Source organism: Diuraphis noxia, unplaced genomic scaffold (genome assembly GCF_037042655.1).
Source record: "Diuraphis noxia isolate RWA-SAM2 unplaced genomic scaffold, SU_Dnox_SAM2 contig0002, whole genome shotgun sequence".
Taxonomy (NCBI): Eukaryota; Metazoa; Arthropoda; class Insecta; order Hemiptera; family Aphididae; genus Diuraphis; species Diuraphis noxia.
In genome coordinates this window covers 47,826,090-47,958,092 of record NW_028301712.1, presented here as the reverse complement: position 1 = coordinate 47,958,092, position 132,003 = coordinate 47,826,090, and the positions used below count along the sequence as shown (strand labels likewise).

Below are 132,003 nucleotides of genomic sequence, written 5' to 3'. Positions count from 1 at the left end.
AATATATTTTAAGGATGGGGGTGGGGTCTTAGGGGTCAGTTGCTCTGGGTGCCAAATTCTTAGTCCAATCACAGGGCGCCGACGCTTCGAGGTTTTAAGTACATAATACCGCGCGAGTTACTGAGTATAATAATATCAGTGATGAATTTTTACTTTTACTGTATTAATCATTTTACAATTAAACATGACGTACCACCTATTGATAAAATATTTATGAATATCAAATAAAATGTGAATAGTGAATGTCAAAAGTAAAATGTTGGCTCCATGCGCTATATTAGCGTCCCTAAGACAACTACAAAAAAAGGTAAACATATTAACGTATCACAGTATAATATTATATCAATGTATTATTGTTCATCGCATAACAATATGTCTAACATATTATGTAATTATCGTTGATAACAATGACAGATATAAATTAATAAAAGAATGGACTTTTAAAAGAGAGGACTTTAAATCTTATTTTAAGATAAATATAAAGAATGAGACTTAATATGTAGAAATGTTGTTTCCTCTTGTAATCATACTGTACAATAAATTATAAAATATTACAGATATCTGGTAGCGGCAGTATAAACATGACTTAGATGATCTTTATATAACATATTATAAGATTTTTAAATAGTAATAATAATAATATACATAAGATATGCGATGTTTGGCTACAACTCGTTTGCGCACATTTACCTTTTTACAACTCGTTTGCGCAAAAATACACAACTCGATTGCGCACATATATTTTGGCTACCTGTGACAAAAATCCCTATTATCAGAACTCGTTTGCGCACACATTTTCCTTCTCACTTTAACAGGCTTAAGACTGTCTGTTTCAAACTTTTAAGCAGGCGTGATTAAAAATGTATGTGTGTGCGTGTGTATGATGTGTGTTATATAAATCGTTATAACATCATTAGTCAATATAAAAATATAAATAAATAATAATAAATAATATAAAATATAAATACAAAAATATACTACAATTAATATGAATAAGTATCGTTGTAATTATTATTATTTCAAATTAAATTTGTATGATGGAATTTATTTCCAATATTTTTGATATAAGTTAAGCGGTCGATAGTTTTATTTTTATATTTATTCCACATATCTTGTAAGTATTCTTCTTTATGTACAGTTTCCTTTCTTTTATAATTCATTACATTGTTTTTTATTGAGTTAATTTTTAAATCTGTTTCACTTTGAATTTCCATGAGTATATCTATGACTTGATGTATGTGTGGATGTGGTGTATAAAATTGGCTATTATAATGTTTATGGAAACTTTCTGCGTTATTCGTCGTTAAACGTATTGCGCAAACGAGTGATCTATTTTCAGGTAAACGACTGATTTCGTCGTGCGCAAGCGAGTCGTCGATTTTCAGGTAAAAAATTTTGAATGTGCGCAAACGAATTGCAGTGGCGATGTTTATACTATAAAACTACCTACTTACTGAAATAAACATTTTGAAATATAAGATATGTTTCTTTCGAAATAATTTTATACTTTTTTAATACACCACAACTCATAAAATACAAATTTATGTCGTATACATTATAACAAGTTATTAGACTAACTATTTACAAGTTTCGTAAACATTTTAAAATTTAAAACAATAAATATGACATGTTGCATTTTAAAAGTATCTAGAATTTCGTGAGTGGTAAAGTAGTTTTGGGGTGTACTTTTTTATCATTAAGTATAGGCACTTGAATGTAGGTACTTTATTTGAATTCGCGAGAATACTTCCAGTTTATCCATGTTTTTTGTAATGTTTGTAAACATTGTGATTTTTACCTTCCAGAGTGCAAATAAGATTCAATTAGACAACCGCCGGAAACCTCTATCAATATTTAAAATTAAGTCAAATTATTTTCTACAGTAAAAACTAAAGTGTTTTCAGACACAAAAAATAATTCACTCGCCGTTGTGACTAAACATAATCACTTCACTTAGAATTAAAAATTTACGAAAAATATAATTTATTTTAATCAATGATATTATTATAATAGGCAGCTAATATCAAATTGTATAGTTTTATAAGTTTATTCATCACATGAGAAACTAGTGGAAATACACAGTAATAAATTATTTCATTACTACAATAAAAATGAAAAACTTTATGCCTATAATGTATAATACTACATATTAAACCTAACTTTTTAAGCTCTGAACGCGAATTATATTAAATATACCTACCTATACTTATATTACATACTTGGATGTAAAATATATGACGTACCTATTCTATTATACAACATTTTTAAGCCAGTTTACATCAATCGAATTACTACTAAATATTTAAATACGTAAGACTGATGTGCTAAAAATGTGTATTGTCTATTATATGACGTTTAAAACAGCTTTCACCAAAAATAACCAGTATCTACATTTTGTTCAATAATTCTTAAGCAATTGTTTACATTGCACTTTTGTAGCGACACAATAACGGGTAGATTTTCTATATAATTTTATTCGATTTAATTAACTTATTGGTCAACCATTTGAAATAAATAACCTAAACCAATCATAATTTGAAATGCTATGTAAAGTTGCGGGAAACGTAGTAATAAGAGCCTTGATGTTTATCTACAAAACGTGTCCAATCAACGCACACGATCAACTTCGAAATAACGATTCGTATGTAAAGCCGTATTTCAAGTTTGGCCAGGCATTACATAATAATAGGACAACGATTTCATTTGACGCAAAATAAGAATACTACCCACCTGGAAAATCTCGTTGAATTGAATAGGTATAATAATACAATTATTGTACGATACTATAATAATTATAAATTATATCGTCATTAAATAACGAGTCGATCAAGTGGCGGGTTCACGGGGATGTATAGGGTATACCACTCTCACCAGAGACGCTTTTCTATTCGAAACTTAGCCATGATAGTAATTACTTATAATTATATAATAATTTTACGATACCAACATGTTACATTAATAGTTTTAATAATATCAAGCCGGTGATGACCATTGTTTCAAATATATTATGACATATTTTGCAACAAAATTGAAAAATGTGTGTACAATTTATCTTTAATATCACTCAAATGCATATAATAATGCATTTTTTTAAAATAAATGTGTATCCATAATCTTCATTTTGGTTACACAAATTGCGTACCAAGTAGGTAAACGAACCTGTTTGAACGAAATGCCATTCGATGCAATACGTATTACTTTTCACTAAACATTTTTTTTTGTATTGTTGCCTATTGGTATCTAAATTGATTTTTAACTTTATAAATGTTTTTTTATTTTGTAACAAAATAAAATAAATAATAAATTAAATATAGTTATCAATTATTATTATATGGCAACTAGTTTTTAATGGTTTGTACTTCAATAAATATTTTCGATCAAAAATATAATAGACTATACAACTATCCCAATCGATAAGTAACTATGGATTGCAAATAAGACACTTTATTATAAGATATCTAGCATGATCTAATCATGCGTTAAGACATTGGAATTGTTATAATTTTTTTTTAAATGTAATCAAACACTTAGGCATTTAAAGAAATCGATCACGAAAAAACTAAAATAGGTATATGTCATTTCCTTCATTAATAATTTACGAGGATCTTGAAAAGGCAATACACAATGCTGTTAATAGAATATGACAAAAAAATGAAATATTTTTTTCTAGACTCACTCGATGTTGGAGATTTTTTTAAATACAACATACAATTACAAAGTTCAAAATTTAATATTTCCTACAATGTTAGTTAAAGTTCAAGCTCAGAAAGTACCACTAACGCTTGCTAATATTTTCATTAGAATTTTTTTTTTTTTTTTCGATTCTTAGAATCTTGTATAATAATATACAATTGTATAAAACTTGCTTTTAGATATTGTTTTTTATAATCTTGAATTATAGTTGGTACCTAATAATAACCTAAAGGTAGTATACTATGTTTTATGTTTTGTTTTGTGTGAAAATATGTTAATCAAAATTAAGTGGAGGTATCACGACATAATATTGAAATATCTTAGCCTTTAAATGATCATTGACAAAATATTTTGTTACTTTAGTGAAAAACTCAGTCGTCTACACTGCAGATTATAATATTATAATGTATTATTTAATATTATCTAACTTCCACAGCTCAAGGACGTACAATCAAAAATCCACATTATAAGGTATTTTATTTCTACTGTTTAGTCGTAAATGTTTTATATACTAATAATTATGATGTAATTGCGTACTTCCATGACGAATATATCAATATCAGCCAGGTATAAAAAACTTGGGAGACTTTATCTGTGTGAAAGTTACCCAATAGAAGAGGCTTAACTGCAGATTAATTAGCTAATTAACACATTTTTTTAAATTGACTAATAAATAATTTTGAGTTGGCTTACTTATGAAATTAGGTATACACTTATAATAATTAAGAATAATATTCGCTGCCTCAGCCATCCATCTTAAATCATCATAATTCCTCATACAATTATTGTTATATTAATTTTCTACTTAAAATAATGAAACAATTCGGCACCTATAAACTATAGCGACAAATTTGTGTATTACAATAAATTGCTGAATATTTAAAATAAAATAACGTACATAAAATATAGAAAATCAATTACTCACAATACCTATATATTCAAAGTAGTCGAAGTGGCTCAATTAAGTGGAGAATGCTCTTGATTTATATAAAGCTACCATATTTGGCCTAATAATAGCTTCACCTTGGGGGGAAGTGCAGGTGTGCTAAAATCCTGTATAACTTTATTTGTAATACAATTTTGTATATTTTTGATTTTTAGTTTGGTGTCTTATTTGTTATTTAGTTATATTTTTGCATATATAACTATATGTTTATATAGTATATAACTTCCTAAGTACATATATATATTTAAATATATTTTGAATTTAAATCATAACAAATATTAAACATATAGTGTATAAATGTTATAATATACATGACGTATATTATGCTTAAAAGTATTTATGTAGATGTAGGTAACTTATAAATACTAACAGTATATGCTTTATACGATTATGCCGATTATGGTATCACCCATATAAAAAGTATGAACAAAAAAATAGAAAAACTGAACCTTTTTGAATACAAATTACATTTATCATATTTATTAACTTTTGTAAAATTAATCAAAAAAGTTATAAAGTTAAACTCTACAACCAACAAGAGAATGTATTATATTATTTTACCTTCATATAATAAAATTAAGAAATTGCGTTTAGATTTATTAGATAAAATTGTCATATTATGGGCCAATTTAAACGAGCAAACAAATATAATGTTTCATACCAAAAAAGTAATAATATTTGTTATATTAACAAATAACAAGTATCATTGTTCGTCTTATTATTGTAAAACTAATTAACGATAAAACAACATTTTTATAAAAAAAAACACCAATATAAATCATATTATTTGTATATAATTATAAGGAGGATGTATTATTTGCGAAAAAAAATGTAGAGATATGCCACCCCATCTCATCGCCCTCTCCCCATCAAAACTTTAAGCACACGCTATACTGTATTTGAATAAAGTGACACACTTGGTAAAAAATATGATAAATGCGATAAATGTGTGTATTATGATTGCTTAATTTCTATGAATAAATTAAAATAAAATAACCTACATGAATAATGGCTTATTAGAAAAATCAATTATGCATATTACCTATAAAGTAATGTATTGGAACGAATTGGCAAACATGATCAAAACAATTTATGGGTTGTATATATATAATAAATTTCAAACTACTTGTAAGTTTATACTCGTATTTCGTATACTCTTTCACACAATATATAGTAATTTAACCGGTTTTGGTTATTGCCGAAAACCAAAATATATGGTAACAGATTAATAGTGAACGGTTATTTGAATGATAGTTTCCAAATTACTTACATTAAAGTATTAAATCATTCAAACGGGAATAAGTCCAGAAGAATTTTTACAAGTACTTACTTAGTTTGCTACCCGAACGGTTTTAAATTGTATGCTATTATAATTCAACTACTTTTCTATGATAAAATATTTAGTTTAGCCCTTTAGGAAATATAATAATCTTATTTTAGATGGCATTAGATTAACCTACCTATGGAACATTGAAATATGTATGGATTTTGGTATTTTTCGTCTGAAATCTAAATAAGTTCGTAAACATAATACTGGCTACACTACACAAGGCGCGTAAATAAGGAATGTCAAATTTTCTGTTTGGAAAAAAATAGGTTTACACTGATACTAATAACTAATCCAAACAACCCATATACTATACCAAATAATTAGTAAATATAAAAGTCAAATTTGGTATATATTACTGTGATCAATATTTAAAATAAAATGTATTTTTATAATATATGATAGGAGTTTTTCTTTTGCTTCAATATCTTTGTTTCTGCAAGATGTTTCTATACGTATTATTAATATTAATATTTAATAATCGGTATAGAATATATAACATCGGCGGTCTATCCACGGTCTTACACGACGATCGCCGACTGGGCCCGCTTCAAATTGATAAAAAAACATGTTCAAGGCTCAACTTCTTCTTAATTGTACCTAAATAGAGTGGCCCTTTTTATTTAGCCGACCGAGTAATCTGTTGTAACCAAGCCCTGAATACTAAATCATATAATAGATTATACACTACTTTTGCTTATAACTAATATGGTAATAACAAATCATTGATAAATGAGAAGTACCTATATATTGATTAAGTATTCATTTATATCTAGATAAAACATTAAATTGTGGATATTATATTATATTGAGATTTAATATTGCAAAGATAGTTTCACTTTTTTCGTATTATTTTTTAACTAAAACATTTGGTATAATTCAATCAAGTCATTAGATTCAATAAAACTATAGAATCTATTTGGTTGAAAATGAATGTCTTATAAATAACAGAATTTTCGGTATTAATAGGTACATTTCTACGTATTTATAACTGTACTGTAAGCTAGACAAAGTTAATGGTTTATAAATATCAAGTTATAATAATGAAATTTAGAATCTATTTTCATAATTTACCATAGATACAGATAGTGTGCACTGCACATGATAACAACAACAATTAAGTAAGCAAAAAACAATTTTATTTTCATAACGATGCTATGTTCATTAGTTTTTAGCAAAACATTCCACATAATTTTAGTCAGAACTTAAATAATATTACGAAGAATTAAATAATTCAAATAATAGTTAAATAGAAAAAAAATCACCTATTCACCTAGGTATTTTTTAAATTCTATTTCTTGTATAGATATTCCCAGTAGTTCAACAAAATTCGTTTTTAGGAGTTGTAATGGGAGATGGTTAGGTGGGGGCTACAATATAGTTACAACTTTTCTGGTCTCTTAGTTGAACCACTGGTTACCCCTACGTGCTAGGATTCTATTTATTGCATTCGTGATAATGTCAAATATGAAATATTAATTTCTAATATTGCGTATTTTCTTTTATTAAAAAAAAAAAAAAATACACAGTTATAGGTACGAGATTGTTATTATTTGAACTATAAAAAATTTTAATAGGTATAATACGTCGATATATATCATAAGATAAGTATAGTAAAATTATCTTCACATTTAAATTAGAAAAACTTAAATAAATGTATCATTTTGTCTATCTGCAAATATCAATATGAATACAAAATACATTGTTACATTCATACATATCTAAATATACAATGCTACATTGATACCTGTATATAGTAAACCTAGTTAAGACTAACATGATCCTGCTTATCATACCTTTTACTCACCTATGTAAATGCGTATTGAAATAATAATCGTAATCATAATTATTCTAAAAAGGGGTACAAAGAGAAAAACATTACATTTAAGATTTCACTTCTTTGTAACACATAACACATTTATAGCTTACTCTATTCTGTATGTTTTTGAGTTTTATAGTATATATTATATATGTATACATTTATATTATATTTTAAAGGTAGGCAGCCAGACAGGTAACATAGCTAAAGATATGCATACGATATAAGTTGTATAGGTACCTAGCTATACGTCTATACTATAGTCAGGCACATAATATATACTCTATGCCCTCTGGCCTCTTGGTAGGTATATAAAATATGTTAAGCAAATAAAATTATTACATTACATAATATGATTATGAATTATGATGTATCATATTATCATAAATAATAATATGATATATTTATATCTACATAAGTATACCTTTATATAAATTTTAAAATGTATTATTATTTTTGTATAGGAATCAGATGTTTTATACCAATAGAATTAACTCATTATAGGTATATTAAACTCAAATCAACGTGACGAACTATACACTCGCCACTCACACGAGTACTTTGCATTGGCACAGATATATACACATATATGAATATTTAGCTAAAATTCTATTAAAGTACTAGTTCTATTTAGGCTCGTTACTAAAAGATAATAAGTTTATTAAGAGGACGTGATACCCGCATGTGTTGTCGCTGTCTTACAAATGCGTAACATGGTACATTTTTCGCTCAGCAGAACACGTGTAGCTCCGTTTGCTTAAAAATTAGAGTGAATTGACCTCTTATAAAATTTAAAGATAAGATTATTATCTAGATAACCTCATATGCTTTTTATTTTATATTAAATTTAAAGCGAGTTATGAGTATTTTAAAATTGTACATTTTTTGTGCATCTTAAAATGCTCATAACTTCCTTTAAAATTTAAATAAAATAAAAAGCATATGAGGTTGTCTAGATAACAATCATACCTTTAAATTTTATAAGAGGTCAATTCACTCTAGTTTTTAAGCAAACGGAGCTACACGTGTTCTGCTTAACGTAAAATTTACCATATAATGCACTTGTAAGACAGAGACAACACATGCGGGTATCACGTCCTCTTAATGAAATGTCACTACAAGCTGTAGGTAGCTTTTTTAAACTTGATATCTATATACGATAATATACCTACCAATACTTCTTAAACATTAATCTCCTCATAATTCAGGATTTAAAAACTGCGAAATACTGTGTACCTATAATGGACACGTTCAACAGGTTTCAAGAAAAAGTGCCATAGCTGGTAAGTAATGTATAAGGACTAAGTAATGAGAAAAGAAATGAAAAAGATGCATCGACCTTGACCAAATAAAAATTCAAAGCCAACAAAAAAATTTCCAATTTTATTTAAAGTGGATTTTGGTTGAATATCATAATCCTATATTGAGAGAAAACTCTTATATTCTATATATAGAATATAAAGGAACAAGCTAGAGCTCTATAAGCATTTACAACAATATAAGTTCAAAATCTGACTATAAATTCAAAATTTTTTCATATACTATTTTTATAACAAGAATGAATAAATTCTATGTATTCATGACAATTGACAATATGAAATATTATTTCAATAAAGTTGTTGACTATTTTGGACTGCATATTATGTAGATAGGTAGTTACCAAAATGTTTAGACTGCTAGTGTTGATTATATTGTATTATGTTTAAAGTTTAAGCGATATATGAAGTGTATTTATACTTTATTAAAACTTAATAACTCATACAATATACAAAGATACAATTTGGTTTCACTTTAGAGTGTAAAGTACATCATAGGTAGTAAAAAGTAGGTTATACTGGTATAGGTAAGTAAAGAGCGGTAGACACCGACTTATAAGCCATTCGAAATGGTATATAATATGTTAAGTAGACATTTTTATAATTTATGTATCGCACGATCACTAAAATAAATGTAATTTCGTGTTTCCTAATTGCTTACAAAATATTATATTTGAATTGGGTACAGGATCATATTAACAAATATTGCCGCCAGTGGCAACATGAAAAAAATTTTTTACTTTATTGATATTACACAACTTTAGTAGTAAATAGTTTTTATAAAATAAAACTCAGTATAATAACCAACATATAATATTATTTAAAACATTTTTTTAAATGACAAAACAACTTGAAAGATAAAAATGTTCAATTAATTTATAACTTCATAACTTTACATTTTAAATTTTTGACCATTTAAATATTTTGTTACCCCTAAACCTAATTCTTATATTGCCCCTTTGAGCCCTTCCTTAATATGGACCTAATTGAGTATATCCATTCAGTGACACCACGAACATACTTTTTGGGGAAATTGTCCTAAACAATTTAAGGTTGGTGGATAATTAATAATTTTATAAAATATTTTAATATTTTACTGTTATTATTGAATAATTATTATGTTGGTTTATTTTACAGGTTTACTCCAGGATTCAGAAAATTTAATATGTAACAAAACGTTGCTGTATCATTTATTGATTAAAAATACTTCTATGATGGTTGTCTTACCTATACTTATTTAATAAGGGAACTAGGAAGATAATATAATATAATATTATATACGTAGGGTATTTATATTATTAGAAGTTGAAGGTTAACCAATAAAATACCAAAACATTGTAAATTGTTGCATTTATATGTGTTTATATTGTAAAATAATATTATTTTTTATTTTATAATAAAAAAATTGATAAATTACAGGTGACTATTTAGGTAGGTACCTACTTCACGATGGTTAGTGATGGCTAAATACATTATTAGTACCTACCTAGTTGAGAATTTACTTGGATATAATCACAGATCAGTTGTGAAATAGAAAACAATTTTGCTATTTTTGTGAGTGCTAGCCGCTAGCACTATACGACAGTGTCGACAGTACGACACAATTTATACACAACGAAATCTCGAAAATAAACTACGAAAAATAAAATGTGCATCTTCCACCCAAGATTTTTTATAGATTAGGTAAGGTTACCGTATTGTATAATATATGGCTGAAAATCCTATGTCGAAAAAAATTTAAGCTTCAAATAATCATTAAAAATCAGTTCTACTTTTTGGTAATTTTTTTTGTTAAATAAAGGGAAACTTAAGAGGAATATTGTGTTAAATTTACAAATCTTAGATATAAAAAGAAACATTTTTATGAATTTTCAATTCAAAATATTTTGAAAAAAATGTTCGTGGTTTTGACAAATTTTATAAAAATTCTAATTTTAGACGCTCACAAAAAACTACTGTGGATTTATGCTAATTTTTTTTTGTTTGAATTTCCATTATCAATTTATGAGGATCTTTTTACTAAATTTACAAGTATTTTGATTGAGCAAAACATTTTTTTCCGGATAATAAGTAAAAAAATCAAATATTTTCTATATCTACCTATATCTACCTATATAAAAAGCTCAAATAGAATCAAAATATTTTTAAAATTTTATGGTGTATATAAAATTATAATATAAACATCGGAAACATCCGGTGAAATTTGATGTACCTTAATATCAATATTAGGTCAATGGTTTTTTAGTTACGCCAAAAACTAGTATTGCGTACAAATCGTCGTTTTCCTTTTTTTGTTTTTTCCGAGGATTTTGAAAACTACTGTGAATTTTGCCTCTCAAAAAGTCAAAAGTATACCAACTAGATTCACTTTCCTACCAGAAAAAGATTTAGAAATTGTTTACATACAAAAAAATAAAATGCGTATGATCAATATAATATATGTATTGCTCTTCTTACGATTAAAATGAACATTTTTAAGCGTTTTGTAATACACATAATGTAACTTGTAAGAATATTAATATACGATATTGTGTAAAATGTTACATTAGCATTCTCAACCTCTACGCTCTATCTTCGCAATCATTATTAATCAAATACAAGACTACCATCAGGGCCGTCCTGAGGGGGGGGGGGTGTATGGGGTGGGCCACCCCCCACGACAGTAATAGTTGGGCCCAGTTGGCACAATGGCTCATCGATAGGTCATTGAGTCGGCAATTTAATAATATTTTAAGTATTTTATTATAATATTTAACTATAAATTGTATTTATATTATACAATAAAATTCATTTTCCTATGAAAAAAAAAATATCTCTACTTTATTTATAATATTGTAGATATAAGAATAACTATGGGTAATATTAATATTATAACTGATAAGTAAAAATAATAATAAAACGACAATGAATACTGACGTTCCGCGAAAGTGTTTACTGCTCGATCTTTATTTCCACCAGATGGTACAGATTCCAATCTAAAAGATCTAGATTAAGTCCAGGCTCAATTAGAGATATTTAAATTAGAGATAGTTACCAAATGATTCAAAAAATTTTAAATGTTTAATGGAAAAATCTGAAGAGTCAAACATATTTTACCATGTGCTAATTTATTATGTCGTTTGGCTTTAACTTCTCCAGTGGCTGTAGCATCGAATGAAAGGACATTCAGTAAATTGAAATTAGCTAAGAAATTTATCAGATCGGCAATGAAGGATGACTGATTAAATTCCTTAGTAATATTAGGAATAGAAAAAGATATTGTGGACCAATTGGAAATTAATAAATTAGCACAACAGAAACAGTGGTCAAAATTGAAAGAACGCAGAATAAAAATTTAACTGTTAATATTTTACAAGTTTAATTTTTAATTTAAAAAAAAATTGTTTATGTTTTTATATTTTTTTATACATATTTATTTGTATGTTTGATATGTATTAAAATATTTTTATTTGAATACCTGTTCATCAAAATTATATTCTATTGTTTTATAATAAAATGTAGATTTATTATTTTGTACTCTATAGTATATTAATATATATTATACAATATACCTACTAATAGTAGGCTACTATATAATGATTTATAATATCAACATAATAAAAAATAATATTTTGGTGTCTATACTACTCTTTGTATTTGATACCAAAGAGAATAATAACAAAATTTTCTTTTATTTAAATTTATAAAACTAAAAAAGTATGTTTTTTTAAACACAATGCAAATAAAAATGGTAAATTATTTATTATAAGATAATATTCTTCGAGCGAAGCGAGAACATTTTTTTGACTCCACGAGTTGGTGATTAGTCTACACCCCCCCCCCCCCCCATAATTTTTTTTTTCGGGTCGGCCCTGACTACCATAAGAGTATATTCCGGAAAATCAGAAGAATAGCTACCGGGAGCTATAAATTATTCTATAGTTAAATGTATGCTTAGTTTGTAGGTACCTAATATCGTATATATATCGTCAGAAAATCGATAGTCATTACTGAACTATACATTATTTTCTTTTTGTTGTTATAGCTTATACTTATTCGCATCATTAACCTACTAACTGATTAGGCAAATTAAAAGTATTATATTTAAATCTCTATTATATATTCATACTTCATAGGTATATACGATATTACGATGTGGCTATGAACTATATGACCTACCTTTTGCGTACGACATTGGGCATTTTCGTTCGCAAGTTTCAATAGTATGGTGTTAGTTTTGATACATTGAAGTGAATTGAATTAGGTAGGTAAGAAACTATGAACATTATAATATTATGTATTTAGGCATCGGAAATGTTTTCGATGTTTTAATTTTCAATAAGCAAGGTAATAACTAGGTAGCTAGGTACCTATTTGAAAATGTGAAATATCACAAATTACAATGATAATATCTCCAGCCCTTGAGTCCAAGAAAATTAAAATACCGAATAAATCCGACGCTTGAATACAAATAATGTTCTTATCTAAAAACTTGATAGCAAGTGCATTAGGTTAAATATAAAAATTAACAGCACACAAATAAAACTATAGATAGTGTTCGAAAATGTGTCATGTCGTACTTTCGTAACTCAGAAACTACAAACCACGGTAGCGTCCTCTTATTGTAATAGTAAGAATGTAAACGTATAAGCATAATATAGCACAAGCCACAAACACATATTAATTACGTATCTACCTATATCATGTTGTCTAGTCATACTTATCCAATTATAGTATACCAACTATGTGTAATATTTGTTTATTTCTGAGTAGGTACCTACCTATCTGACTATTCAATATATCCATATCATATCCCATATTATGTAGCTTAGTTATATCGTAGTTAGCCAATAACCATTACAACTTATAATAACTAATAGGTAAGTATTATTAGTTATTTATTTATTGCTCATGGGCTATGGCTATAAATTATGATTCGTGTGTGACACATGATCTTAATTTGATTATTAATAAAAATCGTTTTATTAACAACAACTTCTAATTAGAAAAAAAAAAAATTTCTAAACCCGGCCGAGTTACCGGATTTGATGATGAATTGATGATTACTAATTGATGGGCACTGTCAAACTCAAGAATTGAAGAATGGCAATAAAAAATAATGAAAATATGAAATCGTCAGTTTTAAGTGGGAATCGATATTATTTTCCATGTCATTTTTGATAATGTATTATAAACGTAAATATTGATTAGACTTTATGATCAATGGCTCTTTAAAGGCAATGTGATGATAAACTATGAAAGGTCAATTACTTTTTATTAAAATAAAAATCATACATTTAACCAATCAATAATAAGTAGTAACTATTCTACTTATTGTTATAGTGGCATAGTGCAATCAGCAACCTGCAGTTGTCAGTTGTTTAAAATTAAATCTGTTTTCTACCACTCATCAGTACATATTGTATCACAATTCATAATATTAAATGTGACAGGTTTAATGAATATATTAATATTATCAGACAATAGTTAGATCTTAGATAATCCTACTATTGTCTTTCAAGCCTCCAAACGGTCATTGCAAAATGAACAGAATTTTTTGTAGTATAATAGAGCCCCTCATATTTTGTAAGCTTAAATCGTACTTGCGTAGAACCTTAACATAATAAATGCAGCGATGCAGTGAAATGAGCTGCAGAGTTTCCACATAAGGTAACTTTTTAGCTTGCCTATAATCTAACAAAAAAATGATTGTGTTATGTACATATTTTATCACTTAAATATATTGTACTAAATATGTTTTATAATAACCATGTATTTACCATTTATATCAATTGTTTTATTAATTACTTAACACATTATTTTATTAAATTCTAAGCAAAAAAAATTAATTGTAGTATATCATGGGTCATTTGAACTTAAAATGGGTCAAAATAATAATAATAATAATAATAACATAAATGTGTTGCAAGTCTCATAAGTCCATAACCACTGTAATGCACAGCTTAACTTGTGACTTGACATTTTTATAATTTCACTTTAAGAGTTTTTAATATATTAATATATTATCAATACATAAAATATTTTTGCGAATTCTTCAAAAGCATATTAATTGACTACACATGTTAATAATTACAAATATGAACATATTATTAAAGAATACACAAATTAAATTATATTTTATAGGTATAATTACAAAATGTTATATTGTCATATAAAAAAAAAAAACAATTTCAGTTATAACAAAAATAAAATTTAATTTAAAAAATAATTAAGCTCAATTTATTAACTAAAATTATTAAAATCGTACATTTTGCTGTCTTTTTTTTCTCCTTTCTAGTTTCTTTTGTTTTTTTTCGTTTATTTCTGGGGAATTATTATCTTCTGGCGCTTTTTGCATAAAATAGGGTCCTAAAAAGTTTTTCCATAATATCCAAAATGCTTGACCCGGTGCCTAAAAGTTTAAAATATAATTCATGAAATAATATATACACAATCATTCAAAATTATTTTTTTAAACTTACTAGGAGCCATAGAAGCCAAAAGTAATTAGAAATAAGTGATAATAATTGACAACCTGATGTCAATATAATCAAATCTTTTGTATACCTAAAATAAAAAACCATATTATTATGAATATTAAATAATATATATTCAAATAGTAAATATACAAAAAATTTTTTCATAACAATAATATTATATAATTACTCGGCTAAACCTCCTTCCATGTTAAGATCTGTGCCGGCATCTAGTAACTGACCATTTTCAGTAAATTTAGCAACTGACATGTATGCCATAAATTTATAACTACCACCATGTGATGCAATAACAAGAGCATATAGAAACTGTAAAAATAAATAAATTATAGAATAATATTATTACAAAGATAATACCTACTCAAAAAAATTCAATGCTTATGAAACACAAAATGAATTTTTATAAAAGGCTTTATTTTAAAACTAATTTAATAGTGTACAGTAATAATTTAATCTACAATTAATTCTAGCTGAACTTCAATTAGAGTAGAAAAAATGGGAATTATATCCTGGTAAACTTATTGAAGCTATTTAACACAATACTATGATTATTCCCAGATAGAACCACATTTAGGAATTAAAGCAACACAAATTATCATATTATAAGACAATACTAATTGTTTTTGCATCATAAAAAATTATTAAGAGAATAGTTTTAAGTTAAAACCTAATAAAATAATAAAATAATTCAACTTAAATAGAAATTTACACATAACACTAGGTCATATTAAACTGTGACCAAGATAATAGAAATATTTTAGTTTATTTAATTTTCATTATATAATTTAAGACTGAATGAACATATGTATAATTGTTAGAGATTTTCAAGTGGGTAAATATCTGCTAGAAATTATCTTGTATCATATAGTGGGATGTTTTTGAAAGTCAACTATATTAGAAAGAATTATTTGATTTTATTGGTCATACAAAAACATAATTTGAAATAATTTAGTACAATGATAAATATAGAATATAACAATTAAAAGAATTTATTTTCATCATAATACTTAATATAATTTAATGTTTTTTTTTTCATCATTGTAATTTATAAGACCCTAACCATTCTACTTACCTAATATTTCTAATGTTTACCTACATAAAAATCTTTGACTGCTAAGAAAAGCAGAAGTTTACTTTAATTTTATTAAATCATTAACTGTAAGTAATATAGGATAAAAAATTGATATTAAATAATATTTTACTTACAATGTTTGTAAGAGAAAAAACATTTCCAACAGCCAAATGAACTAATATGTATACAGCACTAACTGCTCCGATCATATACCTATAAAACTTCAATGTGGCCTCATTTTCCTCAAGTATTTGTTTTTGGCCTTTAGTGCCAGTTTTACCTTTTTGGGGCTGTTGGAGAAAAATCAAATTTATATTACATTAGTCCAATTAACTACTTATTTAAAATTTAAATTAATGTCTCTACTATTGATATATTTACATACCGCCATTACTCGAAGTTCTATGATTAATTCCTAAATAAATACAATTGTCTCTATACAACAATTGTCACTAACTTTTTTTTTAAATGAAAAACTAGATTAGCTTACTTTTCCTTTCTATTTTAAATTTTAATTTGTATGTTGATAACACAGCAAACTGACTATCAATGATGTGATAACTCAGTCGGTTGTAAACACATGAATTTGTGAGTTGTAACGCGTGTAGACACGTTTGTGTGTTGTGCCCAGTTGTTTGTTGCGTTACCAACTGCAAATGTGATATCAAATTTATTAAGAAATTTCACTCAAATTTTTACGTATTTTATCAAATTCGAATTTTCAATGCTTATTTGAAAAAAATTGTGTTTATGTATTTTTAATATTTTTAACTTCCATTGTGAGAGTGGCGGCTCGTGGGTGCTGATGGTGGGGGTACGACTTCTAATAGTATAATACCGCTAATGGCGCTAATCATAGGGGTATAATTAATTGTAAATTATATTTTTTATATTATTATATAAAATAATTAATATATATTATATTATAATAAAATTAAACACAATACACGTATTATTATTTTATAATTTTATTATTACTTTATTCATAAAATTGTCATGATATATTTTATTAATTTGAAAATAATTAATTTATGGAGTTATTTTATGAATAAAATCCATCCGCCTGTTTTTTGTTGATGAGAAATGTTCGATTACTTTTTTGTTGAATTCTATATCTTATGCAATCATTTCGCTTTCAATACTTAGAATAGACTAAGCGTTTAGTCTGTCTTCTCCTCAGGGGTTAAAGTGGGGGGGACGCAGGAGGACTCAGTCCCCTTACCTCTGACGATGGTTAAAAAGCGTCCCCTTTAACAAATTAGGATTTTATACATTAGACATTATACATAAAATTATATATGGAACGCTTAAAACTTTATGGAGACATTAGTCCCCTCTGGAATTTTTTCCCACTTTAACCTCTGCTTCTCCTATGGTGCTTCGCAAACAAGTTGTAATTCTTTTTAACGTTGAAAATCCACGTTCAGCTTCTGACGATGTCATCGGAATGACAGCCAACAGTTTAAGTAATTTAAGTACTTCCTTAAATAAATCGTTTATAATATTTGATATTATATAGTTAATTGTAGGAATAATTCCTTTTAATAACCGAAATTCATCACGGCTATAAATAACCTCAAATTCAGTTCTTAAACGTTCTTTTATAAAGAAAGGATAGCATTATAGCAATGTATAGTTTTTTGTAAATAATAATTTGGGAATTTGTTGTTAAATTTTGCGTAATATTCGATTTGAAAAAGCAACGATGTAGTTAGATGTTCGTTGAAACTAAAACGACTTTTTGCTTGACTTATTAAAACATCTATCATACTTCTAAAACAATAATTCTTTTCGTAATATTTGGGTCTTCCCTAGTTTTTTACTTAAATGCGGTAAGTCCGATTGGTTTAAAACTGTTGTACAAATTGATGACATATTTTCACGAATTTTATTTATTTCACTTGTAATAATTTTACCGAGTTATTTACTTGAACAGGGTCTGTTTTTCTAGCTTGGACAGAACTATACAAACAATCAACATGTGGCATAATTTTATGAAATATATTCAACCAAAATATAAAATCGGTATCTTCTAGAAGCCTTTTAATACCAGTGGCTTGATTAATTGTTTTAGCTTGTAAAGATATTTCAATTATTTTATCCATACAAATTATTAAGTCTTCTCTGTGTTCAAAAACAGTATTAACGGTTCTTACTTTAAAATTCCATCTAGTCTGTACTGCTCTTGGCAAACGAACACCGACTACTTCGTCTAACACTGATACCCCCCCTTTGTGGTGAATGAGAAAAAAACACTGGTATTTCCGATAAATTGGAAAAAAATATACGAACTTGCTTATTTTTTGAAATTGATTGTATCATTATGGATTTAATTGGTGAGCATAGCAGTGAATAAAAAAGGCGAATGGATACTTTTCTTTTATCTTCACATTAGCACCAGCTTTTTGGCCACTCATAACGCTGCACCATTGTATGACTGAGCTATCAATTTATTAGGTAAATTTTTATAGAAGTGGATCAATTAAGCCAAAGATAGTTTGTGATAACGCTTCGGTATTATGTCCATTCGGATTCTCAAAACCCCAAAACCGCTCAAAAGGTCGACCTTGTACTTCGTATCTAAGTATAAGAACCAACTGAAAGATATTTGAAATATCAGTTGTTTCATCAACAATTATGGAAATAAATTCTGACTGTTAAATTTCATTTACTATTTTATTTTGACATACTGATAGAATAGAATCCAACAAATCATTTTGAATTGTTTTTGAAGTTCCTCTAAAAACAGTAGATTTTTCAAAATGATCACGCAATCTAGTCTAAATCAGTACAAAGGTCAAGAATTCCGCGAAAAACGCTCTGATTTTTTGAAGATGTTTTTTCATCATGACCTCCAAGTGGTAATTCGTGTATACCACAACATTTAATACAATTTAGAATTTTATCTAGAACATAGCGATTTTTGTTTACTAACTCGTTATGGCGTTGGATACCTACCTATTTTATAACCAATATCAATTTGATGTCTTATATTACCTAACTTTACCTAACAAATTCAAGTTTGTCGCATTGTGAATATGTTTGAATGAATTTTCATGTTTAACAATTTTTGCATTTAGATGTTGCAAATCAGTGACTCCTATTTTAGTCCAAGCTGTTTAGCCACCAAAAATTATACAAGGAAAACAGAAAAGAGCTTGTTTTATTTCACATCCACATAATGCTGGATTAAAATTCCGAAAACATTCACTTTTTCCTTTTTTATATTTAGTCTTTAAATCTTTTAATTCTGGTAAAGGCCTTCCATCATTTTTTATTGTTATTTTTTGTTCAAACGATAATGAAGAAAATTTAATATTTATTAAATTATGAATAGAATTTGACATGTTGAACTAATTAAAATTAAAAACAATATATTTTATACTCACAATACGTATGACTCGTATGAGTGTATGACAACAATATACATCCGACTAGTCGCAGCCTCGCAGGTCGCAGTAGAAAATAGAAATGAATAGGATTAATATTTCGATAATAGCGATATGTTCCTGGTATCTGAGAGAAACAAATTTTATGTTCAAACACGATAAATGTATTATAATTTATAACTATTTTATAATAATTTAGAATTAAGAATATACAATTCATTTTCTTCATTTAATTAATTTTGGTAGGGAGTGCGATCGTCCCGTCGTCCAAACCACGAGCCCGCCACTGCAGTCAATTTGTGACAATATATTAGAAGCCTTGTATTAAATTTTGAAACTTTATACCAATATCTAAAATCGATTTTCTTAAAAACTGATTTTGCGTAAAAATTCATGTTTTTCCCGGTTCATTTGAAAACTACTGGGAATTTCAAAATTTGACCTCACTGTAGTGATACTAACTGCACCTATATTTTAAGTTCGTCGACGTTGGATGACGATCAGGTTTTTCAAAGAAGGTTGCAGATTTTAATAGGGCACAACGATACAAGTTATTATTAAATTTTTATTAAGTTACAATAAAATTATATAATTTTAAGACAGAACGAAAAGTATCTGCCCGAGAAGTTAGTAATCTATTCACTAACATAAATGAGAGGATCTTAGTATGGCGGCTGTGTGGAGTGCGTGGACTCTACGACCAGATAAGTTCTACATGTGTGGGAGATTGAACTAATTCTAAATCTGCTATGGCGAAGTTCTGTATTTAATATTTATGCAGAAATTGCGTGGCCAAAGGTTAAGACACATAAGAGATTAGGAGGTGGAACGTGGATCAAAAGGTACCGACGTTGTTATTGACTGTTGTTATTGCCAAAATTAGTTGGAAGTCGTTCCTATTCTAAGTTTTCTTATAAATTCTACGAATTGTAACGAGTCCGAATCAATAGTAAATTAAGTAGTTGTTGGAAAATTTGAAAGGCTAATTGTATTATTGAATATTGATAATTTATAGCCAACTGATTTTTGGTTATTCGTTCACATCGATTTATATATATATCGCAACATTGTTGTCGTATAATTATAGATATAATATAATATTAGAAATAGTAAATTGACTCCGTCGGTTTACTTAACGTGATCATACGTGATACGTCCCGCTTTCGAGATAAATGTCCCGCTGTCCGGCTGCCCCAAAGAACCTAAAAATGTCCCGCTTTAAGAAAAGTTGACATGTAGACATGTAGTAGGTATTTATTGATCACATATTATATATTATATATATAATATATATTATATATTTTCTGAATATTCATTAAACATAACCACATAACCACAGTTACGTTAACCTAACCTTACCGGCTTTGAAAGAATTGATACCACAAATTATATTATCATTTACCTTTTTATTTATCTGTGTTGATCATAGATAATAATATATACATGGATAGGACATCCCTATACCTATTGTTAGAGAGCCTAGATAATATTATCTAGGCTCTCTACCTATTGTACACGGTATACTGTGAGCGAAGAGTCTACTAGTTACCATAATGGTTATATGCGGTTACAGATACTGGTTAGGTTAGGTTACGTTTAGAAGTCATCCAGTCAGCACTAATTATAAACAACATTCTACATTTCTATGGAATAAAATTAAAAATAGTATATTTAAATATAGAATACTATTTGATACTGATAGTTGCGAGGAAAATTATTCAGTTATAAATACTCATAGAGACCAATTAACAAATTTAATAATATATAAATACTTGGACATTAGAATGTTTCACGAAATCAAAAAAATGAATGAACAATTAAAAATAAGATCGAAGTACACCAATAAGAAATCACGTACCTATTTTGACTTTTGACTATTTTGTATTGGAAATATCTGTATTCTGTAACCATTATTATTATAATGAATTATTTTTAGTTATTACTTATTACCTAATATTATTATACCAAAACATTATTTTATATTTATATAACTAATATACCGAACTATTTATACTATTGTTTTCGTTATCATTTCTGGTTGATATCACACCTAAATTATGTATAACCACTTTGGTAACTAGTATGCTCTTCGGTCACAGTAGAATACACGGTATGTCCCATCCATGTATATATTATCTATGGTGTTGATACCACAGAATAACTTGATACCACATTGGATGGTTGATAAACTCATTTTGTGAGTTGTGTTGATAATTGTCATTAATGTTTCTTTTGCTCACGTGCTTTCATCTGGTGTACTCTGTCTCTGTGCTCTTGTACTCCGTCATTATATAATTCGTTTAATCGTATTTCATAGTTCTGACTCTTGTCAGAGATTATTACCATAAATACCATACTATTTATTTGTCGTCGACCTAATTATAATGGCCAAGAGTATAAGGAGTAAGTGGCGGCGGAAGATGAGGGCTATTAAGCGAATCAGATATGGCGCTAAGGAATTAGATAGGTTGAAGAAGATGCTGGTGAACGCCGGAGAAATAGAAGTCAAGGAAGGCGGTGAAATTGAACACATTTGTTTAGGTAATTTATTTTTTTTCATTATGTCGCTTGTAGGTTATACTTAATTTATGTACAAATAAATACTCTTGTAATATAGGCATTTGAGAATTGAGATGGTCCCGATTTTTATGTTTTTCAATTATGCCGTTCAGTTGTCTATAGGTACATGAAACTATGAAAGTATATTCATAAATCATATTTCATATCTTATTAGTTATTACCCCTCCAAAGTCATTATCATTATTTTCTCTAAAGAAATATTTTAGATTTGATAGATATCAGTTTCATTTTATCAACAAATTACTAATATTGTTATTGCTAAATGGAAGGTGTAGTCAGGTACTACTACCCATAAAAACTGGTATATTAATACCAAAAAGCATATTTATTTACTTTATGGAGGCATTTGCTGTTATAGACCTAAATTTCTGTTTCATTTTTTTTCATTTTGAACCAATAACAAGGATCTATTTACCATAAATATGGATGTCTCACTCATATTATATTAACAAGTTATAATGCCTATCATTTACAGTTTATTTTTATTTAAGATGATTTGTACTTAAAGCATTGACCTTTAGTATGTAATCTAATCTAATAATTAATATAAATGTTAAAACATGTTGACATGACAAATGCACGTAAAATATTAAATAGTAATCTAATTATTATGCCTACCTATATATACAAGCAATTCAGTGTTATACACTAAAACATTTTAATTAACATAGACTACATACCAATATATGAATATCTTAAGTAAAAATAAACTGTAAATGTTTAACATTTTAACTTGTTAAGATGAAATCCATGTTAAATGTAATGTTCACAACTCTAAAGTTGTTTCATAACTGTACATATAAAATATTTAACCAATAATAATTTTTTTTTTTATTATTATTAGCTTTTAGTCGGAAACTATAATAATAAATTTAATATATAACACTTAAATCTGTAATCAAATTTTACAGTTAAGGCTAAAAATGAAGAAGCAGAAAAAATTCAACTAGAGAAGGAGGAAAAAAGTAAAGTGGATAAAATTGCAGAACCATTAAAGGAAACAACAAAAAAAGTTCAACATCCCACTTGGTTAAGGAAAAAAGAATACAAAAAATACATAAGGAGCTATAGAAAACAACAATCAATTAATGCTAAAAGAATAAAGGGATCTATTAAAAAAAAAGTATCAGTGTAAAAAAATTGTAATTTTTACCATTTTAAAAATAAAATACTTCTGTTTAAAGTTTATCATTGACTTTAAAATTTTTAATTTTAAAAAGTTTAGCTCATCTTCCAAATTTCAAACGTAATTATTATATTCTGTAAGCTCTGTAATAAACATCTGTGATTCGTTGAACTATAATAATTATGGATTATTATTTTTATAATAAATTAAAGTTTTTTCTCAAAATGTTTATATTTATTCATATAAACAAAATCAAATAAATATATTTTTTATTTATCCTTTATTAATATAATTCACATTATAATAACAAATGAAAATTTAAGAAAATGATAATTGAATTACTTAATACAGTAGAACCTCGATTATCCGAACTTCCGTTATACGAACCCTCTATTATCCGAACTATAATTAGCGTATACGAACGTTCTGTTATCCGAACATGAAAAGTAAGAGTACGCCAAAAAGACCAACATCTGCTGAAGCATTTGCTGCATTTGAAACTGGTCTTGAGTGGTTTGAAAAACAAGCTGAATGTTGTCCAACACAATTACTTTTCCTTAAACGTTTGCGAGACTTGGCTGCAGTAATAATAGTATAAAATTGATTATTATATAAAAATGTGTGTATGTAATTCTAATAAAATATTAATAACAAATAATAAATATTTAATGATAAAAACAATAAATAATTAATACATATGTAATTTTCTAAATTTTTTTTTTTTAAATTTCCAATATCCGAACTTTTGCGTATCCGAACTAGGTGCGGTCCCAATCAGTTCAGATAATCGAGGTTCTACTGTATAATGATTTAATTAATTTAATGGAATAACAATTTTCGATTTTAATAATTTTAATAGTTTCTAATACAGACAGTGATGTTGAACATTTTGATAAATTATGATAGGTATACTAATATACGGAGCCTGATTTACCAAATATATATAGCCCAGGGCAAAATAAAAAAATTGGACCATATGTAATATATTACATTTGAGTATATAACATAGTCAATGTTAGTCACCTGTGGGTCCAGGACAAATGTCTATTTGGCCATGCTTTAAGCATGATGCTTAAATATGTCCCTGCTAATATATTCAAACAAACATTTATGCAATAAAAGTTATATAATTACAAGTTACAACTATTTCATTGTATTTCTATGATACAATATATAAAGATTTTGCTACAAATATAAAACTTGGTTTAAAGATTTGATGAGGTGATTGATACGAATAAATTTAATTTGACACTAATCGTGTGGTTTTTGATGAGACATTCACTGGTGAGGACAGAGGGAAAAACTTTTACTTCATTGTTTTTTTATACAAAAATATATATCTTAAAATATACACCCACATGTTAAGGTTTAAAAAACACAATTATGGTTAATTTTATATGTTAATTTCAAGTTTGTCTAGATGAATATTTACATCACATTAGTGGTAACAGTGACCTGATACGGAGTGCCGCCTCTGGGTGACTTCTCCCTCCTGTCGATTAAATAACAAATTCACCCCAAAATTCACTTATTGTATAGCATACAGATTTAGATGTATAAACTTATTTTCAATAAAAAAATAACAACCATAATGTGTTAAGATATTGATGTACCATTTCTACTTGCCGATCAAACTTATATGGTGTAAAGCAATAGATTGTATATGTTATTGACAATGAAAAATAGTACCGTTGATCATAGAATAGTCGATTCTTTAATCAATGGTAGTACTATAAATAATAATACTGCTCTGAAAATAATTTTCATTCTCAATTCAAATAATACCTATTAGTGGTTGAGTACTTGAATTTAAAATGTAAAATAAATTATAAACAGCAGCAGTATCAAAAAAATAAAATCACTCCTTAAGTATTAGAGGAACTCAGGACTTTTAACAGTGAAACTGTTTAATATTGTGTGGTTAATATATTTATATACATCAGGATTAAAAGTTAACTAGGGTATAATAACAAAATTGCTTGTTTTTGTTGAAGATATATTCTTTCAGTGTAATTTAAATAAATCAATAATTTCTTAAATTAAATCACTGACCAATTTTCATTCTATTTATTATTTTGAATAAGCATTTCAACACATGGCAACAACTGGAACAATATTATAGTATAACTTTTTTCATATTACTAAACCACACATTTATTTTAGTATTTTCCTGTAAGTCTTTGAAAGCCATACAACCTTCAATACTTGAAAGAGTACCATACACGGCTAGATCAGCTAAGTTTGGTTTATTACCACCCATGAAAGTTCCGCCATTTTTTTCCACTGCTTTCACCCATGTATTACATTCATCATATAACGATTGACGTACATTATCTTTTAGCATGTACCTATTAATATTAAACATTGTAAAAATAAGTTTTTTTAAATTATTTAATATTTTATTATTATTACTTTTTCTTCAATTTTTTACTGATAAGCCACATCATGAAAGCACCACCATATATCATAAGACTTGTTTCCCAAAAAGGGAAATTTTTTTCCCATTCGCCTGCTATTGAAAACCATTTAAAAGAGTCAATAGCTTCTGATAGGGTACGGTAAGCATTTGGAGAGAGGGTATGCACCAAAGTGTCATCAGACCATTTTCGCCATTGTCTTTCATTACTAAAAAAAAAATATCATATTATGTTAATTAGATTACTTCCCAATAAAATAACTTACTCAAAATCCAAACGTTTTAATCTTTCAGATTCATCTTCATTCATAATAAAATATTTGTTCATAATGTCTATCTTTCTCTTTCCATCTACATCAATATAGGATATTGATGGATAAAAATTTGCAATATCTTCAATGTTAAATGTTTTATCTTTGAAATAAGTAGCTAGAGCAGATATGATCATTGTGCTATCGGTAAGAGGTTGGTAACCATTACTTGATTTTACCAACAGAATGGGAACTTTTTTATAATCTGACCAACTTATTTGCTGTTTTAGCATAGGGTCTACTTCAACGATATCATATGGAACCTTAACATAATCAAGAAATGCTCGTACCTTACAACAAAATGGACAAGTTGGGTATTGAAATAAAATAAAATCAGCTTTTTCATCATCATTGTGTCGTACCTAAAATAATTGTAAATTATAAATACAATAAATTTAAATGTCCCTATAAGTTGACAGCAATGACATACTTTGCGGGTGACCTTCAGATCTGTAGGTAATGTCTTCAAGATTGGTATTTGTGTTGGAGTATTTACTATCGCACCAGGTAATTTTCGCTCTGAATCCGAGAAATATGAATATGCTGCTCCAACTACGACACCAATGGCCAAACCACTGCCTATTAAACGTACTGTGCTAGTACGTTTTTTAGCATGTTTAGCTAATGGTGACTCACTATTGAAATGTTTCAAACGACTAAATGTATGGTTTATACGTAACAAAGATGGTCCTCCAGCAACTGTATTAAAACGAGCAACTGCCACTCGCAGTGCCATTTTTGTTATGCTGTAATTCTACTTAGATATATACAAAAAATATATCATATAAGTATCTTCACTTATTTTTTCAATAAATTTAATTAAAAACGGACGACTTTAATAAGGTTAATAACTTAAACTTTTAAACCAACAAATAAAATGATTAACAAAACTAGAAAAAACTAAAATTTAAAAGTAAAATTATATATCAACACAGTAGAATTCAATAATACAAATAATCTATCGACAAATTTAAAATCAAAATAAGTTTAATATCAGGTATTCATGTCTGTGAAGTTAGCCTCCTAGCTCCCGGACGTTGAGCGCTTATCAACTCTGATAAGGTAGGTAACCGCATTCCTGCATACTCTATTGCCTATTCATGTCTTATAAGGAGTTATAATAAAAATATTTATTTTTCAGATAGAATTCAGAATTCAAGGTGGTCGATGGATCATAATTATTATTACATTAAAACAATAAAATTTATAATGCACATTATGTACCTACCTAATTTTAAAAATAGTTATCATAATTAGAAAATATAACATAATGAAACATTTTAAAGTATTTAACTATTTTGAACTAGTAACAATATGGTAACATAAATAATTAACTACATTATACTATAAAAAAATACAAGCTTACAAAACATCACCTACTATTATACATACCAATGTTTAATTTTCTCTTAACTATTTCTTATTTTTGAGAAATATAACCATTATAGCGTTATACAATGCATGAATAAAAACTAAAAAGGCAATATCATTACAAGAGGTATAATGTTAATAGGTAATACATTTTGTGCTATAGTGTACCTACTATAAAAACGAAGCGATTAAAATATTGTAAAAATATGATATCTAAAAATGATATAACAAAAGTAAAATACTATTCCCTATATATAATTATTAAAAAATGTATCTAAATTTTCAACGGATGAATGAGAAACAGTTGATAAAATTAAGCTAAGAAGGCAAAGTTACAATTCGGCAACAACCTATCAACAATTGTATAATATTCTACAAAATTAACATGGTATTTTGGTTAAATAAGGTTGTAGAATGAGTAAAGATATCTAAGTTTCATTCGATTAAATACAGAACCCAATAAAACTTAGTTATATTAAAAAGAACAATAAACTTGATTCTATTTTATCATTTTTATCTGTTAATGACCTCGCATTATGCTCATAAATTATTAAAAACATCTAGATCTTTCTAATAAAATTATACGACCCTAAAAATATATGAAGATCAAATTTTTAGTATAGCTCCATAGTTTGGAGAAACATAAAGTTCTATCATAGATAGTAATTCAATAAAAATCGTAATGGTGCAGAAACTTAAAAAATTACATTAGAAATGTTCATTGGAACTACGCAAAAACAAATCATTTGAAATATCGCTGGATTAGGCTATAAGCCTATATTGACGTAAGTTTAAAGATAAAAAAAATATATATATATAATTACTTGTTAATTATCTTATCAATGAACTACGGTCAATAAAAATAGGTGATAAAGCTCCATAGTTTTATTAAAAATTAGAACCCTTCTAATTTAATACTCCAAACAATATGAGTAGGTTTTATAATATTATTTGATATCAGCGAGAATATGGTGAGTAGTGTGCCTATATCGGAGGATGACGCCTATATTTATATTCTCCAAAACATTTTTAATCGAAAGGGCATTCAATGTAGCTAAAAAATATGTACTACCCATGTGCGGCACGAAGTGGTATTGAGCACTAACAAAATAATATGATATAAAGAATATGAAATTTTACGGTATTACCGGTCGGGCGGGCGCACGGTATATTTGATAACGTTTTCTCAAAATTAACACCAAAAATTATGTTTTCCAAACCATTTTTAATTGAAAGGGCAACAAATTTAGATTCGAAAATTGTATATTTTGAGTGCGGCACTAAGTGGACTTGGGCTCTAGAAAAATAATATGATACGCGAGATAAATAATATGACATTTTACGATATTACCGGTCGGGCAAGCGCTCGGTGTATATGGAACGTTTTTTCGAAATTAACACAAAAAAATATGTTTTCAAAACCATTTTTAATCGAAAGGGCAATTAACGTAGATTCAAAATTTATATATTTTGGAGGTGGAACTCGGGGGACTTGGGCTCCAGAAAAATAACACGATATAATAGCTATATGGCATTTTACGTATTTTCTAGATGACTTACTATAATATTACTGAGTGACAGTGAGGGTTAATCATACTATTCATACTTTAGGTTATGTGTTTTTGTTTCCTAATTGATGTTTATGAATTGAATATATATACAGTGTGATTCTTTTAAGTGAGTACACTATTTATCTCGAAAAGTATTTAATTTTTTCAAAATATTTTTAACATGGTTTCAAGTTGTTAAAAAACCAACGTTTTTATTAAAAATTATATTTTTAAATATTTTTTATCCTTATCATTTTTAAGTTTTTTACTTTTTTGAATGACAGCATAGTTTTAATTTCATATTCCAAAGCAGAATATTTTTCTAAGTATTTTGGTACATAGAAATCGAATTTGGGGCTAGCAGTTTATGAGTTATAAGTTATAACTGTTATAAGTATTTAAAGTTTTGACAAGCGGAGTAGTAGACAAATATTTTGCGGGGTAACCCCGTACCACTCCACTCTGCCAATCTAAACTTTAAATACCTATAACTCATAAATTACTAGCCCCAAATTCGATTTTTATATATCAAAAAACTTAGAAAAATATTCTGCTTTGGAATATAAAATTAAAACTCTATGTTGTCATTCAAAAAAGTAAAAAACTTAAAAAATGATAAGGATAAAAAATATAATTTTTTAATAAAAACGTTGGGTTTTTAAAACTTGAAACCATGTAAAAAAATATTTAGAAAAAAGTCAATACTTTTCGAGATAATTAGTGTATCCACTTAAAAGAATCACTCTGTATACTGGTAAAATAATATAACAGATAAAATTTGTTTTGAAGACTATAGTACTATACTATTCATTTATTCAATGTACTTTAATACATAAATTATATTATTTAAATAGAACAATATTGAATTATACAAATATTATTATACAATTAATAACATCTTTATTTTATTACATATGTACACAATACACATATTTTAAGCTTTTATATTGAATTATTTAGCTTACAAAATTTAATTCTAACTAATCCTTTAGTTTATATTTACAATTACAATTATAAATTAGATCTTTTACAAAGTCTAAGAAAGTTGTAAGTTTTTTGTATGGATTTTTAATTACTAGATCACAAACAATTATATTTATGATAAGTGTATTCCTTTTTTTTTTTAATAGATATTAACATTAAATATAAAACAAAACAATTATAATATTAGGCTCATGTTTAAGTATCAACACTGAATAAAAAATTATATTTTAGTTATAAGTTCATGTGTTTCCAATAAATGATAAATTTAATATTATAATTACTTATATTAGTACAAAAAAATTGATATATTATAAAAAAATGTAAAATAATATGTGTACAAAATAATAAGAATAATAATAGTATAATAATAGTATGCAAAAAAATATTCTGTGATTCCTGGAAAAAAAAAATATTAAAAGCTGAGCTTTTAATTTGTTGGAAACTAGTGTAGGTATTTATATAAACCATTATTGTCATTATCGATCTATCTACTACTATAGAATAGAATAGATTGACCGTTGACCGTAATCCGTGAAATCCATATGATAAATTATTATTATTATTATTTTTTTTATTTTTTAATGTTACTATTGAAGTATTGAATAAGTTGACATCTGACCAATGTATATTGTATGAAAATTGTATAATGTAAATATATTCGCCAAATTAATACATAGTAAATAAGTACACTTGAAATGAAATACGTGTTACTCGTGTTAGTAAAAAATTGACCCCCCCCCCCCCCCCCGAAATTTTTTTTAGACACGCCCCTGATTTTAATTAATTAATTAATTTCCAAATTATTCACTGTACCTATATTATTTTCTTATGTGTGAAATGTTTGTTTGGGTTTTGAGTTGTTAGTTTGTTACAATGTCTTTGGAATTGGAATGACGGTAATGACGTTATCACTAACATCGTCTATAATTACATATACATATATATATATTAAAACATTTATAACCTCAAAATATTTTCATATTGATTCCCGTATGATAAGCATAAATGGCCTATCCATTCTTTAATATCAATGGGATTATCGAATAATAAGATACTATAAAAAAAAATAGTAAATACCTATTACTTGACAGTCGCATCAGGACCGAAAGGAAAGTTTCATAACAAACCGCCAAAAGACCTTAAGTTCAATATTTGGTTTGACCGAAAATTTTTAGTACATCATTCGGTCGCGATCCGGTCACTCGACAGATTCGCTCACTTTAATTCATTCAGTCTTGACCATCTCAACTCTAATGGCGGGTAAAATGATCGACCTAAAAAATTTGAACGTGCAGCAATTGGCAAAAATGAAGGAACAGGTATACAAAGAAGTGAGTTTAATACAAGACTCGTTACAATCTTTGAAGATGGCACAGAAAAGGTATATTAGTTCACAAGAGGCGCTAGAAAGTGCCAAAGGACGACCATCTGGCACATCCATGATGATTCCTTTAACTAAATCTATGTACGCTGCTGGACAATTAGTCAATCCCGAACATGTGACGGTGTGCATAGGTGCTGGATATTTTTTGAAGCTTGAAATTAATGACGCAATTCAATACTTCAAAAGACGTGTCAATTACCTTGTGGAACGTATGGAAGGCATCCAACAGATTGGTTTAGAAAAACAGAAGCTACAGAATGTTATTACTGAAGTACTAGAGATGAAATTACAACAAGCTCAAACTGAAAATAAATAAACAATAATTATGCTAACCTTTTTTTCCTAACATTTAAGCAATTTAAAGCTAAAAGTTTTGTTTTTAATACTTATTAAACTAACCAGATTTTTGTAAAATATTTTCTGTAAATTATTGGTTCTGCTTCTTGTCTTTCTTATCAAAGCATATATTTTGTATTCATTGATAATTTGTACTGTCAACAATTTTAATATTCATGTGTTAAATTATTAAACTATAATATTGTAAATATATAAGCCTTTATTTAAGTGTTTAACAATTAATTTATTTATAAATTATTAATTGATAACATTTTTGAATATTTAAGTTGAAATGCATTTTGTTCAATTTTCAAATGTATATTTATACAAAACCAAAAAATTATGTAACAAACAAACTAATGATTTACTTGTATACTGCAGTGTTGGTATAAGTTTTAATATAAGGGATTACTAAACGTTGTCTACTAACTAAGCATCTCCAAATCTTCAACTGACTAGTTTCAAATTTTGAAATGTAAGCATTTTTGTTTTATCCATTATTAGCTCTATTTTATCTATTTTCCTATAAAAATCTATATTAATTATTAATTATATTAATAAAATATTAATGATTGTACATAATACATCAATATTATGTAATAATTAACAACAAATTTGTATTTAATAAACAAAATATAATTCAATCTGAACTCTGAACATCTATTATACGTATATCCTTAGATCCTATCTAAGCTTATATCTAACTGTGCCGAGATACATTTTTCATATCAAATTGTTGCTATTTAAAAACTATAACCTTATAGTTATTAGTATCATAGAATAAGTTATTACATATAAATGTGTTGTTTATTAAATGTTAACTCAATATTGAATGAACCAATTTTTTTAATTAAATTATTCTGTATTTCATAGTAAGCTAAGTCACTTTATGCGGGGTTGCATGAAAAATGGATTAATTTAATCGACCAATCATGAAATTGATTCATTTTCATTAAATGTTTAGTAATCGTGCAATCTGGCATTTGTATAATATTATTATATTATGCATGTCAATATATCACCATAATCTCAATTCTTAATTACAATCCACATTTAATTAGTTGGTAGGTGTTGTTTGATAATAATTATCAATTAATTAATATCTAGTTTGTATATTGAATCATCGATACAGAATTTTTAATAGCACTATAGTCTGTTGCGGTGGGTGATTTAAATAGAAAATATTTCCTCAGTACAATTTTTATATTTTTGGAAATTATCAGGTTTAGGAACTAAAATATTCTGTAATCCTTAATTTATTGTTTGTATTGGAAATTGGCTATACAGAGTATAAATTTCGAAATTTGATTTTGCACTCTGCAAAACAGCGTAATGGTAGATTTATCCGATTATGCCATATAGCCCATGTGGGCATAGGCGCAACTAGACTTCTAAAACGTGGGATATTAATGGCGCTGGTGCTATACTACTAAAAACATAAAATTTATGTTATTTCATTATGATTATAATAGTTAGATCTAAAATCTCAAGGGATGCTAAAGACCCTTTAGTACCCCGCTAGTTGCGCCAACGCATGTGGGTGGCGGGTGCCAGTGCCCAGTTATTCAGTATTTTACAATGAGCCGCTGTGTCAGCCACCGAGTCCTAAGGATTATAGTCTTGTAGATAGTATACTTTATACATTATAATAATAATTATAATACCTAATATTATATTATCAATAAACCTTGACCGGAACATCGGGTGTATAGATCTAGTGTCCGAGTATGGACATTATGCTACTATAATAGGATATAATATTTATTTTTTCCAGAACCCAAAGGCAAGCGCGTACGTGAAAAGCTGTCGGAAAATCAAAATTATTATAATAATAAGTGTATCTTTCCGAGAGGTTTCGAAAAAAATAGAGCACCGTAACGTATTACTTTGGACTTGATACTTTGATAGGTACAAATCAATAATCATACATATAGTACAGTACTCGTAGATACATAGGTACCTATACCACAGAATAGATGAAAGCAGAATGGACACTCTCGGTTTTGGCTGATAACAAGCTTAAGTCGCTCAGTGTTGCCACGTGAGAAAAAAATATTTTATTTTTATATTTAGGTTGGTTTTACAATGATTGATAAAAGGAAATAAGCTTTTGACATAGCTGAAAAATTTTCACTGGTTCATAATTTTAATAAAAAAAAGAAAAATGAAAGAATAATTTATAATAATGATGAATCAGGTTTTACTACTGTAAAAAAAAAAATTCAAAAAGTGATCTCTTTAAAATGTAAACAAGTGGAGAAAGAGGAGTTAATACTAACACTGTTTGCTATCTGGTTTCTATATGCCACCAATGATTATATTTTAAATAAGTTAAGTTTAGACTTTTAATTTTCTAACAATATTTAATTAATAATATTGTGATATTAATTCATGTTTGATTGGTCTTTTATATAAGTGATGACGTGATGTTATGTTTTGTATCGGAAAAAATGTTAAGTTCAACAAATAAGTGCATTTTTATTTTCTTATAAATTTGTTTTAAGCAAGGCCTGTTAGTATTGATTACAAATTTTGATAACTTTGGTAAATTAGTACCTACTCTTTTATTTGATTGTTTTTTTTTTTTATAAAATGTTATATTTTAAAATAAGTTAAGTTTGGACTTTTAATTTGTTAACAGTATTTAATTAATAATGATGTGATATTAATTTATTTACAGTAATGTTCCTATTGGTTTGTTGACAGAAAAAAAATTTTTAATAAATTTGAATGAAGTTATTATTTTGATTGTTTTTATAAAAGGTACATGTAGTCTATTTTAAGATACCGGTTGCTTGTATTGGACCACTTAAAACATTTTTCTTAAGTTATAATATTTCAGAGTAAACATTATACATTTTAAAGAAATGATCTGTGAAATTGTAGCTTAGAAGTCTAGGTATATTTGTAAATTGTAATACAGTTTCATGAAAATCTAACAAAAAAATTAGCAGAAAAACTACAAAATGTCATAAATGGTTCAAATTAGGTGGCTCTCCTCTATATATACACACGCTATAGAGTATTATTTGTTGTAGTTAATGGTTTATTTAAATATTTTATTGTATAACTAAATATATATATACATATATAAATTAATTTTTGGCTGTTTGTTGTGTATGCTTAGATCTTTACTACACTATTAATTCGGGGTTGGCCACATACACCACGCTGTGTGGGCATAGCTATTAGTACGTATATGTAATAAATAAATAAAATCTATAACAGATTATAATTTTTACTATGCGAATATCGTACAATAATTATTCTGTAAATATACATTTAGAGTTCAAATCAACCGTCGAGATAAAAATTTTGTACGGTACAATGGATTATGTACAATTTTTGTTTTTCATTGTACTGGTGGTCACACTGGGGGGCATTTAGCTCAAAACTGTCGTACTCCCATAAGACTACATGTAAATTTTAAAAGAGTGTCCATTCTGCTTTCATCTATTCTGTGCCTATACTCTGTCTCACGAAAGAACGGGACCGTGTCTCGACCAAAATCGGTCATTCTTGCGCATCCCCACGCCGCACCGCACCACAGCACTACAACGACGGTCGTCGCTGGTGGTTGCCGGCGGTCGTGGTGAGGAGTAAACGGTGAGCTCTTTCTACATGCGCGAAACGGTCCCGTTCTTTCGTGAGACATACTATACTTACATAGTATAAAATGTTAGCTTGTGGTAATAGTTTACACATTAGAAATATTATTTTGTACCTACTCGGAATAATTTGATTAGCCATATATTGGACTTAGAAAATGAACGAGTGAAATGGTTAATGGTATTAAAAATTAAAATAAATTAGTATTTTAGAGTTTTAGACCCTGAATAAATTTGCGATTATTATTTATTATTAAATAGCATACAATTATTATTGTGACTTATAAAATTATTATTGCGGTAACACTGCTGAGTATTGCTGTGGTGATAGTGTAGCGGCAGTGATATGGACTTGGTCATTTTCTTCGGTTTTATTCTGTTATTATTTTATAAAAATAACAGTCAACAATGTATAACATTTAAATATCAATTGACACTTGAGACTTGACAGTAAGTATTAAGTAGCAAGTACTCTACAGTCTACAGGAATATGGCTAATCGAACTGTAAAAGATGCAAAAACCATTCACGGGACTAATCCTCAGTATTTGATCGAAAAGATCATTCGATCTCGTATTTATGACAATAAATTCTGGAAAGAAGAATGCTTTGCTTTGTCTGCCGAATTACTTGTGGATAAGGCTATGTTAATGCGATTTATAGGAGGAGTATATGGCGGTAATATCAAACCCACACCTTTCTTGTGTTTGACGTTGAAGATGTTGCAAATACAACCAGAAAAAGACATCATTGTGGAGTTCATAAAAAACGAAGAATTCAAGTATGTCCGTGCGCTTGGGGCATTTTATATGCGTTTGACAGGTTCATCAGTGGATTGTTATAAATATCTGGAACCATTGTTAGCCGACAGTCGTAAGTTAAGAAAACAAAATAGGGATGGCCAGTTTGAGATCATATATGTTGATGAATTTATTGATTCGCTGCTACGAGATGAGCGTGTTTGTGACGTTATATTACCACGTATACAAAGCAGACATGTGCTGGAAGAAAACAATGAGTTAGAACCCAAAGTGTCAATACTTGAAGAGGATATAGAAGAAGGTGTTGAATCATCAGATGAAGAAGAGCCTACAGATAAAAGAAGAGAAAAGGAACACCGGAATAAACACTCGCCTGTAAAAGAAAAAAGAAGAGACAGAGAGCGTGAAAAGAGAAATAGAGATAGAGATCGAAGAGATCGTGATAGGGGCGATAGAAGAGATAGAGACCGACATAGAAGGAGTAGAAGTCATGATCGTGACCGATCTAGAAGACATAGGTCTAGATCACCTTACAGAAAGTAAAATAACATTTTCATTTATAAATACATGTATATTTTTTCAACAAATAAATAATTTGAATTCAATCAAAATAGTCTTCTATATCAATATTAGGATCTAACAAATCATCCATTAAATTAGTCACATCAATTTGGTTAAGTATTAAATTTTCGCACATTTCTTCAAGATCAGTATCCCCAATAAGCATTGCACCAACAACTCTTCCGTTTTTCAATACTAATTTAATGTATTCTTGACCATTGGTTACACGGACTAATAGCTCACAATCCTTCTTGTCCAATCCTTGAGCATTATATAATCCTAATAATATAACTTTGAATCCAAAAAATGATGTTACATGTGTAAACAGTTCAAAACAAAAGTCTTGCAACAATGTTTCATTTGTGTGTTTGAAATACATGCACTTGGCAGCATACATTCCCATTTGTCTTGCTTGAGTCCACAGTCTCATTTGAAACCAATGTTCAGAAGTCCAATCTACTGTGCATACATCACCAGCTGCAAAAATATCTGACAGACTTGTTTCCATTTTCCAGTCTACCTTAATACCGCCATCACTAGCAATGTCAATACTTGTATCGCCTCTTATTTCTAGGTTACTATTTGGTGTTACTCCAGTAGCAGATACAACAAAATCACATTCATACACTTTGCCGTTAGTTAATTCTATCCTTACTAGGTCACTCTTAGAAATATTTTTGATTTCAGTCTTATACTCAATTATGACATTTTTACCGTCGAGGTTTCCAAACATTGCACCACAGTGCCAGTCAGGACCTAGTGCAGCTCCAGAGGTAGGTTCTCCTGAATATCTAAATCTTTTTATTACTCTGTCGCTTGGTTGCTGAGTGTTTAGATAGTTACTAAAAAATTCTGCTGCTCCTGCATCCAGGAAATGTGAACTAATGTGTTCATCCCTTATAACCCAAATAATTTCGATAGCATTTAACTTATATACCAAATCTGTTGCAATACCACCATTACCAACAATCAATACTCTTTTAGCAGAACCAACAATTGATTGAAAATACTCCACAGAATGTGTATCACGCAATCCAATAACATAATCTTTGTCATCCAATAGTTTTGGAGTAGCACCTGTACACAAACACAATTTCTTATACTTGATTTCCCGATGATTTGCGGTGTAAATTATGTGCTCTATTGAGTTAATAGCTATAATTTTATCTATTATATATTCTGTATTCTCAATGCATTGGAGATTTCGGTCCTCAACTTTGAATCCCGCAGCAATTTTGGTATAAAATTTTACATCAGTGACCACTTTAACAATTGGTGATTCTGAAATTAAAAGCACTGACTCTGTTGTATACAATTTCAAAGATTCGACACAACTTATACCAGCTATACCTCCACCAATCACAACATAAGTCGAATCGATTAGCTGCTTTTGACTCATTGTGTAATTTAGATAATAATAATAGGTCAGCACTCACATTCAATATAATTAAACCACAGAATCACATTATTTTTTATTTTTTATATACAATAAATGATCAAAAAAAAAAGAAGTAGTAAATAATAAATATTTAATAGAGAACAAATTCAAAATTCTAACGAGTGATAACACTATCAATCATAATGATTGAATCATTATAGAAAAGGGGGAGGGATTAATAAATCAACAATTATTTTGATGATTATAACAACAATAACAATAACAATTTTATTTGTTTGTTTTGTATAACTATCTTCATAGCACACACTAGTAAAACATAAATACAATAATAAGTTAGGTATTAAACAAATTTACAATTTATATAACATTGAATAAGTAATAAATCATGATGTTTGAATATTTTAAATCCATAACCTGTGACAATCATTAATCTCAAATTAATATATTCATTATTAAAATGATTTATATTTTACAAGTGTAAAAATATCATATGTAATAACATAATATTTAACTATCATTCATTATTATTTTTTTAAATTTTACTCATTTAAGTTATTTTTTTAACTGGCGTAAAGATAGTGTTGAGAAACTTAAAAAGTTGAAAATGTAAGACCATTATTTATAATTCTTAAATATAATCAATAATCATATATATAAATATTATCTATTAATATTATAATTAATATTATCACATATTCTGGAATCAATTTCATATGATGGCTGATTTAAAACATTGGAATATTAAATATAAACAATGAATCCTCTTCTTTTTTCATCCATTGCATTAGTTTAGTTACTGCATTTGTTGCACTTTCTTTAGAAACTAGTGGCTCAAAACTCATATACAATTCAACATCGTCAGTTGCCTAGAATAATATCAAAATTACTCATAATTCTTCTGCGTAATATAAACATATTATACAATGCATAATATTATATCATAATTTACTTACCCAAGCAAGCATAGTTTCAGCAGTTAATTGTTGAAAAATCACTTTCAATGTACGCCCAGGGAAATTCATTTGGCTGATTAATGAACTATATACTGACATAAGGTTTTGTTGTAGTGTGTCGGTATTGTATGGAGAAGTAAATGGAGGACACCAATGTTGTGAGCGGTTTTTGTTCTTGTATAAAAGATGCCGTAATCCTATAATATTTGCTCGTGCTAAGCTGACGGGTTGGCGAATGATTGCCTCGTTGATTGTATGAAGACAATCATTGCAACGCATTTTCTGTTACAAAAAATTTGTTTTTATTTTTTAATTGTACATAAATAACATTTTCACACAGCCAATAGTTCTTAATGAATATTAAATGAAGCAATATAAGTATTAATACATTAAGTAAATGAAACAAACTTCTGTGATTTTTCTTTTGGCATCAGATAGAGCAAAAAAAAGATTGTGATCAATGGTTAACAACACTAGACATGCTTGACAATCCTCTGCCAGATATGATATATGAGCATGCATGTAACCACTGAAAGTTATAAACGTAAACACAATTATTAGATTATTTTGGTTTAACTTAAAAATATATATATATTTAAAGGATATTTTACCTAGAATCGAATGTAGGTAAACAAATAGGTGTCCAACTCTCTGCTGTTTTAAACGATTCTGTTGAATTGATTAGGTTTAATATTAAGTGAATATCAGAAACATGCAGCGAGTATTTTTTCATACGTACAATCGATATAATGTGTTTTTGAGCAATCAATAAACCAAATACTAAATTCTAAAAATATCAAACATTTATTAATATGGAGTAAAATAATTTAAAACAAATCATTATTTTTTACTTTTATTTTACTGCATTGAGTCAGTATGGTTTGAGTTATTTTATCTCTGCTACTTGATGGCATTTGTAGACAACTTATGGAATCCAATAAAAACCCTGGATCATTTTCAGTAAATGTTATAAGCTTGTCTATCAATCTTTCGGATCCACTCATTAATCGCCTCAAATCAAAATTAGTTCTATTGTGGAAGATTTTTTTTAACTGGGTTAATGTTAATGTACTAATTATATTATTATAGACATACCTAAAAGCAAAACACATATTAATTGAAAACCTAGTTTTAGATGAATTTATGGAATATTATAAATTACGTCAATTGTTTTTTAATTTGGTCATTAGGTTCAGAAGATTGAGAAACACCAACTAATATAATAGGATCTTTATTTAAAAACACTATTCGAGTCTGGCCACAGCAAATCGACTGTAATGTGTCATTTGAATCTTGAGTCACTGACACTAAAGCTATCATTAAACCGAAAAGGGAGGCCATTTGGTTTTCATTTCCAAACCTATACAAGAAATGTAAACATTAAAATTAATAAAATTGTTATTTTTGAGGTACAACTGCAATTATATTATTTAGAAGGCTGTGCATTCCTATTGCATTTGTTCCACATATGCTTACTAATAATATTATATTTACCGTGTATATATAGGTTTTCCAGCTGTACTTAAAACAAATATATGTTTATTATTTTCTTTAAGTTGATCAAATAAAATTTCATAAGAACTTCCCTGTTCTGAACCACTGGGTTCAGGCTCATTTTCAGTAACATAATTACTAACTACTGGATCTTGTATTGTAATATCATTTATGTTGGAAATCAGTGCACTTGTGTCAGTATCTTGAGTTTCCCCCATATCATATCCTAAAGGAACAAAATAAATAAATATCTCACTAAAAGTATCATAAAGAACACATTTTATCATTACATAACTGTTAGTTCAGAGACAAGAAAAACAAAGTTTGCAGATTATACATTATACCTGGGTATTATAGAAATCCAATGGGCAAGCATAGAAATAATTAATGGTTTAATACATATCGAACAACTTGATTCAGTAAAAATCTATATAGACAACATAGTAAAATAGGAAAACGACAGTTAACTTTGACTGAAAATTTATGAAACTATAATAAATACCAACTTCGATCCTTGCACAACCAATCAATTGGAAACAGCAAATATAATATAAAAATCATAACAATTAAACTAGTAGCGAAAATTCAACACCAACGAGCAGCACAATCAAATTACGTTTATTTTTATTCTATGATTTCTGATGACACAAAGACAAAGTTCACCACCGGCAACACTCTTCACCAAGACTGGATATGTCGATGTCGGCAGTTAACACTTAACGGTCATGGGCATTTGGCATTTCGGAGCTTGAATATTCGACAGACTCAGCGCAACATTTTTCTTTAAAAACAATATTAATGAATAATAAAATTATTGTCACATAAACATCGTAGATAAGATTATCGTGATAACATGTTTATCAATATTTTTATCATTATTATTATTATTATTATTATTTGTTTTCAATCTGCAGTGATAACAGACGTGATGATGAAAATAATGAGAACAAGATAAACATTATTTTTCTTTATAGACAAACAGTAAAAAAGTAGTTACCTATGGTGATAAACGAGACCGCACGCGCAAATGGGCGTTGGTCCGCGGTGCGCAAGCGCATTTTCTGGTCAAACTGTTTTCTTATCAGAAAAGCGTATTCGTCAGGATTGATTGATAAACAAATATTCGGCCCGCAAAACGTCCCAGACTCCCAGTCCTGGACCCTGGTCGTACCTCCAGGCTCCAGCTATAACTCGTACATTTTATCGTTTACGGAATATTCGTTGTACCGTACAAATAGGAAATAGCGCAAATTATTATTGTCGTTGTCACTATACTTAGGTGCCAAATATCGGCGATTTGTAAATTTATAATTTATAGTTGTCCGTTGAACCGATTGGCACTAATTCCGTACTCCAATATAATTTTCGTTGATGGCTATGACTCTGGGAAAAGATAATATGGGGTAAGTGCTGTGGTACATAATATGTTTATTTGCTTGTGTATTATTCTATTCTTACAAAATTGCATTTTTTATTATAGAGAGCAGCCGATATTTACATGTAAGGCCCATGTATTTCACATAGATCCCAAGACTAAAAAGTCATGGATATCTGCATCTACAGTGGCTGTCAATGTCTCATTCTTTTTCGACTCCCACCGGGCATTGTACCGCATTATTAGTGTAGAAGGAAGCAAAGTATGAATTTATGTTATTAAAATTAAAGGTAACCATTAATAAACCATTTCTTACTGTTCACATATTTTAGGCTGTCATAAACAGTACAATAACGCCAAATATGTCATTTACAAAAACATCACAAAAATTTGGTCAGTGGACCGACAATAGGGCAAATACTGTTTATGGTCTTGGGTTTTCTTCTGAACAAGAACTGAATAAAGTATTTATTAATTAAACAATCTTAGACATCTATATTTAAATATAGCTTACCTGTTCTAAATAATAAATACTATCTAAATATTTAATTAGTTTATACACAAGTTTGAAGAAGTTAAAGAAAAAACAAGACAATCGGCAGTAAGTGGACCACAGCAGATTCAACAATCATTTATGAGTTCAACAACACCAATTACAAGTGCTAATGCTAGTCCTGTAACTACTCGTATTAGTCAGTCATCTGACGGTCAAAGTATAATTGAACCTCCCAACATGACACCCACAGATCCAAATACTACACCTGAAGATACTAATTCAACTGAACAAATGATTAACCAAATGTCTAAAACTATGATTTCCAATGCTAATCATGTAATGAATTTTAATACTAAAATTTTACAACAACTTTATCATACATTTTGTATTTTATATCTAGGCCGCAGAGAGTCCAAAACATCAAGGAAGCAATGATGGACGCATGAGTGGTGGAAATTCAATGTTACCTGAATCTCAATTAAAATATGAAAATGAAAGATTAAAATTAGCTTTAACTCATAGGTAAAATTATCATTATTAATTTGAAGTTTTAAAAATTGTATTAATTTTTTACATTTGTTGTGTTCTTTCTGTGTTCAGTTCAGCAAACGCAAAAAAATGGGAAATTGAACTTCAAACACTAAAAAACAATAACTTAAGATTAACCAATGCATTGCAAGAAAGTACAGCTAATGTAGATGAGTGGAAACGTCAATTGCAATCGTATAAAGAGGAAAATCAACGATTGAAAACTAGATACCTAGATGCTGAAGTAGCCAAAGGTAAATTGGTTTATAATTTATGCTATAAAATTAATAAAAAAATGTTTGAAAGTTAAATAATATTTTACTTATTATCTTTAGGAGGATCAGAAGTTGCTTCGGAATTAAGAAATGAGTTAACTAGTTTACGCTTGAAAGTTGAAAACCTCGATAGCGAATTAAAATGTAAAAATGAAGAAATCCAAAAGATGACTATGAATAGAATGCCACTTGAAGAAAAATGCAAGGTAATAAAAAAATTGAAGTATACGAGGTGTGTTCAAAAGAACTCGAAATTTTTTATTTTAATGGGTCTGGAGAGTCCGATTGTCAAAATTTTTTGTTATTGTGTTGATATACATCCCCCTAAAGTATGATAACATTTTCAGCTATAATCACTGTTTACTTTGTCTGTGGTAGTCGCTAAGGTTTAACGTGTTTTTATGAGCTCGGCGATTTTTGCTTGTTTAAACAATGGAAGAATTGAAGAGTCAAAGAATTTTTATTAAATTTTGCGTAAAAAATGAAATAAAGTGTAGCAAAGTGTGTGAACTGTTACAAAAAGCCTATGGTGAGTCTGCTATGAAAAAAACAATTGTTAACGAGTGGTATAAGCGTTACCAAGATGGCCGCAAAGATGTTGAAGATGACAAACGCTCCGGTCGACCCAGCACGTCAATAATCGATGCAAATGTGAAAAAAGTGGAAAAAATGGTTGTGAATGATCGCCGAATCACAATTATTAGAGAAGTTGCTGATGAAGTTGGCATATCGATTGTTTCATGTCAAAACATTTTTTCAAATGTTTTGGGCTTGAAACGAGTGGCAGCAAAATTCATTCCAAAACTGCTGAATTTTGACCAAAAAAACAATCGCATGAACATCGCTCAGGAGCTGTTAAATGACGTCAACGTCGATCCAAGTTTACTTGAAAGGGTCATAACTAGTGATGAAACATGGGTGTACGGTTATGAAGTTGAAACCAAAGCACAATCATCCACCTGGAAGCATTCAACGTCACCAAGAGCGAAAAAAGCACGTCAAGTTCGATCAAATGTCAAGGTTTTGCTTACTGTTTTTTTCGATTTTAATGGCATAGTGCATCAAGAGTTCTTACCACAAGGTCGTACGGTTAATAAGGAGTATTACCTTGAAGTTATGCGACGTTTGCGTGAAGCAATCCGAAAAAAACGCCCCGATATATGGAAAAAACAATTCATGGCTTTTGCACCACGATAACGCACCTGCACATTCGTCGTTGCTTGTTCATAATTTTTTGGCCAAAAACAATACCGCAGTCATGCCCCAACCTCCATATTCACCAGATATGGCTCCGTGTGCCTTTTTCCTGTTCCCAATGTTGAAGAGACACATGAAAGGACAGCGTTTTTCCTCGATTGAAGAAATAAAAGCCGAATCGCTGAGAGTGCTCAAGGACATGCCAAAAAGTGAATATCAAGAGTGCTTTGAAGATTGGAAAAAATCGCTGGCATAAGTGTATTATATCAGGGGGGGACTATTTTGAAGGGGACCACATTGATGTAGACGAATAAATAAATTTTTTTTTTGAAAAACGAAAATTCCGGGTACTTTTTGAACACACCTCGTATATTTTATTGAAAATAAAAAATGTAATTTTTAAATTCTATATTTTTTTTATCCCTTTTAGGTTCTTAGTCAAGAGAACGCGGAACTTCAAGCTGCTGTCAGTCTAGCACAAGCACAATTGGAAACAGCTATGGCAGCACAAGAATCACAACGACGTGTTATAGATACACTTAACAATAGCTTATTTGTCCGTATACAAGAATTGGCTGCAATACACAGAGAAATGACAACTGCTATTCAAACCTAAGGTATAATGATTTGTGAATAATTAAATACCTAATGATTGTATGTAGAAAGCAATTTAAAATTTTATTCTTTTTTTAAAACCAAATAATTATATCGTTTTTTTATTTAAATTATAATGTCCACATTAAATGGTTGGGTAACCATTATTAAGTAAATCAGTGGAAAAGGTTATATTTAATAAAAAGACAAGTCTAGATCACAAATGTATATAAATAAAATTAGCTTTTGCCAATGTTGCATATTTATAAATTTTTTCAATTTTCAATTTCTTGTAATTTCATTATTTGTGATTTATTAAGATTAAGATATTAATAGTGTATAATCTTGAAAAAGTTTATGAATTAGAAGTATTCTTACAATATATTAATTAAGTACTGTTGTAATTAGTGCTTGGATGTTATAGGAATTAAAATCAATGAATACTCAAAAAAATAAAAAAATAAAATGTGCAAAAAACAATTATATTTTACTGATTACTGTCTTGACACTCTGCTATGGTTAGTAGTATAATCTGTAAATGACCAGTGTAAATAACTTACATACACACATTAACAGAATGAAATTAAATATTATTTTGGCATAAAGTCTTAGATCATATTATAACTAGTTTATGTTCAAAGCATAATAAAGTATAACAATATATTTGATTTTGTGATATTAGCTTGTGTAGCTATATAACTAAAAATTTAAATTTAAACTTGCATTAAATAAAAAATGTTGCGTGTGTATAACAGCTTTTTAAAATTTTAAGCAAATTATAAGGGGTTCCTATATTAAATTTTAAAGCTTTTTGGCTGAAAAATTATTTTTACCGACATATTATGTATAACAAAAACTTAAAAATTAAAAATTATAATTTTGTATAAAAGTTATAATATTTAAGTAGCAGTAAAATGTTATAGTTTCTATTTTTATTACTCACATGATAATAACGGAAATCAATTGAAAAATTATAGTTACTGGTTTCATGTATGTACATCTAATTTCCCGCAATATGTCAAGTAAAATATGCTTAAAATTTTTTTATGAAAAAATATATCATTAGTAGTTATTTGATAACCCGATCCCTATCACAATATATCTCCAAAATATTCAACCACTTCACTGTGAGTTAAATGGTTATTTAAATTAATAATGGAATTGTTTTATTTAAACAATATTAGTTACATTGTAAATATCAAGAAAATTTTGAACATTGACACACAGAATATGGTGGCAGTGTAATTTTACTTTATGTTTTTTGAAATGATAACGATTTATTATAATATAATATATTAAATAACCTATGGGAAATAGTAGTCAATTAAAATTGTTTTTTCGGTCAAAAACATTAAAAAGGTAGGACCCCAAATGTGTAAATAATCTATTATATTCTGTTTATTTGTGTATGTAAGTTGTTGGCACTGGTCATCCGTGTTATATCTTACCAATGTTTGGACATTTATTAATTTTTAGTAAGTTAAAGATTAATTAAATGGTATATTATAAAAATATTTTTGTAATAGTAGAAAAATTCACTTTTTATTACCTCAAAAAATGTAATAAATACAAAAAAATATAATCTGTTTATAACATGTCTTTGTATAGAATAGATTCTTGCTTGGTCTGCTTTTAAGTAAGTGTATGTATAAAAAAATTTGAAAATCTTTTAACTTTCGAGCCCTAGTTATGCAATGCTATTTGATAAAACTCAATTGCATCTATTTTTTTTTTTGGATTTAACTATTTTAATTAGTTATACTTTTAATGACACTGATAGCCGATCAGTATCAATTTTTGTATTTAATCATTAAATGAAATGCATTCTTTTATATGTGAAATTGTGAACCAAAAATTTAAAAAGTTTTCTGCGCTTATGAATGATTGATTTTCAATAAAAACTACTAAAAAATTGGTTCAATTTATTAGTATTAGTAAAAGTATTTAAATTTTTTTTACAATAATTAAAATTAGTATTATTATTAAATAGTTGAAAATTAAGTATAAATATTATATTATACAAATATAAAATGCTATTAATATTGAAATAAAAAGAGAATCAAAGTCAAAAAATGTTAATATCGCCCATCCTAAGTTACTTTGCGCTCTTATGCCAAAAATAATATTGAAATATATAAGAAAGGTATTGTTAATCAACATTTATAGTGCTATACAAACATTTTTGTGTGCAATTTATTTATGAAGAGTTAAGAGCTTATCAAACTATTGGCCTAAATTTAAAAAGTATTACAATTGTTATTTTTTTAATTTTTTAATTTTTTATGTTATTATAAGCATTAGACTATTTTTAAGTCTAATTATTTCCTTCTCACATTAAAAATTTACCTTTAGTATTTTTGATCAATTGTTTGTTTTGATATTTAATTTTTTTTTTTAATGATTACAATTGTTATTAAAGAAGTATTGGCTGTTTACTGCTATATAATAAATGTGCAATGTGTTATACTATTTTGATTTTAATACTTATTATAGTTATCTTGAGTTTATTTAATTTCTTGAAGTAAAATATTTAAAACCATTTGTATGTTTATAGACGAATGTTGAAATTAATTTTCTTTAATGATGAAAAACTTATCTAATCTATAACATATTTGTTCATATATAATTCCATTTTTTTTTATAATTTTACTGTTGTCCTCTTCTTTAATTATGCTAATAGATTTTAAATCATATTATAGTATTGAAACTATTAGCTATACATTTTAAAATTATTTTTTACTCTAATACTTATTTATAGTTTTTTGACTGAATTTATTTTATTTTAAACATTTAATGCGATAACTAATATTATACTTATTTTCTAATTATACTTACAGTGATCACATAAATACTTAAATTATTAACTATAAACATTTGGCTTCCTTGTTGTTCAAAATATTTTAGCAAAATCATTTTACTGTAGAATATTACTCAACTGTATTATAATATATTTATATATAATTTAATGTGATAAATTATAATTTTGTGTTTAAATTTTATTATAAATGTATCTAATTAGTCAAAAATAATATGGATCATAACTTGTAACCATAAGGTTTTAGAAAAATTGTAATCCGTATAGACTAATGTATTGTTTGTACATTTAAATTTTTAATAATAATGCATTACTGTAGGTTCTGTGTATAATTTGATTAAAATGTTCATGTATAAAAAGTGATCAAAATATATTCGAATAAAGTATTTATTTTTTATTACAACCCATAAAAGGCTGACAAGTTTGATCTGACATTTGAATTTATAAAAATAAAAATTCAACTAATATTAAAGCATTATAGTAATGTATGAAGCCACAAATTATAAATAAATAGTAAAACATTTTTTTTCAGCCCAAGAATTGTTTTTATTTTATTTTACTCATTGTTTTTTCATTTTTATCTATCACATTCAATTTTCCTAAAATATATTTAATTATTTTTTTTAACATTCGATAAGTCATTATGTCATCAAGCTTTTTGTTAATAATTTAATTTAAGGTTTATAAAAATATTAATTGCGTGTATTTGTGCCAATTACACCTATTATTTTATTGTATACATTTAATATGTTTATTATATTCATACTTAATTGTGTATTCATTACTGAATGATTCTAATTAAGTTTAGGTTTAATTTTATTATGCATGTGTACAAATCATAACATTTTAGTAACATGATTTGAAGTTTTATTTAATTTTATATTTATTTGAATTTGTATTTTATCTAATACCATTGAGTAAATATTGTAAAATACACACTCTATAATAATATGCATTGTATAAGATTATAACAGAGAGTCAAATAAAATATGATTAAGGCTATTCAAAAAATGTATGTAATATATTACATTATTTTTTCATTATTATATTATTATATTATTATAAAAGTAGCTGAAACATGATTTTTAATTATTGATAATAAAAATGTATTTAAAACATTTTGGCTTTTGTAAACACAAAAAAGGATTAAGTGTGCAAATATATATATATATATGTTTGTGTGTGTATATACATAATGTATTTAAGTATTATTGGTATTATACTGTTGTAAAATTCCAGTGGCTTTTCTATAAATAGTTATATGATCTAAGTATTGTTGAATAGTGTCCAGCGGTTGAAAAATATCATTCATACGATTCTGAAAAATATATTATAAAATACATCATTATAATTCATTAATATCAAGTGATAATAATAATATTGAAAGATTATAGGTTGTGGGACCATTCTCTAATTTGGTAAGTCAGTAAAAATCAAACAAGTCCCAATTTTCTAGTATTTACATATCTACAGTAATTAAGATTACATAAAATGTGTGACTCATGTTGATAACTGAGTAAATCATTTATACATAATACAGTATTATATCATTTTAACCCCTCATTCCAATTTTGGTAGTATATCAAACATTCATATTTGTATATTCTAATTGATGACTGATAGATAAACCAAAATAATAGTCACCCTATTCATTCAGAATCTATGAATTATACATACAATGATTTTCTTTGTTCGTTCATTTAGTATGACTCGTAATTTGTGTGAAAATTAATTTTTACACTATAAACCTTAAAATTAGTTCTTACTAAATAAACCTAAAAATATATATGAAAATTGTTTGATTAAGATACCTAATTTGGACAAAAATTAAGTTTCTTACAATGATTAATGGATAGGTTAGGTGTATTTTGTTTCCAACAAATGTACATACCTAACTCTTAAAAAAAGTTAGTTTTTTACTTACTTGAAAATAATGTGGCGGCATATTTGATACACAAGATCCTAAGAACCCTTGAAGAAATTCTCGTAACAAATCCCAACAAAAGCCAAATACAACACAAGGTCTATATTCTGCCTGAAATAAAAATCAAGCCAAAAGTTATATTTTATTATATTTATACAAATAGATATTCTATAAATTATAATAAAACCTAAGAACGATTAATTGATTAAAATAAATGTACTAAATATTATAATCAATTTAAGCATTTCTTAAAACTGTTATTATAATAACACATGAGACAAATTACATTATTTATTACCTCCACAATAATGCCTTTAACATTGTGGTTAATATTTATAGCACCAATTTTAATAATAAAATCGTTAAGCTCAAATCTTGGACCTCTAATTTCAACTTTAGATTTTTTAGAGGTATACACAGATGACATTTTCAACAAAAGCAAATCAAATAATGCATCAGCTACAACAGGCACAGTTTTTCCAGTACCATTATCAAGGATTGCAAACACCGATGCTGGCTGTTCTGAATTATGAAACACATGTAATGTTCGTTGGACACCTAGACATAATATTTTTTTAGATCATTTTTATCAAATTTAATATTATTTAGTTATAACTCACCTAATTGAGGTATAGATGCATATGTCTCACAGTCAACAAGAAATGTACCACATTGTTTGGCACCAAGTGCATTTACTCTTTTTGTAAGAAATTCAATTATCTGAGCACCTGTACGGTTTTCTTTCATTGGAAACTGTTGTATACTACAAAAATTCAAGATTAATAGATACAAGATATATAGTAGTTACTCATAATCTAAAAATGAAAAATAAAACATTTGAGATACTAACACTGTAACACCCATTTTAAGAGGAAAATATAAACCTCAAATGTTAAAAAAATATATTATACATATTACAATATTAACATAAAAAGACACATTTAAAATGCTTAAACTTGATAAAACCAAACTGTACTCAATGTTATGTAAATCAAAATTTCTAATTGGGAATTTTTTGGTACAAAGTATTACTAATTATAACTAAATATTAAATGCTGTTGTCGCTTTTTAGTCTATCGTGAACACCAAACAATTTCAAATTTTAATTACTAAACAGTAAACTGAGTAAACACAGATCATAACATAATTCTACTTTTTTCTGTTTGGTTGTATGGAATGATAACAAATTATAATGTTTGCTGATGATCCTTATCAACTTTAAATAATTTTACAGTACAGAGACATCTAGGTCCACGGTTATTAGTTATCGGTTCAATAAAAAAAAAATCCAGTTGTTACTTAACTTAAACAGTTTTTTAATTTTTTTTCACTTTCTCAGAAATTACATGCTTAAAATAATATACAATATTTTTCCAACTATGATTTGCGTGTTCTTGTCTTATGACTTGTGAGTAAGGTATTGTAGAAATATTACATCAGACAGTCGATTTTTCCGGTTAAATCAGTTGCACGGTATACGATACGAAAAACGGTAAGCTTCTTTACTCAAACACATCAGTTTTATCATACAATAGAGTAATTTACTGTATAATATATTGAAATTAATTTACGCTTAACAACTCCATTATGTTGAAAATTTTTATTAAATCAATAAGTTCGATGACCTTGTATGTCAGAAACATTTTAAAATAAACGAAAAAAAAATCATACTATAGAATAAAAATTAAGCAAAATTTAAAATGTCTATAATTAGCTCAAAAATACAATACTCCACAACCCCTCCCAAAAAAACTGTATTTACTGCTCTAAAAGCCTTAGCAAACAAAAACAGCATTAGCAATTAGCATTAGTTTAACAAAAAAAAAAAAAAAATGATTTAAAAAAAAACCAAATAACTAGAAAAACCTAAAATAATTGATTTTCAGAACTTCGCAAATGTGAACAATTTTTAATGATAAGCAAGACGAATACATCGTTGGAAATAGTAAATATAATAAATATCCTTCTTCACACATGCTTTATACTGCTTTAATAAACTGAAATGTAGAAACTATAATATTATGAATTTAATATAGGTTCCTGCACGCAGGGCTGTATTTAAGGGGCGATACGGAAGGGCAATAGCCTTCCCCTGGAATATGTTAATGGGTGCCAAGATTTTTACGGAGTGTATAAAAAAGTTTTCTAAAAGATTATAGGTAAGTTATATTTCGGATGGTGCTGCTGAGTGCCTACCCCTAAATGCTAAATTCTAATTTTTCATATTATATTAATTATCAAATATAATATTGTGTATTATTATTATTAAAAAAACTGAAGTAAAGATTATTTATAATATACCTATATTTAATAGTATGTTATATATTTTATGTAGGTATATTAGAATATTACCTATATACTGTTATTTGTTACCTAATAAAATATTTTAATATTATTTATACCAGTCGCTGCATTTGCTTGTTTTTTTTTCTTTTTAATTTTATTTATTTAAATACTGAATTGGACTTCGCAAATCCCTATAATTAGTAATACCTATAGGTACTTACTAAGTACTGAGTAGTTATACAATTATTACAATTAATCATAAGGGAAGTCGATAGCACCAAAATGAATTGTTATTCACGGGCGCCAAAATCTTAAATACGGCTCTGCGACTACAAGTTCTAAAGTTTTTCAAGGTAAGTCTAACTCAAATAATATGATGTTTATTGTTGGTTGAGTATAGCCATATGTCCATATATAGGTAGGTACGATCGTTATACATTAGAAATTATGAGAGAAAAATATTTAATAACCTCTTGTACCTAGTTGTGTAAAAAGCTACACCTGAAAAATTTGTGTTGCCGTTTTGGGTACCACTACAGATACAAATATTACCTGAATGTATAAAATATATGATTAGTGCAAAAGTGCCACAATAAGTCCGGAAGTGCTGCAGGAGACGAAGGTGCGAAATACCTCCAGTTTAGGGCCATCAAGTCATATACTATTCAGTTTGATGCCTGATAAATTTGATTTTGAAATTCTTAATAAAATATACTTTAATGCTTCAATCTACTAACATATATTTTTACATGGCTGTGTTATTGATACCTATACTAAACTGATTATTTAAATTTAAAAAATTATATTTTGAAATAAGGTATATTTTTTATTATATTTATTTTTATATATTTTGACTTGGCGGAAATAAATATACTTGCACCTTCGTCGTTCGTCAATAACATATATTTAGTTGTGACACCATGTATGATTAAACATTTTAAAATCTATAAACATATTAATAGTTAAGCACTTATTTTGGTTTATAATATTTGTTTAATGATTTAAATATTCTGTGTTAATGTAAACGGGGGCCTTACATGCAGTAAGAGAATAAAAGGAATGATGGTCAGATTCCCAAAGGATTTCTTTTTTTTTTTAATAAGTCTTCTTATAGCATTTTATTTTTATGGATATTATAAATTTCTTAAAACGCATATTTTTTCATTTATATCATGGATCAGTTTTTTTTATTGACTATGCCCCTTACTAAATGTATGAATAAACTAAACTAATTAAGGGCCTTTTAATCATTTAATAAAGTTAACAACTTTTATGCTTAACACATGTTGAAATTCGTGATGTACACATTGCAATAATATACAATCATAATGTAAATGCATAATATTATGTAGGTGCATGCAGTACTTGACAGTAAGCGTGCTTCGATTTTTTTGAACACATCTTTTATGGTTGGTAAGGGAATCTAAATGATGGTTTTTTTAATTGGGGGAGGTCAAAAGGGTCAAAAATTATTTTGTAGTTTAAAATTATAAAATATTCAATTATTAATGATTAAAATTGAAAATTTAATACAAGGATTTTCTTGGATATTTCATACTGTGAACAAAATATCTAAAAAATATATAAACAGTTATTTTTTACAGACATTTTTGGTTCAAATATGGACGAAGTTATATAATAAAACCAAAGAATATCGATTTAGAATACATTATTTTATTTTTATTATTCATCCAATAAACTCGGCAGCTACATGGGCATTAGTTACAGTTATGGTATGTTAACAAGGTTTAAGATTTTAACAGAATATTTTTTTTTAAGGGGCTACAGTATTAAAGATTACATTACAGTATGGTTTTGTAGTAAAGTAAAAAAAGAGGAGAATATGTAACGTATAGGTATGTGTTTACCTCTTTTATGTATATTATGTATGGACTCTAGATTACTACCTTCTTATGTGCATACATGTATACACATGCAAATACATATATGCATATAAGGTTTTTTTATTATTTATACTTTGAATTAACTTACCCCACTTCGACTGAAGTCTTTTGAGTGTTTGATGGACGAAGAAAGGAGAAATAGGTTCAACACTAATTAATTTATAATTCAATATTAATTGACAATACAACTGTTAATTTAGAGATATATAAAAAGAACATTTATTATTTGAGACATAGAAAAATTACATTTGAAATATCTTAAGTCAGCTCACCATGCATGTCTGACGCTAAGGGTGTACGCAGGGAGAGTGACATTGCATGTCTCTGGCCGGAGGTTGAAGGGTATCGTCCGAGCACAGATATAACAGATTTTTGTATAAAAGGACATAACAATATATGACCACAGATGTTTATTATAATCATAATAAACACTATAAACATCTATGTGGCTCTATAATACCATATTATTATTATATAATATTTTATGTTGAGGGACATGATGATGACACTCTTTTTAGTATAACATAGTTGTGAAGAGTGGCTATCATTACAGTTTCTTGGTACTTATATAAAAAACAAAAAAAGGAGAAAAACAATTGTGAATCATTAAATTAAATTATAGAGGCCTGTTGACTTCAAAAAAAAAAAATCATCTTATTGTACTCCACAGCATTGTGTCCCAATGCGATGTCGAGGGTCGTATCCAATCCGGTGTTTTGTCGTTTTTACTGGTATTTTAGCCTTTAGGCATTTTGTTATTATGTGTTTCACTGATATTTGGACACCACAGACTTCGCATGAGGGGGTTCTTCCTTAGCCGTTAGGTGCCCTTGTGTAAGTCGCGTGTGTCCTAATCTCAATCTGTTAAGTACCGATTTTTCTTTTCTGTTTAAAGAGCTGCTTATCCACCTGAAGGTACTACTTTTAATTCTGTTAAGTTTGGTGTTTTATTGTTTCTATGTATTGAGCCATCTAATGTTGGTTATATCATTTATGTATCTTTTAAGGTCATTGTAGGTGGGTCCAAAAATAGTTTTACATACGGAGCTTGTGACTGTGACCTTAGCATGTTTATCAGCTAGTTCATTTCCTTCAATGCTGATGTGGCCGGGTACCCACATGAAAGTGATTTGTTTGTTTTTATACAGGGCTTCGTTAAATTTGTTCAATATTTTTATCGCTATGTATCCGGGTTTGAACTGATTTTTAATGCTATTAAGGGCACCTAAGGAGTCACTGAATATTATGTAGTTGGGCCGGGGTGTTCACTGTTCAGAGTACATTATTATATTGTAAGTACTATGCAGTATACAAATAATAATAACAATAACAATAATACACAATGACTTTTTTTTTTCAAAAATTGATTTATCCTTCTTTAGTAATAAAGTAGCTACTAAGCAATAGTAATATCTAATAATAAAATAAATTACTTAAATCACAATAAAATCATAACATTTACTTAGTACTTAGCATTATAGCCATTTACAGGTTGAATGACCGTTTCGCTCAGAATCGTTTTTCGTATAGGTACCTACTGTGATTGTCAAATTCAAATTTAACAAACCTATGACAGTGATTCCACTAATTCCCTAGAACCTATAATGTATGGCAGAGCTTTACCACTTACTCGCTTACTATCGCTTATTCAATAAATAATAATATAGCAACATATTTTGTTAGTCGGTCCTGCAGTGAAGTTGTGTTTTACTATTATCTGTTATGTGTAGTGTGTCTATTATGTATAATAATTACCATGATAATTACAATAGAAGCCGCTTATTATAAATACGGTTAATTGATACAATCGCGTTATTGAAAAAAAATGTCTAATAGGGACGGACCGTTGTATATTAAAACATAAAAAATTAATTGGATTTTTGAAACAACACATCAGTTAATTGTGACAATTAGAGCCAAGGATGAATTTTGATTATTTGGCGATAACCAATGTACTGTAATAACACATTAACACAGTCTCCCTGAGTGAAAAATCAATCGATTTCTTGGAAGAAGTGTATGAAGATCGGATTGATGTGAACTCATACCTTGATGTTGTAGATATCAAACATTTGATCAGGTTGACACTGACGATAAAGAAAAAACAGCAAGGCACCCACGTTAAGTAAATAAATTGTAGAAGCTCTAAGTATCCCCAGGAGAGCAGTACAGAACCGTGTGGATGAAAAAGGCTTTGAGGAATATTATTATGACGAAACCATGGTCATCAAGTTACTCGATAGAAAACAATAAAAAATTGATAAATACATATTTTACATAATATTATGTAATTTAATTCATAATAGATGGATACTTTTTTTTAAATTATACATTTTTTTTCATAATAAATAAAACCAATCGCTTTTCAGAAACAATTAGTTAATTGACACATTTCACTTTAGTCTACAAGTGTTCCTAATAAGCCATACTGTATATAATTAACAAGATTGTACTTTTAGATGATACCTATTTTAGATATTGATATATTGAATACTGAATAGCCATAATTATTGTACAACTTGTAAAAATATAGGAGGAAACATTGATAGTCGATAGATCATCGATTAATTCACTAAATTAAAATTCATTCAAAAGATGATTTAGTTATTAATTCTTATTTCTTCTGAGATTTTACAAGAATTTTTCACCTATAGAAGTTGTCATTCGTTGTTTTGCTTTCCAATTAATACTAAATCTTAGTTAAAAACAAAACACTTTTACATACTTATTCATTAGTTTAAATTACGTATTATACATAACAATTATTACATGTTACATTAATTCTCTATAATTTAAAAAGTTTTGTTTTAATTGGAACCTAGGTTACGCTTAAAAATTGTAGTAACTCGAAAAACGCAATCTTTTTATACCTATTTTCCTCATTATATTTTTTCAATAGTTGCGCAATGAACTTCATATGGAAATAATTCAAAACTTTCAACCTCTCATTCAATTAATTATGCATGTCAGGAGAGTTTAGTAAGTCAACAAATCTAAGGATTGATTAATATTTACATTATTAAGTAATAGACCGAAAATCTTGAAATTTTGTACAAAAGTTTAGTTAAATATCAAGAATGACCTGTAATAATTTAAATTGTTAATATTAATCAAAGGGGTTTCTAGTCGGTCATTTTCTAAGGAGTAAGATATAGGCAAATTATGTGTCACATATAACCTGGTCATATCAATGTGTGCAGGTTTGTTATTTATACATTTTATAAAAACTGAACTCATATAACTAGGGTAAGTTGACTATATATGATGTATAGGTATTATTCCACAGATAAATCAATGAAATATAAAATATATACGAGTACTAAGTTTAATTAATCTATGATATTGTTTAACATATAATAATTATTCAAAGTAAACGAATACATTTTGTTTTAGGAATTAATTAATTTTTTTTTTTTTTTTTTTTTTTTTTATTGATCAAAAGGACATCGGCGATAACGGCCATTAGTCTTAAACTTTACATTATTGATTACATTTTTTTGGTATTTTAAATATAATAATTTTAAATTAAGTCGTACAATTCATATTTTCTTAAAAAAGACAAAATTTTGTATGTGGAGTCTGCATTTAATTAATTAATTTTATTTTATTAAAAGTTTGTATATAAGTTGTATGCACGATAAAATTTAAAATTCATATCATAATAAAAATTACTATTTAATTAAATAACAATAATCAAACAAATTCAGAAATGTTAATAACCTTCAATATTCATTCAAAATTCAAAATGAACAACATAATGTCAAAACATACAGTTAATCATATTTATCATGAATACATTCAAAATATAGCTTGTAATGTGTACTTTCTCATTTCTAAAGTATATACCTAATCGATTTGGTAATTATGGTACATTGGTACTTACTTCAATAACTCTCACAGTAAATGTACCAACAATTTTATCAAAACGTGGTACCTAATGAGAAGAAACATTAATAAAATATTTAATTCTTATCAGAATAACTTCAGTATCGAAAAATAAATAGTTGATAAAATCATGTGTGTAAAGTGTAATCGGTCGCTAATATCGATTGATATTATAATATTTGTTAAGAAATATAATCAATTTGTCATCTTATCCGTCTCGCCAACTTACCACACTCTCCTCTATTACTTTAATAATTGTATGCCATATAGTCACAAAATCACATATTCTACCCGTCGTAATTAATAATAATAATACTGCTTGTCGATCAGCAGAAAGAATATTTATAAAAAGTAAAAACAACAAATGTTTCAAACTAATTTATTACTACATATCTTACACATAATGTCATGACATAATTGAAAATTAAAATTCTATATTACAATTAACTCATGAATAAAATGTACTTTTTTAATTTTTTTAATTTTGACAAAAATATTAATATTATATTAATTTAATTTAAAAATTATAAAATAATTAAATAGATTATTTATTTTTCTTATATAAAAAAAAAACTTAACTGATATACTATAATAAAAAAAGAAAAAGAAAAGTAAACTCTAGAAAACAACTAATAAATACACGTGTGCGTATTAATAATTAATATAGCTCTAAATATAATATTGAATACAATATTGAATAAATTATAACAGAAAACTATAGGAGGACAGAAGTGGGAAGTAAACGTGCACTCAATATTATAATATAAATTATTAAAATAAATATTCTATCATAATACAAAATATCTCAATGCCATACTTGTGCCATATTACCATATAGGACAGTGAATATATTTGAGAATATTTAAATTATTTTGCAAATAAATGTTACATTTTGAAACGTTATCAAGTTATTTATAACCGTCAATCGATGAGTCCTAGAATAATTCTCATCACTATCATAAATATCAGTCATTTTCTTAATAGGTAGGTAACTATTAAACCTAATTTCTACTGACTTTACTTATAATATAATAGTAATTGCATTTGAAGGAAATATCAATAGAGATACATACTATACAGGATGATTCTTTTAAGTGGGTACACTAATTATCTCGAAAAGTATTAACTTTTTTCAAAATATTTTTTTACATGGTTTCAAGTTGTTAAAAACCCATCGTTTTTATTAGAAAATTATATTTTTAAATATTTTTTATCCTCTTAATTTTTTAAGTTTTTGACTTTTTTGTTTGACAACATATAGTTTTAATTTCATATTCCAAAGCAAAATATTTTTCTAAGTATTTTGATTCATAAAAATCGAATTTAGGATGAGTAGTTTATGAGTTATATGTATTTAAAGTATAGACAAGCGAAGTAGTGGACAAACATTTTGCGGGGTAACCCCGTACCACTCCACTCTGCCATTCTAAACTTTAAATACTCATAACTCAAAAACTACTAGCCCTAAATTCGATTTTTATGAATCAAAATACTTAGAAAAATATTCTGCTTTGGAATATGAAATTAAAACTATATGTTGTCATTCAAAAAAGTAAAAAACATAAAAATGATAAGGATAAAAAATATTTAAAAAAATATTTTTTTAATAAAAACGTTGGTTTTTTAACAACTTGAAACCATGTAAAAAAATATTTTGAAAAAAGTAAATACTTTTCGAGATAATTAGTGTACCCATTAAAAAGAATCACCCTGTACACTAAGAAGTCGGTAGTGAAATTTTTTATTTTTCTCCTTCAAAATCAAAACAAGTAAACCCTAAGCTCAATGCTTTGTAAACGAAATCATACAAAGTAATTTATGATGATGAGAACACTAGAATATGTTATTCGTTTGAATGATATATTTGATGGAAAAACAAAATAATAAATATCATAGTTTTTGAGTTATTCTTAAACTCTATTTTACAAAATGTGATTAATTGCAAATATACTCTTCCTTTTTATACCTACAAATTTCGCAAGCAACATTACAACACCAAATGAATTTACATTTACACTTCTCCTCTACGTCCCTTAATCTAATTTGAAATCCTCTGTGACAACATAGATGTCTGCAGCCATCTAATCCTTGACAAACACGATCATAGGTGCCAATTATGCTCAATCTGTATTTAAAAAATATTTAATTAATTTACTTGTATACTGCTGTTGCAAATACGTTTGAAATATAAGCTACTCACGATTCATTATGTTCACAATAATCCGGCGATGTATCTAAGTATACTAGTTCCGTTTTATTGGGCGTTTTTCTATCCATTCTGATTGGTCGCAGTTTTTTAATTTTCTTTCTTTTCTTTTCACCAAGTCGTACATGTGAAGCACCTTCATATCGCACCATCAACGAATCGCCTATATCTCGAAACGATGAAAGTTTCATCCAACAAATCCGTACACTACATGAACCTGACATACCATGGCATTTGCATACTTTTTGCATACTAGAGCGAATAATCTAGATAATAAAATAATTTCTTAATAATTCATTATTATAATATATTAATTTTGAGAGACAATATAGCTCTTTTTTAAATAAAATAATAATAATGCAGTTTTATTTGTTTTCGCTTATGTCAGGGTTTATGACGTATTTAAGCTTACATATTATTTATTAATTACTTTTAGACTTCAAATAACAAACCCATAATTTATATATTCATAAAAAATTAATATTGGTGTATAATATAATTTTGAAATTTAAAACATTTCATTACCTACATATTCGCTTGTGACATGAGTATAAAACGTGCGTAAAAATTTATAAAAATAACAACAACAGTTGTTAATGTTATCCTTATTGTTATAAGTTAATAATTTTATGTTGAAAACGGAATTTCTAATTTGAATTTAAAAAATATGTATCAATTTATAATTTAATCATAAAATTATCCTAGTAAATAATTTAGCACCCAAAACGTTTTCATTTAAAATTATTCATAATATGATCTCGCATCGCTGTAGTGTAAAAATAGTCTTCTAAAACTATGTTATAATATCTTAATATCGTATAATTTATGTTATTTTTTCTTTCTAGAACTACCTAGTGTTCATTATTTTCTTTTACAATCTGTGTATTTGCACAATCAGTAAATGTGATGGCATATATTTATATAACTAACAAATGACACGTACTTAGTAAAAGTCGCATTAAATGTACCTAATGAGAAGTCACACGCAACAATGCAGCAACATCCCCGAACTTGATGTTATGAAAATATTCAGGTACTTACCTATTAATTATTATTCGCATATGTACGTAAAATGATATTATGTTAAAGTCAATATTAAACTATATTACTATTAATAATAACAAATACTAATAATAATAATCTTATCTAGTTACATATAGCTATATGTATATGCATATATATGTATTTATCTACCTATATTAGATATTTGTATATTATTATTTATTACATATATAGGTATTATACTGCACTATATAATATTGAAATAAGTATTTTTTACAACGCAATAACATAACAAGTGTACACTTCATTGTAAAAATTAAAAACTTAAATATATCCTAAAGAAAAAATATGTCAAATTATAAGACAAAAACATATCATAGGTTCATACCCTTCGGCCAGCTTCGTTATTGTGTACGTTCATTAGCCCTTGAACACTATCGATATCTTCTATAGAATCGACAAAATCACGACTAAACTTTTCACCGAAACGTATATCCTGAAAAAAATTACATCGTAAAAGTTTAATTTTTAATTAGTGTGTTGTTAATATAAGACTCATATATATATATAACATATAGTAACCTCCGAACATCCTCCCCATTGCCAATTCTTTTTAACTTGTTTTCTTTGAATTTTGTTGTCACAACTACATTCGTTCAGTTCACCTCTTGAGCATGCTTTTGTGATTGCATATGCTACTCCAGCCGATGTGATAGCATTCACGTATGCCTTTTCTCTACTTTCTAAATATATATTATATTAAATATTAGCATTGTATACTAAAAATGTGTCTATCAAAATAATTGCATTTAAAGTTTAAACATAGGTAAATTATAGATTCAGCTGAACTTACTATATGATAATACGTTTCCAAACACGGACGTGTTATTTGAATACGTGCTACAATTCCACCTCTGAGAGCTAAACTGATATTGGCATTCCTCAATAGCCATTTTTGTCCCACTACTCACAACCTACAGCCAAAATATAATATAAAATTACTATATTTCAAATTCTATTTTCTAGAGCACAACACTTACTTACACTCATAATTTTTTCTCCGAGGTCACAAAGTTGTTGTTGTCTACTTTTCAAAAATGAATATCGGTAACAATTTTCTTTGTGACTAAGCAATGGGTTAAATTCTCTTGGTGGGTAATTTTGTAGTCCCAAGTACCTAGAACAATTCAAATTATCTTTGAAAACACACAATGAATATTATGCGGATATATTATATCTAAATAAGGCTAAAAGCTATATTTTCAGTTATATAGCTATAATTTATTTTAGATATGCCTAAATATACGATAAAAATAAACTGAAATACATATGTATTATAAGTACCACATTAAGATAATATTAATCAGTTATTACCTACTAATATTATATTCATAAACGGAATATATATTTTTTTTAAACCACACATAAAAAGCAATCAATTCTTCTTTCTGCTAAAAATTATAACAAAATTTTCAATTTGTCTAAACATATTTTACCAATTTATATAACTATTATATATAAATTTTTAGACTGTATAAATGTATATTATAATGTAATATACACGTCTGGAATAAATCAGGTTTAGACTACAAATTACAATTAAAAGATATTTAATAAAACAACTTGTGTAATTTGTATCTGTATTGAAACGGCTACAACTTAATCTTTAATGTTATTCCATTCTACCATTTCCTTGCATATTTAAACATAAAAAAAAAATTATCATAACTAAATGGTATTTTTTTTTCTAATTGTATCGAATAACATTCGAAATAACTTATGGGTATTATAATTACTAACAATAAATACTTTTATTTAGCCGCCGCTATTTAATTTAAGACTTAAAAATAAAAAAAACCTAAACACAAGGGGCGTGATCTATTACCTGCGTCAAATTATTAAAATAACCTAGTAATTATCAAGCCGAAACAGGCCACTGAACTGGCGGCAAAAAATCACAAAGTGTATATATAAAACACAACTGACAACTTTTCTATTGAAATTTTATTACATTTTATTTTTTTGTTTAACGCCCAAGGCAACTAATAAGATGATCTATTATAATATAGGTATATATTGTGTACTATATATCTGCAGTATTTAGTGTTTTTTATGACATATATTATAGTTTTATTTTATATGATAATACGTATTCCCCATTAATTAAGAACGACATTATAAGATATATAATTTATAAACAATTTATGAATTTAGATTTTAGAATAATATTAATGTACTTAGCTAGTAAAAGTATTGCTAATGATAAATTAGTATCTCATAAAACAACTATATTATATTATATTATACACATATTTATGCATTTTAAGAATAAAAACTTTAATTTAATTCTAAAAAATATAAATTCTAAGTTGGTTATTTTATAAGTAAATTAATTTTGTTAATTATTCATGATGCATACATTAATAGGTATAAAAATAAATTATAATATGATGTCTATTAGATATAATATTATTATAGATTCTGAACATAATGTATAGACTGGTTGTTTGCAAAAGTATGTATTGTGTATTAATATTTAATATTTATTTATTTATTTACAAAATAATGATGTTTAAGTTGAACACACACTTTCTGCGTTCTCATATACGCATAATGTAGGTACCCTGCAGGTAGTTCTTTTCATTTCGTTGGATATATTTAAAAAAGGGATAAACATATTAATTTGCCACTTGTAAAAACTCAAGTTTGAATGACATAAGCCGTCTAATAAACCTTATACTAATTAGTGCCCTAAAATCAGTGAAATCACCCCTACGCTAGATTTCCAAGTACCTCTAGTATCGTTCTTTCGACAAGGGTTATTATTCGTATATATAACGCATGTACGTCCTTATTAGACCTGCATATTGTTATTCTAGAACAGGCACATATTGTTGTGTTACGGTTGCCTAGTAACCCCTTGAATTCAGAAGACAAGGCTCCGCCTTTTTGGTTTCCTTTATCTGTCAATCACCGGCCATTTTGGCCCCCCGATGACATTCAACTGAGAAATAAAATCCAAAATCTGTGAATTTCACATTGTCTCTACAAAGTAGGTATAATTTATGACTGGTGTGTTCAATATAATAATATGTAATACGGACATCAGCTTAGAGTACCTAATAAATCAAGTTAGTTATGATAATAATCCGAATAGATTAAACGAATTATCAGCCATTAGGTATCTACTAACCTAAATATTTAAAAGTTATAAAAAAAAAAATATGCGATTTTTCAGTTTTATTATTTTTAATAATATTGGTCAAAATAAAAAAAATACTGTAAATATTTTAGACTCTGAGTAAATCAATGATAAGTATAAGTTATATAATATGCAATGGTGATTTGTTTTTTTTGTAAATATTTTATTTCTACTCAGATATACATTACCACTGAACTCAGAATCTAAAAGTTTTTCATGTTACTGAGAAGTCGAAAAAATCGTTGGTAAAAAATAATTTTTAAACGAATGGAAAACAATCTTTAAAACTTTTGGATGAAACTAATTAGTAATTTCTTACAAATTTAACTTAACAAATTCATAATATCATAACACATCACTATATTCTGCACATAAATGATTAGGGACTGACCTTAAACTAGTGTTGTTTTATCTTAAATTTAAAAAAACTGTTATTAATACTATAATAATTATTATGACAACTTAATTTATTAAATGATAATATTAATATGATTTTAATCAAGAGTCGATGTGTACATTCCTAAGTACATTAACTAAATGAACTGTATCTTATTATAGGAATTTACAGAAGTAGATATCTATCTATAATTGATAATTTTTAATGTAGTTTTTCGTATTTAGTTCCAATAATATATCATCCTAAGTAATATTATTGCAAAGCCATAGTGTATTCGTAAAACATCATATAAGAGAATAAAAATAATATTTTGTATTTTTGTATTATTTTATGCCATTGTACTCGTCTAAATTTTTACGGTCAAATCATAATTCATCCATAATGCTCTCATTTCCATCAACATGCTCTTAAAAAAAAATAAAATGAGATGATGGTAATATGACATGACAGCTGGAAGGTAACATGAGAGTTTTTGAAACCTATTTAAGGCTCGCGGTACATGGGTTTTGTAGTTTCTTCCACCTTACTTCACCCAAATAACATTGGTGTACATTGCATATTATATACCTACATATTATAGTGCAGACAATTAACCGGATATCTGAGCAACTTGTATTTTTTATGATTAGTTCCATTATTATTTTACCAATTTATTTAAAAACTACACATAGTAGGTAAGTATTTCAGGATTAGAAAATATACATGTATATTTAACAATTTATTGGCAAACATTTCTGAACCGAATGTTTAAATAAAACCTTTAAAAATAAATACAAAGATATAATATTATCTAAAATTGATAAATGTTATACAAAACAGTATTTGTTGATGAAACCGGTTTTAAACATACTAAAATATTTATCTTAAAATTTATGTTTGTTACAGATAAATTATATTAATGGTATGGTAACTTAAAAAAATTGTATATATGTACATTTTATTAAATAGTTATACCTATGTTCTTGATATATAATATTTATATTCATGCATTAATACATAATTACATATTATAACTATTTATAAATTATATTATAGTTAGAAAAAAAAATTTTTAACTTATATGCATTGCTCTAAACCAATTTTGACTTAAAAGAATTCAAACTTTTTAATTATTCAATTAATTTGCATATCGTTTTATAAAATAATTCTAACTGATAATAAATAATAAATAATAAATTAAGCAGTATAACCATTAACATGGTAATTTATAAAAGAAATATTTTAAAAGCACAGTTGTTTAGAAACCTACCTAATAAATAGATTATAGATATAATAACTGAATTCAACAATCCAATATGGAACTAAAAACTAGTTTTTCAAATAGTATTACAATTACGAAGCTGTCCGTACCACACGATTAGTTAAATACCCATAATACATTATAATATAAGTAAATATACATTATAATTGCCTATTAATTGTATGCAATCATATATTGTATAGTTATACTTATATTATACAGACGTATTCGTAATATTATACAATTTAATAATTGTTCGCAAACTTTTTTTATGACATTAAATATTAAAATATAAGATAGAAAGATATTAAATACTTATTATTTTATATTTACTTGTACACAGAATTCTATAAGTTATTGAGCTTTTTTTTTGTTTGCAGTAGGAACATATAAATTATAACTTCTTATTATAAAAAAAAATAATAATATTATAAAATATAAATAGAATATTTTATAAAAAAATGTTGAGCCTTTTATAAATTCTGATCAAAGAATATTTTACTTGGAAATTGGATTAATTTTAATCATAATATACAACTTATTTAATTAAACCATTTTTAAACATTTTAGAACTGTACAAGATTTTTTAATTTTACCAGTAAAGATCTAAATCAGTTGTACACAAAATAAATATTGAAGAACGAAAACGAATTCACTGTTTACTTGGATTCTATATCATAAACATGTGTGGCGGTATTTGTGATCGTAAAAGAACATATATACACACATTAAACAGAAGTCAATAATATAAAAGCCATACAAAACTTATAGTATATGTATAAGTAAATATGAAAACCGGAAATGTTTTTTTTTACGATTCCTTTATTAATATAAAACGTTTGATACTTATCATGTGATACATTTAAAAGTCGAATTAAATTTTTATCAAACATTGTCTGTATGGACTAGAGAATACTGTTTATTTCCTGTAGGTATTACCATAATATATCATGTAACTTTTTTATATCTAACCAGTATTTTAATAAAATTTACCATCAATTCAATCCATACCTCTTATGCTTTAAATTTAATTTAAGACTTTTACAGTATATTGAAATGTTTTACGTACAATGGCTTACAAATTCTGATCCCATCATTGTTCTTAACTCAGAGAAATACTTAAGTTTCCGAAAAAATTCAAAAAAATCGCTTAGAAACTAAACTGTACTGTTATTAATAAATATTTTAACATATTATTTGTTCTAGAAAAAATAAATTGTCTGATGTATCATAATGTAAGAAAATTAATTGTATTTCTTTGCTCTGAATGATGACAAGATATAATTTTTTGTTACGTTTCTGCCATTACATTTATTCATACTTCGTAATAATTGAGAATTACATTTTCGGTATCTTCTTGTTTTTTTTCTTTTTATTTATCAAAAGTCCTGACTTTAGTACATAAAATTAATATTTAATACATAATGCACAACGCGTCTAAGGGGGGGGGGGGGGGGGGGAGGCTAATGCTCTTTAGTCCTCTGGATCCATGCCCGATTTAGCACTTAGTATCAACTATTATTTATTAATTCTTATGTATTTTTCGTGCTGTAGTGTTTTATATAGTTAATTCAGTATTTATATAACTAGAAAGTCGTCCTAAGTAAACGCCAAGACCACGTTAAATGCTTGGTATCTATAGAGTTTGTAATAAAGTATTCTGGATTAACTCGACAAAGATGTACAACGTATGTACTTATTTTGTGTCTATATAAAAGGTTTATAATAGAACAGCTTTTTACTACTTTCATTAAAAGATACTGAACAAAGGAAAGACAACTAAGTAATTTTGATTTAAAGTTTCCTTAAATATCTATCGACTTATGAGTAAATAAAAAATTTTCTTTGTATTCAGATCTCGGTGGTTGAAACGTTAAAGTAATAAAATTTAGTGTAAGTTTGCCTATGAACATAGTTGACATGTTTTAAAAGTACCTACCAATATATATATATATTATATATATATATATATAAAACAATAGTCCTACACTTTAACAACAAATATTTATCTTTTTATAGCTTTTAAATTTCTAATAAAAATTAAATACGTTTATACAGTAAAATTATGATTGAAGAAAACATTAATCTTTCATCATGTACATGTTATACTAAAATATCAAAAACTTATATATTTATAAATGAACAATATTATATTCACAAAATTTACGTGGATCTATTATTATTAATGGTTTTGCGCGTTCCTATTTGCCCAAAAGTATTAGTCGTCACTCCTCATCAAGGATTTATTTTCAAATGTATAGGTTTCTGCGTGTAACACGTTTACATCGTAAACATTATATTGTGTTTGTGCAATAGATATTATGATCCCCGCGTATATTAAATAATATATTTTATATTATTATTATTATTAAGCGCGTGTGCTGTTTGAATGCGCCCGGTGGACGGCGGCAGCTAGTGCGATAATGACTATTATTATTATTATTATTATTTTATTATCATTTGCGTATATATATATATATAGCACGTTGGATGATATAAAATTTAAACGGCCGTGGCGAAGAGAGGAGGCACACGAAAAAAGGGGACGACGGGGAAACTTAATTTCACCGGCAAAACTCTGGAAATCGTCTCATTTTATAGTTTTCGCAACCTATAAATTTTATATCCCCCCTCCCGAAACCCACCACCGCCTCAGCGGCCGCCGCCGACATCGAACCCCGGAACGCGAAAAAAAACGAATACAAGACCGTGCAGCTGCATATTATGCGCGTCCGTACACTGCCACGAGACCCCCTCCCCACATTACCATTCCCGTTCGTTCGTATCTTTATTGAAAACAGAAAACGGCACCCCCAGAAAAATGCGTCCCTCTCACTCGTAAACGGCTTTTGTACTTTATGATCGACACATAAAAACGACTTTATTACCACTGGCCTCCCCTCTTTAGCCCGAAATGCGCGCGCGACCGAAACTTTCGTTTATAAACGGCAAATCCGTAAAATCCCCGCGTGACATCCGGCGGCGGCGGTAACTTGCGCGACTGCATGTCTCTCCACGCAAACAGTAGATAAATACCTACAACATACATATTAGATAACATATACGTGGATATTTAACTTCAATCGCGGTTTTCCTTCATCCAACTTAGGTCACTTATTATTGTCATAAACATGAGTTGTCGTATATCTCGGCGGCCATGCGTAATTTTATAATTTAAAAACTTTTTTTTTTGTTTTCAAATATCATAAATCAATAAATAATAAATACGCACAGTTACAAAATTTTGAGATTTCTCAGGTTCGTCATAATGTACGCGCCTAATATATAATATTAAGCATAATATGATTAACACGACATTGTTACGAATGTTCCGAACTTATAATCATAATAATTAAATTTAAATAATAGGTTAACTATCTTTTGGTATGATCATACTTGCATATTATAAACAAAATACTTGAACAATTATAAAATGGAAACAAATCCAGTTCCTATACAGTCAATCCGCTCGATAATTATTAATATGCAGTTTCATAAGCGTCAAATCATAATTATTAGTTATATTAGGTAGGCACTTATTTTTGATGAGTTTATTACTATAATTTTGTTTTTATGATAATAATATATGTGCTTCGCCCCACAGTACACGCTACCATACTTAATTTATCGTTAATAGTCTAGTTATTTTTTTTTTTTCAAAACGTTAAATTATTAAATTGAAAACGTCAAAACATTTTTAAATTTAAACTGAATTCTAATTCCAAGATAATATTTAGTTTTAATAAACGGGAATAATTGTACGACACTTGTCTCATAATTACCTACGTATTTCAATCAATTTAGAGGAAATATTATATACGAGTAAATTATTAAAACTCAGCATAGTGCGTGCATGTAGTTGAAATATTGAAATTTTTTAGTAAATTGACTTTTAAAAGCAATATTAATTATGCTAGTGCAACTATTAATATAATAAATATATAGGTATTTATACTATAGTTGATATGTAGCTAGCTATACATTTGTATGTATTGTTTGAGCATAGACAGAATATACGAGTATATATAAGCTTAATAAGTAAGTAAATACGAATATATATTTAGATTACCAACTATTTTTGTATATAAAAATATTATTATATAATAATTTTAACTAAATATTTTGATGAATTTGTTTTAATTTTTTAAAACAATGATTTTTTTTGTTTTAGTAATAGTAAAAATATCAGGGCTTGTGTTACAGCTAAACTCTAAAGTATAAATAAACTAGACAACAAATATAATGTGTGCGTATAAAATATAATTGGATGCATAGTTGATTTTAACACTCTAATAGTCTTATCTTATACGAAGTAAAAATAATAGGTACCTACAAAGAACATATAACCCCCATCGCTTATTTATTTTTATTTTTTATAAAAGGGATTAAAGAAGGTCATTTCCCGTAATGGCCAACAAGAATAAAACGCATCAACTTGGCTTTTCGTGTATCGGTTTGGTTATTCATCCAGAAAATTAAAAATGTATTCATTGGTATATTTTATGAACCGTACTAAACCATATGGCTCGGAGATGTCCACAGAATGTTTACTGGTTTTGAGTATTAGACTAGTTTTATTTAACACGTCTTAAAAATAGGGTTCATGTTTTAGAACTTTTATTATTTAAAAAATATGTTTTTTAATTTTTATCAGACAAAATAAAAGTAATAAAATATAATGCCCATAACCACTTAACTAAAAAAATGTCAGCTATACTGTAATATTACTTAAGTACTTAGATAATGAATACAATTTATATATATAAATATTTTAATTGAAAATTTTCATTATCTGATACAATTTAAATATTTCTGTAAATTCGTTTAATTCAAATTCAAAAATAAATTTAATTTTAACATCTATTCAAACTGATAAAAACATTTTGTTGGCTGTAACGCACGAGATTGAACAAATTTGTCGGCGTATATCAAAGGGTATAGAAATACAAAAGAAAATTACACGATTAAGCAAAAAAAATTCCGCAATGTTATTATTTTCAATTTTAAGCTATATAAATGGACATTTCACTTAATTTTTTTAAACATACATTTTTAGTATGTAAAATATAGATGTAGATATTTTTTATTATAATACTTGTTTTAAACATGACTATTATTATTATCATTTATCAGTTTAATAGCAAATTTTATTGTTTCTATTGTCAATGATCAAAAATTTACATCTATTATTTTATGAATCAATAACATTTTCGATAAAGCTGGACTCGGCTCACTGCTTGCGGCTCGTTCAAGTTTAGTACCTACCTATAGTAATAATTGGTGTAATAATACGTGAAAATATTTAATTAAAAAAATGTCGGCAATGTGAATGTGACAACGATAAAATACACTGAGGTACTCAATCGTGCTTTACCGATTTTGTTAGTAATATAAGTATTCAATGCGCCCGTGTTAAAAGATGAATATATTTAAATGAAATTAATTATCATTTATAAAATATAATATCTAGATTTTAATTTAATATAATTCTTTAAAATTTGATTCCTTCTATTAAAATGAGAAAATTTTAATAATAATGCACCAGTAAAATAAATTATATACTCTATAGTACCTATTATCATACATTAACTTAGTATTCTAGTTGCATTAAATATGAATAATTTTAAGTTTAAAATGTGTATTAAAAATATAGTTCTAATTATTTGATTTTATTTGCTTTGTTTTATAAACACCACGGGAAGACAGTAAAAAATTTAGGTAGCTGTATTAACGTAATTTATCCTATTAAATAATTCATAGCATTTATTTCAATCAACAATCATCAATTTTCTTCTTTGTCATCAGTCATTACTAAAGAATTTCATTAATATACAATTTTTATTTATTTTAATATGCAACAATATTTTGTGCATAAAAGCACAAAAATTAAACTTTATTAGGAGTTTAAGTTAACTAAATCTAGTTAATATATTTGTATTTCTGTTACTAAAATTAATTTATATTTATCTTTCTTTAAATCATCAAATTTTTTATTTGTATCCGCAGTAAATAATTACGATAATAACAAAGAAATATTCTCTATTTATCTATACAAATTTGAAATCATATATTTGTATAAGATATAAATTTAAGTTTTTTTCTTCTAATTAATATTCAACAATAGAATCATTTTTTTATTTCTTCTAAAAATTAACTAATTCTGAGTTTAGTAAATTTTTATTTTTTATCAAAGTCAGTTTATTGACGTACAACATATTTCTTTATCATATTTGCATTTAATTAAACTGTGATTTTAAACTGAAATGAAATGTGTATATTTTTTAAATGTTTGTAAAAACAAAACCAGCATACTTGCTTAATTACCTAATTTATAATATATAATATTTATATTTTATATGTTAAATATAAATATCTTAAAATTAAACATACCACCAATTTGCTCTTGACACATTGAAGAGGACCACAATCATAAAGATCTGTCTTAATGTAAGCCGCATATCCGAATCCGGTTGTTTTTCACAGTAACTATAAATAATTTTTTTATTTAATTTGATATCAATAAATGATTTTTATGTCCACCAAACATGTAGGTACCGCATAGTTATAGATTTTAAATTAATCATGGTTTAAAAATGTGTAATCGTATTATTTGCGGTCCGTTTAAAACAGAGCGAGAACGAAAACGAAGTACAAAGCCAGACAATCTAAACCGACCACTTGGGGATGCTCCTGGCAACTGAAACCGAATCACTCGCGGCCATTCCCTTTAGTCAGCCCTCCGACGTTATGTATGTGTACCATGTTCTGATTATATTCGTAACCGTATACATTAGAAACTTTTCCTCGGATGATAACGACTTGACACGGAGCTATGTCCGAAACAATTAATTTTCGTTATTTTATAGTTTATAATTTTCAAAAAAATTTTAATTATTTAAATTTCATGCACCTTATATTTATACGCAGCCAGTTTATTGGTGCAGCTAGACAAACAGGAGCCCCAATGTTACTATTAATTTTATTAAGATGCCTAATTTTAGTATTTTTTTTTTTAGTTTTTTAAGGTTGTCTTTGTAAAAAATATTTGGGATGGAAAAACTATTGAGAATAGGATTCTGATATAATTCACGATAAGTATTATAATAAATATACATTTTTAAATATAAAAATAATACATATAATACCTATTTAAGTGTTTATTTTCCATGTTTTATTAGTTTATACTCTATTATGTTATAATATGTTACTTATACTAACCTTACCTAACCTAAACTACACGCCCCAGAGATGGGCAAAAAGAAAAATCTTGTCGATCCTTGATAGTAGATAGATATATTATACAATATACAATAATTAAACACACTAATTTTAAAATTATAATTTTCGAATTGTGTACTTGAATTTTATTTTATTATTATTATTATTGATGTAATTGACCAAATTTCGTCAATTTTTTTTAATAGATCAAAAAATTATGATTTTTATATTATTTTATATGAAATTTGTAATTAAATACGGAAAATATTTGCTTTCAATTAGTTAATATTTGGGAGGGAGTATATAGTTGTCGACACTCCTAGTACTCCTAGTCGTTGCGCCACTATTATATGGCAGTCAAATAAATGCGAATAATGTGTCATACTAAGCTAGTTTTTTGTTATTTTATTTTGGGAACTACACAATTTAAAATTTAGTAAAATAAATAATAACCAATATCTAATTCTATTTTAACTATTTAATGTCTTTATCGGTACTACGCAAAATGATTTATATCTTATACGTTAACCTATTATACCAGAGGTGGCGAACCTTTTTTTGTTCTGGTGTCAAATTTTTGCAATTAAGCCATCTGCAAGGGTTTGACAATTTTTCACGCGCCCAATGTTTTAAACACTAAATAGAACGTAATAAATATAGTGATAATATAGCGACATAATCAATTTTACACATAGGGATAGAAAGGTAGTATAACTTTTAAAATGTTTATGATTTATTTCTTTGTTCCAAACAACATTTTAAGAATAGCATGTTTTTCTCAATTTTAATTTTTTGCGTGCCATTGAAATTTAACAAACGTGATACTTTTGGCACGCGTGCATTGAGTTTGTCACCCCTGACCAATACTTAAAAAATGTACCCTTTATACACCTACATGTACATTGTACATATTAATGAAATAATATAGAAATTATTTTTCGAGGAAAATAACTAACAAAAAAAGCGGGAAAGTGGATATCACTGTGCTGTATAGTAGGTTACAGGTAGGTTACTGTAATGGATGGAATTAAATTTGTATCCAATGATATTATATCATTGTATACGAAAAATGATTCTGAGCAGAGACAGTTTATCCGTCTGGGATATATTATTATTAAAGATATAAATACTTATTAAAATATAATCTTAACTTTAAATGCTTATAAAAAAAAATCGTGCCTATGTATTTTTAATATTTTTCACCTGCTATTAAAATAATATGTTGGAAGCCTTATGTTAAATTTTGAAGCTTTGAAATTAATAGAAAAAAAAACTAAACAAGTTGAAAAATTAAAATGTCAGTAAACAGCTCAAAACTAATCAAAACAATTTGAAAATCTTATAAAATATAGGAAATTTCTATATAAACATTCAGTGAACATTTCAGGTATCTGCGGTCATTTGTTTTAGAGTTACACCAAAATAAGAAAATCGCTAAATGAGAAATCTAGTGAAAATCCAATGTTGTAAAAAATTTTAATTTCAAACGTTCATAAAAATTTAATTTGACTTTCTGGTGGATATTTATTTTATGATAAAGGTTGACAAACTTGTAAGAAATCTTGTATCAAATCTAAGATTTGAAACGAACATTTTTATGAATTTCTATCTAAGATAATTTGAACATTGCCGTAATTTTTACGTATTTACTAAAAATTTGAACTTTTAATGCTTATAAAAAAAAAATCATGCCTATGTATTTTTAATATTTTTCAACTGCTATTGAAACAATATTTTGGAAGCCTTATATTAAATTTTGAAGCTTTTTGGCCCAACCAATAAAATTTTATTTACATTAATAGAAAAAAAAACTAAAAAAGTTGAAAAATTAAAATGTCAGTAAACAGCTCAAAACTAATCAAAATATTTTGAAAATTTTATCTCCAAAAATATAGAACCCTAGAAAGTGTTATTTTTCAAAAATGTGAACAAATTTAAGATATTTACTAATATATTGTAACTAATAATATTTATAATACTGAATTGCACTGCCTATATATGGGTTTTCAGTTGATTCTTCCATTTCGAATTGGAAACAGCAATACAATAGTAGTTATTTAATCGATATACTGAAAAAATATTTTAAAATAATAACACAACAATTTGATACAAAACATTTATTTTTTAATAATATTACAATCCTGGATTTTTAGACGTTGAAAAACTTAAATAACAACCAGTTCTTTTTTTTAATGAAATTAAACGTATATGTGTCAAATTCACAAAAACCGTATCTCGTATTATTGCAGTGAAATGTGTTATTGATAGATGTTATAATTGCACAGGATCTTCATAAAATTTTAAATAAATATTATAGACTATTAAATTGTATAAATAGCATGTACAATTTAATTTAATTAGGTAAGATAATATATACTACAATGTATGACACTAATAAAACCAGGTACATGTATAAATAGCATACTTATGCCTCTTAATAGTCTATAATATTTATTTAAAATCATCTTCATCTTCAAAAAAATGATTTAATATTAAGATGGCAACCTCCTTTTTTGCTGCTTTTTTGACGATTCTACAAAATTAAAATTAAAGGCAATATTAACTGATTATTGTTGAACAATTTCAAATATCAATACTATAATTCATCCATCCAATATTTGTTGTCCACATACGTATATATTTTTTATTTATAAATTAAGATAACCTTGATATTAAGGTTTTGACAGAAAATCGTATATATTATTATTGTACATATTAAAGTGACCATATAAGAAATCATTCATCATATATAAGTAAAACATAATTTAAATTAAATATTAAAATTAATTTATAATTTAAAATATTAAAAAGGCGGGTAAGTCGTGGATGTCGCTCTGCTTTACAGTATAGGTTACAAGTGGGTTACTGTAATGGATGGAATTAAATTTTAATCCAATGATATAATATCATTGTATACGAAAAACGATTCTGAGCAAAGACGGTTTATCTGTGTAGGATATATTATAAATTATTAAAAATTTTCAAATCTTAGATTTAAAAAGAAAATTTTTTATGAATTTCTAGTTTGAAATAATTTGCAAATTTTCGTCATTTTCGTGATTTTTACATAATATGTTGTCAAAATTCAAACTTTGAATGCTTGTAAAAAAAAATTGTGATTACGCATTTCTTTTATTTTTCAATTGCTATTGTAAAAATATGATAGGAGCCATGTATTAAATTTTCGAATCTTAGATTTAAAAATAAAATTTTTTATGAATTTCTAGCTAAAAATAATTTGTGAATTTTCGTGATTTTTACGTATTTTGTTAAAATTCAAAGTTTGTATGCTTATAAAAAAAAATTGTGACTATGAATTTATTTTATTTTTCAACTGCTGTTGTAAAAATATGTTAAGAGCCTTATATTAAATTTTCAAGCTTTTCAAGCTTACAAATAAATTTTTATCGATATTAATTTTAAAAAAAACTAAAAATGATCGAAAATTTAAAATGCCTATGAATAGTTCAACTTAAGTCGAAATTTTTTGAGAATTGCATGGTGGATAGAATATACTTAAATAAACATTCGGTGAAAATTTCATGTATCTATGGTAATATTTTTTAAAGTTCCATTAAAAACCAAAATCGATTTTGTTGAAAAATGAGTGTGCGTTAAATTTTCCGTTTTTCCCTTAATTTTTAGTTTGTTTTTCTCGATTATTTAGAAAAGTATTAAGAATTTTTCACTTTTGACCCCCCAAAGTGCCAACTAGATTCACTTTCTGATCGAACGAGGTACTGAAGTCAAAAATCAAAGTACTTCTACTGCCCTAAAACGTGATGACAGACACAAAAAAAAAAAAAACATCATGGTAAAATCAATATATTCCTCGCTCCGCTCAGAATCTAAAATAATAATATATGAAATTTAAAATCAATTAAATGGTTTTATTATAGAATTTAGGTTTTCATAATCAATAATATTTATCAATTTATATAGTTTTAAAAATTATGCAAGTAAGTGATTGATCGAGGTTCAGATGGTTTATATGTAACATTACCTACTAACATTACTTTTTACAGGTGAATAATTGAAAATACTTGACATTTTAATCGAATGTTAATAGCATTTTCTATTTGAATTTTTATCAATGATTATATGTTATCGATAAAATTTTTTTGCTAAATCAAAAAATTTTAAAATATAATACAAGGTCCCTCATAAGTTACTTTAATAACAAATTATATAACTACCTAAATAAAAGATACATAGGCACTTTTTTTTCATAAGCATTTAAAGTATTAATGTTGACAACATTTATTTAAATGTTAAATCACGACAATATGCAAATTATTTTGTAATTAAAAAATTATGAAATTTAGAACAAGATTATATTTATACGATAAGAATAACGATTTTAGTTTTTTTGGCGTAATTTTAAATTACATCGTTATTTTTCATAATAATGTGATAGTAATACATCAATAATTTATTTTATATTTTTAAACAACTCAAAACTACTTGTTTGAATTTTGATTTTGATACGATATAAATTATCCACTTTAGAGTAGAAAAGGGGATCTTATTTGAAAAACGGAAGTTTGTTTATCCAATATCTATACAGGACACTCATAAAGTAGTACAAAACAATCTCAAGAGTTTGAAAATATGGTTTTTAATGACTTAAAGTATATATTTAAAAATTCGAAAAAAATCCAGAATTATAATGAACAACTGCATTATTGAAGAATAAAGCGGTGAGCATGCTTGATGAATTACCCTTTATATTAAAATTTACTTTTGTAAGCAACTTGCGTATTACATTTTAACGTTCGTAATATTTTTTCGAATTCAAGCATATGATTGTAGGTCAATAGGTCATTTACTTATTTATAACGCTCTTAGAGGAAAAAATATTTTTAATTGTACCCATGTTTCGTTTAATATTTTGTTCCAAATTTAACTAATCAATTTATCATTGTGATCTAATATACAGACAACAATTCTAAATTCTAATGTATTTAGAAATTTATATATTCAAAGGTAATATAATTACAACTTAACGAGATACTTGATATAATCAATCATAGACAATAAAATCATAAATCAAAATCATCATAGATTGCAGAGTAAGCCACAATATTTTTGCGATCGTAGAGTGACAAATTGAGACTGTTTGCTCACACACAATAATCTTATACATGTTTTTGTTATCTATGAATGATTATGTATTTAAGATTTACGAGTATAGAATTAAAGATAAGCAGTGGCGTGCGCAGGGGGGGATGATGGGGGATATATCCCCCCATGGGCTTTTTTTTAGTCTTCTAACGAGTGGATTTTGGATCTCTAGTTCATCAACATAAACATAATACATTTTTATTTATGACATCCCCCCCATACCAAATTCCTGCGCACGCCACTCAGGATAAGCATCTATTATAGTAAAAATTCAGTGAAAATATATCTCATATTTTATGTATTTTAATAATAAATGAACGATTATAAATTAAATGTATTTACAATTTTAGGTTGTGAATTTTAATATTTTTCATGTCTCTCTTGTTCTAAGGATTGCCCAAGTGAAGTGCTCTGGCTATACCTACTTAGTATTATTTTTTATTATCGTGTGTTGTCCAAAAACATATTATAAAGCGTATATTTCGCACATTTATGCTATAAATGTTAACCTCCCTGAAATTTTAATGAATTTGAGCCATTTGGCCTTGATTGCCTTCCCAAAGCCTATAAGATAAAACACACCAAATTTCAAAAATATATAATAAACTTGAAATGGGCTAAAAATAAAATAAAAACTTCTTGAATATATAATACTATATAATTCGATATTTTAATATTTATTTATTTATATTATAAATTATATATTTTCATATTGATGTTATTGTTATAAGACGCATGTTATACGCGAAAAGTGTGGTTTTCGCTGTATTTACCAATTTTTGTAAATTATGTACCTATTATTACATTACTATCGGACCTGCAGCATTAGCTCGATTTCGCTTACGATGTGGATTGGACCTAACTGGGGACACTAAAACAAAATACGCGTCTAACCTAATATATACGATGTAATATTATAATGTCGTTTAGCAAGCGTAAGTGATGAGTATTGAGTACACCAACATAACATTATCATCATAATATAAGCGTGCAGCGCAGGTGGAAATCAGTTCTAGACGTAGATCCAGAATAGATTTACAGGAGGGGGGCATCTTGGATAACATTTTAGCTAATCGACATGGCAATATAATTTATCAGCCCACCGAAAACAGACATCCTAGAATTCGCCAGTCTACGGGGGGCATCGACACTTGCCCCCCCCCCTTGGATCCGTGCCCGAGTCAGGGTAGGCACTTGACTACTCTGCGAACTTTCCCGTCTCAATATTCAAAATCATCATAATATCTAAACAATAATCTTAGTATGCATATACGTTCGAAATAAATAAGATAAATAAATTTCTACAACCTGGTGGCCAATAAGTGTGTGTTAATATGTTATATAATATGACTACCCTGTCGGTGATGTTTGGGCAGTGGGCACGCTTATGATTATCATAATACTTATCGTAATTTTGCGTAGGTACCCATTCTTTTTATAAGATACGATATACGTGCCTACTATAGTGATGATATTTATTTGACACAAAATTACTAATATTATATATAAAATATGGATGATACAAGCATATTAATACGATAAAATAAATTAAACATTGGTAATTTTTTTTTTTAACAAATCTTGCGCTAAAAGAGAGAGAGTTTGTAATAATACATTATATGACCTAACCTAACATTATATAATAATACATCCGTTTTATTGTGACATTTTAAGTAAGTAAGCACCCATTATAAAATAAATAATTATTAAATAACGATTGAGTAATATTATTTTGTAAATCGATAGACGAGTATTTAATAGTATAGACGGAAGTTTCTTAAGACATAACAAAATAATAGTTTTGAAAAACAATTAAACATATTATCCTCGTCGAATGCAGACAAACAGAAGCTGCTATTATAGAACCAAATACAACACTCCAGAGTTTCACTATCAGTCCATCGTCCATGCGTTATAATTAGTCAAACATTAGGTTAAACTTCATTAAAGAAATTAAAATAGAATTAGTATTGTAAATAATAATAAAAAAATATAAAATATGTAAAATTATTATTGTAAAAAAATAAAGTTACAAAATGTCAGCCAATGGCTTTCGTTTCCGAGGCTTATTACTAATAAAATATAAAATATAAATAGTTTAGAAATATAATTGTAATCATCTTTACTATTAGATTCAGAACGAAGTGATGAATGTATTGATTTTACAATGATGTGTGTTTTTTTTTGTGTGTCTGTGTACAGCATAACTAGTCGAAATAATGCTTCAATTTCAAACTTTGGGGGTGGTTTCCGATATAAAAGTGAATATCCTAGGTGCGTTATAGAGGTCGAAAGTAAACATTTTCCAACAGTTTTCAAAAACATCGAGAAAAACAAAAACAAAATTACAGAAAAACGGGAATTTTTACGCAAAACCAGTTTTCGACCAAGTCGATTTTTTTATATGGTTGTAATTCAAAAACTACTCACTGTAAATACTTGAACTTGAATTTTCACCAAATGTTTATGTTAGTGTTATCTATATACAGTTTAAGTTTCACAAATTTTTGACTTTTTTTGAGTTATTTATAGGCCACTGAAATTTTCAATTTTTTTGAGAATTTTTTTTTGAAGTGCCGGTAAAAAAATGTTGGACGACCAAAAAAACGAAAATTGAATACAAGGTTCCTTATGAGTTGTTCTTATTGTAGCTAAAAAAAATTTAAAATCGTAAGTCACAATTCTTTTTATAAGCTTGAAAAATCATAAAATTTTTTGCGTTTATAACTAAGGATTAAAAATACAACACTAAGTTTTCCATAAGTTTTCCTTCAAGTAGCTATAGAGAAAACTCGAAGCATTATTATAGGAAAAATTTTAAGTGCGTTTGAATTTTAAATTTTTACGAAATAGCGTAACGATTACGATTTATCCTGAAACGATTTCAAATATTAGTTATTATTCAAAAAGTATAAGTCGTAGATACTTGAAAATTTTATCAGTTATTTAGATTAACGTTTTATTTACATGATTCAATTTTCAAAATATTTTGACTTTTTTCGAGATGTTTATAGACAACTGTAATTTTCAATTTTTCTGAAAATTTTCTTTTGAAGTGTCGATAAATTTTTTTGGCCCTATCAAAATACTTGAAAATTTAATACAAAGTTCCTCATAAGTTATTATTATAGTGATTAAAAAATTATAAGAATACATAGGCACAATTTATTTTTATTAGTATTTTAAGTTCAAATATTGACTTAATACGTAAAAATTACGGCAATTTTCAAATTATCTTAGATCGAAATTCATAAAAGTTTTTCTTTTTAATTCTAAGATTTGAGAATTTAATACAAGGCTCATAATATAGTTTTGCAATAGCAGTTGAAAAATAAAAGAAATATATAGCCACAATTTTTTTTTACATGTATTCAAATTTTAATTTTGACAACATACGTAAAAATCACAAAAATTCGTAAATTATTTTATCCTAGAAATTCATAAAAAAATTTTCTTATATACCTAAGATTTGAAAATTTAATACAAGGCTCCTAAAATATTTTTACAATAGCATTTGAAAAATAAAAATAATATATAGTCACACATTTTTTTTATAAGCATTTAAATTTAAATTTTGACAACATACGTAAAAATCGGGAAAATTCGCAAATTATTTTAAGCTAGAAATTCATAAAAGTTTTTCTTTTTAATTCTAAGATTTGAAAATTTAATACAAAGCTCCTATAATATTTTTACAATAGCAGTTGCAAAATAAAAGAAATATATAGTCAAAATTTTTTTTACAAGCATTTAATTTTAATTTTGACAACATACGTAAAAATCACGAAAATTCGCAAATTATTTTAAGCTAGAAATTCATAAAAAATTGTCTTTTTAAATCTAAGATTTGAAAATTTTTAATAATCTATAATATACCCTAGACAGATAAACCATCTCCGTTCAGAATCTTTTTTCGTATACAATGATACCTATCATATCATTGCATTCAAATTTAAACTACCCTAGTCAGAGGTCCACCACACCCCCTAATGTATAGCAGAGCGATACCCACTTACCCGCTTTTTTTTTATTGTAATTATTTTTTTTAAAGCTTTTTAATCGATTTAATCTTTTAAAGATATAATGTGTCTTGTCAAGCGATTATGTGTAACTATAATAAATTATCACTAGAAACCAATATGGTTTAAAAGATGAGCCGTATTGTAAATTCTTGATTTAGACGTATAATACTTGATTACAAATTAATTGTTACATGATACCAAAAAGTGATGTAAAATAAATAAATACGATTTGATCGACGTGACATGATGACACACACGAATTACACAAGTATATTAGTCTTAAGTCACTTTTTTGAATGGCAGCATACATTTTTTATTTAATATACCTATCAATAAGTAGAATATTTTTTCTGGAATTTCGATGTTTTCATTTTAAGTACGCCCATACTGGGCATACTGTTTATAGTTTATATTATCGGATTAGCATAGGCACAATAGTTTACAGGGAATGTCTAACATTTAAATAAAACGAAAATTGAATTTGTTGTTTTGCGATCAACTTGGACGGAGATTTTCAACCCACTGTGCTTCAAAAATCCCTTGCAATAATATTGTAGAGCCACTTCATTTAATTATTGTATTAAGTTTCCGATATAAGTTATAAATAGTTAACGTGCTGCTCATATTTCGTACACTATTTCAATACAGGGTGTAAATTAAAAACATTTTTTTTTTCGAAATATTTAATTCAATATAGGTAGCCAATTTGTAAATCTGATTCTGAAAATCAATAATGTGTATGGTAAAAACACTTATTTAAGTCAAATGGCTGATTTTTTACAATTTTTTTAAATATCAATATTTTCGTTGAGTAAATTGTGATCTAGTTTATATTAGAAACATTTTAATTTCAAAAAATATTTTATATGAACATTTTATAGGTTCATGTTAAAATCTAATTAATTTTTTATTGTATCTACTATTTTATCATAATAATATTATTTGGTCAATAGACTCATTTTTTGAAATTAAAATGTTTAGTTAATTTAGTTATTTTTTCATAAATTTATAATTGAAGAACATTATTTAAGGGTTAGGTACTTTACTTCCATTATATTTTAAAGGTACACACAATATAATGTTTTAAAATGCAATATTTTCGACAAAAAATCATTCGACCTACTGAACTATGGTGTACTTATTAAGCTAGGTATTACTATAAATAAATCACTGTAATAGGCAATAGCCACAATATTATCATAAAATACACTTAGTTATCGTGGCATTATGACTAGGTATGATAGAACTTTTTTTTCATACAAAAATCGGTTTTCACGTACAATAATATTAACATTGATTATAAATACTATTATATACTATTTATAGTATTTATAATCAATGATATTAATATATACCTATATAGCTATATTATTCAGTTATAGTGTAGACTAAGTGTAGGTAGGTATATATTTATAATTAATATTATTAGTTAAATACTCACTAAGTCACAATAACAACTATAGTTCAACTAAATAACTATGCCCTAGGTATCTGTTCTACCTTCTACGTATTTAAACATTTGACTTTTAAAATGTTACCTATTTTTTCCACTTCCTTGAAACGGTTCATCTGGGTACCACTATACCAGTAATACCATTGACACTATTAATAAATATTATAGATGGGTAATTAATGTATAATGCTAAAGTTATAATATTATTTATGAATTTATAATCAATGGTAGTATTTACCTAGTACCTAATACCTATATATATATATATTTAACATTATAAGCTTTAAAATCAATATAACATGATTATGTGAATCGTGAATCATGAATCATGGATTATTGTATAAATTTTGTTTGTGACTTGTGAATATTGGTATATACTTATGACTTATGAGTTATGAACATCTACGGGTAGTCCATCCATATAGCGATATCGTACCCGCGTAACTATATTATAGGCTATAAAATAGTATTGTGTTATTGCGGCATATAAATAATGGCATGCACATATTATATACGGTAATTACGTGGATATAATTATAAGCTAGCTTAAACAGTAAACACCATTCTCTCGTATCTATATAATCAATAGGATTAATTGAAAATTTCAACTCACTACGTGGCCACACGTACAATTATATTTCTTGGACAAAAATAACTCGTCCCAGATGACACTAGGGATACATTTATATATATTATATACTATATAGGTAGGTATATTGTATAGTAATGTAGTAATATAGTTGAGCCCAGAATATTTTCAGGTTTTTGAGTACTTATAGTACCTCTGCTTTCCACCATTTTTAAAATACTGCTGCCAGTTGGGTATTAATTATTGAACAATTGCAAAAAATTACGCAACCACTTGTTATGCATTATCTAGGTACAAAATACGATTGATTTCCGGTAAAATATGTCCCTAGACTAGGCGACTCCTATTAGATTATTACTTTGGAAGGTTGACCTGAAGAGACCTATAGTTGGAAAAATCAGCGATAGACGAGACCAATATCCTTTCACAAAACTCGGTCGCCTATACATATATCATGTGCAGTTATGGTCTATGGATAATGGACGATATTCAGGTATAAATACGTATTACGTAAACTATAAAGTTACACTTTTTATGGATTTCCTATGAATGGTGTTATAATTTTATATTTTCATCAATAATAGTTAGAATGTAATGTCATTTTCATTTAACATATTTATAAATTAATCTACCATTAGTATTTAGTACCTACAACTATCAATAATAAATTGTAATAAAATGTATATGGGCTTAGATTAAGATGACTTTATTTACAATCTAGGAACTACATTAACCCTATACATCTCCATCGCTTCTGTGCAAATACAATATGATTTTATAATAAGTACCTGGTACCTAAAATGTTTTTTTATACCTGCCCTGTCCTAACCTTTAAGAATGTTAAAAATACTTCAATTTTCAATTTTGAGAGCTTTTTTTGGTTGTAAATTGGCTGCTTTAGTGCTTTAGAACATCAAAAAGTCAAAAATGTCCAGGAATAGGAATACACTTCCCCCAAAAAAATTAGTCAAATAATTATTCTTTCTATAAGAATGGTTAGGAAATTTTTTTTATTCAAAATTAATAACTATAAGCGTTAAAATTTTTCTTCAAGTTTGCATTTTTTTGATGTGATATAATTTTAAAAATATCTTGGATCAAATAGGATATTTTTTAAATTCATGTAAGCATGTGGCGTTTGAATTCCTATCTACTTGAGAGTTTGGAATGACCAAAATTTCAGAAGAAACAAATACATTTATTAACAATGATATCACAATATTATATTCAATAAGTATTTTGTTTTAACAATAATAAATTAAAGGGGAAATATACCCAATAAAAATGTTGTGTAAATCACATAAACATATTTAGACGCAAAGGTAATTCAAATTCATTAACTTTTCTTTGTCACTTTGATGAATAAAATCATTTCTGAAAACAAAATGTTAGTGGCAATTAATTAAATTTTAATTTAATTAGTTATTACTTACTATTTAAAATAATTAAGTACATACTTATAAAAATTGCAACCATAGCAACAGCTAAAACCCATATCCAACACCTCCAAGTGCTTTTTCTTACAAACTCTGTTAATCTTTGTTCTTCTCTTTTTAAATTTTCAAAATTAGTATCCATACCTTTTGATGATTTTTCTAAAATCTTATGTAAAATAATTAAAGAAGATAAACATAAACTAAACATTTTGCCATAAATTATATATTATTACTTCAATGTCTTTTTTAATTATTTTTCCAGCAAGTTCGGAATGTTCTCGTAAACCTCGAGTAATTGCCATTAATTCTTCAGCAATAGATTCCTGTTTATTTTGATGATGTCGCAATAATTCATCCAAATTATCACTACTATCTACATCTGGTTGCCTAGATGATCTGAATTCATTTGTATCATCTAAACACAATTAAATTGTATACATAATTTATTGTTTACATAAAAATAATAAATGTATTTACTTCCAAGTAGTTCATCTCTCAATTGATTTATATATGTAACTTTATACTTTTGTTTAATATCTTTTGAACGGCTATCAGACACCTGCACAGGTTCTAACATTTCCAAAGCAACTAATTTCTTCTCTGGATTTTCCTATAATATAATTATATATAACCATACACTATTTATTTTATATTCTTAATATAGTTAAAATATAGAATGATGCATTACAATTTCTTTGGTGTTCAAAAATCCTTTAAGAAATTCCATTCGTTTTGTATACTGATTAATTGTATCTTTGTCTGGATCACTATATATAATAAAAAACATAATTTTAAAATGTTAAGTATGATATGAAGATGGTGAGTTAGAAAAACCTGAAAAATGAAATAACTTTTGTTCCAATAAATAATTTTTAATTTTTGTTTTATATAATATAATTTATTGTCTCTTGCACTACATGTGTTATACAACTTTTTTTTTAATACTGAAAATAAACAATTTTAAATATGATTTTTAGAAAAAAAATTATAGTAAAAATATTTATTTAAATCAAAATTTATTTATGTCTCATTATTTTTGTTAAGTAATGTTGATCCAGTTGTAAAAAACTCTTCAAATTCAAAAAGCATGCACTTTTTAAGAGAAAATATGTTAAGAGAATTTTTGAATAAGTACTTCTTAAAATCTAAATTTTTTTAATGTTATTACTTTTCAAGTTAATGAATCTTCTTTCAAAAAATTTAGAAATTTTATAAAATCATAAAAATTAACTTCATGACTTAAATAAATGTTTTTATAGTAAGCAATTCTTCTAAAAAATAGCTTTTAAAATTGGCTAATTTAAATTTTAAAAAAAATTAAATTAAAGTTTTATCTTTTTATTGTCAGCGTTAAAAAATTTAAATAATGTGTGTAGTGCAGGATCCATTGAATAACAAATTAAAAACTATTAAATAGATCCCGTTATTTAATTTGTCAAGTCTTACTATTATACTCTGTTTAACTATATTATAAATATATTATATATTAAGCTATAACCTATTTAATAAAATTTCCAATTCAAATTTTTTTTACCTATTTTTAATTAATTCTGCAATCATTTCACCGACAGCTTCTATAAACTGGAACACAAATTTATTAGTAATAATAAAATACAAAAAATGTACAAATTATTTTTAGACTGATAAGTGGTAACCACAAATCTTGTTAAATTTAATAAAATGGTAATTATTAACTATTAAACATACATTACACCCAATTGCATACATTTAACATAAAACACAATTTAAAACCCAATGTTATAGTAATCTAAATAAATTTTTGTCTACCTTGCTTAACCGCCAATCGTCAGATGAATTGTTTTGAGCCATTTCTTCACAAACTGACAAGAGTCTTCTGATATCTATTTCTAATCTTGTTGTGCTCATTTTCCTATACATTTATTTAATTACAAAGTGAAAAAGTTGCTAAAATTAAATAATTGTTAATGAAAATACAACATACATTTATTTTAACTGCCAACAATTCTTAATGATAGTTTATATTCAACAGAAAAACTGTATATTAGTAATAGGTAAGTTACAAAAAAAACATTTACATCAACAGAAAAGAGTTTACTTTTAGTTTACTACAGGAAGCAGTTACTTTATCTATGGTGAACCTATGAATTTAATATTGGAATATTTTTTATTTTTATGTTAGTCATTTATAATAACATAATTTTTAATTAATTTAATTTTTGGGCACGAATCATGAATGACGAATTTTGGAATGTGGATCATATTATTGTCATTTTACATTTATCACATTATCGCCAAACATGAATAAATATTATCAGATTATCTGGTTGGATGACAATCTGTTATCAATGATCATTACCGTTTTGATAATTTAAAGCACGTGAATTTTATTCGAATATGGCTACCTCTGGTATCTAATGCAAGTAATGCAACAATGTAAACTATACAACTTATTTTGTTTATGACGCGAGACTAAAATAAAAATATTGTGATTTAACATCCAAGTTTTAAATTTTTTAGATTTTAAGTGGTTCGTTATATCAATACATTAAATTCAGTAATGTGCATATTGTATTGACATTAATTTTAGATTTTGACTCTTCTCGGTTCAGAATTCATACTATATTGTAAAGTAGGTACCTATATTTTGTTTTTTAAATTAAATTCATCGAATACAGACTATTTTTACCGAAGATCTTCTTATTACTGAGCAGTGTTTAGAAAGTTCACTTATAATCTGAACTAGTTCACCTTTCAAGTTTATAATTTATCCAAGGCAATGCTTTCGCGTTCATTAAAAGAACGAATGCATTGTTTAGAATGTTTAGATCATTCACACATGAATTACAATTTATTATTTGTAGACATGAAATTAAAGATAGTTTTTACACAAACTTTATGAATAGAAATCAGATACATTAAATCACTTATATCAAAAATTAAATAAAAACAAAAGTGAATCATAAAAATATTACATTTAAAAACCTTTCAAAATTGAACTTGTCCCTTTTCAGTTCAAGAATCATATTTAATGTATCTATTTTAATTGTTATTTATAATTCATTACATAAAAGTACTAAAAATATATTTAATTTGAACGGCTTGAAAATAATTTTACAATTTCCCATAAAATATGATAATATATATAATAATATAATAATAAGTACAATTACTGCAATTAATAGGTTCTTTGCATCTACTATTTTAAGGTATTTATTAACATTTTAGAATTATTTATTAATGATGTAAAATATTTAAATTCTAGGCCACAGAACATAAATAATGAATGACTTAAGTAAAATGGATTTAGTCAAGTATTTTGACGATGAACGAAAATCTTTGCCTGTTACTCTTCAAAAAGATAAACTCTGTAGTTTAATTAATAAAAATGAAACTTTAATTATAATTGGAGAAACAGGAAGTGGCAAGACAACGCAAATTCCTCAAATTGTTTACGAAAATATATTACGTCCGGATGAAGATGTAGTTGTTACACAACCAAGACGTGTAGCAGCGATATCATTAGCTGAACGCGTATCATATGAAGTAAACACCGAAATCGGAGACCTGGTTGGTTACAGAGTCAGGTTTATTGACAAGACTAATCACTTTACTAAAATAAAGTTTATGACTGATGGTATGTTATTACGAACCGCTATATTAGAAAAGAGCTTATCGGCATACGGATGTGTTATTTTAGATGAAGCTCATGAACGTACAGTCAATACGGATTTACTTTTTGGAATTGTAAAAAAAGTTCAACGCAGTCGTAAAAATAGTTCTAACCCTCTTAAAGTAATTGTCATGTCAGCAACAATGAATGCTGATTTGTTTGCAGATTATTTTGGCAATGCGCAGATTGTTTACTTACAAGGTAGGCTTCATGACATCAAAATATTCCATGCTAAGAAAAATGTAGAAGATTATTTCCATGATACTTTTGTTACAATATTTCAATTACATAAAGAGGCACCTGAACGGCATGACTTTTTAGTTTTTCTAACTGGTCAAGAAGAAATAGAAAATATGGCTCTTGCTATTGAGCACATTAACCAAGATCCTTCCCTAAGAAATTATCCTGTTATAAAAGTACGAACATTATATGCTTCATTGCCTACCAATGAGCAGCTCAAAGTATTTATGTCATTGGAACCTAATGAATTTGCTAGGAAAATTATATTGAGTACAAATATTGCAGAAACATCAGTAACTTTGACTGGTATCAAATATGTGATTGATTGTGGCAAAGTTAAAGTTCGATGTTTTCATCCAGAAACTTCAATGGATGCACTCAAAGTAGAAAATATCTCTCAAGCCCAAGCTGAACAAAGAGCTGGTCGTGCAGGTCGTGAATCTGATGGATATTGTTACAGAATTTATTCAAAAAAGCAATATGATGAAATGACCAAAGACCCTGTGCCAGAAATCTTAAGGTGTAATTTGGGTAATGTAGTATTACAAGTATTGGCCATGAACATGGATCCTTACAAATTTGATTTTATTAATAAGCCATCAACAGAAGCAATTGATCAAGCTTACAAAATGTTAGGAAATTTAGGTGCCACAAAAAATAGTATTTTAACTGAATTAGGTCATAAAATGACTAAATTTCCTCTTGACCCAAGGTACTCAAAAATAATATTATCATCAGTGAACTATGGTTGTATGGAAGATATTGTAAATATTGTATCTATATTATCTACTGATTCAATATTTGTGTCTAGTCTTTCAGAGAAAAAAAAGAAGCAAGCCGAGGATGCTCATACAAAATTCAAGTCATCCGTCAGTGACCATATCATGTTGTTAAAAACATTCCGTTCGTATAGAAAAATAAGAAAAGATTCCAAGTCCAGTTGGTGTGATGACAATTTTCTCAATGTTCGTAATTTAGAATACGCAGATCGTGCTCGAGAACAATTGCTTGATATCTGTAGGTACTTACATTTACCGATTGGCCAATCATGCGGGGATAATTTTGATCCTATTAGAAAATGTTTATTGACGGGATTTTTTGAAAATTTGGCATATATAAATCAGGAAAAAAAGTATGTTACAGTTAATGCTAAGAAAGAGTGCAAAATCCATCCGACTTCAACACTGTTTCATTCATATCCTCATTGTGTTCTATATACAGAAATTATTGAGACTAGTCAACCGTATATGAAATATATAACTGTTATTGACAAAGAGTGGTTGGTTGATATTGTTCCTAATGTTCATCAACGTCATAATTATCAAGTACTTATGAATAGTGATTTATAGCTTAATGTATAAAATAATTACTGAATAAGTGTACAAGCACCTATTTTTTTTTATAATTTACTACAAATAAAAATGTATTATTTAAGACGTGACATATAATATGTATATATATTTAAAGTTATGTTTTTTACTTTTAACTTATTTTGTATGTTTTTCATGAAAAATAAATACAACAAAATTATATGATAAAATATCCACACATGTTATATATTTTAATTGTTTTGTGCATTGGTCTTGAAATACAATAATAAGTGTATTTTGAATTAAATTAACAAGTGCAAAAGGAACACACTTTTAATGTAGGCAGAAAACATAACTTTGCTAAGATATAACTATAATTTATGTTTGAGCTTAACTATTATCATAGTTTGAGTTGATGAATAAGCTAATTATTTAGGTCCGTAAATAATAATTTCAAATGTCGATGAGACACTGAGACACACAAGTACACCACATAGATTATATTTATGCGTTTAAACCATACAAATGCCTAAAACTTGATCTGGGCAAAAATGTTTTGAATATAAATGTAGTTTGTACATTGTGGACCTATGTTCTTTTTTAACCAATTCACAGTTCACGATATCAGAACATCTACCTATGACAGGAAAGGGACATTTGAATCACGTAATGGGGATTTGTGTACCATCATTCCCCACACTATGTTCTAGAAACAAATGTGTCGAAATATTACTAGTTTTCAAAAATTAATTAAATTATCATGAATAAAGATATCTAATATATGACACTAACGTCACTAACCATGCATGGAAAAAGTCGTCATCAATATAATATTTTACTTTTATCTTCAAATATACATCTTATTTTTTGTTACTTAAACAATTTCTTAAGTATAAATAAAATAATTTATAGAAAACTAAATAAAAACGGCATTAATACATTGAACAAATACAAGAAATACTAAAACAATTTAGGTATATTGATTTAAATTTTAAATGGATATTCATGAATTTTATCGTCGTCTTCTTCTTCTTCTTCATAATTCAATGATATATCTTTATCATACATTTCTTTCTCAATCGACCTACTCCTCCTTCTACCTAAAGCTTTGACTTCTTGAATTTTTCTTTTTTTCACAAAATCAGTAAATGATAAATATTGATTTTCTTCAGTATGTTCTGTTATTGTATTTTTCGTAGGATTATGCATAGCAGGTTGTCGATGAACAGCTTTTGACTTTAAGATGGCCATGTTCAACTAAAAAGAAAGTAATATAATCAGAAAAATAACAATATTTTTTAATATATAATATCAAATAAATCCTCTAATGGATTTTTATATGATAATGTGATTTAATTCTATCGACATTTTTTTTAACCATTAGATTAATTTCACAACAGTTATTCTTCTAAATAATTAACTCTTGTAGTGATGTGTTCTTAGAAAAAAATAATTGTTGCGGTTTTCATTGCCTTTTGTATGAAAAAGCGGCTGGTACTAAGTTTGAACCAGCAACAGGACTTAAAGACACTAACCTTATGTAGGCCACATTATTATTTTTCTAATCAACCTATATAATATGTTAAAATAAATATTTTACTCTGTCCATTATTGCTTTATGATCAAGACCCATTACATCCATTTTCATTTTTGGAATTATTACTTCATCGTTACTTTCTTCTTTTAGATTTTCTTTGTCCTCTAATTTTTTGATTTTTTCCTGAAATTAATTAAAAGCATACTATACATAAATTATTTATAATACTATTAGTAGTTATTAGAAGAAGTATTAAATATTTAATTACTTTGATTTCTGGATCAATATTAGTATAAATTGTAGGGTGATTGTTTAATAAAACATCGTAAGTAGGTACAAAATCTTCACCAAAATCTGCTTTACTTAATAATCGATCAACTGCTGCAATATTGGCATAAGTTTTATCTGAAATACCAAAATTATTAGTTATTATTGAGAATAATTTCTATTACTAGTCCACTATGTAGCTGATAAAGTAGCATCATAGATTAGAATTAACTTTATTTTTAACATTTACCTTTAATAAACTGTATTCTTGGAATTTCACCCATTATTCTTAATATAGATAATTCATGTCTCAGTGGACCGCTTATACTTTGCAATAATTCATCTAACAGAGAATCGTCTTCAGATTTTCCAGCCAACCAAAATACTTTGACAGATCTGTAATCCCCGGCAATACAAACCTATAGTAAAAACACAAAACATTTTAATCTAAGGCATTTAACACGCTATGCTCATTTTCTCAGTCAATCAACGAAATACAATTTAAAAACATTTATACATAAATTTACGATGTGGACTTAAGTAATTATATTAGTGAATTGTTACAAGCAAATTTATTTAATAACTATTTTGTAGGTTTTACTTTTTTTACATTATTTAACGGTATTAGAACAATATCGAACATTTCATGCATAAATAAACTCTATTGTCAGACTAAATATCTGTTTCTGAATATGAAATTAAATGTGCGGTTTGAAATTTCAAAAAATTAATATGATAAAATATAGTAACAACTTTTTGTTTTTTATTGAGATTTTGAAATTATTATATCTCAACACTTAGGTTGTATAACAATATTAAAGTAATAAATTAGATTATTTTTTATAGAAATTTTAACATTAAATAAAATCATCATTTTTAAAATCATAAAAGTTAACAGAAACATGAGTAAAGCAGTTAAATAAATTACCTTGAATACTAAAAAATAAACAAAGTAATGATTTTATACCTTTGAAATTTCTAGACCATATCCAATGAGTTTATCAGAGTTTTCACCTGTTGCCATTAAATCAGTTATATTTTTCATTAATAACTTATTAAGAACGGCTATACGCTTGCTTGTTTGACGTCCAGCATTGTTTTTTGTCGTTTGTTTCATGAGCTCTTCAAATGTAGGGTTTGCCCCAACATTTGGCTTATACCAAACCTTTCTGAATTATAATATTAAAATCAGTTATCAAACTTATAATGAACACTTTTTTTAATCCTACTTACTTGGCTTTCCGACTAAGACCCATAACTTTGTTCATCATTTTCCCATCCAACGACGAAGCATTACATTTTAACATTTTAAAGTTAGAACAGAACAACAAAAATGATGTAGATTGCAATTTATTAAACATTTCTAGATATTTTAACTTAATGGTAAAAATTAAAAACAGTTGTCCGTGTCTTGCGAAATTTCGTAAGTACTTGGGCAATTAATGACATAGTTTTTAAAATAGATTTTTCATTGAAACTAAATCAGTTGACAGTAATCAATATCAGACAATATAGCTCTTTCAATTTATTCTCACCATAGCCTTTAACTATTGACGTCTGACAGTCTAACTGTGGTCTGTGAAGAATCAAGAAGTCTGTGCACAATAATTATCTTTTATCACTGAATTTATCAACACGTTATCTACGGTGATAAAAAAAAAGTATTTTGCTATACCCCGCCAAATATTTTAAATATTATCAGCCATCGGGACAAAGAATGAAATTACATATTATTATTATTTTATTGCTATTGGTTCGCAACACTGGTAACACGAACGTCATGAACATTAACTTAAAAAGTCCATTGAACAATCGAGGGGCTGGTGCCTGGTACAGATTTTTATTTACTTTGTATTTGTTCGTTGGACATTTGGACTCCATTGATCATTAACATAGATTATTATATTATATGGAATAAATAAATTTTTTTTTATGAATTTTGCAATTCTTGCAATTATTCTGTACATAATGGTACAATTAATAAATATGTGACAGAAATGAATGATATAAAATCATATTAGATATGAAAAAAAAAACAGTTTAAAATAATAAAATAGTAAATTTATCTCTCGAATATAGTGTTATTGTTTAGATTATGGACTATTATTTATAGTTAGATTTGGTACCAGGTGGGCACTAGGCAGGCAGTGCTGTTTGGCCAATAGCAAATTGCAGATTTTCCCTGCGGACTCTCGTCCATAGACATAATGGAAATGGTGTTGAAAATAAATTAAAATAATATTTGTTTTATGACCATGCTCTCGTCTATGTTAATGTCAGTGTGCTTCTTGGTTCTATACATTTTTTTTTTTTTGGTACCTATAGTAAATTAAATTCACCAATCAGCTATCATTATTATTTCTGTTACTTACTATTGACAATAACATGATAAAACTTTTATTATATATTAATTTTAAAGTAAGTTATGAATAGAGAATGGATTTTTATGCCTTAAAAACGATGAAATATGTTCTAAAAAATATGCAAGTATAAATTGAAAATGTCATATATACATATTATATGATATATATATATATATATATATATATATACATATGTATATGATCGAAAATATGCGCTTTAAAATTTAATGTTGAAATATGCATTTGATTTCAAAAAAAAACATAAAATATGCATTTATAACACAAATATGCTTTAAAATGTATATATTTATATTTATTATAATTATTTAATACATAAGTACAGAAATATATGAAAGTAAAAAAAGATTTATTCAAAGTTAAAATATGTACTTAAACTGTGTAACAAATAGAACTGACTTGTTCAAATTAATATTTTTATTTATTTTTTATTATGTGATCCTAGCACTACAGGTATAATCATTTTTATTATTATTTTTTAGTACTGAAAAAAAAAAAAATTGAATGTATTCAAAATAGTCTATTTGTGAATCTGATTATAAAAATAATTTTGATGGTAAAGAGTTTATTTTTTAGAATTACTTTAAAATTCAATACGATTTTGGTTAAATAATTAATTTAGAACGTAATAACTATTTTAAGATTATGATTTTTGAAAATTTGCTGACAAGTATATTTCTTAAATTATTTACTATTTTTGTCAAATGTTGAATTAGCGTAATTTTATTTTTTGGTCAAGTGTTTCTGTTACAGCATATATATTTCTATAGTTTTTTTCTGGACGATAGTCAATGAAGGTAATAAAATATTAGCAATTTTTGTTGGCACAAAAAAATAGGACTGATAATATGAAAAAATGTTTAATTTTTTTTCTAACGATTTCTAAAAAAGTAAAAAAATTTATTTTATATTTGCAATAATACGACCTATAAAGTATTAAAATATAAATTTATTAATAAAAATTCCCAAGTATGCAAAATAAAAGAAGTGCATTTTTAATTTCCTGTATGTCAAATGGATTTCTATCTCACTTAGCTATCTTTTGGACTAACCAAAAAATATGCAAAATGTATACAAATCCAGTTGATGAGTAATTTAAAATTGTAAATTGCTTGTACATTTTATCATACTCATAACTCACTTCATAACTTCACATACCGATAAACACATATGTATATAGTTCACTCAAAACTAATACACAATGAATATGATGCAATTTCTTTCTCTGTAATATTTACCCATTTTAATGCTCACAAATCTCATGATTTATATCTGGTATAAATCATAAATGAATTACCTGAGTCTAAACAATAGTACTTTAACTTAAAAAACTAACACAATAAAAAATATACGCATTTTTACTATATAGTCATTCCTATTAAAGGTTAAATTATTCAAAAAATAAACTACATCACTAAAGTTAATGTACTTATCTGCACAAAATATGTGTTGAAAAAATATTATTATTCAAGAGAAGTATAGTCAATATCTTAATATCTAATTCTAAATAATGCATTTCAAAATTTGCATACAAAGTATTTAATTATAAACACCTCCATAGTTTCATTAAACATGATAATTAAAGATATATTTTTAATTCATAAAAAAAAAAAGATAATATTTTAAATACTTTATGCGAGTCATACATTTATAATATTGTGAATAAACATTTTCATTATACCAATAAATTAATCGTTTATTATGAGCGAGGGATCAAAATAATGTACATAAATTAAAATGCATTTAATTAGATATGATTGTTAGACATAATTAACAAATAATATTTAAAGAACCGAATTATTAAAGAATTTGTAGTAAAATTGTTTTCTATAACCATAATCAATAATACAATTATAATTGGGTAGGAATATATAAACTATAAGATATAATGTAATAGGTAATAAGTGTACTTTTATTGCAAATAGTTTGAATTTAACAATGTGTTATTATACATTGATTAATAATCAATTGAATTAATTAGAATGATTTGTAATTATTTATTATCTTTTAATTACAAGTTAACTTGAAATAAAGTTAAAATATTCAAACTAAAATATTGATATAACAGTAACAAATAAAAGCATTTGTTTTTGGATGTACATATTACAATATTATGAACAAATATTATTTAAGCTAAACAAAAAAAAAAAAAAAATAGAAAATTATTTTCTATTTGTTTTTGTTAAAAGCATAATTTGGGTCCAATAAATATTTAGAAAACTCTGATATATCAGTAACACCACGTACTTCTTTTTCTAACAATGGAAGCTTTGTGACATGGAAATCAAGATACAAATCATTTATCTAAAACAGAAGATAGTAAAATGACAATTAATAAACATACCAAAATAATTATATAATCAACTAACCTGTTCTAGATAGATGCGTTGTAAAGCTCGCCTGGAAGAACACTTTTTACAACTGGGATCAGAATCTCCATTGTTAATGTACAATTGATTAACAATAATATTATGGGTGTCAATTTCATTTTTGGTTAATTCTTGGATAAGCCTTTCTGTTTCATACAATGACAAAAATTCAGCAATACACACACAAATAAATGTGGTTTGATCCTAAAATAAAATAGTTTCAAATTCGATTTAATCATTTAAAAAATATTTTGTTTACTTACTGGATTTCTGAATTGCTGATTAACTGTCTTAATGGTAGCCAACATTTCTTCAAGTTTTTGTGAAATATCATCTACATTAATACCAGCTCCAAAAAGCATACTCATTTGATTTAGGTAAGGACCTATTCTATTTTTCAATTCCAATATTTTTCCTATAGCTTTTTCCATCATTAAAGGGAATGTCAGTAGTCTCAAAGTATGTCCAGTAGGAGCAGTGTCAAATACAACTACTGAAAAGTTCATGCTCTTAACCAACCTAAAATCACATAAATATAATGGTAATGTCTTGATAATAATCCACCAGTATAAGGCACAAAAATGCAATACAATTTAAAAACAAGATATTTTTAATTTGTAAGCAACAAATATAGTATTTAAAAAACCTATTCTGATTATAATCAATTTTTAAAAATAAAATTGTGTAAAATTTAGTATAATACATTTTTTACTTACACCACAGTTAATGAGTATATATTTACATATTTACCCATGTTAACTTAATGATAAGTAAGTAAAAAAATTGTGTTAGTGATTTGTGAATAATGAAAATTATATAATGCATATTTAAAAAATGTATAGTTCTTATAGAATATATTGTGATATTTTAAAAAATTATGAGAAAAATAACTTTAAGTTAATATTTTATGTGAAGTTTTCATGTACACATCTAAAACATTATTTCCTATTCAGATATTTAGTTTTCAGTGATATAAAGCTTATAAACCTCTAATATGTATTTTATTTAATGTGTTGATTAAATATTTACATTATAGCAATAACACATTATATAGCTCAAACATAATTATTAAAAGTGAGATAAAATGGTTTATTTATGTTTAAAATGATTATATTGGATGGTGTAATATTAAATGTTTGTATACCCTTACTTCATCACTTGAGCATAACTCATCGACTCATCAATACCTGGAAATGCTCCAATAATGTCTTGTATAATACTTTTACCTAATCGCATTGTATCAGATTCATCTTCACTTCCAAGTAAATTTTCATTTTCACTGTTAACATCAGGGTCTACTTCCTAATAAAGCAACAAATTTAAATTATACATTTTCAGTTATTATTCAGATATATATAATATATTTAGATATTTTTTAGGCTTTTAGGGTATGAATCCTACATTCTAAAATGCTTACCATAGCAAATAAATTATTGAAACCTTCGACTTTAGTAGGTGCTTTAGTAAATCGTTGTCCAAAAGCATCAGATATGTTGTGTGCTGGATCAGTTGATAATAGAAGTACTGATTCACGAACTTTGGCTAATTGAATAGCCAAACTACAACTGAAATTATCATATAAAAATTGATTGGCAGTTTTTTGGTATAAGCACTAATAGATAAGTACAATAAGCAAAATGAATGATGCACCTTATTATGCAATGTTTACCTGCAAGTAGTTTTACCAACGCCTCCTTTTCCACCAACAAAAATCCATTTTAAACTACTCTGGCTGATTACGTTTTGTAGAGAAGGTTCAAGCTGATCTTCTTCAATAACATCATTACTATCCATTGCAATAATTTTTTATAAACTTAAAGTAATAGAAAAAATTAGCAATGTATAAAATAGCAGTTTACTATTATATTTTAAGAAAAAGTTTGAACAAGAATAAAAAAAAGTGAAAGGCAAATTGCACCGTAGCAAAAATAACGCTGTAGCTATTTCATCTTGACTAGGCATACGCAGACTAGGAAAGTCAGAAACTCAGAAAATGTAAAACTCCAAATATGTTTTAATGCTTATCATCTATTGTTATTTAAGTAACGTCATGATTTATATTATCAAAAATTGATATGTAGCGGTTGTACAATTTACAACACGGACAACTATTACTCTAAAGTTGTAGTCCGTGATTTACAATAATCACAGAACAAGACGCTACCATACACTAACGCGATCTAGGTGTTTAGTGATTACTTAGTCACTTCAATTTCGTCCTAAAATCGTGATAAATTCTATGGTAATAATGTATAATAACATCCAGAAACCTACCAGTCCTACCAGCACACTACTAACTAGGGCGTGGATTTATATGTTCTAAAATACAAGAAAATGCTTTAAAAAATTCGATTTAATCCACTAATAATATTACAAAGCTTTATAAAATTCCCTAAACAAATTAATGTAAATGGGTATACGTAATATAAAATTATATAAGTAAAATATCGTAGGTCATTCGTTAAATTTAATTTTACATATAGAATTTTACAAGTAGGTTCAATCAGTTGCTGTTTAATAATTTTAAATAAAAACTGTTGTCTTGTATCTTGAGAAACAAAGAAACTACTCCTCACGCCAACTGAAGTCATAGAAACGATCATAGGAGATCGTAATAAAAATAGAAACAATATTACGTATAACTTAATAGTAAAATAAATGATATTTAATATAAGTTTTTTTTTAACTTTATATAATAATTTATAAAATATACGAAAAGATATTTAGTCACAGTCACATGTGTATAAAGTTTAATATTCTTATAGCTTAAAAATATATTATGGTCTAGGTCTCTATTAGATGACTTTGGTATTTACCTGTATGGCTGTATATGATGTTATTATATTACGGGTTGTATTCTCCAAGCATGCTATATCACTCTCATTTTTCTTTAAAAATGCAGTTATTCTGATTTTTGGGATTTGTTCTAAAACACCATGTTTTCAAATTCTTGTTGATTGTTTTATTATTTACGGAATGCCCTGTCGCCCTGTCGCTTACAAAGTGCTGCTAATCAAATTAGAACCTTCCCATTTTTTCCCCTATAATTAACGTTGCAGATAATTTATGAAAATATTTTCATAAAAACTAAAATTTCTGACGAAACGTAGTCATTTTTTAGTGTTTTAACTATGTGTAATATATACATAATATGTGTATATATAGGTCCGCGATAATGAGTTCGGACCCTAGATGGGATTACCCATAGAGGCTATAAGGTTAGAAATTAGAAATTAGAAGAAAAAATGGTCCTATGTTTCTTTAATATTTTTTAAATAGCTAAAATGACTTATGAGAAGCCTTGTATTAGTTGTACTCAATTGCCAAACTTATTTGACTTAATAGTTGGTCCAACAAAATTAAACTTACCTATCTAATTGACCAATAAAAAATCAAAAAAATTGAAATTGTGAAAAGTCAATAAACATAGCTCAAATAGGGTCAACATATTTTGAAATTTTTATAATTAATAGAAATTACTATTATTAACACTTAAAGTATATTATCTACGTGGTTATTCGTTTTTTTTTTTAAATTAGACACCTAAAACAACAAAAAAGAATACACCGATATTTTCAAAAACTGATTTATGTATTATACAAATTCTGGTTTTCCAAATTTGTTTGAAAAGTACTGGGGATTTTTAAGTTTGAATCCCCAAAATTCCACGTAGATTCACCTTAATACTAAAAATAATGCGAAGTTGAAATCAAAGTATTTTTTCTACAATAAAAAAGTAGGTACACAAAAAATAATAATACATATCACTCAGAATTTAAAAAAAATGTGAGCTGGGTAGTACTGGTAATATAATATATATATCCTATATTATACCCTACTGACCTTCTGTATGCTTTAGCCTGTAATTAAGACATTATTTTGAAGTTGCTAAAATAGTTTACTTGATTTTTTATAAATATAGATATTACAACTAAATAATTGTATCATACATTTATGAAGAAAATAATTCACTATTAATAGCGGCCTGTAAAATTTCAGAATTTTCACTCTTGAGAGATTGCCGTGAAGGTCATGAAAAAGCTCACTATATATATACCTAAAATGGCTAAAAGCTAAAATACGTTCCTTTATAAGTGGCACAGTCACATTTTTTAATTCTTTATCCTGTTGTTTCCATCAGAATCTTTGAGACACCAAAATTTTCATTTTTATATAGAAGCAGGATAAAATATCGTAAACCATTTTTTATTGATGATTCATTTTGACTATTATATTTACGGGTGACTATGTATATGATATTTTGCTATAACACTTTTGTTTCTATTTATTACACTTTTGATGAATTATGGTGCACTGGATAACAAGAGAATAATAACAATCTTTTAATTTATATTGTGATGGACATCCATATAATTATATTATTATAGGTTTAATGTATAATCGCACTGTGAATTTCAATATCATCCTTTAACGCCAATAACACATTCAATAATATTGCTCTCATTATCCGTCTACGAAGTCATTTTGAATTTATGTTCATAAATTCCAAAATAATTATGGTCAGTGCTCACCTTACTGATAACTGATAATTTCTAAACTTCGACTTTTTTGTTATTAGTGTTACTTAGTAATACATATCGTCATATAAAATTTGCGGACAATAATCAACAAATTAATTATTTCTAGAACTAAAAAATAAATTAAGTTACCTATAGGTATAATCGCAATAAGAAAAACGTATTATACTGCCTAACCAAGACATACCTAATGTTCCGATTATGAAGACATTATTTCGTGAAGTGAAAACATTATGGAAACTAATAGAAAAGTAATAACAGCAGTTAATTATTATAGAAAGAACATATTAAAGAAATATTTCCAGATTTGGAAAAAATATTCTGATCATAAGCAATACTTAACAGGCAAATCAAAACAAATACCATCCTATAGTTATTTGGATTCAAAGGTACATAGTTCTTCATTAATAATCATAAAGATCATAGATGCAATTGGTATCTATTATACATTTAAACTATATCATGTTCAAAAACGAATATTCAATTTTAAATGATAAATATTAATATTACAATCGAGGGTAACGTTTTTCTTTTAAGCGGAGTATACAAATTGATGGTAAAATATTAGATTTGAAGAAAAATGAAAACGTCCAAAAGAAAAAAGAAAAAGTTGTATTCCCAACAATAATTAATACAAACAAACATATTATAGACAATGAAGTAAAAGAGAAAACGATAAGACTCAGGTAACATTTAAAAAATACGCTTTATATTATATTATTATTATATTTGAGTTTTTGGTGTATAAAAATACCAACTAATGTTATATTTGTCATAGAAGTACCTACTAATTGTATACCAAAACTATTTGCATATATCTGATTAAAACAAGTGATGTTGTACCTATACTTTGTTCTATATAATAGATTAGAATTTAGAAGAAATTATATTGCATGATTATTTAGTAATCTATAGCATAGAGTATTACCTATGATCTATATATTCTATACTTCTATAGTATATAATATATGATAGGATGTAATTGGAAAAGTATATTATATCATATATTTTATATGCTTTAGAGTTTAGACATATCACTTCTGTTCCAAATTTAAGCTAATACATTAAAAATTACTTATATTTTTTCATATATAGTACTGATTTTTCGTGATTAATAATTTTTTAATGAGATTTTATTTAAGATTCTGAGCGGAGCGATGAATGTATTGATTTTACCATGATGTGTGTGTTTTTTTTGTGTCTGTCATTACATTTTTGGGGCAGTAAAAGTGCTTCAATTTTTGACTTCAGTACCTCGTTCGATCAGAAAGTGAATCTAGTTGGTACTTTGGGGGGTCAAAAGTGAAAAATTATTTGCATATTTTCGTGATTTAACATTTAAATAAATGTTGTCAACATTAATACTTTAAATGCTTATGAAAAATGTGCCTATGTATCTTTTATTTAGGCAGTTATATAATTTGTTATTAAAGTAACTTATGAGGGACCTTGTATTATATTTTAAAATTTTTTGATTTAGCAAAAAAATTTTATCGGTAACATATAATCATTGATAAAAATCAAATAGAAAATGCTATTAACATTCGATTAAAATGTCAAGTATTTTCAATTATTTATCTGTAAAAAGTAATGTTAGTAGGTAATGTTACATATAAACTATCTGAACCTCGATCAATCACTTACTTGCATAATTTTTAAAACTATATAAATTGATAAATATTATTGATTATGAAAACCTAAATTCTATAATAAAACCATTTAATTGATTTTAAATTTCATATATTATTATTTTAGATTCTGAGCGGAGCGAGTAATATATTGATTTTACCATGATGTTTTTTTTTTTTTGTGTCTGTCATCACGTTTTAGGGCAGTAGAAGTACTTTGATTTTTGACTTCAGTACCTCGTTCGATCAGAAAGTGAATCTAGTTGGCACTTTGGGGGGTCAAAAGTGAAAAATTCTTAATACTTTTCTAAATAATCGAGAAAAACAAACTAAAAATTAAGGGAAAAACGGAAAATTTAACGCACACTCATTTTTCAACAAAATCGATTTTGGTTTTTGATGGAACTTTAAAAAAAATTACCATAGATACATGAAATTTTCACCGAATGTTTATATAAGTATATTCTATCCACCATGCAATTTTCAAAAAATTTCGACTTAAGTTGAACTATTCATAGGCATTTGAAATTTTCGATCATTATTAGTTTTTTTTAAAATTAATATCGATAAAAATTTATTTGTAAGCTTGAAAAGCTTGCAAATTTAATATAAGGCTCTTAACATATTTTTACAACAGCAGTTGAAAAATAAAATAAATTCATAGTCACAATTTTTTTTTTATAAGCATACAAACTTTGAATTTTAACAAAATACGTAAAAATCACGAAAATTCACAAATTATTTTTAGCTAGAAATTCATAAAAAATTTTATTTTTAAATCTAAGATTTCAATACAAGATTCCTTACAAGTTTGTTAATCTTTATCACAAATAAAAAGTCCACCGGAAATTCAAATTAAATTTTTATGAGCATTTGAAATTTAAATTTTTACAACATTGGATTTTCACTTTTAGCAATTTCCTTATTTTGGTGTAGCTCTAAAACAAATGACGGCAGATACTTGAAATTTTGACTGAATGTTTATACAGTCATTTTATATATTTGATAAAATTTTAAAAATATTTAAATTTGTTTTGAGCTGTTTACTGAAATTTATTAATTTTTAAACTTTTTTGGTTTTTTTTTCTATAAATATCGATAAAAATTTATTTGTTGGGTAGAACAGCTTGAAAATTTAATACATGGCTTCTAACACATTGTAACAATAGCAGTTAAAAAATATTAAAAATACATAGGCACGATTTTTTTTTATAAGTGTTTAAAGTTCAAATTTTGACTAAATACTTAAAAATTACGGCAATGTTCAAATTATTTTAGATAGAAATTCATAAAAGTTTGTCTTTTTAATTCTATGATTTGAAAATTTAATACAATGCTCCTAACATATTTTTACAATAGCAGTTGAAAAATGAAATAAATACATAGTCACAATTTTTTTTTATAAGCATTCAAAGTTTGAATTTTGACAACATACGTAAAAATCACAAAAATTCGTAAATTATTATTTATTTTATCCTAAAAATTCATAAAAAAATTTCCTTTTATACCTTAGATTTAAAAAATTTAATACAAGGCTCATAATATATTTTTACAATAGCAATTGAAAAATAAAAGAAATATATAGTCACAATTTTTTTTTTATAAGCATTTAAAGTTCAAATTTTGACTAAATACGTAAAAATTACGGTAATGTTCAAATTATTTTAGATAGAAATTCATAAAAGCTTTTCTTTTTAATTCTAAGATTTGAAATTTTTAATAATCTATAATATATCCTAGACAGATAAACCGTCTTCGCTCAGAATCGTTGTTCGTATACAATGATATAATATCACTGGATTCAAATTTAATTCTATCCATTACAGTAACCCACTTGTAACCTACTGTACATCAGTGCGACATCCACGACTTACCCGCCTTTTTTTTATACATGCAAGTTGCATGTCACGATTAATTTTAAATATTGTTATTTAACTATACACATTTATTTTTAGGAATTTTATCTTAGGAAAATTATGGAAAAAGTTAAGTTATATTGCAATAAACATACATTATAGCAGAACACGAAATGAAAAAGTAATCCTTGAACAATCACAAAAATATAAAAAATTTTCCAGAAAAAATATTATTATAGCGTACAGTGCATTATTATTATTAAAAATTACGTGGAAAATATGGTTTAGGCATTCTAATATAATAATTGGAAATAAAAAATAACTACTTTAAAGTAAATTTTAAATTACCAACTTATATAATAAGTCGTTGAAACATTTATTTTCTCAAAATATATAATATGCAGATACATATTATATATTTTGCATTTGCGTGTTACCTCTAAATACTTCTCTTTAGAACTTTTACTATCAAATCTTTAGTAACATTTTTTAATCAATAACATTTTAGATATTTAACACTTGTCATTTAAGATGTTTATATATTATGTTAACGTGCAGTCTGTTATATTTTTAATTTTTAGTATAATTTAAGCGCATGAGCATAAAATAATATAAAATAGTATATACCTAAGACATAATATATACCAACGCTGTCTACGATTAGAGGACACAGGAAAACATATAACATTATTAGTATGTACAGTCGTGCCAAAATGTTTTTTTTTTTATAAAAAGTGCCTATTAGGCGTCTAAGTTATATATACATTTTATCTGTGTACTAAATTATTAAATATTTAATTAAAATTTTTTTTTTTTTAAACATCCTCCATTTGTCTACCTGCTTACATTGTATAAATGTATAATATCCATTTCCCAATATATTTTCATCACTTTATTTGTATAGTATATTATTATATAGCAAGTTAATAACTGCTTAATGTATATTTATTACCTATGTCATTATGTCAATGAATGTATTGACACATTATATTATGTTCAAGGAACAGGAGAAACATTCATACCTACTAATGTACCCATGTACCAGCATAATTTTTTTATAGAAAAATAAAAGTATTATGATTGTTTTACAATTAAGGAGAAAGGGAAGCCCCACCAGAAAATATTTTAGATAGCTTCTAAGAGGTGTGATTTTACAATGATATTATGTTGTATACAGTATTTTTCATGTAATATTATGATAAAATTGATTAATTCTCATTAATGTTCGAATTTATAGTCTTATTATTGATCAATAATGATAATTATTACCCTCGACGATTATGAGTGCCAGTATAGTGTCACGTGTCACACGCAATCATCACGAATCACGGCGCTGCCACTCTAAAAGTAATAACAAGAAAATTGCAATCAAAAATAAAACACAAAAACAAATGTCATACGTATGTTGTGGGCAAAATTAAAAACATTTCCGAAGTGGGCCGTTCCGTGAAAAGTTTGAGAACTTCTAAATATAGATGATCATACATCACTCATATCTATAATTCCAGTCTTGAAAAAGATACTTTTTAATCCTTATCCTTATTTTAAAAAGTGTTTAAAATGTATATTTGGATACTTAATAAAAAACTATTTATTATCAAGGTAGATATGCTAAAATAATTTTAAGTTTTTCTTAAAAAATCAATTGAACTGATTTTTGTTTTAGGTTAATTGCATATATATCATATATTTTACAGTGTATCATTTATATTACAGACTACAGTGGAACTTTAAAATTTTTTGTCGAAGTATTTGATTTTCGATTGAGTATACAGTAAAAAATATATTTAGAGAAGGCCACACCCTTATGTGTTGTCGCCGTCACGCCGTCTTACAAACATATAACATAACAAAAACTGTTTTGAGAGGGACTACAACTTCACTCCATCTGTATTGATTGCAAAATTTCCAAAATCTCACAACTACAACGCATAGAGAAGAACTTTATCTGTAGCGTTTTTATCACCTATTTGGATAACATAAGTACAATTTGTTATCAGTTTGAGAAGATTAGAATTTTTTTTAAATTAATTATTTAAAATTATTGACAATAATGTTATTAAAAAAATAAAAACCCTATGACACAGACAAAGTTCTTCCCTATGCGTTGTTAAATGTTAAATGTTGGTATTTCTGCAATAAATAAAGAAGGAGTTAAGTTATCTTGAACGACCTGAACAAAACAGTTTGTGATACGATGTACGTTTTTAAGATGAAGCCAACACATGAGAATATTTCGTCCTCTTAATATATAAATATTCAACTATATTATATAACATTTGTCGACTAAGTGTCGACTGCGGTTCCTGGTGACCCAACAAAAGTTGTCGACTACGTGTCGACCGTGGCACTCAACGTGTTAAATATAAATACTTTGAGAAAATATTTAAAATACATGTTTGAATTATTTAAAAAGTATTTGAATTTTGAATACATTTACTGAAATAATCTACAACATTATCTATAGTGTCCATCACTCATACCTATGCCGCGTAGATAATATAATGGTAAAATATTTCACAAAGATCGAAATGTCACTTTAATAATAAGCAGATATTCACAGGATATTATCAAAAATAATAAATTATTGATTTCAATTTTCATTTGATAGGTAAAGTTATATTTACGTGAGTGACCTACTTATAGCATATTTTGAGACTATTGGCTATTGCAAGTACTATAGCGTGTATCAGTATCTCGGATTACTTTGATGAAAAATAGTAAAAATTAGTTTATCATGGTAGATGGATGATAATGATAATGATCATGCAGATGTGCGTAATAAGCATGTCTTGATAGAGCGTGATTTATATAGGTACTCGACATATTATTATATAATATTATGTACTCGTATACAACAGAATTGAAAAAAAAAATGAAATCAACTTTTATATAAGCATCTAACAAACACTATTGAAACGTATAATTATAACGCTGAAATATCAAATCAATAACATTTTAGAGGGTTGGAAATTCCATTTTGAAATTATAGATTTTTCGTTAAATTGCTGCAGGTCGTATTTTATAATGTTAATAACCGTTAAAATTTATAAGAAATCAATTGAAAATAAACAGAACCATTTTAAAATGTCATAAACTCATAAATTATAGGTATTGCATTAAAAACCGAAATATTTTGTAATATTTATTTCTTATTTTAAAATTTATCTTCTACTAATTTTTCATTTTTCATAATGTTTTATGACGTGATAATATTTTCTGATAAAATTCAATTTTGGCTTCATAATAAAAATAAATAATGATTTTATTTCATTTAAATGTACACACTTTTTGTTCTACTATTTTCAAACGTGATTTTTTTCCGGGACGAAAAGTTCGGAATTCTTATATTATATATTATGTTAGTTGATTTGATAATCTCGATAAATTGCGTAATAAATAATTATCGCCTATTCACATTGTAAGTAACTATAGTAGGTACCTATAAACTATATTTATATAATACAATACGAGCTTTTTATGCAATATATGTCTTAATTTAAATTTTATTTTTTTCCACGTTATTTAAATTGCCTTGATATGTCTAGTTAGGCATCATAGCCATTTGGATAAGTTATTAAAAATAACTATTTACTATTTATGTATGAAAATTATTGTACCTATGCTGTTAATCTTTTTTTTATAAATATTGTTGATGATGACAGGCTTTTTTAATTATTGATAGCTATAATATATTATATTATAGACTGCTACTAGCTCTAAATTATTAGTGCCGAACATTAAATATGTCGATTGTCAATCTAATTTAGCTCTAGTATTACCAATTCAGTTGTATTTCATTTTCCGTAACTACAATGTAACTATAGTCGAACCTTAATAACTCGAATCGGTTGGGGGTGAAAAAAAAAATTGAGTTATCGAAAATTCTACTTATAATAAGCATAAAAGTAGTTACATAAATGTATAAAAAAAACTACAGATTAGTTTTAAAAAATTACATACTTTAAACTGCAGGATTGCGCACATGTTGTTTTGTAGTGTACGAGTATATTATGTTCATTCAAATTCAGCTTTTTCAACAAAATTTTAAATTAAAAAAATTAAGCGCATCATATTTAAATATACCTATTACCTATACATATGAACATTTTATTTAAAAGTGTACATACTATAAATGTATAGTCATGGAGATTAAACATTTAATCATGTACATAATATAAGGCTTAAATGTCCAAATGATTAGTTGGTTACTAAAAAGTACTCATAACATCAAATTTCCCTGCACTATAGACTAATTTTATGCTTCAAGCTGTTACAGTATCTTTTATTGTAATAAATTGTATTAAATTATTGTAAAATCTAAAAAAAAGTAATAACAACATTGTTCTATGTTAAGTCCTGTAATTTGCGTTACCGAAAGGTTCCATAATTCATTAATTAATACGAAATTGTGTTAATCTAGAAAATATTAGATTATCATATTATATTATAATTTAAATATCCATAATTTGGAAAGTGAACATATTACATATTTTACACCAATATATAATCTTTATAATGTGTTATACATTTATATATATTGATTGTAAATATTACAATATATTATTGATTATTATATTAAAGTTATTATCTAGTTATTATTGTTAAATATTCAGTTTTCAGTTTGTAGTTAACTATGATTGCTTTTAAATTCATTATTTCATTAATATAGTATTTTATTATATTTACCTATACTCACTCATATATGATATATACTTCAAAATACGGAGTATCTAAGTTTTATTATCATGTTCCTAAGGTTAATAACTACTAACTACTACTTGCAACACTGAACACATGTAATAAAGATAGATATCTCAGTGAAGCGGCCTTAATTTATTTATTTATAATAGTAAACGGGTTAGAGACCCTTTTGGAAATTGAAGTTTTGCTAATACATTTTTAATTATAATAAAATTTAGTTATATAGGTACTAATTAAATACCTACTTTATACAACCTCATTTCATACCATACGTTATTTTATGGTATTCTTGCTGCATGCAAATAAAAATTAAATAATACGATTTAAATTTTCGTTGGCTCACAAATAAAATTCCATACACTCGTAAAATGCACAATGTCTTTTTAACGAGGGCATTTCAAACGTGGGTGGTCGTTCGTTTCACTTAGGTAACGTTAAGTCAAGTTTTACCGAATATCTCCATTGCATAGGTTAGGTATTTACCTGAAATTCAATACCAAAACTGTCACTTTAAACATTTCACGCGATTTCACATATAGATATCTACCTCAAACATAGATACACATAATGTACTGATGGGTTATCCATGTACGAAATAACATATAATGGTATAATAATATTTTACAGATTGTAGCCTCATCTTTTTTTTTAGTTTTAATTTTTAAAAGATCATCATTTAAGATATAGGTAGTATAATATTTACATTGCTGTACATTTTGTTTATAGATTTTTATAGTGAATTAAAGTTTGCATTGCTTGATGTGTAATAATTAATGTTATTATTATCCATCATTTTAAATCATGATCTAATACTTATTTATTGTTTTCTATAGTATATATTATATAATATTCATATCATTTAAAATGTGTAATTAGAATTTTTTTTATTTATTTATTTTTATTAAACCAATTTACAATTAGAATTTATAAATATTTGTTTACAGGACTTATCATATAACATAAATAAGTATTAATTGTATCGATAGTGGGTAGGTACCTATAACTCGTATGCATAATATATTGGTACATTATAGTAATATACTAATCACTATAAAGTGTATTTATTTTATAAATTATCCTTATTGCAGTATGGTATAGTAAATAATGTAGCCGTAGATACTATAGATATCTATACTTCATAAACTTTGTAATTATCGTGTATTTTTTTATTATTATCACACTTCAGTTGTAAAGAAGTTACGAATTTTTTTTTTATTAGCGGGTCTCTCTAACTTTTAAAATTCTAGCCCTCCCAAAAAATCGACCCTAGTTGTGTCTATGGTTTATATGCATGCAGCATTACTATTTCTCTGAAATTTGACTAGTATTATGAAATCATATTTATGATGATAATTAATAAACAGTAAGCACGCTGCATCATTGCATTAACCTTTTAGAAACAGAATCAAGATTGAATTTTCAAAGCGGAATTGATGGTCTTTTATGATATTTGTTAAACACGATACAGCTCATAGCATCAGTCATAGCGGCTTATTATAAGGTGTACAAGAGCAGATTTCACTTTTGAACATAATATTAAGTTTATTATTTGGACTTCTCGAGGGGAGGAAAAGTCAACGGACATCAGACGGACGGACAGATCTAAAAGTTTATACTCATTTAAAATAAAAATAAATTTTTATCAGGTAAAATAATTGAAAGACATTATTACTACGTACATTAAAATGAAATTAAACATTTGCATTTTTTAATGCCATCGTAAATTCCATTCTGCCGTCTGCATATATAGTCCGTTTACATAATTAATAATCATAATTATAAAATTAATCTCTACACACGCGCATCAGCATTTCATGTAACCCACGCGTACAGTTGGTTGCGTTCACGCGCGGCGTCGGGCACTCGGCTAAGAGACTATTTATTTGTCAGAAAACATCTGACATGAGTGCAATAAAAATACACTTTTAGGGGCGATAATAACGTCGAATCTCCCAGGGGTCACGCACGTCAGTGTCAAATTTTAACGTAATTTCTCAGGATATTTATTCGTGTGTTACCTACACTATAGGTAGCATTACCTAAGATGTATTGCATTTATTTTAAATGCATAACGACGGACAAGTGCGAAATCAGTAACTATATTATAGATGCAGTCAATACACCGTAGTGTGACAATTCTCCGGAAACGTAAACGACGATATTACGTCTGCGTGATATGACTAATATTGTTTACGATGAGCCGACGGAAATGACGAACATTTCCACTGCAAGCCGACGTGAATATCGGACGAGCGTGCCCCTGTCGGCCGCATACACCTAATATAATACATCCATGCGTATATATATATTAATTAAAAAAAAAACCGAGTGTGGTGCTCGGCGGCGTCCGTCGGTGGTGCCGCGTTACGGCGACGGCAGCAGCAGCAGCAGTGGCGGCGGCGGCGGCGGCGTCGTCGTTGTCGAGGAGCATAGCAGCGTACCTATCGTGCGGCGGCAGTTGTGACGACGCGCAGTGCGGGTCGGTGGATCGGCGGCGCGGCCCACCCACGGTGGCACCGGCCCCGTGCCACACAAGTAGACGACACCGAGGACCACACGCGCGCGCGAGAGCTGGTCGCGCGCGCGCGCGCGCCTTCGCTATCCAACGACGCCGCGTAGTCCCGCGTGCGTGTGCGTCGGTACCCTACTCTGCTGTAGCGCAGCCAACCCACCGCCGCCGCCATCCCAAACGGCTGACGAACAACGTAGAACGCACACACGCACAACACGTACAACTGACAACTGTTGTAGGATATCGTACATGTATATCTGTATAATAATAATAACTCTCGTACTTACGTGGTGTAAAATAATAATATATATGTGTGTGTGTGTGTGTGTATAATATATCCGTGTCAACTTGACTAAACGACGACGACGACGACGCCAACTTAATCGTCTATTATTATTATTATTATTATTATTATTATATGTTCAAATGGATATAATAATATTGTTCGTTATGCGCGTATAGAATACTTTATTATTATTTTTTTTTCCGTTCAACGTAATAGTACATTATATACGTAATAATATTATAATTTATGTCGTACGCACAAAACTCGTCGTCGACGACGGCCCTACTCCACGATCTGTATATGATGATGGTGTAATAACTGTCCGCAGTCCGCCGCCTTCGTCTCATACTCTTCTCATATACCATATTAATGCATAATATTATTATTCATTAGAATTTACATTATTGTATTTGTGTGCAGGTTGGGCGGCCGTAACATAAAAATTCGGCTGTGCTCGCGCTCGTCGCAGGACGTAGGTACGCGAGTTACGTAGGTTACCGAGAACCGATGAGCGCGTGGATATAATATAGGAAATAACGATGGCGTGCGATTCGACGTTTGCGTGTGCGTAGTATGTTTGGTCCGTCATTAGTGGCCCATTATACGACGTCGGACCTCGCGGGTGTTTTAATCGAAGCCCAATATTATTATTATGCTCACACAGACGTGTCCGTCGCGCGGTTTGGTTCATTGGTTGGCCGCGTGCGTCCAGTCCACACGGCGGCGACGGGTTGCACATGCAATATAATATATGCACCATGATATATTAATTCATAATAATAATATATTATATATAGTAAACGTATGTGGAATATAATATTATTATAATTATATTTTGAATTTTTTTTTTCAACCTCTGCAGTGACCAGTGCAGTATATTTATTATGAATCATCGATGTTGTTGTGTTCGTGAAGATCTTTCCGTCGAACGCATTATATATAGTGTATGTTATAACTTATAATAAACGCACGTTTGATTTCGGGATTTTATTCGCTATAATATATGTATTTCGGACATACAGGATACAGATAGTATTAAGCTATAGTCGGGTCCCGGAACACAAACATTTTTCTTCCCATCAGACTTGGGACCGCCTGTAGGATTGAAGTGTGAACGAAATGATTCAAATACGTTTGCGTAGTTATTAAGGTAGGTATTATTGTTAAAGGTTTAAACTCAGACCATAATAAATTTTGAAAGGAATTTTACTTTAGATAATTTTGCAATAAATTATCCGTGAAATATTGCAATCGTCTAACCTATAACTACCTAAAAATATATGTGCAAAATAATATCTTATGTTATAATCTATACACTTATAAACTTTGATTTTTTTGGTGGGGGAAGTTATCCCCCCTCCTAAAAAATTTTCAGAGTAAATTTTTTTAGTATGAAAATACTAAAATTTAAGTTGACCTGTCAATTAAAAATAATAACACGAATAAAAATTAGTAGTCTATTAAAATGTACAATATGTTTTGTTATGTCCATCCAATATGAAAAAAATTTAAAAATTACCCCCCTTAAATCCAGGTTTAAGTACACCATTGGATAAGATAAATATCTGTATACATATAGATCCAATTCGGACAAAATACATTATTCCCCGGACGACCCAATTGGTATACTCAATTTAGAACTGTAATTATTTTTGGATCCAGCAATATTATATAATATGTAAGATGTAACAAATAATAATTATATTATCTAAATGTACCGTGTATCTATACCCATATTATATTAAATTGATGCTATTATTTTGTGTAAAATATAACATCACAACACCACAATTATGATTTTGGTAAGCAACTAAACATGAAGTTAGGTGTGCGGGCTTTAAATATATATATTTTTTAAATTAGATAAGACATGCAAAAGACAAAAATTATTGCGGTAACAAAAATTAAACGGGGAAGCTACCTAATTTGAGGTCTTCAAACACTATATTACCTATATTATATAATTTTTAAATTATATGTTTCTGTACATAAATATTGGTTATACTTAAATAATAATCTTGATATATTACTCTCGTATATAATATTATAATTATAAATAATATCACAAAAAACGAATGGCCTACAAATCGGAAGATTACCAAATAAGATGGAAAATATAGGAATACTGTATTCAATGTACTTTTAAGTTCGGAACAGAGACGTAATATTTAGAATAAGCAATGGCGGGCATAATATAATATAATAGTACTTATCTAAAATGTTGTCGATTAGAAATAACAATTTAACAATTAATGATTTGTCTGAATACATATACTAGTATATAGTACTATATACCATATGGGACATATATATATATATATACGTTAAATAATAATATTAATTGTTGATTTAATATTATATTAAGATTAACTATATAGGTACGCTATAAAAGTTTCAAATTATGATCATAAAAATATTTAAAAAGTGATATTTATTTTTCAAGAATTAACATATGATTAAAAACATATGAATAATAAATTATAGTACACTATGTAATAATAATTTAAATAACTGCTATGCTTGAGAACTCAGAAATTTATAGTACTTTAGAATTCGATTATAGTTCATGAAAATTTTAATTTAAAATAGGTGCTATTCTCTTGTCGACAGTCGTTAATAATTAAACAAATAATTAGTCCAATCCAATGAGTATTTATGAACTCTTATACATTCTTGAAGTATTTAGAACTATTCGACTAAAAACCTTAATTTCTGAATCATTTTTCAACTGAATATATTATTAATATAAATCATTTATAACAAACCTGTATTTTAATATCCTAATTCTACATAAAAACAATTAATTAGGTACTGGAGAATAGTCGAGGATAAAAACAGGTTATTTTTACTATACAATATAATTTCTTTTAATTATTAGTATTTACATTTACAAAAAGTATTAATGAAAAACATCAATGCAATAAGGCGTATTATAGGTATATTTTTTCTAAGCTACCTCACATTTTTATACGTATGCATCTCATATAAAAACTAGAGATAATATTCTTGAATAAACATAATAATAGGTATTTTGATTAATACATACTTTTTAGGTGGCATCTTCCACAAGATGATATTGATATTTAATATACATTATTATTTATTTTTATTTTTCAGCCATTATAGGTACAGAGTACAGACAATGGATATCGCATATCTGCCATATCTCTATACGTAAAACACGAGAATAATGATTTTATAACGCATGAAAAGTAATTTAACAATTTTGAATGCCTCAAAATGTATTGTTAAATAGCTTATTCGGCTTTCCAAACTCCATTATTCATATCTTATTGATATATACTCATTGCATTTTGGAAATATATTAAGCTTCATCAGTGTTAACGTTTTTAAATTTGTGTAGGTATGCAAGATTTTGAACTAATGTGCACTATTACACAATATTTACTTATAGTGTATTAATATACTTATAGTGCTTTAATCGTTTTCATTGGCGCGTTTTAGTAACTATTAATTATTATAATACGTATAAGGTATCTATAGACTATAGGAGCTAGAATTATTTGTTTAACTTTTTTAAATTGTAAATTTGTTATTTACCTATTTACCGACTAAATTTATTTTCCTGTCACTTTACTTAAAATATTAGTATAATACAAACGACCGAACGGCTCAAGCTTCAGATAATAACAATAATTAAATAACACTTCAATGCTGTTTGTCGTTTGATGTAAAAGTATTAGGTACAATCATTTTTGTATAATTTTAAAAAATGATGAAGACATTTTGCTGTGAATCTAATTTTACTATTATGGTATGATAAACCATACTAGTCTATCGTTAGAACATTTAGAGCACCAGCGTACATTCTTCAATATCCATCATCATTCTAAAATCAATTCATCATAGTTTTCATAAATTAAATATTTTAATACCCCGTGGCGTTCGGGCTATACGTTCGGCACATGACATTATTCGGTATTGAAAAAAAAAATAATAATACAAGAATACACTTACAATCAGTTTCATTTACGACGATTTGGTCGGATAGAAAAAACTAGTCTTAACGCCGTCTTTAAGTGAAATGATCGACCACCCACGTTCAAATGTGTACGCGCATGGTAAGGTTCAGGAGACATATTAAGGAAGTGAAACATGTTGAATACTTTCTCTCTCTCGCACACACTCTCTCACTATCTCTCTCCTTCTTCATCTTTCACTACGTAGTAATTAGTTTGTACAGTGAAAATCCATAGTCAGCAGTCGGCATCAATGTCTTCTATTGTCCAACATCCCCAGATTTTGTTACATTTAGTATTTACATGAGCGTATACCGTACAATAAACGACAAATATATGCGGCGTATAATATTATCATCACTCAGGAACATGATTTTCTAATGGATGCATACGAATATCGTATTTGTATATGTAAAATTTGTACCTTATACAATGTATATATATGGTATTAGTGAATCGGTACTTATGTATATAATATTAATATATTAAATATACGATCTTGGGGTATTTACATATTGTACTGATATTTGTATTAACTAACTATAAGAACTCTAAGAACCTTTCGGCATGTAGGTGTGGTATTTTAATACACTAAATTATTATTTCTCTATTTTTTTTATTTAATCAGTGACAGTGATTTTCTGATATAAATGTTCATCATAGTTATAGTTATAATAATTATCTTTTTTAATTTTCAAACTGATCAAATGTCTTATTAATTGTATATAGCTTTTAGAAATATCCATGATTTCTATACATATATAGCTGCTTAGGTATACATTTTGTTTTCATTTCAGGTTGTGCATTATACATAATATATATATACACCGTCACCGGGAAAATATACAGTTTTTGTAAGCAGATGGTAGACTAACATTTTAAGGGAAAGGGATACTCTTGTAGCCCTGCAGTGCTTTGCTCATCAAAATTATAAATACAGTATTTAAAATACTTATTAATTATTTAATACTTAACTATTCATTAAAAATTTGAATATTATAAACTAAAGTTGTTAAAAAATTAAAAAAGTATATTCTATTAATTAATATGAAACTGCAGATTTGTATGTTGTGGTTACAAAAAAGATAATACATTTTGAAAATGATAACTATAACATTGTAAAATTATATTATTCTAATATTGTTAATACAAATTTTGTATTATAATAACTAAATCGCATAAAAAAAATATTTCAAAAACTTATAGGTATTTCGAAAAAATAAATATGCTTTTGTTTTTGTTTTTTCGTGTATGGTTAATATACTTGGTTAATATAAGTAATCCGTTTTGAAACTAATTCAAAAACTAAAAAAACTTGAAAACGGTATAATACTTAGGTAATATGTAGTAATATGGTATCTAATATCTATGTATATAATATATATTTACTATATGATGTTAAACATTTCGTGAGAGATATGTACTTTAAGACTTCTATAATTGAATAAACTACCTAAACTATGATACATATAACTATTTCATTTCAGAATTAATGCCGCACAAAAAAACATTAAAAAAACATAAATGGGTTATTCTATAATAGAGTTGATTTTAACGTGTATACAGTATACTGTATATTATTTATTTATGGCTTCGTACATAGTTATGACTATATACACTTATACATTTTATGACATGTATAGCATAAAATGACTATTAATTACCAAACTTATTTCATGATTTATATTAATATTAATTATTGTGTCATATACTTTTAAGCCGAAATAACATTTATTAGAACGATATAATGGACATAAAACTAAAAAAATAATGTATATTCACTATGCAGTAATATTATTCTAGCATGTACGTAAAACATACATGCATAGTATACCTTAATTCAACTTTATATTCTACAGTAAACCAACTTTAAAATTTCTAAACCAAGAGAAATATCTTGTTTTTAAATTGGAATAATATTTTTTTACAGTTGAAATTATATTATTGTTGGTAGTAATTCATGGAGTGAAAATATTAGTTATTTTTGATGACAAGATTCGGGAATTAATGCATTAGCTGTTAGTTCAAATCAGTTATTCATAATAATATATTATCATGAATCATAATACATAAGAACATTTAAGTGTACACATATTTTATTGATGTAAATGTGTAATTATTAGAACTATTGATTATACCTATGATAAAAAATAAATAGATCGTAAAAAGTATTTGATAAATTGTAATAATGTATTGAATAACTATATAATTGTACCTACCTTGCATATATATATTATAATATATACATCTGTACTTTACATTTTGAAATACCACTAATAATTTTATATTATATATTATATCAAGGATTACAGTTTTATCATTCTTATAATTTGTTTTCCTTTAGATCGACGATGTATAGTATGGTATATTGATATCATTAAACACCTGTTACTTTAATAATACATTATTCAGCTGTTTTTTAAATAGAACTATTTTGATCTATATGTGTGTATTCTATATATATACTTACTATATAGTGCGATTAGTGCTACGCGTATTCCGTATACTAAACAGACAATGGTACATACACTTAAACAAATTGCTATTTCATCGATATAGATTCTATATTATAGAACAATACTACGTGTGACCTTTACAGAAATCCTGGCCCGTCTTTCTGTATGTTATTATTATTATTTAATTGATTAATCGCAAATGTTTAAACGGATGTTTAAATGTTGTAACGGATCCATATATATATATACCGTTTTCGAAATGTAGGCATTGTTGTTAACAATATCTTTTTGTTTACATATCTAAAACGACGACCAACTATTTTAATAACGATTTAAAGTTGAAAATAAAGATATGTGGTACAGAAAGAAAAAATGGTGGAAAAGAAGAATAAGAAAATAAACATGGATCGAACGTCAAAATTGTCTGGCTATTTGTACATAAAATACCATTGTGATAACTGATAGCATCGTTTTGTCCACAAACTTTATTATGCTGTTTTCCATGCAGATGGCTCGGAACAATTGACATGTTTATTTATGCAAGCCGTTCGATCGTCTTTTACGATGGAATACCTACGGTCAAAGAATATATCACTATTAAATGCTTGGTATTTGCCGGCGATTTCTAGAAAATGTACACAGCCTGAAAGCTTAATTCGAGTTTATGTGTACATAAGTACTATTTTTGTATATTATGCATATTATTTTTACATTGATTCCGTGAACGTTACGTATAATGAAACCCAATATCCTTTCAAAAAATATGTAAATTATCATTATAAAACTGTCTGACTTTTTTGTAGTAATCGAAACTTATAGTTCCTACATAGATTTAAAACTCTTCTATACGTAATATTTATTTGTAATGTTTTCGTATGAAGCCATGAAGGTCCACGGTTATATCTATATATCAATATAAATCTTAAAATATTCCATCAACACATGAAGCACCTCCCAAGTAGCCATACATTATTCAACAGATGTGATATCGAAGGAACAATATTGCTAGGTATTAAAATGCTATGACACGCGTCGATGCATGTTTATCAAGTGTCTGAGGTCTTCAAGACATTCCGACAACCGTTATGATAATTAATATTGCAGTTGACGATAATATCAGGGACTATAATTTATTATATTTGCATAAGACCAATCGACCAAATATGTTTCATGTGTATATATGTGACGGGATAAAGTTGAAATTAGGCAAACCTCAAAAATGCCTGGGAAAAACATGAACTACCCAAGGTTAACTTTGGTTAACTCATAATTGTGATCAACCGAATAGGGACAAATGGACGAAGCCATTTGAACGTGGGGACAATTGGACGTCAAAAGAAATATTATATTAAATCAATCATTAAAAATATAGGTAATAAATAATAAAAATTTATAAAGTTAATAAGTAAAATGCTGCAATATCAAATATAGTTATTCATATTATTTATAATACAATTCAACAATAATTTTAATCAACGTGTTATATTACATATTATAGGTACTAATGAAGTGAAATATTTTTGGCGATTTCAGTATTTCACGTAAAAAAGATGAAATTCTGAAATCCACCAATACGTAATATTTAATAATTATTAATTATAAACTATAAGTTACGATAGTATATCATTGATTTTTTAATTTTAAATGCATATATGTGTATTATATGAATCAAAACTAAAACATAATTTTTACGTAGAATCACCCAAGTCCCAAATTCCCAAATATTTCATTTGTTAAATTTTAAATTTTTAACATTTTTCATTATATATTTTAATACTTATCTATTGGGTATATTTCAGTAAATTTTTTTTTGGTATTATGTTTTAGTTTTTAATTTTTACTTATAGATATATTGATTGATTGACTTTTTTTTATAATACGTCCAATTTTCCCCATGTTCAATGGTCCATAGATTGGTGATGCAGGTGATATTATTTAGCAAAACTGAATCAACGATGCTTATAAATATTTTACAGTGTAAGACGTAGGTAAAAAGTTTTTTTTGCATTACATATAATATATAAATAACGAAAATAAATATTATTGCACAAACAGGTACATATAATATAATGTACTTGTTATAGATATATTATATAGTAATAATACATATTTTTTTTTTATTTTTTTTTATTGATCTTAAACAAAACAACTCGGCAACAAAGGCCATTAGTTCACAATTCTTAATAACAATTTAGATAAACATATTATAATACCTTAAATGATAATATCAATTTAGACAAAAAAACATAAAGAAATTCACAAATTAATTATTTCTGAATAAATGTATTTCTTAAAAAATGTAAGTTAGGTAGTACATAACAATGGTCACATTTAATAAAAAATTATGTTATTGAGGTAGATATTAATATATATTTTATTTATTTGTAGATTTCTAATATCTATCCGCATGTTACAAGCATGTATTAAAGATCAATTTTCGGTTGGGGGAAGGGAGTTGAACCCTTAAATCCTCCCTGTATGCTTGGAATATTAGATATTTGAATTCATATGGAATTTTGAACTACAAATCAATATTTTAACATATTTCAAATATTCAATGTTCTTAAAAGTATTTGAATATTTCGTTGTATAGTCATAAACTCATAAATTATAGTCTATGGACACATTTATTCCTATAGTATTCCTACTAATGAATTGTTCTTACTTTCTTGCATTTAAAATACCTGGTTGCTGGTCAATAATAATTAATTACAGTAATAAAATCCAACGATTTTCTATATCATTCCTCGATACGAGTTTCTCTAAATCAGACTAAACTATGTTGGTCACAACTCCCAAAGTCACAACTATATATAGGTAGATTTGTTTTGGAAAAAGTCGAAATAATATTCTCTATAATTATATTAAGTCGTTTTGCGTAACTATACGGTAGGAAGTTCACGTTTTGCCCAGCCATAACTGCGGAGGTTTGCCTGATTTCGAGTTTTGTCCTTAAGTCGTAACACACACACACACACACATATATATATATATATATATATAATAATATAATATATGAAGTTTATAGGTACTACATATTCTATAATTAAAATGTATTAAGCAATACAAACAAATCATTGAACCTAATATTGTTTTAATTTGCATATTTTCTGGTACTTATAGTTATATACATATACCTATAATATTACTATACTTATATTAACCGGGTACTTAATTAATACCAAATAATTTAATTATTCAATATTTTATTGTAAAAAAAGTGTAGAAAACAAAGTTTGGTTTACGCGGTTGATTTTTATTAGCATGCACTTACAAAATATATTGGACAGAAAAATTTGGGTATATTTGTCAAATTTATGTTATGAAGATAATTTTTTTCTTTTGTAGCAGTTTAAGAAAATATAGGTTAATTAATTAAGTTTCTTTTAGCTGTCAGTCGTTAAGTTGATTTTTATAACAGCCTATTCATTTAAAAGCTTAAGATTTTTGTGTACCAGCAACTTGAGAGAACTAAAAAAACTATATTATGCAGTGCAGTAACCTACTGATTTCCCATTGCATTCTGTGCAGGAGCGATATAGTGATATCTCTTTCTCTTTATCTCTGAATATTCCTTGCCTACAGCAAAGACCGTTCATGTGTCCGAGATCGAACCGGGGATTATGTGTGTCGGCGTATTTTCCTCAGCCATTCCATGTTATGATTATTAGTAGGTAAATAAAAATCTAAAATTCTAAATAAAAAATAACATATACTACGATCTTAATGAAAAAGTTGAAAAATTAAATTATAGTTATTATTGAAATTTCAAATTATAATACAGGTTATATTTTTACATTTATTATTTATACAATCTAACGATCTATATTAACGTATTTTGCATATTTTTCAACTTATATACCAAACTATGTTAAACACTTGGTCCATGGTGAACAATTTTTATAGGTTTTCGAACAATATTATATTTTAACAAAGCATGTTTTTTCATTTTGCCTAGACGACAAAATCGATGTAATAATAAACCATGTTTAAGTTGGACATTTATACCTATGCTGCTATATCGTAAATGCCATTTTTATAGGAATTCCGTTGATAGAAATCTGAATGGATCTTTTGACATTAATCGCAAAGATTGTTAAACGGATTTATGACGGTTTAGAATTCTCCGTCTATATTGCAGTATCGTATTCCTTATATATTATATTTTTAGTAGGTAATATAAACACATGTATTCAATAAAATTAATATTAATTATTCATTTATATTAAGTATAAGGATATGTGTAATGGCTGAACCATGATTGGATAATGGATTAAATTTTTTTTGTATAAATACCAATAAACTTCATTGTAAGAACCTACCTACATAGGTACTGTGCGTTACAATAAAACTATAACCACTGAAATTACCATAAATTGAAATATTTAAATCACAACTTCACAACTTATAATCATACCTATACTTATCTATAGATTTCAATTTTAAGGAAAATTGTGCAGTTATAATTCTTATATTAAAAAATAAATAATTTTTAACATTGTATAAATCCTGCTCCGTATTTTTAAGACCCTAAAATATGAAAAAATTGTAATTAACCTTTTTTTTTTCTTCTTCACTATCTTTACTTATCTCTTTTACACTGTTAACCTACTCCAGACTATTTATATAAATTTAGAATATCATTGAAATACATGTCATATATTTATATTTTGAATTAGATACTTAATAATAAAAAGTATAAAACAATTTTTAATTAATTTTTAAACAAACAAGTTTTATTATTAAATGCGTATTAACAATATAAGTAATGCATATGAATATTTATATTTGATTACATATAAATTATATATTATATATTGTTTAATATATTATTATTATTTAATTATATATTATATATTATTTAATATTAAATTATTATTAAATTATACATTATATATGATTTATATATAATATTTACATATGATTATTTAAAATGTAAGTCATCTATATTACCTATGTTATTTGTATATGATAATAGTATATCTTATGTAGACTCGTCAGTTAGTGAGTGGTGTGAGTTATATTAAATAAATCGATTATATCATCCCTCATGATATAGGCGTAATCATGTTGATTTATCTAGTTTATTTTTTAACGAATTAAAAAAAACTGAAAAAACCATAAATATTTTATGTGTAAGGACGTGTTTATAGGTTTTTACTCAAAATTATTTATTTAAATTATTTATAATTTTGCTGTAACCTTGCTTTTAGCTACAGACGTATAAGAAATATATTTTTAATACACGATTTTGTTAAATTCTATAAAGCATAGAATACAGTTTTTTATATTTTTAGATCGTTCTAACTTTTAACGGCTGAATATACTGATAAACCATCACATAAAAAAGTAACAGAATTAATATTTTTTCTTCAAAAATCACAAAATATATAATGGCAGAACATATCCTATATCAGGTAGGTATATTTTATATTGTTTTATTATTACTAGATAACTTATATAAGTAGGTAAATAATGGCGTATTGTATAGAACTATGTATATATATAGAATACTAGAACATAATGAATATGTTTGTGATATAAATATAATAGCCTCAAAGTTAAAATTATTTTAAATATTTAGAAAATATAGTGCTATATGTAGAAAGATAACAAACCTATATTATAATACAATATAATATACAGGTGAAACCTCTAAATACCAGACACTCTCGGTCACCGTAATTTTATCCGTTATTAGGTGTCCAATATTCAGAGGAAGGGGGATAAATTCTCGAAAATAACTCAGAGAAATTAATAATTACATATTTACAACATATTTTATTATTTATATAATATTTATAATCAATGATATTTTTATATTTCTATTATTTTTATTGTTTATATAAATATTAATTGTACATATAATTATTAAAAAGTATATGAAAAATTCAGTTATTTTAACTTGCTTAGACCTTGATGCATAGTAATTTCGCGTATCAAGGCATTTTCTAATTCAATTGCGTTGGAGACAATACGTTTACGAATACGTTCGTATGTAATGGAATCACAAACACAATTAAATACCTACGAGTAGCCCGAGTAGGAATAGTAATGTAGGATACTTTAATACAGAATATACACTAGAAAAATCTTTTAATCGACGCGATAATGGTGTCCGCTATTTAAAGGTGTTCGTTAAGGGAGGTTTCACTGTATAAGATAATATAGTAGATTTTATTTTATTAATTAATTAATTATTAATTGATAAAACTCTATAAAACGGAAATATTTATACTGTACCTACTATAGTTTTTAATTAAATCTATTTGTTTTTTTTTTTAATTATTTAGAAAGCAATCGCAGAACTCCTTGAAGATTAATATTTATTTCCTAAACCAAAATAAAAAAATTGAACGAAGGAAACTCATCATTAAACCTAACCTAACATTAGTTAAATTTGATATTAAATTGAATTTATTTTGATTAAATATGTATGCGAATTGTATTATGCCCTTAAAAAATATCAGCTCGAGCTGAATGGTTAGATTCAGCCGACTCACCCCGTGCGCACACCTATAAGCACCATCACCATATAATATATTTTTAATTTACTAACTAAAGGTTTGATCTTAGGCACTTATTGTTGTACACAATAACATACATAAAAACTATTTAATAATCTTTATACAGGAACAATCTGTTGCACGAATAAAATAAATAATAATATGTATTATTTTAATACTTAAAATCCGTAATAATATTATACGATGAAGGGTGTGTTGGCCGATACAGCCGGTTGGCGCGCTGCGAGTCCCGCGCAACCGGCTGGTGGACGCGCGCGCGTATACGCGTATCATCGTCGTCGCGGTCTCGCGTTTCCGCCCGCCGACCGCTGGTGGCTGGTGCGCCGGTACAGTACAAGTGTGACAATTGGCCATGGAGCATATTTTGCGCCAAACGTACGACTGTCCGACCTATGCGCCACGTGACGTGTGTATATCTGTGCCGTCGTAGTAATAACCGCTTATTACCGGAGACATGTTACCCGCCGAACACTACAAGCAATTACTGCAGACGACGAGTCCTAAGCACCGAACAGAACAGGTACCTTAATAATAATTTTTATGTGTGCAGGGCATTATTCTCTAGGAGTGATCGCACCCCTACCCCTCATTTTTACCACAGCATTTATTGGAATTTTGATTTTTGGAGTTTTGAAATTTACTGCAGGTACCTATATTTAAAGACAACAACGCGTTTTAAATTCATGAGATTTTTCGTACTACTAGAGGATGAGTATATTCTTATTATAACGATACAGATTTCTGTTTTTTTTTCAAATGAGAGCCCCGTTTTTTACAGTCAATTATTTAGTATATATATATATTTTTTTTTAAATTTTTTTTTTTTAAAATACTTGTGTATACCAACTTATTCAAAATTCAAACGAGTAGTTATTAACATTTTTATAAAATACATAGATAATACTAGAGGAGTTCACAAAAGTATAGAATATAATAGGTAATTGCTATTGGATTTAGAATATTTTATTAAACTAGGACCATTACTAAAAACTATACATTTTGATAGGTTAGTATTATTTAATAAAATATGATGTTATAATGGTATACTTAAAATTCCAAAGATTATATTTTGAATAGCTACATTATTCAAAGAAAAAACGGGTGTGATCATACTTGATGAAAAACCCTGCTGTCCCTGTATATAATATACATTATTGACGGACATTTATATACTATATACATTCTTAAACATTATGAAACTCGATTTCGTCTTATTAACTAGATATTTAACTTACATATAAATCAGCTGAATTTAAAGGTTATATGGTAAATAGATAGATATATTATGTATAGACATAACCAACTTTCTTGCGCTGAATTAGCCACGCGATTGCACGAGTACGTACCTATATTTGGCTGTTTATATACATAAATAATGTATAACAGACATCAAGCTAAAATTTATATAAATAATATAAACAAAATTCATGAATTCGGCTTTTTTAGGTTGATGAGCCGTACCGTAGGTATATATATTTTAGTGTGGGACTGACCAATATAAGAAATGTATTATACAATATAGGAATGCACGATGTGTTATATTTTTAAGAAAATCCAAGTACCTAGGTATTAATATATGTTATATATTACTGTATGATCTATGAACCTGCATAAATAAGGTATAACCAACGTGTATATTACCTATATAGAGTTTTAATTATAGCTGCTACAGCCTATATAGGTAGTATATAGGATATACATAATACACGTAGGTGTATATGCCATATTATACTAATATAGTATACGTATCGTTCAAACCTATAATAATTCTGATTACTGTAACTTCATAAAATTATAACAGGGTGTACTACAACGTGAAGTTTAGTTTATAAAAAAATTATTTCAATATAATAAGATATTTAATAGAAGTTTGTATTATTCATTATATATGTCACTTTTAGATGGCATTAATAACATTATGTATTCTGCAAGATCAACTGTCGACTGATTTGTAATAAAATGAAACACATTATTTTTCTAAATTATTGGAATATTATTTCTTAATTGAATGTAAAACTGGTTGAATTTGATTTGTTTTGAATATGTATCAATAGCTATATAATATGATTATAATACCTGTGCCTATTTAATATATTATTCAACAAATTTACAATAGTACATAATATAATTCTTATATTTTTATAATAACGTTCATTTTTTAAGCAATATTAGATTGTTTTTATTTGCGTAAATATCTTAAGGTAATACATTTCAATTACTATTATTGTACTAAAAAGTTTTAATGGATTGATAAATGTATGTATATAGTCTAAGACCTAAAGTGATTTACATATCAGTACATATCAATATTTTAAATTCATATAGTCGACTGCATGGGTTTATATCGGTTAGATTTTTAGAAATATACAATATAAATAATATCATTATGTTATTTGGTTGATATATTATAGTATAATATTATATAATATTATACTATAATATCTACTCGTTAACTTTATGTATTATAATATCTATGTATGTTATATTTAATATTCATGTAACCGTAATGAAAGTTACGTTACTATTAAATAATAAGTTATATTATAATATACGTATTTTAAGAATTTCTCCACATTTTTGAAGGAATTTGCAAAAAAAAAAAACAATTAAAAACGTATGTTGAATTGTTTAGCATAAAAACATATTTTCATAAAAAAATAGTAAATATATAATTATTAAACATTTGATCACAGTGGCGCAAATTGAACAATTTCTGGTGGTGCAGGGAAATATTTTAATTTGAAACTCATAAATACTTCAACTTTAGATATTCTTGACAGTAATTTGTTAACCTATTGCCCTAGTTGTAAATTTGTAATATTTATAAGTATGAAAAAATATAGATACGTCTTATTGTTTAATAAACAAATATGGACTTTTAAAAATTGTAACTGTAGGCAATAGGCATACAAATTTTTATGATTTTCCGCGGTGGTGCAGAAATATAAACTTTTTTTTTTCGTTTATTGTACTATTTAACTGTGTCAAGATATTACATGTTTTTACAAGTTCATATATAAACTTATGCTACTGTATTGATTATACTGAACTGATATCGATATAATTTTATAAAAAAAAAAGTAGTAAATTGAGACCATTTTCATGATTTTTGAGCTCATCATTATACAATTTTGAAAATTGATAGCTATAGGGTTTCTATTGAATTGAATATTGAATTTGTGTCTGTGTTTTTTCACCTATAAATAATTTTTCATTATAACTTATGCACTATGTATGTAACTAGTTCAACTGTTGATTTTCAATTATATTTTAAAACCACTTATTAATATAGTTTATATTATAGATAGGTATACAATATACGATTTTAATATATTTTATACAGAAGAAAGCGTACTTTTTCCTAAACAAAATGTGTTTTCATTTTAAAGATTTGATAATTTATTATACAAGGATGTGAAGTCACGGAGATCAACATATACCTAAATAAATATTTCAAATGTCTGCAGAAAACTTTGTTCAGAACATTGTTACTATCAATTTGAATTTACAATGATATAATATTAATTAATAAATCTTATAAAAATATAATATTATACTAATAAGCCGTTTTAATTTCTTTTAAATAGACTTCAAAATTTGAAATTTTTCGTTAGTATTCTTATAATGTTTGTCCGAGATATACAAATCAAAAACTCATTGGACGTGAGTTGTGCTTTGCCACGCCCAACAGGTAAACCTATAGCTACCGCGTACAGCCGATTATAGTATTATACACTTTAGACGGGTTTTACATATTATAAATATATTGAGCTACCGTGCGCAATGTAGATAAATTATTGTATAAAACAAATATCGGATGAAAACCTATATAATATGCATATCTTGTGTGTATTACGACTAATATAACGTCGTGTAGTAAAAATACAACGCTACAAATTATATTTTATATAATAAATGTGTAAATTACTATTAATGCTATACGGCATACTCGGTACCATGAAATATAAATGTACCACACACGAATTATTATAATATTATATTGATGTTATAACCGCTGTCGTCACCAACTGTACTTATACTGTATAAAAATATAACATATTATTATATGTACGTCATGTACGACGGCAAGTTGTCCTGTTTTCATTAATTAAAAGCGAATTGTTTATGTTTTGGTTTTATCAGTCTGCTATTATTATACCTATATATATATTATAATTTTATATGTTTTCGTTAAATTGAAAATCTACATAATACTGTACTATGATGCCCGTTTGATATTATATATTTTGTATAAATTATTGAAAAAACATTAATAACAATTATAATTTATAATTCGTGTATAATATGTCGTTTGTGCCGCGAGTTGGAGTGGTTCACGGACAGGAGGAGGGGCGTGGACATGGACACTCGTTCTTGCAGAGAGGGGAGGAAATGTAAATAAACATCGGCGCCACTAGCTGTAGTATATTGAGGATATAAGAACAGCAGCTACCAGAAGAAACCTATATACACGCGCTCGTTTATTGGACAAAGACCACACACGTGGAACACCCTCGTTTACATTATGTTATGTATATATGTCTCTATATGTTACTATATATATTTACTATGTACATATATTTATGTATAATTCATGTATAAAGCTATCTCTATTGACCACCCATCCACCACTTGTTGCGAGTCACAACGCCTCTTTGCAATATCTTCTTTTGCCTGCATTATTAGTTATTACTACATTTATTTATACAAACGCTAAAGGTACCTACATATTTTATTTAGTCGTATTTTTCAATAATACGTATAATAGTTTGATCGTTCTGCAAAATTATCTGTATAATATGTAGTTACCTCTCTACTGGAAAATAATAAAATATATTATAGATTTTAAGTTATTATTCTTATAGAGTTATTGTTTGCGAGTTGCGACCTGTAGCGTGTATATATGTAAGAAGTCTATATAATGTGAATTTATCACTGACTTAAACTGAACAAACTATTATAAATACTATTCAAGAAATTCTGACTTGTCTTGTGTGTATAGAATCTTATTATAATATTATTTATTGTTATTTGTGTATTACCTATACAGAATTTTTGGATCTCTGCATGCGTTTGAAGAAAACAAAAAAACGTCTTTACACTGAACTTAATACGTATAGCGATTATAGGAAAAAATGAGTATGTAGTAGGTATTATCACTGAATGCATCAATCGCATATGAAGTATAAGCTATAATTTGATACCGGGGGATATTCCTATTTATTAAATCGTTGAAGGAAAGAGAGTAGGTCACACATTATATTTTAGTGTACTAGTTTTTCGATGAGACATTTCAATGATTTCATTATTTTTCAACAATTGGATATTTACAATTCATTTGTAAATTAACGATTTCTCATCGAAAGATTTACTCATAGGTATTTTGTTTTACCTAATTCAAATACAAACATCCGTAGATATACTTGTAATTTACACAAAATATTAGCATTTTTTATTAAGTGAATAATGTTTAAATTACCATTTTTTATACAATATATATCATATGGTTTTAAAACACTGTTTTTGAGCCAATTATATAGGAATAAAAAATGTTCGATTTTATTTTTATTCTATAAATGTTGAAAAAATTTGGTGTAGTAAACTGCTTAAAAATATTATACAATGTCATAAGTTTTGAAAATTGCAGTTTAAAAAAATTCAAGATACGTATTCAAAATTTTATTTTATAAGCATGTAAAGTTAAAATGTCGACAAAATCAATAA

General features: G+C 26.8%; 15 protein-coding genes and 1 long non-coding RNA gene across 20 annotated transcripts; 7 read left to right on the top strand and 9 right to left on the bottom strand.

The window, feature by feature from the left end:
- Window positions 1-14,855: 14,855 nt before the first annotated feature.
- LOC107172035 (transmembrane protein 208) lies at window positions 14,856-17,192 on the bottom strand. The gene is made up of 5 exons (XM_089221230.1): window positions 17,032-17,192; window positions 16,781-16,936; window positions 15,747-15,883; window positions 15,563-15,647; window positions 14,856-15,492 (listed from the first exon to the last, which is right to left on the bottom strand). The coding sequence occupies exons 1-5, from the start codon at window positions 17,035-17,037 to the stop codon at window positions 15,337-15,339; spliced, it is 540 nt and encodes a 179-aa protein (XP_089077356.1). The 5' UTR covers window positions 17,038-17,192; the 3' UTR covers window positions 14,856-15,336.
- Window positions 17,193-22,245: 5,053 nt separating this feature from the next.
- LOC107172036 (protein LLP homolog) lies at window positions 22,246-23,803 on the top strand. Its single transcript, XM_015522309.2, has 2 exons — window positions 22,246-22,576; window positions 23,527-23,803. The coding sequence occupies exons 1-2, from the start codon at window positions 22,420-22,422 to the stop codon at window positions 23,748-23,750; spliced, it is 381 nt and encodes a 126-aa protein (XP_015377795.2). The 5' UTR covers window positions 22,246-22,419; the 3' UTR covers window positions 23,751-23,803.
- A 1,977-nt stretch (window positions 23,804-25,780) lies between these two features.
- Su(P) (prostaglandin E synthase Su(P)) lies at window positions 25,781-27,453 on the bottom strand. The gene is made up of 4 exons (XM_015516295.2): window positions 26,899-27,453; window positions 26,424-26,830; window positions 26,154-26,366; window positions 25,781-26,089 (listed from the first exon to the last, which is right to left on the bottom strand). The coding sequence occupies exons 1-4, from the start codon at window positions 27,202-27,204 to the stop codon at window positions 25,858-25,860; spliced, it is 1,158 nt and encodes a 385-aa protein (XP_015371781.1). The 5' UTR covers window positions 27,205-27,453; the 3' UTR covers window positions 25,781-25,857.
- Window positions 27,454-31,385: 3,932 nt separating this feature from the next.
- Pfdn5 (prefoldin 5) lies at window positions 31,386-32,743 on the top strand. The gene has a single exon (XM_015516298.2). The coding sequence runs from the start codon at window positions 31,627-31,629 to the stop codon at window positions 32,071-32,073; it is 447 nt and encodes a 148-aa protein (XP_015371784.1). The 5' UTR covers window positions 31,386-31,626; the 3' UTR covers window positions 32,074-32,743.
- Window positions 32,744-36,191: 3,448 nt separating this feature from the next.
- Prp38 (pre-mRNA processing factor 38) lies at window positions 36,192-37,072 on the top strand. Its single transcript, XM_015516288.2, has one exon. The coding sequence runs from the start codon at window positions 36,192-36,194 to the stop codon at window positions 37,002-37,004; it is 813 nt and encodes a 270-aa protein (XP_015371774.1). The 3' UTR covers window positions 37,005-37,072.
- Pyroxd1 (pyridine nucleotide-disulfide oxidoreductase domain 1) lies at window positions 37,012-38,574 on the bottom strand. Its single transcript, XM_015516286.2, has one exon. It carries the CDS (start codon window positions 38,419-38,421, stop codon window positions 37,063-37,065), a length of 1,359 nt encoding a protein of 452 aa, XP_015371772.1. The 5' UTR covers window positions 38,422-38,574; the 3' UTR covers window positions 37,012-37,062.
- A 198-nt stretch (window positions 38,575-38,772) lies between these two features.
- On the bottom strand, window positions 38,773-41,697 carry Mon1 (vacuolar fusion protein MON1 homolog). Of its 4 annotated transcripts, none has more exons than XM_015516292.2 (9): window positions 41,371-41,696; window positions 41,213-41,295; window positions 40,869-41,094; window positions 40,537-40,734; window positions 40,226-40,469; window positions 39,986-40,161; window positions 39,783-39,903; window positions 39,375-39,656; window positions 38,776-39,287 (listed from the first exon to the last, which is right to left on the bottom strand). In XM_015516292.2, exons 3-9 carry the CDS (start codon window positions 41,084-41,086, stop codon window positions 39,147-39,149), a joined length of 1,380 nt encoding a protein of 459 aa, XP_015371778.2. In that variant the 5' UTR covers window positions 41,087-41,094; window positions 41,213-41,295; window positions 41,371-41,696; the 3' UTR covers window positions 38,776-39,146. The 4 variants fall into 4 exon arrangements, with proteins under 4 accessions (XP_015371776.2, XP_015371780.2, XP_015371778.2 ...); XM_015516291.2 differs by having other exon boundaries at window positions 41,375-41,696; XM_015516290.2 differs by lacking the exon at window positions 41,213-41,295 and having other exon boundaries at window positions 38,773-39,287; window positions 41,375-41,697.
- Window positions 41,698-41,970: 273 nt separating this feature from the next.
- Window positions 41,971-46,915, top strand: homer (protein). Its single transcript, XM_015516311.2, has 8 exons — window positions 41,971-42,271; window positions 42,349-42,505; window positions 42,576-42,707; window positions 42,797-43,075; window positions 43,140-43,261; window positions 43,340-43,521; window positions 43,603-43,748; window positions 45,170-46,915. Exons 1-8 carry the CDS (start codon window positions 42,240-42,242, stop codon window positions 45,353-45,355), a joined length of 1,236 nt encoding a protein of 411 aa, XP_015371797.1. The 5' UTR covers window positions 41,971-42,239; the 3' UTR covers window positions 45,356-46,915.
- A 2,235-nt stretch (window positions 46,916-49,150) lies between these two features.
- Window positions 49,151-51,224, bottom strand: MED20 (Mediator complex subunit 20). The gene is made up of 5 exons (XM_015516296.2): window positions 50,923-51,224; window positions 50,693-50,835; window positions 50,371-50,630; window positions 50,073-50,183; window positions 49,151-49,466 (listed from the first exon to the last, which is right to left on the bottom strand). The coding sequence occupies exons 1-5, from the start codon at window positions 50,934-50,936 to the stop codon at window positions 49,350-49,352; spliced, it is 645 nt and encodes a 214-aa protein (XP_015371782.1). The 5' UTR covers window positions 50,937-51,224; the 3' UTR covers window positions 49,151-49,349.
- A 98-nt stretch (window positions 51,225-51,322) lies between these two features.
- On the top strand, window positions 51,323-52,346 carry LOC149058588 (uncharacterized). The gene is made up of 3 exons (XR_016190559.1): window positions 51,323-51,564; window positions 51,959-52,017; window positions 52,109-52,346. It is a non-coding gene; the product is annotated as an uncharacterized LOC149058588 (long non-coding RNA).
- A 6,259-nt stretch (window positions 52,347-58,605) lies between these two features.
- On the bottom strand, window positions 58,606-72,900 carry LOC107171683 (protein Wnt-5a-like). The gene is made up of 7 exons (XM_089220968.1): window positions 72,585-72,900; window positions 62,400-62,532; window positions 62,209-62,329; window positions 61,938-62,098; window positions 61,744-61,851; window positions 60,348-60,619; window positions 58,606-60,272 (listed from the first exon to the last, which is right to left on the bottom strand). The coding sequence occupies exons 1-7, from the start codon at window positions 72,650-72,652 to the stop codon at window positions 60,083-60,085; spliced, it is 1,053 nt and encodes a 350-aa protein (XP_089077094.1). The 5' UTR covers window positions 72,653-72,900; the 3' UTR covers window positions 58,606-60,082.
- A 12,877-nt stretch (window positions 72,901-85,777) lies between these two features.
- Use1 (Vesicle transport protein Use1) lies at window positions 85,778-88,295 on the bottom strand. The gene is made up of 8 exons (XM_089221377.1): window positions 88,000-88,295; window positions 87,825-87,927; window positions 87,571-87,617; window positions 86,725-86,803; window positions 86,514-86,646; window positions 86,270-86,451; window positions 86,058-86,202; window positions 85,778-85,974 (listed from the first exon to the last, which is right to left on the bottom strand). Coding segments are annotated over exons 1-8 (729 nt in total). The 5' UTR covers window positions 88,002-88,295; the 3' UTR covers window positions 85,778-85,936.
- A 122-nt stretch (window positions 88,296-88,417) lies between these two features.
- On the top strand, window positions 88,418-91,470 carry LOC107167293 (ATP-dependent RNA helicase DHX33-like). 2 transcript variants are annotated; one of them, XM_015516285.2, is made up of 2 exons: window positions 88,418-88,647; window positions 89,281-91,470. In XM_015516285.2, exon 2 carries the CDS (start codon window positions 89,298-89,300, stop codon window positions 91,275-91,277), a length of 1,980 nt encoding a protein of 659 aa, XP_015371771.2. In that variant the 5' UTR covers window positions 88,418-88,647; window positions 89,281-89,297; the 3' UTR covers window positions 91,278-91,470. The 2 variants fall into 2 exon arrangements, with proteins under 2 accessions (XP_015371771.2, XP_089077501.1); XM_089221375.1 differs by having other exon boundaries at window positions 88,418-88,651.
- A 587-nt stretch (window positions 91,471-92,057) lies between these two features.
- LOC107167300 (uncharacterized) lies at window positions 92,058-94,631 on the bottom strand. The gene is made up of 6 exons (XM_015516297.2): window positions 94,276-94,631; window positions 94,010-94,211; window positions 93,293-93,461; window positions 93,044-93,180; window positions 92,839-92,958; window positions 92,058-92,495 (listed from the first exon to the last, which is right to left on the bottom strand). The coding sequence occupies exons 1-6, from the start codon at window positions 94,401-94,403 to the stop codon at window positions 92,223-92,225; spliced, it is 1,029 nt and encodes a 342-aa protein (XP_015371783.2). The 5' UTR covers window positions 94,404-94,631; the 3' UTR covers window positions 92,058-92,222.
- A 2,683-nt stretch (window positions 94,632-97,314) lies between these two features.
- Window positions 97,315-99,887, bottom strand: LOC107167291 (ATPase ASNA1 homolog). Its single transcript, XM_089220948.1, has 6 exons — window positions 99,462-99,887; window positions 99,210-99,357; window positions 98,943-99,094; window positions 98,056-98,311; window positions 97,793-97,996; window positions 97,315-97,727 (listed from the first exon to the last, which is right to left on the bottom strand). The coding sequence occupies exons 1-6, from the start codon at window positions 99,584-99,586 to the stop codon at window positions 97,593-97,595; spliced, it is 1,020 nt and encodes a 339-aa protein (XP_089077074.1). The 5' UTR covers window positions 99,587-99,887; the 3' UTR covers window positions 97,315-97,592.
- Window positions 99,888-102,445: 2,558 nt separating this feature from the next.
- LOC149058587 (uncharacterized) lies at window positions 102,446-106,136 on the top strand. The gene is made up of 3 exons (XM_089218408.1): window positions 102,446-102,719; window positions 102,868-103,016; window positions 105,914-106,136. Exons 1-3 carry the CDS (start codon window positions 102,564-102,566, stop codon window positions 106,134-106,136), a joined length of 528 nt encoding a protein of 175 aa, XP_089074534.1. The 5' UTR covers window positions 102,446-102,563.
- Window positions 106,137-132,003: the final 25,867 nt, after the last annotated feature.

Excerpts from the sequence above, each read along its gene's own strand:
- Pyroxd1 (XM_015516286.2), bottom strand. The coding sequence starts at position 38,421 with ATGAGTCAAAAGCAGCTAATCGATTCGACTTATGTTGTGATTGGTGGA.
- Prp38 (XM_015516288.2), top strand. The coding sequence starts at position 36,192 with ATGGCTAATCGAACTGTAAAAGATGCAAAAACCATTCACGGGACTAAT.
- LOC107167293 (XM_015516285.2), top strand. The coding sequence starts at position 89,298 with ATGAATGACTTAAGTAAAATGGATTTAGTCAAGTATTTTGACGATGAA.
- MED20 (XM_015516296.2), bottom strand. Across the intron at positions 50,184-50,370 it reads TTAAAGGCATTATTGTGGAG|GCAGAATATAGACCTTGTGT; the intron begins GTAATAAATAAT and ends TTTTTATTTCAG. Across the intron at positions 49,467-50,072 it reads TGCCGCCACATTATTTTCAA|AATCGTATGAATGATATTTT; the intron begins GTAAGTAAAAAA and ends TATATTTTTCAG.
- Mon1 (XM_015516290.2), bottom strand. The coding sequence starts at position 41,429 with ATGATTTTTATATTATATTTGCTGTTTCCAATTGATTGGTTGTGCAAG. Across the intron at positions 41,095-41,374 it reads TTGGTTGTGCAAGGATCGAA|GATATGATATGGGGGAAACT; the intron begins GTTGGTATTTAT and ends TTGTTCCTTTAG. Across the intron at positions 40,162-40,225 it reads CTCAATGCAGTAAAATAAAA|AATTTAGTATTTGGTTTATT; the intron begins GTAAAAAATAAT and ends TGATATTTTTAG.
- LOC107172035 (XM_089221230.1), bottom strand. Across the intron at positions 15,884-16,780 it reads TTTTTTCTCTTACAAACATT|TTTCTATATGCTCTTGTTAT; the intron begins GTAAGTAAAATA and ends TTATTTTTACAG. Across the intron at positions 15,493-15,562 it reads TTTGGCTTCTATGGCTCCTA|GCACCGGGTCAAGCATTTTG; the intron begins GTAAGTTTAAAA and ends TTAAACTTTTAG.
- Pfdn5 (XM_015516298.2), top strand. The coding sequence starts at position 31,627 with ATGGCGGGTAAAATGATCGACCTAAAAAATTTGAACGTGCAGCAATTG.
- LOC107167291 (XM_089220948.1), bottom strand. The coding sequence starts at position 99,586 with ATGGATAGTAATGATGTTATTGAAGAAGATCAGCTTGAACCTTCTCTA. Across the intron at positions 99,095-99,209 it reads TCAATAATTTATTTGCTATG|GAAGTAGACCCTGATGTTAA; the intron begins GTAAGCATTTTA and ends TTGCTTTATTAG. Across the intron at positions 98,312-98,942 it reads AGTTATGCTCAAGTGATGAA|GTTGGTTAAGAGCATGAACT; the intron begins GTAAGGGTATAC and ends ATGTGATTTTAG.
- homer (XM_015516311.2), top strand. The coding sequence starts at position 42,240 with ATGGCTATGACTCTGGGAAAAGATAATATGGG. Across the intron at positions 42,272-42,348 it reads CTGGGAAAAGATAATATGGG|AGAGCAGCCGATATTTACAT; the intron begins GTAAGTGCTGTG and ends TTTTTATTATAG. Across the intron at positions 43,262-43,339 it reads AAATTAGCTTTAACTCATAG|TTCAGCAAACGCAAAAAAAT; the intron begins GTAAAATTATCA and ends TTCTGTGTTCAG.
- LOC107171683 (XM_089220968.1), bottom strand. The coding sequence starts at position 72,652 with ATGCGGCTTACATTAAGACAGATCTTTATGATTGTGGTCCTCTTCAAT. Across the intron at positions 62,533-72,584 it reads GTGTCAAGAGCAAATTGGTG|GTACTTGGGACTACAAAATT; the intron begins GTATGTTTAATT and ends GAATTGTTCTAG. Across the intron at positions 61,852-61,937 it reads AATGGGGAGGATGTTCGGAG|GATATACGTTTCGGTGAAAA; the intron begins GTTACTATATGT and ends AATTTTTTTCAG.
- LOC149058587 (XM_089218408.1), top strand. The coding sequence starts at position 102,564 with ATGGAAACTAATAGAAAAGTAATAACAGCAGTTAATTATTATAGAAAG. Across the intron at positions 102,720-102,867 it reads ATAGTTATTTGGATTCAAAG|CGGAGTATACAAATTGATGG; the intron begins GTACATAGTTCT and ends TTTTCTTTTAAG. Across the intron at positions 103,017-105,913 it reads GAGAAAACGATAAGACTCAG|GAATTTTATCTTAGGAAAAT; the intron begins GTAACATTTAAA and ends ATTTATTTTTAG.
- LOC107172036 (XM_015522309.2), top strand. The coding sequence starts at position 22,420 with ATGGCCAAGAGTATAAGGAGTAAGTGGCGGCGGAAGATGAGGGCTATT. Across the intron at positions 22,577-23,526 it reads AATTGAACACATTTGTTTAG|TTAAGGCTAAAAATGAAGAA; the intron begins GTAATTTATTTT and ends CAAATTTTACAG.
- LOC107167300 (XM_015516297.2), bottom strand. The coding sequence starts at position 94,403 with ATGTTTAATAAATTGCAATCTACATCATTTTTGTTGTTCTGTTCTAAC. Across the intron at positions 94,212-94,275 it reads GGTCTTAGTCGGAAAGCCAA|AAAGGTTTGGTATAAGCCAA; the intron begins GTAAGTAGGATT and ends ATTATAATTCAG. Across the intron at positions 93,181-93,292 it reads AAGAATACAGTTTATTAAAG|ATAAAACTTATGCCAATATT; the intron begins GTAAATGTTAAA and ends TTGGTATTTCAG.
- Use1 (XM_089221377.1), bottom strand. Across the intron at positions 86,647-86,724 it reads TTTTGAACACCAAAGAAATT|GAAAATCCAGAGAAGAAATT; the intron begins GTAATGCATCAT and ends ATTATATTATAG. Across the intron at positions 86,203-86,269 it reads TAATTAAAAAAGACATTGAA|ATTTTAGAAAAATCATCAAA; the intron begins GTAATAATATAT and ends ATTTTACATAAG.